This window comes from Corvus moneduloides, chromosome 3 (genome assembly GCF_009650955.1).
Source record: "Corvus moneduloides isolate bCorMon1 chromosome 3, bCorMon1.pri, whole genome shotgun sequence".
Taxonomy (NCBI): Eukaryota; Metazoa; Chordata; class Aves; order Passeriformes; family Corvidae; genus Corvus; species Corvus moneduloides.
The window spans coordinates 103,540,394-103,662,366 of record NC_045478.1 but is presented as its reverse complement, the minus strand read 5'-3'; the positions used below and the strand labels follow the sequence as shown (position 1 = coordinate 103,662,366).

At 44.3% G+C, this 121,973-nt stretch overlaps 1 protein-coding gene and 1 long non-coding RNA gene across 6 annotated transcripts; one reads left to right on the top strand and one right to left on the bottom strand.

Annotated features, from left to right (window-relative positions):
- Positions 1 to 42,668: 42,668 nt before the first annotated feature.
- Positions 42,669 to 55,825, bottom strand: LOC116441330. 3 transcript variants are annotated; one of them, XR_004239033.1, is made up of 5 exons: positions 55,027 to 55,251; positions 54,656 to 54,735; positions 45,416 to 49,665; positions 44,784 to 45,128; positions 42,669 to 43,709 (listed from the first exon to the last, which is right to left on the bottom strand). It is a non-coding gene; the product is annotated as an uncharacterized LOC116441330 (long non-coding RNA). The 3 variants fall into 3 exon arrangements; XR_004239034.1 differs by lacking the exon at positions 55,027 to 55,251 and adding an exon at positions 55,610 to 55,825 and having other exon boundaries at positions 44,784 to 49,665; XR_004239032.1 differs by having other exon boundaries at positions 44,784 to 49,665; positions 55,027 to 55,252.
- SYNDIG1 (synapse differentiation inducing 1) lies at positions 55,260 to 104,347 on the top strand. 3 transcript variants are annotated; one of them, XM_032103087.1, is made up of 4 exons: positions 55,260 to 55,386; positions 64,819 to 65,384; positions 73,090 to 73,227; positions 102,572 to 104,347. In XM_032103087.1, the coding sequence occupies exons 2-4, from the start codon at positions 64,905 to 64,907 to the stop codon at positions 102,728 to 102,730; spliced, it is 777 nt and encodes a 258-aa protein (XP_031958978.1). In that variant the 5' UTR covers positions 55,260 to 55,386; positions 64,819 to 64,904; the 3' UTR covers positions 102,731 to 104,347. The 3 variants fall into 3 exon arrangements, with proteins under 3 accessions (XP_031958978.1, XP_031958979.1, XP_031958980.1); XM_032103088.1 differs by lacking the exon at positions 55,260 to 55,386 and adding an exon at positions 55,978 to 56,062; XM_032103089.1 differs by lacking the exon at positions 55,260 to 55,386 and adding an exon at positions 61,417 to 61,513.
- Positions 104,348 to 121,973: the final 17,626 nt, after the last annotated feature.

The window sequence follows — 121,973 nt, the reverse complement described above, 5'->3', positions numbered from 1 at the left end:
CCCCAACACAAACAGACCTTTTATATCAACTGATATGAGACAAAGGAAGGGATGGTGCCTGGAGCTCCTCACCTCTCCCTCAGGGAGGAGGCTGAGGTGTGTTATATTTGCTACTGCACAACCAGCCCAGCCATGCCCCTCCACTGGACAGAGGAGACATGACTGTGGGAAAACAACCTATGTAGATAAAGGGAAATAATGGATAGCATTATGATAAGGAGACAAAATAATTGGGTAATACATGAAAGGCAAACAAAGTTCTTGTGATCTGAAAGTCAGGAAAGGAGTAGTTTCAACACCAATAAAGTTGTCATCATAAAAACATTTTATAGGAAGGGCAAAGAAGGGCTGGGATACAAAGGTATTTATGGAATTGGGTGCAGCATGTTCTGCATCCATCCATTAAATTCAGATGGATTTGTCACAGTTTTTGTGCTTTAAATCTTTGTGGTAAGTAATTTAGGCACTGTTTCATATTGTCTGCTTGATAGAGTATGTTTCAAATTGGAGCCCAGTACCAAGTTGTTTAATAGAAATTTTTGAGATGAGAAATTCTTCTGATCCTGACAACATCCTTTACACGAGAAATAAAGAAGGCATTTATGAGAAGCTGCTTTGTGGTTTTGATAATAAAGGTGACTATTATCTTGCAGCCTTTCCCCACCCTCACATTGCTACATGTTAACTAATTAACTAATTAATTAATCAATCCCTTTTCCTTCTGAGAAGAGAGGCTCTGCATGCCTAGCTGAAGGAACCATGGCACTGCAGTGGGGTTGAGCATGTTCTTATTCTCATGGACCACTCAGCATCAACATAGAGTTTCCTCTCCTCTCATATATTATTTTAAGGTAGCTGTTTGATTCTTTGTGACGTTTTTGTTCTATTTGCTTTATTTTGCAGGCTAAACATGAAAGCTGGGAGTACTGGAGAAGCCAGGCTTAAAAGTGGCATTCCTGGTTCAGAGTTACTGGCCACCCAAACCATATCACCATCTCCTCTCAGTTCTGATGAAATGGTTCTTAGAGAAGACAGGAATTTTCTTGGATACATCTCCACAAGCAGGGTGGAGACAGATTCAAATGCTGCATCAGGACACCATGTTGTGTGTCTAGACCTGACATCTTTGTCTGCATGAAGCCCAGCCCACAGAGATATTCTAGAACTAAAAATTTGTTCTTCTCACTATCTCCATGCAAAGGCAGGATAAATATTCCCTAGGGGATTTTTTGTGACAAAAGAGATCAAACAAATCCAGCATTTTATAAGGTACGTACATTTAGAAGCTGGATAACTCCACACATGTGGGAATTACTGGCTATTTGCTCATAGGCCTTTAAAATCTGCAGAACAGGACCTGAGTATGTTTCTCTGTAGAATCCAGATCTTGACTCCTTTTTTACAATCACACAGGCCTCACTTGAATGCTGGGATAACTTTTTTTGCTGATTGGAAAAATATTCTTGTGTTCACATTGGAGACAAGGCAACTTAATGCCTTTTTTTGTGCTTTGGGGTTGACTGGGCTTTCCTGGAAATGCTGAGGTTTTATCACCCTGTTCACGTTTGAACTGCTTTCTATGCTTTCACACAAAATAACTGGATATCCATAATTCCAGTGCTCTGCACCCCCTCTCCCAAGGGTTTGGGATACACACAGATACCCTATCACAGCAGAGCACTGCTCTTTGATCTGCCAAAGATCTGAGTCTGCAACAGCAGAGAATTACACTCAGCTCTCTCAAGTCCCAGCACTTCACCTATTATTTTAAGAAAGTTGTCCCTGGAGGTATTAAATAACCACAAAGTGCTGCTGCAGCAGAGCTAAATATTTACTAATAACGTTAAACTAACACACTGGGGTTTTTTTCCAAGGAGACTTTGGCACACAGCTCTGCTGTGAGCCACAAGTACATCTCAAGATCTGATAAAAGTAAAGCTGGAGAATTTCTGGTGCCAGACCCGGCATCAGCTGCTGTGAATGGCCAGAGCCTGTTGATGCCAATGGGGACATAATGCTTAACAGACTGAGAATTTGCCTCCTCTTCCCTGGTGTTGCTAAAAACCTTTTTGGAGCTTCCCCAGATGCGTCAGCTGAATCTCTCAGGTTGAGGAGGAAAAAGGTTTTTTAGTAGCTCCTGAAGGTAGATCCAATTTGTAGGAAACATCAAACTGGAAATTCATGTGTGTGGTGCAATTGATGTTGGCACCTGGACGGGTACAAATCGGTGAGGATTTTCCCTGCTGACCATCCAGCTGCTCTCCCTAGGAAACATCTGCATTTCTGGCAAGAGGATAGAATTTTTCACCTGTGATTTGTGAAGGAAGGCAACATTTTTTTTGTCTTTTTCACAGCTTCCTTTACAAGTGGGCAGTTTTGCATCCACCCTGCTCCAGGCAGCATTGCCAGTGATTCAAGAGGAATAATTCAGTGGCTGAAGGGTTGTTGGATCTCCAGTTGAGAGGGACCAGCACTTGCTGATAAAAGCCAAAGGGGGAACACACATTTTGTTTGCTGCAAAGGCCGCAAGGTGGGAAGAAATCTCTCCTTTCTTGCAGAAAAGGAGAGGGCTGTTTATGAACCTCTCCTGAGTCTTTCCTGCTGCTGTCTGGTCTTGCTGAGACTTACCATCTGGAGGAATCCCAGGATGGAAAAACAGGAAATGAGCTTCACTCATCCCAGAGTACCCAGAACAATTCCCAGTGATGGTGATCCAGGTAATACTGAACCCCCCAGCACAAAGCAATGCAGAAGAAAGGGAATACAGCATTGAGGGAAAAAATAATGAGAGGATGCAAATAGGATTTAATGACAGCCACTATGGTTTTATGGAAAATAGGTCTTGTCATAGAAATGCTGGTTTTTTCCCTCATATGGGCTTCTGAGTAAAGCAGAACAAAGGAACCACGTGAACAAAAAAGTACACTCTAAGCTGAATTGGAACATCTTAGAAGAATGTGGTGTTGGATGTCATAAAGCAGGACCTTAGAGGTCCAGTCTGATGCTCAAAACACTTTTATATTCTCACTAAAGCTTTTAAAGTAAATATGAAATCATGGCTAATAATGTTTGCCATGTTGTTGTTGTATTTGCTCCTCTCTATCCATCTGCCTATATTCATGGTGTTCGACAGAAATCAGCATTTTTGTATCTTTCATATCAAACCAGTTCGGGACACAACACAGGAAAAATGTTAAAGGAGGAAAAATGGCACGAAAGTGGCTGCTGACAGGCACAAAAGTGTTTCCTTGGGAAAACTGGGCAAAAGTCTGCCCTTATGTGTTACCTTATGTTCTTGATATACACAGTAAAATACAGGGAGCTTTTTGGTCTGATTGGTTTTTTAGCCACATTAATGACATCCTGCCAGTTGTTAGTAAAGCAATTAAAGCTAATGATAAACAGTGTGATTAACACTGACATGGTTGCAGTAGTAGCTTTTAAAGGTTTTTCTGTTTATATTCGGATTTTAAAGTGGAGCCAAGTTGCAGACAGGAAGGCAAGGAGGGACCATTATCAACATAACTTGGCGGGGATTAGGAGGGAGGTGGTTGTGGATACAGATTTCCCAATAAGATGACAGGCCTGTGGAGCATTTCAGGGGGTGCTCCAAGGCCACCTTCTCTTCTTGAGCAGCTACTATCTACTTCTGCTGCCTCAGGTATGTGCTCCAGGTGCTGCCAAAGCCCTTCCAGCCCTTCCCAGCCACACGTCCTGTTGCAGTCTGTCTGGGAGCAAGGCGTCTGTGCCTGTCAGGAGCTGTGTGTCAGAGCTCCTTGGAAAGAGATGCCTTTGCACACCCATCTTTCTCAATACAGCTGCCAGCTGATTAAATGAAAATTGCAAAGGCATTCTGATGCTGACTGCTGCAGCCAAGTGTTTCACGGCTTTACTTAGAGCTTCCAGTAAGTTACTGCCTGCAACATTGCCAGGGAGGCAGAGAGGCAATGGTAAAAAAAAAAATTCAGTTTTCATCCAAGAGCATTTTTCTTTGTGCCTACAGTTGTCCATACACTTTCCAAAGGCAGGGGCACACTGTGGTTGCAGGTGTTCCTTTGAGAACTGTTGGAAGTTTCCACACAGTTCACTTCCTCCAAAGAATGTTTTGACCTAGTCTTGGACATGGTTTTTCTATCTTTTTTTTTGTTTTTTAAAGGATGTTTTTCAACGAGGCTGTAGTAGACCTTGCAGATTCTACCCTGAATGACACTCACTGTGAAGGGTGGGACTGTGAGAGGGAGAGTCACCTCATAGGAGATGGGCATAACTTATATTAAACAGGTGTGCCCTATGCAAGACAGGATGGACGGCCTGGGAAGGGGGTTGGAGAATTTCTGCAGTGGACCCTTCTTTACTGCCCAAGTTGTAGATCACATCTGTTTCTCCACCTCCTCTTCAAGGAGAGAAAGCAAAATCTCTCCAGCTGCTCTTCCTCTGAGTGTGGAGGCTGAGCCTATTTTTGCAGCAGCTGTTCCAGATGTTTGCACCTACTCCAGTAGATGTGCCAGTCCTGGAGCAGAGAGGGACCCTAAAAGAGAGAATATAGGCACCTGACTCCTATGGGATGCCTGGCCCACGAGTCAGTGTGCTGGGGATCAAGGAGGAAAGGCATTAACTTCTTGTTCAAGTGCACGTGAGGGTGGACACGCCAGTGGCAACCTGGGATCGCTGCCCCAAGGTGCTTGGTGGTGTAAAGGTAGAATGAAACCTCAGAAAAAGGCAGAGGAGTAGAGTCTGAGTAAAGGAGATAAAAGCTACAAGCCCCCAACTAAGCCATCTTTGTGCAAAATTTGTTTCAGCAGCTGTTTCCAGCAGTGGTTTGGCTGTGAAGGGCATTGTGTCAGCTGTCACCACTGCTTCACTGTTCTCTTTGCCTAAAGTGAGAGCTGAAAATGGCAGGCAGCTCAGGAAGGAAAGAAGAGCCTGGTTTATTTATTCCACACTTGCCAGCCCCATGGCTGAAGCCCTCCCTGAGTAACAAGATGAGCAGTTTCAGGTCACTGCCACTATCACAAGCATCTGCTCTGACTAATGGCATAATGGTGTGGCCCTTTTGGCTCCGGGTTTGCTGGAGGCTGCAACGCTTTTTGTGTTCAATCTGTCACCAGTCCTATCATTTGCAGCATCTCTCCGAAGAAATGATGCTGAGACATTCCCCTTCCCAGCCTGTGGGGGGGAGCAGGCTCAGCCTGCAGAGCCCATAGCCCTTAGGCATCCCTGGGGACCCTTGTGGACTCAGGACTGGACTGGCAAGTACAGCAGGGACACAAGGAGAACTTTGAGTCTTGCTGCTGACCCATGACTGCCCTGCTCCCTCTCTCTCACTGTGCTTTGCTTGCAGCTCAGCCCTGCAGATTCCCACATGCTGGACTGGCATTTCACACTCAGATTCCTTCAGCAGCAGAGGTGCACCAGCAGTGTGCTCTGGATAGAGAGTTGGGTGTCTCTCCAGTCCTGCTATCCCATTCCACACCATTTCCTGTGGCAGTATCAGGAGCAGGCCAGGCATGGCACAGAGTTTGTGTCCTGCATGGCGCCCTGATGAGTGTACAAGCCAAAACCCAGTGTTGATTCAGCTCCTTTTAAATGCCTTTTATCTGAGGCACAATCTCCATTCAGTGTGGAGGATTGGTTGCTGAGAAACCTTTCTGAAATCTTGCTGGGAAGCTGGATTCCTCAGCTGGACCACTTGGCAAAAACCAGATTGGTCTTTCCCCATCTCCCCAAGAGGCAAGAAAAAATAGAAATGTGGGGCATTCACGTCTCTGTCTCCCTTCTGTGCCTCTTAAAAGGACTTAAGAAACACAGCTGCCTGTCTGAAAACACTGCCAAAGCCACAGAAGGAACTTGCCATAAGATAAGCCACCACAGAGGGAACTTGAGCTAAGTGCAGAAGGCAGAAATTTACAGCAGGAAGGCACTGATTGCAGGCCTAGCAGAGCTGAGGTCTGCTGAGCACATCCTGGGTAATGCATCCAGACAAAAATTACCACTGTGTCAAACTGTGGGAAAGGAAGCAACTGCTTATGCACACGCCACCTCAAGTTATTGGGAACATTGGTGACCACCTCGTGGATAGCCCAAAGTAGGGCTGTATAAAGGTGGCACTTCCAGAAAGACTCCAGGATCCCCATTGCCCAGAAGCCCAGGGTGAAAAAGGACCCATGGGATGCCACTGGGGTAGTGACTATCTTCTCATTGATCTTTCTTTCTCTTTCTCCCTCTCCCTCTCCCTCTCCCTCTCCTCTTTTCTATCTCTCTAACTCACATTTAGTGCTAAATAAAATCCATGTAATTGACTTTGGCCTATGGTCTGATTTACACCTGAATTTGGGCAGGGGCATCTCCCATGGATCATAACAGCCTCACACCTGAGGTGCTCTGCCCCTGGACACTGTTGTTCACCCAGTGCAGCATTACTTTGGAAGAAGGGGCCTCTTTCTCAAGTTATTTTTACAGATTAATCTTGCAGTAGCAAACACCAGGCCAAGCCAAGCTCATTTCCCCCTAGATTTGCATCTCAAATCAAATTTGTGTACTAGAAGACAAGAACTTAACGTGTTTTTTTGCTGTAGCTGCACTATGAAGTGTCTCTCCCACTTGCCTTTTTTCCCAAATGAATTTTTAAAAATTTACTTAGGATTTCAGTACTTGTGCAGCCATCCCAGGCACTTTGCTCTGCGTGGTTTCCTATCTGCATGAAGCACAGGAGGAGCATAATGACCTCAGAGACATCTGCTACTGTGTTGCTTGGGCTGCAAGGTGGTAGGGAGTAGAGACTCAGTTAAATAGTGGCAAAGCAATAAAATATTCTTATTTTATCAGAAAAGCAAGTTGAAAGGAGGTGTTACAAATTGCCAAATCTTTTAGACACCCAGCTGAGATACCCTGAGGAAACCTGATTTATAAGAAAAGCTGAAAATTCGATGCCTGAAAATCAGAACCTTTAAAGCACATCAAAGTTCAAACCCCAAGGCTGTTATCTGGATCATAAAACGTTCTGGAAAGCCTCAACTGAGGACCTTCTTCATAGGACCTCCTGCAGGGGCTAGGGCAGCCCTTGGCACTGCAAAAGGCTGAGAAGCAAAGGATAATTTCAAGCACAAGAACCTGATGGATTTCTCTACTGGCAGCAGTGAGAAATACTTGTTAAACTAATAGTCCAAGTAGTTTCCTGTCATGTAAGTTCAGTCGAACTTACTAATTACGGTTTCATTCGTTTGCTGCATGACTCTCGCTGGTCACTAGATGTCACTAATAATGAATAAGAAAGAGGAATCTCGGGGGAACTTCTTGGGGAGGCAAAATTTTATGGACAAAAAGCACACGGGAGTGCCTCAGCCCAAACCCCTGTTAGCAAAAGAGTGGCACTCAAGCACCAGCATGGTTTGAGCAATTGCCATTGTAGGATTTGCAAAGTGTCACCATTACCCATTTTTTCCAGTGCATGGAAACCTTCCTGCCCTATTTCCCACCACTGGAAGGAAAAGAGTGGACTTGAGCAGGCCAGTGTAAAATGCTGCCACACCAACGGTCCTATGCTTTATGGGGTCTCCTAAGGAGCAAGGAGCCATCACATCTGAGACTTTGGCATGCATTTATTCAGGCATGGCCAGCATTAGTAAGATTTTGTTCTGGCTTCTTTATGGTATATTAAAAAGCCTTTATTACACTCTGTGGTGCATCTTCTGACACAGTGTCCCTTGCTTTTGGAGGAGCAACCAGCACACATCACACACTTCAGGGACTTTGAGGAGCTTGCTGCTTGTTAGCATAAGCCCATGGCTCAGGGATGATTTAATCCAATAAGCACAACTACCATCACACCATTAGTTTGATGAATAGATACAGCCAGAGCCGTAGACGTGTTTAGCTCAGGAGTGAATCCATCAGGGAGTGAAGGTCATCCAGCTCCCCTCATCCACATGTTAATTGCATCCAGCTCTCCTCTTTAAGGCACTTTTAAAGCTATGCTTCTTCTGGGTGGTGTCTTCAGCATAAGTGAGCTGTGCCAGGAAGACAGACAACACAGGAATCACCTTTCTCTGGGAGGTAACTTGTCAAGTGTAGCCTTAGGTCAGACAGCCTTGGGGTAGATATTTACAGGACTCCATGAAGCACCTCAGGCCTGCTCAGTTCCAGTCTGATGTCTTAGTCCTACATGCCCAGTGAATCTGGCTGCTTATGGGGACACAAGGATGTCCTTGGGGACAAGCCTGTCCTTCACCTCGACCTGCTCAGCAGTGCGCAAAATGTTGGAGAGCCTTAAATCAAACAGGAAGGAGAGGACATTCTCTCAGTCTCCCTCTCTTGGGGCAGCAGCAAGAACTCAAGCAATGCCACTTGCAGAGGGAGGGGCAAAAAAATGGCAATAAGAGGTTGAGAGATGAAGCTGAGACATTTAATTTGTAGAGCTGAGTACACTTATTTTCTGACTTCCTACAGCAGCTCTGCTTCATCTATTGACATGCAAGGAAACATCTTAGCTCCAGACAGGACCATCAGCAACCACTTTTTCCTTGCTCTTTTTCATTGTGTGCCTAATTTTATCAGCTTCTTTGTTTCTTGGCAGAAATACCTGCCAGGTACCAGCATTTTTAGCCAGTGATAAAATCCCAACATTTCAGAAGTCATTTTTGTTTTAAATCAAATTTCAACATAAAATTCTCTTCCTTTTCCCTCCTCCAGCAATGTGTAATGAGAATAATCAAATTGGATGGTCTTGACAACATCAAGTAATTTTGTTTCAACAACCCCTAAATGCTCCACTTCCATAAGGTACACACACTGTTATTCTATAATAACAAAGCATTATACCAGCAAATATTAGTAACACAACTGAAGTTGGATAGTAAAATTAATGTTTGATATTATCCTAAAAGTTCAAGTGAAATTAATGGAAATGAGTGAGTTGAAATAGGAATTTATTTACTTCAGCAGGATGAGACCATTTGGTATTAAAACAAACTTACTAAGAGTTTTTTCCAGGGCTTTCCTTGTTCCATAACCTCCATTCAGGAGAATAATATTGAATTACAGTAATTATGAAGTTATTTAAGAAAAAAACCCCATGACTCCAAAACATACAGAGACGCTCACTAGGCTTCTCAATAATCTCAATGTGGGCCAGTGAGGGGCTGACAAGCAATGCATCACTCTTCCTACCCGCAATGAATCGATTCTGTCACCAGCAAACTAAATGCAATCAAGCTCTTGACTTGAATCATAAATCCTGTGTAAGTCACAGTTAGCAGTAAAGTGAACTGAAGCAGATAAAGGAGTCTGACAACAGGCTGGTCCAGCAAAGTGTCTCGAATAAGGAAGGGGAATGTAAATATTTTATTTCGATGTCTGAAATACTTTCTAGTTTTCAGAACTCCGTGTAGTAGGAACGTAGAGAGTTGTAGCATGTCAGTGTGACAAATCCTGTCCCTGGGCTTTTCCCATAGAACTGGAGTGCCTGACCAAGTGATTACCCGAGTGTTTAGGTTCTGGGGGCCTGTTAGGCTGAATCTGCTGAGAAATTGTATTGGGCTTTTTTTTAGTAGACCAATCTGCTGGGTAGACAGACAGACACTGAGACAAAGGAAGCCAGTGGATGTCATCTTTTTGGATTTCAGCAACACTTTCCATACTGTCTGTCACAGGATCCTTCTGGACAAAATGTCTGTTCCCCAGATGGATAAGTACATCCTGTGATAGGTGTCAGGAGAGGTTTAGGTTGGATATCAGGAAAAGATTCTTCACCCAGAGGATGGCTGGGCACTGGGACAGGCTCCCCAGGGCAGTGGTCACAGCACCAAGCCTGACAGAGTCTGAGAAGTATTTGGACAATGCTCTGAGGCACATGATGTGACTGCTGGGGATGGTGCTGTGCAGGGCCAAGAGTTGGGGTCAATGTTCCTTGGGAGTCCCTTCTGTGACTGTGAAAAGTCCTTGCAAAAATCCCTCCACACGGGGAAATTCTACAGAGCGAGGCACCTTCTGTACAGCAAGCAGTTCACACAACTTCATGCAGCAGCTCACCTAACACAGGTCTAATTGTCTCTTCTCCTGAAAACTGTGTCTGAGGAGACATGACCAGGGACCTTGTTCTAGAAAGCTGTGCAGAGGAGCTTCACTGTGGTAAAGGATCCCTGCCACACTGGCAGCAGCCAGACAGCAATGCCATCCTCCAGCTGGAAGCTCTGTGTCTCTGTGAAATGGCATTGATGGTGTTTGCAATGGGTCAAAAGGATGGAAACCCTGGGTGACAGGACAAGGAGTTGGGAGAGAGAAACAGACACACTCACATGCATTGAAAAGCTTTGTCAAGGCTTCCTCCGCTGGGAAGTCAGGCAGAAGAGTGGACTTTCCCCACCTTTGCTAAGTATGGATGTGTGCACTGACACTGAGTCTGCTCTTTATGGCTTGGCAGAGGCAGCCCCAGTGCTTTGGTGGTGTCAAAACTGACAGGGTAAGAAAAAATTGTTGTACTAAAAATGGACACAGCCCTGGTGTGTGGGCAAGCAAACACTTTCCTGAAGATCTGATTGATCACCCAGAGATCACCAGCACAAGAGTTGAGATGGCAAACACCATCCAGATGTGTTGATTAACACAACCTGAGCACTGACCACTTAACAAGAACTTTTTACATTTAACATCTTAGGCCCAGCCTTGGAAGGAGATGGCACAGCTGAGGCTTTCTGTGCTGATCACGTATTCAGATTTTATCACCAAGTACTGAAACGCTCTTGATTCACTTGATTTGAGACAAGTTCAAACATTTTCTAGTCTAACTGCTCTCTGCAAAGACAATGATGAAATCACCCTTGCATTTAGTGCTACCCAAGATCAGTTAAGGTTCCTGTGCTTAGTATTTTAAGATCTATTGAGACAAAACTCCTTCACAGGCAGAAAACAGAACTTTATCAACAAACCAGACAGCATGATTACAGGAAATACAAGCAATCTTCTTCACCTCAGCTTTACCAAACAAAACAAAATGAAAAATAATGCATTATTCCTCAAATGAGTTAGGGAGAGAGCTGATTAAAAAGTGTGTGACAGAACATACTTCTCCTTGAAGATGGTATTTCATCAAAATAGGCTAATTCTGAATGCAATAATATAAAAGAAAATTTGTTTCTGAAATGAGGCTGGAAGTAAAAAGTTTAAATGTTCCCTTCTAAACTTGTTATTGCTGAGATCTCCTGGGGCACGGCTGCAAGCCCACAGCACTGGAGATGGTGCTTTTTTTTTAAAAGGAAGGACATAGACATTCATAAACTCATCAGTCTGATTGTGATGCCCAGAATGACACTGACATCCACTCATTTCTTTTGCAAGTCCTTAACAAAGATTAATTGGAGGGTTAAAAGCAGTCAGCTCACATTTATCAAGTCATGCCAGAACAATGGCAGTGCCAGTGATGGCATTTGCTTTCTTGGGTGACCTGCCTGAAGGGGAAGAGGAAAGTGGTGGATATCAGTGGTATCAGCTAACATGAGTGAGGTCTTCTGATGCCGCCTCCAGCAAAGCAAGTTAACACACAGTGTGGGTGAAACTACCAGGAGGTGCAAACAATGCCTGATATCAATCAATAGATTTATTAAATACAGAAATGTTTAACTGACATGTCCCAGACAAAGTTTGAGAGATTTAGGGTGATTCTGAGGGATAGGATTTGGTCAGTTTTTGCCTGGGTGAAGTAGGAAAATGGTCTGCAGCCTCTCAGGTGGCATTGGCTAAAGACACACTTGGTGTGACACACAGAGCAGGAGCATTCAGCAGTCTGAGATGAGGGCATGGATTATGACACTGAGAAGAGGGGAGATGTTGGGGATGCAAAGGACAGACACTGCTGGGGATGCAGGATGCCCTAGCAAAAAGGCAGAGCTGATTTGAACAGTGAAAATGGGAGTGGAGCTTGGAAGACAGTGCTTTGCCCTGCTCACCTCAGGGATGGCAGGGTCTTGCATCAAGATGGTGAAGCTGTGATCCAAGAAGGATGCAGGGACACTGCCAAAATGCCAGGGCAGAGAAAGGAGTGACAGCAAGACAGAGGGGCCATCTGTAACACACAGTATGAGAGGAAAGAACTGGTTATCCCAGAAAGACCAGCCTGAGCAGAGACTTCCAATTATTTTTTAGTAGGTAAAAAGTGGTAGTAAAGAGGTAAGAGGCTAATCACTCTCTTTGCTAGGCCTTGGAAAAGTAAAGTGGAAAAATCAGCAGAAACTTCTAATTTTCACAAGAACTTCTTGCACTTTCTCTCATCCTAACGAGCTGACCTCAAAGAGGGGTGTTGATCCCACCAGAGCGGGTTGCCTTTATTAATCAGCGACAATGCAGTTCAGTTCCCATTCCTGCTGGGATGGTGTTGGAGCTCAGTGTGTTTCAGAGTGCCAGATGACCTGCAGGTGACAAGCTTGGCCTGCTCTGCCAGGAGTCTCTGCAAAGATGTGCATCAGCCCTGTCCTGAGGCAGGGAGGTGCTGCAATGTGTGATGGTGGCGAGGACGCCTCCGAGGTCCCAGTCTTTGTGGAACTCTGTGTTTGCTACTGCAAGAAGTGGTAGAACACCCTTGAAGAGAAGCTGCCTACACAGCTCCCAGAGTGGGCATTCTTTTCTCAATGCCAGGTGGAAATACATCTCACTGTGTGACCCTGTTGGGAACCTGAATTTGTCCTTGGTTCTTGAGAAAGGGAACGATCTGAACCGGCACCGTCTTGTTTGGCGTTTCTTGGTATAACACCAATTAGTTTTCAATTAGAAGGTTTATCCCAAATTTCACAGCATGCTTTGGTGAGAACAGGGCTTTGATTGTAATTTCCTAATGCACCCATGCTAAGTCATCTGTGTGAAGCTCAGATCCACCATGATTCAGACAAGCTGACAATTCCCCACAGTCAAAGGCAAATTTTCCAAAATAACTGTGAAAGGTATTTTTAACACGGAACATTGCATCAATCCCAGGTATTCAGAAGCATATCAGATACTCTTGTCTGGCACACTTCCCTTTGAGATGAGCATCTAATGAATTGTCCAGAGCTTCAGTCTTCCCTCAAATTACCTGCTCTTTTGGAGAGGCATAATGAATACAAATTGCATTACAGCTCTGACACCTCTAACCAGTCACTTAACACACGGTGGCAGTCCAGGTAGAGCCTGCCAGTCCTTCTCCTGCAAGAGGAAATAAAGAAATGAGAAAGTGAGGAAAGAAGAAAAATCAGAAGTGGGAAGAAGAGGATAATTCACAAGTGTTGGAAGCCTACTTTGAGTGGCAGCAGTACCACTGGTGCACCAGGAGAGCAGAAGAAAAGCGAATTTCTGGCTTTTAGTAGGAGTTCAATGCCTGAAAGGCTTTTCGACTTCAAAAGATGCTCTTTGGATGGGGAGACAAAAAAGAAAGGGACACCAAGAAACCCTGCTTCTGCTGCCTTCTCACAGAGCACCTGGCTGCACTGTGGAGCTCTGTGCCACTGGCAATTGTGGCTACTGAAAACATCAGAGCATTACAGAGAGCACGTTGACAATTAGAGCATTTACCTTAAGATTCTAAACCATATTGCTGGAGAAAGGCTGGTGTGCTCACGTTAGACACTGTTTCATTCCAGCTTGAATTAATATTTCCCTCCAAGTTAAAACACTTTTTTTTCTGCCAGACATAATGTGTGATGTACAGCCCTGTGAATTAATAAAGAACTGCCTCCCTCCAGCTTAGCTTTTCCTGCTGAGTCTGATAATGAAATTTAGTCTTCTTTTATATATTCAATTAAAGTAAGTTAAGAACTGAGAGTGTGACTTCATTTATTCTTTGGACAGCATGTATTTTCTTTGTGCTACATCAGTGGTGAAGTGCATAACCCTGTTTCACTCTGATCTTTTGAACCTGTCTTATTTGCTGGGAATAGAGAAGAGAAATGAATTGGCATGAGCCAAAGCTTGCTGGAAACAGCAAGGACCTCCCCATGGGAGTCAACATGCTTTCATTCCACTCTTTTCATAGCAGATTTTCTGGAAGACCAGAGTTTCCCTGCAGGGGCCAGACTTACAAAAGAGCTGAGCAGGTGGGACATCACCTGGGAGAATCTGCTGGTAAACGTGGAGCAGAGGCAGCAGGAAGTGGAGGTCTCTGGAGGGGCTGAGAGGAGATTTTTCTGAGATCCTCTTTCAGAGATCATTTCCCACCTGTTTTCCTGCTGCCAAGGTGCAATGGCCCCTGAGAGATGCTCTCCAGACTTGTTTTGGAGAAGGAGTCCAGCACAGATTTGTTTACCCTCAGCTCTGCTGAAAGAGTGCAGCTGCAGCCTCACTTTATTAATTATCTCATCTCTAAACCACACAAGGTCTGGATTTACCTTCTGGCTTTACCTACTGCTCATGCCTAGTCCAAAGTTCAGGGCAAAAGTCCAAAAGTGTTGGACTCTGAGGGTGACTGACACAAAACTGCTTTCCTGTTCTTCACCACTGCAATGATGATGTGGTCCTGACCTTCTCCAGGGTGATTTGTCAACAGCTCCAAGCAGGTGCAAGGCTCTGAGACACAGGAGTTGTGGTGCACCTTCCTCCAGAAGAGGCTCAGTTCATCACCTGCACATTACAACACCCAATTACAACACCCTGGTTCACTCCTCACCACGGCTGCACTGAGCAAGGCTGAAAGACTCATCAGCCTGAAGATTTGTTGCTAATTGCCTGCTTGGAGGATATGTATTTCATCATTTGTCCAGGCTCACCTCCAGGTTTTTTTTTCTCTGCCCTTCTTTGGATCCTTTACTCCTGTTCATTCCCACACCTCTCCCTGCTGCCTGGTTGCCCTTTTGTTCCCCTTTGCCAGCCACCTCTGAGCACAATGATGTGGTTGTACCTGCCATCATAGCCTGTAGCTTAGGATGTGACCTGTCTCACACAGGTCACTGCTGAGCACTGCTCTCCCAGGAGATGGAAAAGCACATTTAGACACCAGGCTTGAACCCACCTGTCCCTGCTCTGGGTGCAGCAGCTCTCGTGACTAATTTGTGCAGAATCACACATGGAAGGGGCTGCTTTCCCTGACTTGTGGCTACAGGGCAGCTAACCACCTGTCCCTGTGGGAGTCCAGCCCAACCTTGTAATCATCAAAGTTATTAATAATTAGAGAATATCCCAGAGGATGCAAAACTGCACAACCTGTTGCCAGAAAATTTACCTTCTGTGGAAAAAGCTGGAATGTTTTGAGGAAGGAGCCACTTATCTGTCTTTAATCATGGATTTCTTTGTCTGCAGCGGCATCTTGGATCTCTCCTGCCCTGTGAAAACTCCCAAACCAGAAAATTTAAGGAAAAAAAAACAAACCCCAAGCTGAAAACCAACAAGGCTCATAATTGAATGGAAAGAATTAGCAATAAGACCACTGTTGCTGCCAGTGGCAGCAGAGTAGGGAAGGTTCAGCAGCTCAGGGCTTGCTCTAGTGCCCTTCCCTGGTATTTCCTGCTGGCTCATTAGGTAGAACTCTCACAAAACAGCCAAAAACGGTTTTCCCTTAGAAAATCCGGTCAGCAAAATTATCCATCCACGAATAAATGTCAAGACAAATCTTTTCACCTTGCCCAGGTCATTCTGATAATGTCAAGCCAGTGCATTTCAGTCTTCCTGATGATTTGTTCCACTGACAAAATATCCTGCTTCACAGCTTTCTCTGTTAAATTCCATTTTGGCTTTACACAAACATATTAACATTCATTTTCATTTAAATGGACCTTGCAATTTGCAGCATTAGTGCTTTGGCTTCAACATTTTTAAAGCCAAATGTGTGCTGCCTACTTTGCTGTGGGTTGCTTTGGCATTACTGGATGCAAACAACTATCAGTATTATCAACAAGTTTATGAAACGTGTTTGTCCAGCACTGGGCTATACTGGGAGTTTTTAAAAGAGGGATTTTGCAATAAAATCTCAACCTTCTTTACTGTTTGTTCCATTTACAAATTAAAGAGAGCTTGGAAACAACAGAACCTGCTGTGTGATGGAAGATCCTTCTTCATGTCCCTTCAGTTGCAAATACAGACACATGGTCTGGCATTCAAAAGCCTTCAATCAATTAGGATATTGGTGCTAATTTAGCAAAGATTTTTGGCATGTCCCGGTTCTGCTGTCCAAGCCTTCCTTTGCCTCCCTCAGCCTGATCCCCTCCTGAGCTCACTGCTAAGGTGAGTACTGCTCCCAGAGCCACCTTACATCCCTCAGCTCCTTCAGTCTGGTGGGGTCACCTCCCTTCTTCCCAGCTCCCCAGATCCTGCCTTTCTCTGTATCTGTCTGCTGCCCAGCTGGAAAGTGGCACGTGGGAGATACATGGCTCATCTTGCTCCATGTCCTGGGTGGCAGGCAGTATCAGGGAATCCAGCTCACTGAGTCATTGAGGGGAGAGCATTTTCCCTTTCTTCTTTTTCTTCCCTTTCCCAAGCCCTGCACTGAGTCACCAGCTTGACATTGTAAGAAAAGACCCTCACAACCAAAGCATCAGAAGAGCTTTGCAGCTCTTCTGAAACAGCAGCTAAGGAGGTGTCACACAGCAGGTACAGAAGGAAATTTGCAATCCCACCCTTGGCCTTTTTCAGTCTCTGCACTACAAAGCATCTCATGTCCTTGTGGATGAGAGAATTTCATCCCATGTAGGCATTCCAATGTCTTGGAAAAAGACCTCCATCTTCTCTTTCCTGCACTCTCATGAAATCTCCACTCTCAGATGGGGAGGGGGCACAAGTCTGAATGCCTACAAATAACACCAGTGGAGGGGTATTCCTCCAAAAAGGAGGTCTACAGAGGCACAGCCCTCCACACGAATGAAGGGCCCTTTCCTCAAAACCAATGCTCTGGGGAAGCAGAGGAAGTTAATGCCTGTGCTTCAGACAGGCTGCAACATTCATTTCTGTAAGTACATGTGGGAAATATTAGATATCCATGCAAATTCTTTCTAGCAAGCAGCAATGTGGTCTTAATTAGCAAGATTTAACTCTGTAAAAATGAAGAAATTTATCTTCCCTGCTCATTACTTACTGCACAGCTGGCTGTGATAAGTTGCCTGCATTTTAAGACCAGCAAATTAACTTCTTTATGCAAGCCCCTCTTGTAAAGCACCTGGGCTGATGGCAGTGAGACCCTTATTTCTCATGAAAGCACCTGCTCCACTCCTTCTAAGGGATGGGTGTAGAGTTCCAAACAATTAAGTTATTTTTGCACTTTTCTGTGCACAAAAAAAAGTGTATCTCTGAACTTGAAGAGGTTCTCAGAAGGCAAAACTGTCTTTTGCCAACCCAAAACCCAGAGGCACGAGCTGGAAATGCAACCTTGAACTGCCTGTACTCTTGGTCAGCCCATCGGACTGGATTTGCCTCTTTCTGGCCAGAGGGGGACCATTTCTTTTGCTTCTTGGCCGGCTGGGACAGCAATAGATAGAGTTGGAAATCCTATGGCAGTCACCCAGGTGCAAGGTGTGGCGTGAGGAGGGGAGCCATGTGAATCACATCCTTCCAGGAGTTGCAGATTTCCCCTTAAAAAGCGAGGGAAAGTAGGGATTTAGTTTATATCAAGACTTATCTCTGAGACTTGCAGCTTCGTGGGGACAGCCTTGGAGGTGAGTCAATCCCTGATTTGCTCCAGGCTATGATGAAAATTGCTATGCAAGCTCCAGGGCTTCCAGCTATTGCATGTTCCTCCCTGGAGAGCGCTGCCGGGTTTCTCGCTGGAACACGTCAGGGTTTGTCTTACACAAACCTTTCCTGCAGAGCTTAATGCAGAGTGGGGCTGGCTTGGTAATGCTGCTTCTGCTTTGGTAAGGCTTTCCTGAAGGTAAAAGGTTAGGTTAGTGAATATTTGAATATGTAAATGGTGAGATCTTAATTGAAAAACAATTTTCTCCTGCATTCACATAAATAAATATGTTTTCCTACATGGGTTCCTAATCATGTAGCAATACATTTCCCCCTGGAAAAAGTCAGTGCTGTCTTTATGAGACGTCCTTTTGTTAAGGACAAGCTTATTTTCCTCAATATTTGACTTGGTGGGCCTTTTAATGCAGATGCCCACTTAGAGTTTTCAGCCTTCTCTGTATGTTTGTTTTAAGAAATCTCAAATGAACAAATTTGTTGTGACATTCCCTATGCTCACAACAAACAGCACACCCACTGAAGTAGAACTAAGTGAGCTGGCAGAGGAGCTTTTGTTTTGTTCTCAACAAAACCCAAAAGTTTGAACAAAAAAATGGAGCTTTGAGGGGAGAAAAAAATCTATTTATGAATTTACTTCAGCAGAAAATGTGGGAAAATATTTTAAGTCACAAAAACATTTTCATTTCACAGTATCATTTCAGCTGCATCAAATGCTGATCATTTCTGAATTGCATTTGTAGTTTAGAATTGTCTTTGAGGGAGAAAGAAAAAAGAAGAGAGAAGAAATGAGCTAGGCTGAAAAGCTGTTAAGTAAGCCCTCCCATCTGAGATCAAGCAAAATAAATTCAAGATAAGCTTAATTATTTCGTGCATCTTTTGTTTCAGACACTAAGCTGAATGTCTCTTATTCAGACAGGACAGCTTCTTTCCTCAATTAATCACAAGAAATAGGTCTGTACACAAGGTAGGGAATTTTTCCTTGCCTTTCATCTGATGTTCCCTGCAGGTGTATGTTGGAGTTAGACAGCAGGAGTGAGACACAGAGGTACAGCAGTCCTAAAAATCAGCTCTGGACAGGGGGACAAGTGTCTCCTGTCATCCTCAGGCAGGATGAGCTCTGCCTTACGTCCAGCTGAGTGCACAGGGGCTTCAGGCCATCTGCTGATGCTGCCCTGCTCTAGCTCTGCAGGGCTGGTGGAACTGCATGTGGAAGCACTCAGCCTCACATCCCAAAGCCTCCCCAAACATATCTACATGTGCCATCCCACGTGAGGCCAGCAATGCCAGAAGGGGGAGGGCTGTAATGCAAGGATGTGTTGGATGCACATTTAGTGATGCGACATGAAGGTCCCTGGCTCCGTCGTGCCATCTCTGGAGCCATATCCCAGAAATGCCTGAGAGACTCGGGCAGGGGGAAAAAGCAGCAGGAAGAGGCTGTACAATGTGCCAAGACTGCCCTGTGGAACATGATTCTGGGTGCTTCTGCTGCTCCAGCTGTGGTAGCTCTCGGTGAACTCAATGACAATGGGAAGACTGGTGAGGGCAGATCCAAGGGATGCAGCATGGCACCCCTCAGAAGGTTCTGGGAACGCAGGAAGAGCTTAGTGCTGGACCCAGGAGGTGAAGAAAGGGCTGCCAGCTCTTATTGCATGGGCATGGAGGTGAGGGAAGATTCACACTGAAAGTTATCCAGAGGGATGCAAGGTACAGAGCTCTGTCAAGAGCTGTCCACCTCCTTGTCTCCACATTCACACCTTCCAGAAGAAAGCTTTTCCTGATGGACACAACCACATTTGGGAATAAACCCCTGGGTCTTCCAGTAAAGTTTCCCCAAGAGAGGCCCCCATCTGGGCAGGGATTTCCCTGTGCAGGAGTATCCCTCAGATACAACGCCTTTGATCCCACACCTTCTGGGCTCTGCTTTGTCTCTCTCTGATTCTTGCTTCCCTCGTGTACATATTCCATGTAAGAACATGAGGGACAATGGCAGCAGGATATGCAGGGATTTGAAGAATCCATTAACACTGATAACATTAATTACACTGCAAAACAAAGCATCCATGAAAACATATCCCACGGGATCTAAAGCAAAGATTCATTAGTTCAAGCCAAATAACTCTTCTACAATCTGCCTGCCAGAGAGAGCACTCTGTGAATTGCAGCTGAAGAAAAATGAATTTATCCTGGCCATGAGGAGCCACGGCTCCTCTCAGAGTTTGTCACCAAAGAGGGGCAGAGAGATTGGAACTGCTCAAGTCATTAGCACTGCTGAAAGCATTAGGAAAGGTCCTGGAAATAGAAATTATCTTTGGTTTTGTATGAGGTACCTGTTTGATCAAATAGGGGCTTTAGCATAATGCCAGGTGATTAAGCAGCACGAGTCCCCAGGACATAGGTGATTGCAGCTGGAAATCAGTGCAGAGCATGAAACACTAATGAAAGCAGAATTGCTGGACAGGATTGAATAACTGCTCATAACTGCTTTCCTACTGGGAAGGCATAAACCCCCCCTAGGAAACAGCAATCTGTCCAAAACAAAATTATTTCCTGACTTTCACCGGCTAGTAGATGCTGTGAGGCTGGGAGATGTGGATTCCTAATCTTTCCAAAGAGTTGTTATCTAAATTTTCTTTGCTGCAAATCAGCACTTTCTCCTTAGCCATAAAAGCAGCTAATGTGGGCTTGTCTCCTATTACATTTTTGGCATTAATAGTATCTCCTAATGGCCAGTTTCAAAGGCTTCTTTGATGGGGGAGGGAGAGGGAAAAGGATGAAATTTCCAGTTTTTGTAAAACTGGGGCTGTTCTTTGTCTCGGACTGTCCAGTGACCAAAAAGATGAAAGTCTGGGTTGAACTTCTATCAAAAGGTCTCCTAGAGCTCCGGAAAAGAACCTGCTCTGAACTCTTATGGCATTGAGGAGGTGTCTGCAGAAATCAGTCCCACAGGCAGGAGAAGCATCTCTGGGCCATACACCAGGAACACCTGGGTCAGGATGCAGCAGTGGGGAGAGTATACAGGGAAGAAGAAATCCAGGCTGCAGGTGTTTTCTCTGAGAGAAAAGCAAAAATCTCTGTCACAAAGTCCAAAGACAGGGCTCAGCCTGGGGCTCAAGTGAACCATTCTGGACTCAGGACTAGGTAGTTGGTTGGAGAAGTTAGTTCTTTCCATGGCTCTGTGGGCAACACAAGAAATGCAGGAACTTTATTTTTCCAAAGAAAGGAAGAACTTTCTTCTTCCAAAAGAAGCTTGGCATTAGATAATGCAGGATTTCTTTGGCCCAGGCAGAGAAGGCAGGAAAGCTGAAGGTGAAAAATGAACTAAAGCATGGAGTGGGCAGGAAGAGCTCTTCCATAGCTATTTTTACCCTTTTGGCACCCACCTTTTCTTGCTGTGAGTGTGGTTCTCTGTTCATCTTCCCTAGAGAAGGAAGCAGCACGAGGATCCTGGATGTTCACAAAAGGCTTGGAACAGCACCTCATGCCAAAAATACCCAAGAAGGGCCAGCTGAACAGCAGCCAGAGATACAAATTCCTTGGAAAGGGAGGCAATGGGGAGGAAAATGCTTGGTAATGTAATTTCTTTTTAAATAATTCAGTCTATTTTCCAGTCACCTGCTGGGATGGCTGTGGCTGAAGATCTTTAGATACGTGACAAACACATTATAACACAAACAGCTCAACAGCATAAGAGGATAAGTGAGGAGATGGATGAATAGGTGGATGGCAAAGACCGCTAATCTCAAATTAGTGCCGGTGTTTTATCCACTGAAACTTGTCCTCAGAGTGCCCCAAAAGCACTGGTTGGGAGTGTTAATGCGAAGTGCATAACTAGATATGAACCACAGAACAGGGCATGGACAGATTGAAGACATTTATTCATCACAGCTGAGTGGGTTTAGTGGCCAAGAAGTGACTTTAATCCACAACCCTGAACAGCAGCAAACCCACGGTGTGCTGCACCTCTGGCTGGGCAAAGCAGGAGGTCAGAATTTCCCTGTAGCAGGGAGGGGGCTGCCAGGCAGAGGATGCAGAGCATTGGTCTGTCAGCCCCTGGGTTTCATCTTGCCATTGAAATGGACGGCAGCTGGTCATCTTCCATCTTCCATCTTCCATCTTCCATCTTCCATCTGGATATCAGTCCAATTCCTTGCTCTGCCACTTGTGCAAAGCATGCTGCGAGGTCACCTGGCAGCCTGGACACAAAGGGTATAAACCCTGCGGTTGAGATGGGCCCCAATTCAGGACTGAAGAGACCACAAAACCTAAAATCCAAGCAAGCCCTTGTGCTTCTTATTACCTCGTGGTGTCCTGGAAACAGCCAGGAGGAAACAAAATGCCTGTCACACCAATGGAAATTGATGGCCTGAGTCTGGGCCATCCATAAGTCAAGGTTGTTTATGCTACTCCTTGAAAGAATTTCTGAAAGGAGATTTGTAGGAAGTTGGGAGCTTCTCTGGCACTTGGGGAAGATGTATAAATGCATGAGATTGCCAAAAATAGCCCAGAGTCTTTCCAAAACAAGCAGACGTCACTCAAGTGCACCGTGTCACCAGGAAAGCGGAATGGATTTTTCTGCAGATGGGTGTGCAGTTTATGAACTCGTTGGAAAGACAATGACTGCTGGCCTGTCCATCCAGGTCAGAGCCCCTCAATACAGCTGAGTGCACACTTAAACTGCCTTATTTCCAGGGGCATACACAGGGAAAAGAGGGCCTGCCTTCTCTCAGCTAAGAGTCAATTGCCTTGCAGTTTGGGTCTTAAGGCTTGGGGAAATTTGCCATGACACTGGGAATGATCCTGTAGGATAAGTGCTGATGGGATCCTTAGATGGTCTGGGGAAATTCTCAGCAAATTGAGCCTCAGTTTCCCTACTGTGAAGAGTTTCAAGCCTTGCTGGAGGCACTGTGGGAAGCAAAGTTGCATCTGTCCTTTGTGTCAGCAATTTACCGTGTCTGAATAAAGGTGCAGAGAAACCTGTTTGTCCAGCAAGCCTGAGCTGCTGTGGCAACAACTTACACAAATCAAGTTCTCTGACACAATTCTGAACAAGCACTTGGGATAGATTATTCCTGCTTCCCTTACTCTGCAACAATGACTAATGCAAGGTTTAGGTGATCTTTAAAACAAGGCTTTCATACTGCTGTCCATGGCACTGAAACCACGGAGATTGATTGCAGATGCAGCAAGCAGCTTTGACAAATGAATGTTCCAAGTATAAACATTTGGAAAGTCAACAAAGGTAATAAATCTGTGCAGCGTATGGGAAAAAAATAGCTGAATAAAGGTTTTTGGGGATGTTTGGTCTGGACACTGCAGAGCTCTGACAGTTCTGGAAAAAGCTATCATTATTACACATTGCTTTTGATTGCTTTATTTCATCACACAGACCCACAGGCAAAGCACGATGTGCTGCAGTGTGCATTTAACTGGGAGGTGGAAAAAAGTGTGCGGGGTTTTTTCCTCTTCTCCTGCTTGGTTTATCTAGGAGAGCCTGTAAGATTTTTGAAATGGGATATTAGATGACCAAATTCAATTTTTGAACTGATCTATGAACAAAGCTGAAAAGGTTTTGTAAATGTCTAAAGGTGCAGGTAGATCTGCATCCTTAGGCTTTTGGGTTGCCCAAAAGGATCAGAGGTACCAACTGGTATCTAATCTATGGGTGCCTTTTGGATATCTCAAAAGCTTTCCTGCATCTTACAGCATTCTTAATGATCCGAACTCCAGCTGACCAGAGCCGTAGCTAATTCCTGAAATACACGTTTGTCCATCTTCAGACCTGAAGATAAAGCTGCTCTGCAAACCAGGATTTCTGTGCAAGATGCAGAGGTTCAAAAATGCATATTTACAGTTCCAGATCCTTGCATAATTTCTCAGAAGTGCTCAGTTACACAGATCTCCCCAGCAGAGCCAAGGAAAAGTGAAGTTGCACTTGGTAGCAGACTCCATCCCAGAAATTTAATAACATTTATTCTTATGGGCATGTCAGAAATTATAGGCTCCAATCTGGTGCTCCTGAAGTCACTGGAGGGAGGACAATTAGCACTAAGCTGTCTCTGTAAGTCCAGTATTGCATTATTAAAGCCTTCTTTGCCTCTGGATTTAGGGACACTGCCTTGCAGTCATCTCAGTGATACAAAAATCTTCAATGACAAATGTCAACAAACGGCACAGAATTAGAGTACTTTGTTAGGGACTTGTTCCAGTTTTTATTTTGCTTCTCCTTGTTCCTCCCTTGTCATCCCCCAGCCCCAACCCCCTGCATGAGTTTCCATAGAAACAGGATGAACAGGTTCCTCTGCATCCTCCAGTGGGATTCAGGCAGCAGCAGAGATTCTCTGCGTGTTTGTTGTAAACAAAAAAAACACCTTTGTCAAAATCAGTGTGTTTCACCTGAGAAAAACACCAGCAAGCTGCCACCCTGTTCATGAAAGAGTTTGTGTTTTCTTCCCCAGCTCAAGAGGCGCTTTGTCCTGTGAAAACAGGGAATGTGGGTGCACAGAGTTACCTACCCACACCCACCTGTCCGTGTGTGCCAGGATGCACAGACCGGTGTGAAACAGCTGTGGCCTGGCACAGAGCACAGACATTCCCTGCAGGAGCCAGGAGCCAGCTCAGACAAGACAAACACTGGCAGGGTTCTACTGTAGAAACTCACCAGAGCTGCAGATGAAACAGTCCCGTTTCCCTACAAATCCACGCAGGCACACAACTGGTGTTGCAGTGCCTTCAAGATTTCACCTCCCATCTCTTCATACAGCTCTTCACTGGCACATTTCTGGGTACTTTGAGAAAAAGCACCAACTTTTATTTTTATTTAAATTATGATAATTTCATTTGAGCTGGCATCTTAACCGAGGAACACCTGTATTGTTTTAAGTTTTTGTGGAGCACTTTAAAAAATAACTTAATAATAAGATTGTTCTTATTCTCTTGTCAAGAAACAAGCTTTATGTTTAATATCCACATGGCCAAAGATTTGAGGTCAGTAGGTACTCTCACAAATTCTTTGCTGCCACTTTTCAAAGCCAATGGGGCCTATACAGTGATTTTTAAAAGGAGTCTTGATCAAGTTCAATTAATTCTGCTGCTTTCTGATAGCTATTCTAAGTAACTCACACTTCCACTTCTTCCACTCCTTCCACCCCCATTTTCCTTAAACAGAAATTTCTTTCTTTTAAGAACACCAGTTAATTGCAGTGCACTACCACATCAACCTCTGCAGACTTGAAGGCACCAGTTCACACACCGCAATACCTGCAAAGCACAAAGGATTCCACTAAACAAAATTAATCATGACATCCTGCCAATTATAGTCCCTTCAAAGCTGAAAACTCCAGTTTTCTGGGCAATGCCAGGAATACTTACAGGGATTGGACTCCTCACGACTTATCAGATACTACAATTTTCCTATTTTTCACTTGGTGCTGAAATAAGCCTTGTGTCTTAACTGAAGATTTACATACATGATAAATGGAAAGGGAAGGAGGAAATGAATTAATTCTGATTTGTGACTCTACCTGGAGGTCATGAGCTTGCCAAAGCCATCTAACAGCATCACATAAAAAAATATAAACAACTCTTAAAATGCACTCTGCCCAGAGTCCTGACCCCACCTTTTGATTTTATTTTCTGAAATCCAATATATCCATTTGCTATTGACAGTCATTCTCTCAGAGAATGACCCTGTTATTTCAGGGAAGCCCTGGACATAAGAAATTCCAGGAGACAGAGCCAGGTTACCCACTAGAGCTCTATGGTTTCTTTGCAGAAGGATGAATAGTTCTCTCACAGAGCCACATTTCCCACTCTCTCTCTCTGCCGCTATGTCCAGCTGCCTCCAGCTACCTCCAGGTTTCTCCACAGCACCCTCCCAGGCCTGATAAAGTAATCCAGCTGTAAAAATCTCATGACTCACTGATGGAGTGCTGCAACTGCCTTCAGCCATGGCTCCATGATGGGAGCTGCTCCCTCTCCTCTAAGGGTAGAAACCCAAATGCTCTGGATTGCTCAGAATCCAGGCAAGGCTGCTGCTCAGAATTTTTTTTTCCATTTTCCCCCAGTGCTGTGTCTGGATGTAGACTGCTGCTCCTTCCCTAGACAATCTGCTATGTGGAGATCTCAATTTTGTAAACTATTTGTGCTGTGTTTGTAAAGTGCAGGTAATTTCTGTTACTCTCTCCATGAAGGTTTTAATATTAAGATGCCAACATTTCAGTCTGGATTGACTGCTAAAAACCATTTTGATCTGTTTTGCTGAAAAACCATCTGCAGATGAGAGATCTGTTCTGCATTTCCATCTTCTGTGTGCCTGCCTGGTGACCTCCTTTGTATGACAAATGGTTCATTGCAGCTCCAAGATGTGCATAACATCCCTTTTGCTCACAGATCCCATTCTGCCTGTGACCCTTCAGCCATTGTGCCTTGCTTTCCACAATTCTTTCACTTGTTAAGGTTTTATCTCTTGATTATCCAGTCTAATTTCAAATTTAATCTGCTGCAAATTTTCCAGGACAGCTCATCCCCTTATAACATAATGATCTGGTAAAGCTGTGACAGGCATATTTATCCAGAAGAAGCATCTGATTCCCAGGAAAGTTAATGAGCACTTCCACTTTTGCCACAGCAGCATAATGAAAAGCACACATCCCACTGTTAAATGAGCTGAAATATCGCCATCCTGGTAAGAGAACATTACATTGGTGTTCAGTTTTCCTCAGTAAAATCATAGCTAATGATCCAGTTCTTTATATGGCTGCATTGATATGGGAGCATCCAAGACATCACCATTTTTATTTACTGGAAACTGGACTCTCCTCCATCCTTTGCCAGGGGATTTGCATTTCAGTGACAGCTCTGAGATCAAGCACATCCTTTATTCCAACTGCTGCTGTTGGCTGTTGAATATCATGATTAAAGACCAGGAATACCTTGTTACAGTGCTTTGTGGATGGAAAGCCATAAGCTTTTATGTTACTGAGAAAACAGAATGCCAAACTTCCCAACTAAGTTACCTACTCTCATTTCCTGTTCAAATGACAGAAACCAGCTCAGCATTTGCAGAGCTCTCAGCTTTGCCTCTGTCTTCTCCATGCTGAAGGGACTGCTGTGGTCTTCCCTGCTCATATCCCAGGCCATAATCCCAAATGCCACCATCACCAGACCTCATGCACATGTCATACTCTGTTCTCCGGGGTTGCCCCATTCCAGGTGCCTCACATCATTATCACTGCCTCGGATACCTGTGTGGTCTTAGCACGCTTTTGACGTGCCAAGTCATGATTTTGCACCCCCAACTGCACCACAGTTGGATTGTCTTTTGTTCCCATGCCATCTCTTTCACTGGATTTCCTTTAAGGATGACTGCTCTGCTTTGCAAGGAAGTTCAGCAGCATCATCCATCCAGCATTTCCTCCCCACGACGAGATTGTTCCTCTCTCTCATCAATAATAGATAAAAATTTCTTTCTTTCTTTCTTTCTTTTTTTGGAAAAATCTGTTTATATTGTGGACAGATTCAGCTTTTTTTTTTTTTTTTTCTGAAGTCAGTACTACTTTCTGGCCCAAATCGAGAACTTCGGGCAGGAAGCTGGTGCTTGCACTTTCTGGAGAACAGACACCAGCATTTGGCTGTGTGTCTAATGAAACAAAGACCTCAAGATGCATCTTGGCATCAACAAGTCCATGTCAGTTTTCCCTCTTTAAGTAATGCCCAAGCTTCAGTCTAAGATATACTGCTGGGTTACATCTTGCAGAAAGCCTGCCTTTGGTTTGAACCAACCTGTCACACTCATCACTTTTAAAACACTCTCAAAACTATTCTGCTTCCCAGGCTAGCACAACAGCTTGTTCACAGCACCTTGGGGTTTAGTTTCAACCAGGATTCCTTAAAATTAATTCAAGCAAATTTCATTATTCATGTTCCTCTTTGGATTGTCACTACTGATAGTTTATACTCTGTTCATGAGCAATAAAAGATAGCTTTCTAGCTCCAGCAGTTTAGGCAGTCCCCACTCCTATCTATTTACTCTCTACCATGATTACCATTTCTTGTAACTTCATTAAAGCACAGGAGGTTTGTGGGGGTGCTTTATTTTCTGCTATGATGGTGTTAAAATCTCTTCCAGAAACATTGTGTCAGAAAAGTGGGGTTTTTTTCTGGTGATGTAGTTGATGGATTTTTTTGCTTGCTTGCTTGCTTGCTTTTTTTTTACCCCTTTATCTTTAATCTGCTATAGAAGTTCTCCCAGCTCCAGGTGAAATTTCTTAACTCTCTCCCAGCAGTGCTGCTGGCACACAATTAAATCTTCCTTAGCCAATGTACTCCAGGGCTTCTAGAGGTCAAATATAAAAAAAGATGTTCTGTCATTCTCTTCTAAACTGATTGCATTTCCTCTCTCAGATAACAGAGAACCTTTTTTTTTTTTTAAATAGTCCCTATTTGCTTTCACTGCTTGCTGACAGCTTTCCTGGAACTGTAGTGTCTATGCTAAGTTAATTTCTTGGATAGCTCAAATCACAGCAGTTCACTCCTCTCCCCTGCTACCCTATTACATCGTTCAATTTTTGCTATGGTCTAACAGCCCCAAAAGGCTTGTCTGGAGCCATTGCTGGAATATCTTCCAGGAACCACCCATTTTCTTGCACACTTTTTCCCTCTCCTGGGAGGTGAGCCCTATTCCAGCAGACAACACCCAACGATGTCATTATATTCCAAACTGCTGTAGTTTTACTGAGGCTTTATCTCAGGCCCCCTTGAGCCTGGCTCCTGGCCCACAAATGGTTTCTGCATATTTACTCACCCTGAAAGGATTTCTCTTTCATTCACTTCCTATTTCCCTTGAAACCAGGCAAGCATGTGGCTTTCACAACATCCTGCAGCTTGAGCTTCACCAACCCAGAACATGTTGGATGGGGTTTATGTCCTGATAGTTTTTGCATCTACCTTCTTTTGGCTTCATGTGTTGCTTCTTTTGAAATTTGAAAATTAAGGGAAATTCAGGCAATCCCTACCCTCATTTCCATGACCTGCCAGTCATCTTTCCCTCTCTCTTCCCTCTTCCCCAGCCACCAAATCTCACACTCTGCTCCAAAACCTCCAGAGCCTGTAGTCTTACTGCTATTTCAGGAGAAAAAGCAGAGGAGCAAGCCCCTGATGTACAGGTGAACACCCCTTCAAAGGATGAGCCAGTGGAAAATCATGTGTGTGTGTCCTGTTTAATACAGATGGGAGGTGCCAAGTGCTGTGGACAGTCCAAAGAGTGAGGACAGTTGTGAATCACAGTGGGTATGCCCAGTTATGCCCATTTATATGGAGAAAGTTATGCCTAGGGGTCAGGGAGAAGGATGAGGGAACACTGAGGAGCAGAAAAAGGTCTGTGAAGTGTGGGACAGGGAAAGAGAAGGAACATCAGACAAAACAGCAAATGTAATGGAAACCTAGAAAACTGGAGGAAATTCCTGGTGCCAGCACCACCTTCTCTGTTACAAAAGGACCTGAACAAAAGGGAAAAGAACTTTTACCTTGGACTGACTTGCAGAATTTGTGGTACTTCATGGACTGCAGAGGGACTTAATTGTACCAAATACCTTGAAGTCACGGACTGCCAATTCTCAAAGCTATCAAGCCATCCCCTTTAGGATGAATCTAAGAACAGAGATTTCCACTCCTCTGGGAAAAAGCTATTAGATACTCTTTATTGAGGAGAATTTGACAGCTGGAGTAAAACAATTTCAGTGATGACCTTTCCCACCCGACTCCTCCTGGGATTTTCTTTTGGAACTCTCCACCCCCCTGCCCCCTCACATCAGTAATACACCAGTCCCACACTGCCAGGCAGGGTGTCATCCTGCTAAACTTGCCAGAATCCTCAGCCAAGGACACAGCAGCTTTTTGACTTTCCATTCATGGTCCCTCCTGCAGGTTTTCTCAGGACACAAATATAACCTCTCCATCAAAGCCATGCAAACCCAACAGCACTCTGCCAGGGAAGGTGTGTTTGTGGAGCATCCTCCCATCTTGTCTGCAGCATCACAGAACCCAGGGGTGTGCAAGGAAGGACAGTGTGACTTGGAAACATCATCAGATTGCATTTATCTGCTGACAGGGAACCAGAGTGGTGGCATCATTCACATTTATGCCATGTCTATTTCTCATTCTGGGAAGCAGAGCAAACAAATTAATTGAATTTCACTGCATCACCAGTATGTAATAAACTCATCTGATAGTCTCTCTCACAAAGACCCAGTCCCTACAGTCAAGATATGACAGAGCTAAGCCTTGGGAATCAGGCACGAAAAGGAGGTTTCTTGGATGCCACAAATCCAGAAGACACAGAAGAGACCTCACCTTTTCTAGGTATTTCTTTTTCAATCCAAATCTGGTTAAATTAACCTCTTGAATCAAGACCTTTGGAGTCAGGATCTCAGGAAATATCCCAGAAAGTACTGTGTACTACAACTCTGTCTTGCTCATTATTCTCTCTCCCAAAAGAGAGACTGATAAATGTATGCAGGGAATCCCTCACAGACAAAAAAAGGAATGAGCGTGAGGTCAAATTGCAGCATGCACTGGTCACCACAGATCCCGCAGTCCTAGGCCAAAATAATCTGGATTTTTTTTCACTTAGTGAAATGTTTTTCATTAGCTTTTTAAAAAAAGAACAGATATTCTTTAAGAAAACATAAAAGAAAAAAGAATGGGGCAGTAGGAGCAGATCACACCTTTTGGGAGGCTGTTGGGGCTCCCCAGTCATAAACTGTGCTGAGCCAAGCTCTGAAGGACAAGGAGGTAGATTCAGATCAGCCAGGGTTGTAAAGATGGGCTGGGGCTGGGGCAAGAGTCAGGGATTTCCTCCACAGCACCAAAGGGAAGAGGGTAGTAAAAAAACCCAGAAAAAAACCCCAAAATAGCAAACTGAATCTGATGTCTCATATTAATAGCATCACTATATTTGGGTGTTAAATAGAAGGGGAAATTCCTGCAAGTACACCATTTTATTGTTTCAAAGAGTTCTTAAACGAGAGCCAGAAGTAATGGAGGAGATGTTGTTCCATTTTCAACCAGACTTTTCTAAAAATTAGCAGTTCTTAAAATAAAGGCAGTAATTCTCAGCATGGCTGATTTACATTAGTACAAGATGGGACAAAGTTTGGCTTTTTTAATCAAACTTGCTAGCTAAAGCTGCAACCCCACTTCAGCAAAGGGAGGGGGGTGAAGAGCAGGATCTGCTCACATCCAAAAGCTACATTTGAAAGGACGTGAGAGTTCACAGCAGGACCTGAATTGTCCGTGTGTTTGCTTATCCACTGGCCTGCTAGAGGGACTGGGCCAGAAAGTGAATCTATCTGTTTACTCAGGGGTATCAGCAGAGAAACTGGAATTATTTATCTAGCAAGCTGGCTTATGGAGGTCTGCAGAGATCAGTACTGAACCTGAAATTGCCTGTCAGCCCATCTGTGCATCACCAGCACAAAGACCCAGAGGGATCAGTACCAAATTCAGAATTATTTGTCTATTCACTCTTCAGCCTGTTTACTTTCCCAGCTCTGAGGCAGGAAGCAGACCAGCAGAAACACAAAGCACATCTCAGGTCGGGTCAGCCTGCTCCTGAGTGGTGTAAAAATTGTCATAGTTGTAGTTGTCGGAGCCTTCAAAATTTACAGTGGAATTGCCAAAATACACTGGTTTAATGATGTGCAGGACCACAGTGCCTTAAAAGAAGGTACCACATGGGCCCATTTCCTCAACTATTTAAAGTACTTGTCCATTTATACCCAGCCAGTCACTCTGTCTGATCCCATCACCATTTTGTCGTGTGCCTCCCTGCGCTGAGGGAGTGGTGAGGAAAGGGCGTGGGGTCTAGTGGTGAGTTTTTTACTGTGAATAAGAGATCCTCTTTCCCTATGGGATATTAGTGGCCTGTTTCTTGGGCTTCTCAAATAAAACCACATCACCTCCCTTGTTTGTTTTTTTGGAAAGGAAGACAGGAGCGTGAGGCCACATCCCTGCAAGGGATGCAACGAACCGCTGTCAGTCTGTGGTTTTCTTGTCACCTCCTTTGTGTGAGGGGCACTTATGGGTGCTCAGTGTCACAAAATGTCACATTTGCCTGGTGCCTGACGATTGCAATTTGTCTGGCAGGTGAGGAGGATGGATCAGGAGGATTTGTGAGCTGCTCACACAGGACGTCCACCTCTGTCTCTCATTTTGTTGCCTTGGTTTCACTGCATGTCTGACGTGGAGGGACATCTCTCTTTGAGGAGAACTGAGGCTTATTGTAGTCACCCTCTATCAATCACATCCAGAAAATACAGTGGCATTTTTCTTGCCAAGTACTTATCAATGCCTACTTTCAACAATCTCAAGGAAAATGATGGTATTCCTGCTCCTGTAAGTGTTAAAGCAGCAGAACTGCTTGGCAGTAAGCAGGGAATTTGCTCTCCTGACAAGGCTCCACAGGCACTGAGGTGTGTAAGCAGCTCTTTCATGCCACCCAAAAAAGTTTTGGCTAGTCAATGTTGAAAACAAAAGCCATAATAATGTGGTTTCTTTCCTGACAACTCTCTGCTCTCTCTTGGATCTCTGTGACAACATCCTGCTCCTCTGGATCCAGCCACTAAAAATGTGGAATTATGCACATGCAGGAATATCACTGAGATTGGAGCCAGAAAGGAGTGCAGGGCTTTGAGACACTTTTCTGTGTGGAAAAAACTCTAATTCTGAGAAATGGTCAAGCATCGAGCAGCTGCTTCAGGGGAAATTCAAATGCAATTTAAGGAGAATAGAAATGACTTCAGAACGGTTCCGCTTTTGTAAGAGTCCCAGTGAATCACATCTTCGACAGCAGACAGATGAAACATCTATTGATCAATGTTTTGAGCAAAAAAAAATGGAAAGCCATACCTGTATCGATTGACCATTTGTCATTTGAAATGTGTTTTAAAGACAGTGGAGGAGGCAAGCAGAGCCTTTGCATTCCTGCATGAGAGACGGACTCTTGTTTCCCTGATGAACCCCAGTGCCTGCAGGCAGAACGATGGGCGAGCACAGCCAGCTGTGCCAACAGCTGGGCAGAGCTCTTCATCTACATCTTTTGAATTTAACATTTTGATTCCTCCTGCCACCCCCAAAAAGCTTCCAAAAACTTCCCTGACCCAGGCATCCCCCTGCTCCCTTCTCCCCATCCCATGTGTGCTTCACATCTCTGAGAGATTCCCTCCTGCCCCTTCTGCAGAGGGGACAAGAGGGTGCAGCAGGGGACCTTCGGCCACGGCAGGAAAGAGAAGCATAGGGCACGTTTCCAAGTAGAATCACTTTTGTTACTAACCAAAACATTGCAATTTTCAGCTGAACTGTTATCAGTATTCAAATCTGCACCCTTTATTTCCCTCCTTCTTGCTCCAGACTCCCATGCAGGACAACACCAATGAAACATTTAGAAATGAGAGCAAGAGGTGTGGAAAACAACAGGGTGAGTGTGGAAAAGCAATGCTATTATTTTTGTTTAATATTAATATACCACTGAAACCTGGGACAGACAAAATGTAAATGACTTTTATGTCACGAAGCAGCTCCCAGCAGCATGCAGAAGCCTTACCCTAGTGGAAGGGAATACATGCATATTCAAAGCCTTTTACCAAAGTGGTGAAGAAAAGAGAAGCAATACTTTCCTTTGACTTAGAATTCCCACTTCTGTTCAGCTGGGAATAGAATAATTAATCAAAGTACTTATTTAAGTTTCTTTCTGCCTTAATCAGAGCTGTGCAAATAAATCACTTTTCCAGTTCAGTAGCTAAACCAAAATAATAATTGTAGAAATATTTTTAAGATTTCTGAAATGAAACGTCGGGCTCCTTCAAGTACTTTCAGTGAGCAGAGATATTTGATTTAACTGAAATGAGGTGTTGACTCCTCACTTTAAGTGCTCTTCATTTATTTTAAACACACAGAGATATATTTGTCCCTAAAAGTTTGTTTTGAAAGGAAAAAAATCAAAACAAATCTCTTGAAGGAAGTATTCAAATCAACAGCTCTGGCCTAATGAAGAGAAACAGATCCTTCCAGACAGGCTGGCTTAAACCTGAGCCTCCTTCTGCCATTGATCTGTGGGAAGAGCCAAGGGATGCTCTGCACTTCATTCACCTGTGCCCAGTGGCTAAACCCCTGAAGTGACAGTGGGATGGATCCAGCGGTGGGTATTAAAATCTGTGGTTCAAAAGGACCACGTTTGGAAATGAGACCCTCTGCACATGCTGTTGGCAGTGCAGGGCTAACCCGCAGCCCCCCAGGGGCTACTCACCCTCACCAAAACCTCAAACCCAAAAATCACAGAGCAGCTCTGTGCGCCAGGAAAAGTTCCCGGTATGGCTGCCAATTCTCTATCACCATGGGAATTCTGCCTGCTTTATTTGGGTGGCACAAAGTCAATTTAAGCATAGTACATTTTATTAAAGCAGTGTGAAACAAGCTGATTTTCAGGCACACACACCTCTATCTTTGGGTCTAGGTTATACATGCAAGCTGCAGCCCTAAATACAAACTGAGAATCACTGCTCAATTTAATTTTAGGCTTTAATTTGATTCATTAACTTGGCGACACCTTGGGTGAGGAAAAGCATTTGGTACCAGTAAGTGGAGGAGGAACATTTTTAGCATGAGGAGAAGTAAAAAAGTCATTCAGTCCTCTGGGAAAGACAGGGAGAGAGAAAATGAGAGCGGCAGGTAATTTATTGCTGGTTTAACAAGAAGCTGTAAGCTGAGAGGAGGGGATAAGAATTATAAAGTGCTGTAAAAACAATATCTCTATCGAGGCCCTGATGTTCAGTGTCCAGAGTTTTAAATTTCCGTTCCCTGGCTTGTTTCTTGCTGCTCCTATTTCACACATGAAGAAGGACCTGGGAGCTCTAAAACCCTTGTCCCTTTTATTCACCTCTGTGAATTGCTCCCATAAAAAAAAAAAATTACCTTTCCTGACAAGTCTTGCCTCCAGAATGTTCTCAGAGCCTGGCTACTCCCAGCACAGCAGAGCAGATCTCAGGGCTTGGTTCTGCAGTCACTGCAGCCTGCCACAGGTGGGATCAGGGAGGTGGTGGCCTGTGGGCTTTGCACACACATTTAGAAAGGATCTGGCAAATCACATGGAGATGTTGCTCTACATTTCAAAAAAATTCATTTTTTCCCAGAAGCTGCAACTTCCCACGGACCTTGTGTTAAGGATCCACTAAAGACTGTTGGGCATGGGGCAGGGATCCTGGAGAAAAGTCACTGCCTCCTATTCCCTGAAAGAGCTTTAGGACTCCAGACATCTTGACTGATCTTCCCAGTCACTGATTTGGAGTTGAAATGTTTTGGGGCTCTTCTGCCCAGCCTCAGATTTGACAATACCCCCACGCATCCTTAAGAAAATGAAGATGTTAGGGAATTAAATTCTTAGCTCTCACAAGTGTCCTCTGACACCTCTGGGGACACAATGGGTCTGATTCTCATTCACATGAGGGGCTTTTTATGCTGCTGCACTAAAAAAAATTGCTATCTAGGCTTTGCTGTAAATCCAAATTAGGCCCCTAATGCTGCTGCTGGGGAGAGGATTAAATTTATCACAAGCAGTTGGTATGTAATATTTTGTATTCCTCAAGCAAATCCTTCCAGAGCACAATGAAAGACCATACATTGTGTATGTAATCCAAATGGAAGGACTTTTTTTCTTCAGGTTAGACAAACTACAAAAAACCCAAAACCTGACTCCTTTACAATTTTCCTGTATTGACAGATGTTTTATAATTTATTTTCCTGCTGAAAAGATGCCAAAAGAAAACAAACAAAAACTAGTAAAAATAATTCCCAAGGCTTCCCATGGATCCAGAGCCTGATTTATTCATTACAGTGACAAATGACCCTGAGATTGGCTCAGTTGGTCAGAGCAGGGTACTAATAATGCCAAGGTCATGGCTTCAGTCCCATATGGGCCATTCACTTAAGAGGTGGGCTTGAAGATCCTTCTCTGTCCCTTCCAAGGTGCTCTTCACCGAGCCCTCAGCCCCTCTGTACCCGTGCAGAGCTCACAGCCCAGCCTGGCTCCCTCCCTCCCTCCCTCCTCTTGCATGTAAGCAAGTAAAAATAACTTGTCAGCAGTCCAATTGCTTTCCGCTGCTTAATATTTATTCATGCTGATTTGTGAACCAGACACAATAAATACGCCCACCTTCAGCTCTGAATGCCCCCTCCTAGGATGTAGAGCACACTGTAATCAGTAAATATGCAGAACCTGCTGCTTCCCCTGGCAGAGGCTTGGAAAATCCACATTCAGTTCCTCCAATTCCTACTTCAGTCCTACTTTGGTTCATTTCTTTTTTAAAACAGCCAGGCTATTTGGAGGGAGGTATGCTCGAAGGCACTACTACCCAAAAGATAGTCTCAACCTTCTCCATCTTGCTTCTGGGTTTGATCCTGAACATACTGAAGTCACAGCAAAAACACTGCCAGAGGTGAAGAGCAGCTCTGAGGGTCAAGGGTGAAAACCACACTCCAGAACCTAGTCCATGCTCCAGTTTTGGGAAGCCATATTGAGGGCAGTAGTCCAAAGAGTTCTTAGCTATCTTAATAGAAAAAAAATCAGAAAGCAAAGCAAAACCCAAACAAATAGCAAACAAAACACACAAGCAGAAAAGGGAAAGCCCACCAGAAGAGTTTCTTCTTTTCAAAAACTGACACTGCAATTGCAGAGTTGTTCCCAACCACGTTGCTGGATTTATGCTCTGGAAATACTGAGCAGTTTAGCTGGTTTCACCCCCAAGCTGAGGAAAAACCAGACTCAGGCCTAGGACTAGGAGTTACACAGCTAAAGGCACTGAGAGAAGCACTGTTCCTTGCCTCTGCAGAGTCCGGAGCTGAGAAATTCTCCATCTGTTTCAGGCAGACTGCACTCAGCTTCTGTTGGCTATCAGAGCCCCGTGGGTGCTAGAAATTAATTTATATCATCACTGTAAGAGGCACCAGTGCTTGGACAAACACTTCCTCTTCCATTCTTGCAGAAGCCGATTCTGGGATAAGGCAAAAGCATTTATACGTAGTCCAAGGGGCTTCTAGGTTTAAAGCTCTGGTCACTGGAGAGATCTAAAGATCTGCAGGGTTTCATTCATTTGTAGCATAGTTGTGGTTGCCTCTAAAAGCCAAGGATCAGAACGAGCTCTGGGTGTGGGAGCTTTCAGAAATGTCAAAGGAGGTTTCATCGTCAGAAAGAATTATCTTTACAAACGTCTAGCAGAGAACAAAGCGAGCAAAATGAGAACCCTGCCTCAAACATGTGAATCACAGATTCCTTGATCATTTCTATCTGCCCATTCATCCATTCCCTCCCCAGGGAGCTTTGTACTGCAATATGAGCCCTCAGATGTGCCAGGAATACCAGGTGACAGCTTTAATATGCTCCCTTATCACCAAACCAATTGCAGGAGCTTGGAGGGAGCAAAGTTTTCAGCCTTTCTGTGTGCAGAACAATGCTCAGCCACACTTATTCACACCATGAGTAATTCACATGCAGACAATACTGCTTCGCACAGCTTCTTCAGCACAGAGCATTCCAGGCTGGAAACTTCCATCTGCCTGCACATAATTGTTAATGGTATTCTTAAAACTCCATGGTGTTGTTTGTCAGATGAAGACAGGTCATTCATCCCACTGCTGACAGCTTCCAGTGCCAACACTGTCCCGGGGCAACACTGAGAAGAAAATGAAGGGAAGGCGTATCATACCCCCAAAACCTCCTTTAGCTCAGCTCTTTCCCAAAGCTGTTGGGGACTTCCAAGTCAAGAGGTGCCCACTGCAATGAACTTGGGAGAGATTGTCTCAAATGCTGAAACAAAGGCTGTCTTCTGAGTCTCACAGTCTTCGTGCTCCTGGCAGCCCCTAGCAGGGGCCATGTCCAAAAGGTAAATGACAGTGCCCTGATCACACTAAATTCTCTTTTCATCCCTCATGCTGCTGCTTGGAAATATGAGCCATGGTAGGGGGAAGTGTTAATGCTGATAAGCAGTGTACAGAGCTTGAGCCTTCCTCGCAGCCTTACTTATTTACATTTAACACGTAACTCCACCCATCAGGCTGGACTTCCCTTCCCAGCCAGAGCAGAGGAGCCAAGCTGCACGTTCAGTCTCCTAAATTCAAGCCTGTTACTTTACTTTTGAATCTGCTATTGATAAAAACAGTGTTAGCAAGGTACCAGGTGTACCCCACACCTACAGCCTATCTGGTGAGAAGGAACATGGAAAACAGGCTGGCAGGAGGATAGGGTAGCCCTTCTGCTCTTCCTGCTTCTGCTTTGGTTCCTCCTCTTCCTCCTGTTCATTATTTTGGTGTTTCCTCCTCCAGCCCTGTTCCCCAAATACCTCCTCTGCCACTGCAACCTTCACAGACCTTCAGAAATGTTTTCTGTAAAATTCATATAACATTATAAAAATATGATAAAATTTATTTATACAAATGTGATATAAAGTACATAAAATTATTCAGATATAGTTTTATATTAAATTAATATACTTTAAAAAAAAAGTGGGAGGCAGGATGGAGAGCTTGATGTTTTCTGTTTACCCTCTACCGTTGGTCATTGTCGTGCCCCGTGGAGGAGCACCCGGAGGTTGAATTTCCTCAGTCAGCTTCTTCCCTGCTTCCGTACAGCCTCTCTGCTAGGCACACTAATATGGGAACCTATAGAAATGGGCATCCAGCAGCTTGGGGGCACAGATGTAAGGACACTTCTTCTACCCCAGGATTGCTTCAATAGAAAAACAAAGCAGTTTAAGAGCTTTGGTCCAAATTGATAGCGTTAAAAAGCAGGGAAAGCTACCTCAGAAAACCTTTGCCTTTCTTTATGGTTGGGATCCTAGAGCTCTGCCTTGTAGTGAAAAGTTTTCTAATTCCCTGCCTCCATCCAGAGCAGGGTCTGTTCCATCCATACCTGCAGTGCTCCTTGCTCCAAGAAGCCTTCATCTCATGTGGGGACTGAACAATTAGTGGCTGCCTACAGAGCACCAAAACCTGGCCCCGGTAATGAAATGAAAGTGAAAATGGTAATTAAGCTTTCCTAACGAGAAAAAAGACAGACTCAAAGGAACTGAACATAAAAAGAAAATAACAAAGGTGTTATCAAAATGTACTACGCTATTTTTAGCATGTCTTTATTTTCTGGGGACAATAACTTTGCATTAACGTAGTGTCTTCCATATATTGATCAATTAAGGGTTCCACTACCAGCCAGGAATATTATCATCATCCTAAAGATGTGAAGAGTGCTGTCTTGGCCAGAGAATACCTCCTGAACTAGGGACAGAGCCCAGTTTTTGAAAATTCCACATCCTTAAATTCCCTCACCATGGTGTCCCTCCCTTTCTTCCATCCCTATTCAAAGAAATATTATAATGCATGACAATAAACTCAAGCAGCTTTAATGCAATAACCTCCCAGAACTATTACCAGGGCAAAGGAGAGACTGGGGACCTTCCTGAATGTCCATTATCAGAGAATCACAGACTCACAGAATTGTTTAGGGTGGAAAAGAGTCTTAAGACTTCCTTGGCCCGCTCATAGGTGGGTGATATGTTGCAGAAGGAGGATGAAGCTGGGATGTGAGGAGGCATGGAGGGACCAAATTCCTGCTATCCAGGACCAGGAGATCCTGCTCTGGTGAGCACATCTCTGAGAACCATGGAGCTCTCACCTGCACTTCTGTCCTCCAGCTCCCACACTGAGAAATCACAGAATCATGGTATAAAATGGTCTGGGCTGGAAGCGACTTTAAGGAGCATCTGGTTCCACCCCCCTGCTATGCTCCCTCCTATTTCACGATTTATTACTGGTCCTGTAGGTCTGCCCTGGGTGCCAGCCCAATGTTACACTACCATCCAAAGCTCCAAACCTTGCTCCTCTATGCCACAGTGGCCAACCCAAACTTCTATGAAATGGCTCAGTATAGAGCCAATCCCCTACATGAATAAAGGAAACAATGCAAGGGAAGTGTCATGGGGATTCACCTGCTGTGGCTCCAACGCCATTACTAAAAGTAGCTGGAAAGTGAGGTGTTGAGGAAGAAATAATGCACAATAGTCAGCTCTGTGGGCTGGTTTAAAATCCAGCTGAGAAATTAGACCCACTCAAGCTGCTCCCCTTTCCCCCCTGCTTCTTCCCATAATAGAGGAACACTGCGAGAAATTATAGGTTGGAACCCAAATTCACTGAAAAACCGCAATAACCACAACATTATTAATAAAAGAGTGTGCAAAAGAGAGAGTTTTACCCGCAAAAGGTGGGTATTCACCACCAAACAAATAAAAATGCTTCTGAAGAGAGTGCATGGTATAGAATAGACAGGGCTAAAAGCTCTACCCCCTTGCCTCTATACCCAGGACACTCTGTCAAAAAAATAGAGGGAAAACACATTGCATTTAATAGTAGCTTTCCAATGGCTAAAAATGAATATTTTAAAGGAAGAGCAGGGATACTCACAGGAGTGATTTCATTATTATTTTGAACAACACTAGAGCTTTCTCTTTTTGTCAGGGATTGTCTGTTATTTGTACAGTGCCTAAAGCTGCTTCTCTCCTCTGGCCTGAGCCATTATGGTAATAATGAGAGGAACAACAGCAGCAGCCGTGCTCTGTATGTTAATGGCTGTGTGCTGAGGTGAGAGTGGGTTACAGAGAGCTGGGAAAGATGAAACAAAAAACCAACAAGGTTAAGATATGACAGGAACATTTAATGATAACTGTATAAACAGTGGGGAACAGACAAGACAAAACTTTGGCGAAGAAGCATCATCCTGCTGCAGGGATACATTAGAAAGACAACAAATGCAGCACACAGTGATGGAACTGTTGGAAAAGGAGAATGCCATAAGGAGAATTTGTAGGTTTTCTCCCTTTCTTTTTTCTTTAGTTCTTAAGAAGAAGGTGGAAAACAAAGCATCCTTTCTCAAAGAAAGGATGAAGAGGGTTTTCTATCGGTACCGCAAGAAACAGGCTGTGATCATGAAATTCTTTAGGACAAAGGTGATGAGCAGACTGTGAGATTATGTGAGCAGGCCATACTAATAAAACTGATGTATTCAGAACACACTGCACTGGAAATAAAAGAGAAGCTGTAGGACCACGTGTAAATTAAATGAAAATGAAAGGCAACCTGTAAGATGGGATGTTTAATTCCACACTGTTCAGGAGGTGTATACAAGAATCCCACATAAAAGAAAGGTTTTGATAAAAGGCAGGATGCTGCTTACCCCTGGTCTTTTCTTTGCCTTTTGAATAACCTATTCAATGGGGACACAGGATTGTAAGAAAAAATGGCCAAATCTTAAAAATTTTAGCAGATGCAAAGATGTTCAGACAGGCAAGAGGACAGTGTCAGGAATTTTGTGCTAGGGAGTCAGAACACATGCAGATTGGAATTTGGCTTTATTGTAAGACCACAGGTGTTTCAAAATACAAGACTGACTGGCAGGGAGGATGCCTGATGTTGAGGAAGGTGGTAGCACTGTCAGTGCTGCTCTCCAGACTAACTCTAAATCTGCATTGTGAGTGTTAACAGTAATGCACAATTTGTGTATTGTAAGGTTTATTTTCCATGATACAGTTTCTTTCCATTTGGCACGGGATTTCCTTTGCCACTTTGCAGACAACTTACTCTGGAAACCTTTTTCCCCAATCTTCACTGAATCCCCATCACCATCCTAGGTAATTCTGTATCATCTGCAGTCTTGGCAATTCCACTGCTCAAGTTTTTCCTCATGTCCACGTGAATATGATGGGTAGCACAGGTCAATGAGAAGGGAAGGCATCTTCAATGATCTTGCTCTTTGAAAACAGACCCTTACTCCCCACTGATTGTGAATATGTGAAGTGCTTGACCCAGTTTAGCCTTGATGGATATTATGAGGGATCTTTGTAGAGGGACTTTGTTTACTACATTTCCAAAAAAATATAGATCGAGTAAAGCTGCCAATTACCCAGAGGCCTCCCAAGAACATTAATTTATGATGTTTTGTTGATTTTTCTCTGACATATCCCACTTGCCCTTGTGTTTACTACTTCTGCTCCACAATACAGTAAACCTCTTTTGCCCCTTCCATTCCTCTGGGATGAGTCTGGTTCATGCAATCAGGCTACTTTTCCTGGCATATCTATTGCCTAAAATATGAAAAAAAAAATTAAAAAGTAAATTGCCCCTTCATGCCCAATGGAAATAGCTCCCATCAGCCTCACCCAGCAGCTCTGCAGTCACAGCACCCTCTCGAGCTCTTCTGGCCGCTCCTGTCAGTCAGAAGCTCTTGCTCCAGGCATCTACCTGGGGCAGATGCTGCTGGAGGCAATGCCAGCCAGGTCCTGCAGCTAAGTACAAATCCTGCTGTCTTAGTGGGAAGCATGCAAAAGGCATTCTTTGGAGATGTTTTTATTCCAGATGCTTGCTTTCGTGTGAATAGCTTTTCAAACCCCCTCAACACAAAAATCCAATGGTGTATGTCTAAAAACAATGAATGTGAAGGGAACAGTTATTATGAAGCTAATAGCTTGTCCTCATTTCTCCTCTAAGTCACTCCAGGGGGTAGGAGGACCAGGAGCTGGAGAAGAGCTGGTACTGAGGGACCCCAGCCACACCCACCTTGGTGCACCTGGAAGATAATCCACAGCAGGTTTTGGGCTGTGCAGCGGTTGCTATCCCCATGCCTGCAGGGCCTGAAAAGATATCCTGGTTCCTGTTCAGTGGACTACCACACAGAGATGGACATAGCCAGAGCTCTAACGTGGTCCCTGGAGAGCAGAAGGCATCACCTCATCCAGTCAGTACAACTCAGATGTTTTAAGTATTAATTCTTTTTACGCTGGGGTCCCTGTTGCTTTTAAGCAATGCTTTTTTTGCATGGGATTAACCACCTTCCAGAGAAGTGCTGAAGACTCTGCTATCCCTTGACCCTCATCCACGAGCTGGGGATCAAGAGAGCTGAAAGAATGAGCCCCCCCGAGAGCAAATGTTAGAAAGAACTAATTTGGAAATAAATTGACTGAAAATCTTTATTGCCCAATACAGCATATGAAGTAAAAATAAAAGAGTAACACAAATGGGGTGGGAAAATTTTCATCTTGTCAAAAAATGACTTTTCTGCCTACTAAAATGTTTCAACAGATACATTTAGCCTCATACTGAGACAACTCAGAAAATACTTCCTGACATGGATAAGACTCCCCCCAATGCTCCTTATTTAGTTTCTTCTTTATAACCAGATTTATAACACCAGTCCCATGAAGATAGCCCTTAACATGATGATTAGGGCAGATTTATTATTCCAGCCTAGCCCATCTTCTCCCCTTTTTCCAGAGATTGGGTGGCATACAGAGCTGAGATTGATGGTCTGCTTAAGCATGCAGCTAGCACCAGTCTCAATTACTGAAATGAGCTACTGAGAAAAGTTTAAGAAGCCTCCCCATCCTTCTCATCATCTCCTAAACAGTCAAAACTCTCACACCAAGAGGCAGAGTTGGCCCTTCCTCGTCTCCCTGATGGTAGTGCCATCAGATTGCAGCTGCCCAGTCAGGTTCCCCTTAGAGATAACAGCCAATTAGAAATTTAAAGTGTGCCAGGGAGCTTCAAACTCCAGCACAGCACACATTAATGGAATCTCACACCACCAGCTGTAAACAGTTGTTCTTTGAAGTTTTTCTTCCCAGGGTACAAACAGACCAGTAATGACAAAAGGTGGATGGGCGGGTCAAGAGCAAAACTTCCACTGCCCGCAGCAGCTCCAGGTTTCTCCATAGCTCTGATGGGATCTGTGACTAGAAACCTAAAAGAAATGCACAGAGGGTGATGTAGGCTGCTGCAGGGGCTGGGAAAGCTCTGTTGTTTCCTCCTTGCAGCTGTGCAAAGGGCTGAGGGCTGCCAAAGTCTCTGTCTGGCCAGGGCACTTCTGGCAGTGTGCTGGGAAGAGCAAGCACCTGTACCCCAAGGGCTGACTGACAGACTCTGTCATCCATTGCAGCTGAGATGCTGGCCCATGCTGCTGGCTGTAATGGCTGGTCCTTCACCTTTTGGTTGGACTGTGAAAAAGTGCAATAAAAAGTACATTATTTTACGGAAAAAATAAGCTTTTCCCATCTCACACATCAAAGCTGCTGTTTTGCAACTCAGCCATGTTTACTATTGACATCCTTTCTCCTCTCTGAGACTCCTCAGAAGCTCTTTCTGAAAATCTGGCAAGACGACAGCTGATCTCACCAGGGTTGCATAGTTTTGTCTCTCTCCTTCCCTGTTATTGTAGATAATTAGGCAAATCTTAAACCAACAAAGCTCTGTGGTATTGACAAGGGATCTTTGGAGGTTTTCTCTCCACCTGGCCTTTTTTTCCCTACTGAACATCATTTTGAGTACACACAGGCTTGAAACACTCTTCATCACATGTGAAGGTGATTTTAGTGACTCCTGCAGCAGCAGGTCTCTGCAGTCCCGAGTCCTGCACTGCTTTTTCTCACCCAGTCCTAGTGCAGTGGAGTACCTGCCACTTGAAAAGCAAACGAGCAGCAGCTCCCTGAAGTGGGGAAACACCCAAGAAGATATTAAGAGGTCACAAACACAAGTATGGACACACAGATGTCCCTTGTTCGAGCCGGCCTTGCAGGGGAAGGACGGCAGCTGAGCAGCTGAGGCTTGGCCACTGTGCACCTCACTGCTGGGGACAGTGGCACTGCCATGCCACAGTGGGGGTGGAGGGCAGAGGTGGCAGTGTGAGCCAAGCAGTGCTGCAGCTCCAGTTTTAAATGCAGGCTCTTCAGCTGTTGCCAGCACACGAGGGGTTTACAGGCCCCAGCATCAGGAACAAACACGTCCAATCTTACATAACCCGTCCTGAGGGGCGTTGCCAAGTAAGCACAGTTTAAAATCAATTAGGCAACAGCATAAAATATTTAGCACTTGGCTGAGTGTTTCCACTTGCCCCTGCTCAGCATCCATCCTGGGACAGACACAGGACCTGTGGGAAGGGCGAGGAAGAGAAAGCAGCTGCCTTGGCACAGCCTCCCATTCTTGGCCAGGGCAGTCCCAACTCCAGGGAACAACTGGAGCCTCAACGTCAGCTTTCAGCTTAACTTCACCCAGCAGTGAGAACAAGTCCATACCTCTGACAAAATGCTGTGACTGTGGTTACAGTGCTGTAGCTGCTGCTTCTCTGAGGCCCTGCATTTCTTGCTGGGCCCAGATATAGGGTCAGCTGGGAGCTACAGCTCTCGGTGTCCCAGTGGAAACCATCTCCCAGCCTGGAGAGGGCTGGTGCCAGCATCCTACAGTCTGCTCAGGGGCCAGATTAATTCCTGGAGCAATGCCTTTAGATCTGATGTCCACCAGCAGCATCTCAGCTGGCCTGGAGGCTCCTCCAAAGCCTCTCCAGACACATCAAGCCTGTGCTTTCACTGAAGTGATTTTTGCTCTTCCTCAGGAACTATAAAGCTCTGAAGAAATCTGCCCTAAAAGAAGAGAGATTCTGATTAGGTATAACAAAGAAATTTTTTATGGTGCAGGTGTTGAACCACTGGAACAGGTTGCTCAGAGAAAACTTTTGAGGTCAGGCTGGATGGGGCTCTGAGCAACCTGGTCCAGTGGAAGATGTCTCTGCTTATTGCAGGGGGTTGGACTAGATGGCCTTTAAAGGTCCCTTCGGAGACCAACTATTGTGTGATTCTATGATTCTCTGAAATTCTGACTTCAGCCAAGGCCTGGAAATACTGAAACATACAGCTGAAAATTAACTTACCTCCCTTGGTGAAGTTTGCTTTAACACTGAAATGCCAGAGGACCAACTGGATAAGGCTGGAGATGAACACAATAGTCTTCCCCAATGAGTACATTTGGAGCAAAACTATGCTCAAGGGTCATTGGAGCAAACTGCAGACCCTCAAGTCCAAGGGAATTAGAGAAACTCATGATCCTTCAATGGGAGAAGTACTGTGTCCTACCCAGGCAGGAGTGTTAGGGAGTGACTTTAGGAGAATACTCCAGCTGATACTTCAGACACTTGGAAAATCTGTGTTTGAAGAAGCCAAGGCATAACACTCTCCAGCAGCAAAGCAGTGGTGGGAGGAGAAAGGCCAAGGCACACACACCATCAAAGTGCCTCAGCATTCTTTAAATTTGCCTTTGCAGTGAACATTTTCCTTGGAGGTTCAGATTTCAGGGATGGAAGACAACAATTTCCTCAGGATCTTTCCAAGATGCTTGAATACTTTCTCATCCCACCTGTTTAACTGGCCCTAAAAATGAGACCTTTGGATTTCAGTGCATCCCAGACAATTATTCTACTGAAATTCCTTAGCTTCCTCCACAAAAATATGAAGCAATGATAATGATGAGAGAAAATATGTTCAGACAGAGAAGAAAGATGGACCAAGCTTAAACCATTACTAAAGTACCTGAAATCAGTCTCTGCAGTCTGCATCCAAGTCTTTTGGCATATGAAAAAATGAGAATATGGGCACACTTCTGTTTTCATTAAGTGTAACAGTAGGCTTACTGTTCATATGTTTTAAACTTTTCAAAAAGTAAAGTTAGGATAGGATCATGGGTCATAGGATCCTTAGGGTTTCTTTCTGATGAAGAGCAGTCTAACCACATCAGCCATGCCAATTCACCCCAGCTGAAGCTGTTTTACATAAAATGCGAATGTCTTCTTCCTTGCCTTCTCTGTAGGTGTGTTGTAGTTGGAAATTCCAATAGTTTGAGGTGATAGGAGTATCACACAAAGCTTTGACTGACCACCTCTGAGGTTAGAATGTGCTGGACATAACAATTTGGATCCAGTAGCTTTGCCTTGTCAACTGTCTTAAGCAGCCTGGACTCATTTCTGCATTTTATATGCTGAGCATAATTTGCTCTAAGTTTTCCTCTTGGTGATCAGGAGAAAATTTCCCTGTGGGACCCTGTGCTGCATTTCCCTGGAGGAAAGGAGATTTTTGGACTGAAAAAAGAGGGAAAAGCCACCTTTTCAGTATCATTATCATTCATTAATTATGAAGCAGTGACTGCTGTAAATCCCAAAGCTTAGATTCTCTCTGCCTCCCCTGTAAGCATTACACAGAAATGTAAGAAAGAGGAGGGTTTCTGTCCCAGTGATTCCAGTAATTTATAGAATAGGTAGATTACAAGAGGTGGATAAAGCTGGCAGACTAATTGCTTGCAGGTAAGAGGCATTTAAAATGGAGACAAGGTATTGTGAAAGAGAGAATCTGTACTAACCAAGCAAAGAAAAATTTCCAAGACACCAATAAAAACTGGTGTAACATAGTGTCATTTTGTCAGTAGGAGAAGAAAGAAGAAGATTGGCAATGATCTAGTACCAAAAATACAGATATTTGGACTTCAAAAGTATTGGGTTATTCATCCGAAGTATCTTTAACTGGATAGCTCCATGTGGAATGTGGAAAGAGCTGTGAAATATGGAGGGTTCTTAATCAGAAGTTGTGATATTTCTTCCAAAAATATGCCCCAAAACAATATATGCCCTTACACACTGCAGTTTTCCATAAATGAAAAAGTGAGGAGTTGCAACACCTAAACATTGAGGAGAAAGGTCAAATTTTCATTTTGGAAGCCAAAGTTCTCAATGAGAACAAACACCTGCTGAAAACAAAGAGAGAACAAAACCACAAACCCCCCAAAACCTCAAAGAATTTCTGCTGAAAAGCAATTTTAATGGAAAAATTTGCCATTTTTAATTCAGGGCCAGATGGTGCCTGCAAAACTCAGCCTTGACTAAAGAAGGGTATAAAACTCTACCTAAGAAATGAAAAAAAAAAAAAAAAAAAAAAAAAAAGGAAAAAAAAGTTCATCTGGAAGAGATGGCTGTAGAACATGCACACATTTTTTGCAACCACACAGTAAGATGATGTATGTCTAGTACCTCTGGCAGTTTGGGATGCCACAGAAGCTTAAGAACTTGGGTCAGACTGAAGGAATGTATCCAAACGTGGCCAGGAAGGCAAAAAGCTGGAGGGCTTGAAAGGGGAGGACAGGGTGATGAACTCTAAATCAGCTCTTTTCCTACCCAATTAATTTCTGTCAAAACAGATCTGTGAGTATTTCTGGTAGGTTTGGGTATAAAAGGAATAGCATACAGGGTGTATCCATTTGGAAGAAATCACTAGCATGTTACTAAATATTTAACCTTCCAAATTTAATCTGTTAAATCTGCTGGGAGCAGATTGTTTGCAGTGTGCTCTGGGAGCGGTTCCAGGTGAGCAGTGACTTTAGCCCTGCTTGCTTACCCTCACTCTGGGGGAGAAGGGACAACATGAAGTGATGAAGGGTTCGAGTTCTTTTTCAGCTCTCCCTTTTTAGAATGAATGGCTCTGTTTCCCAACTGGTTGTAAAACCAAGTCACTGCAGTGTAGCTGTTCTGATTTACACCAGCTGAAGGCCTGGCCTCCAGTTCGGAGGAAATGGGCTGCCAGTTTAATTACTTCATCCCTGGTATGGTATTAATAACCTGGGAATAAATTTAATGCTGCTAAGTAACAGCAACGCTGAAGATTTTGTCACATGCATGACAATTAATGTATGGTGCATGGTATTTCTGCTCCTCCTGAGTTCCTTTTTAAATGATGCTCCCTGTGATTTGAATTTCAAAGAGTACTTCTCCTAGTATTTCTCGTTATTGATGGTGACTGCTCGAAGGAGCAGCTCAGTGCTGCTTTGTTGGCTCATCAGTTTTGATTCCATGCCCAGATGCTAAGGACAGAAGCATGCAATTAATTTGGAAGCACAACTCTTCGCTGATTTCAGCTGGGAGACTTTTCTTGAACACCAGAGCCCCGACATGTCCCTGTCTACCTTTAACATTGTCTTTACATGGAAAATATCTTCCTTTTCCACTATAGATCTCCTTTCTGAGAAGGGATCTCAAAATTCTGCTATATATACACAAATATATATTGTAATATGCAAAGAGACCAGCAGAGAACAAGCTGTAGGTGATCCCCTCATTGTTGTAAGGAAAAAGAGGTCTGGTTTTTTGGGACACTGATGAGTAAGGTGAAAAGGAAAAGGAGTTTGGCATCCAGACCTCTTCCCATGAACAGGAAGGCAAGAGACAAGAATCTGCTTTTTTTACCAAGATCATGCCTTTTTTTCCCCCTGGAATCATAGGGGTCTTTGAGGCTTCTGAGGAACTTTCCTGTACAGATCCCGGTGCTCTGAGCCTGGAAGTTCTGGCTAAGTTATGACAAGTGGAGCATGTCTGCCTCAAAACATCTCCACAGTCAGAGCAGGATGCCATCTTGGGAGCTAAGGCACTAGGAACACAAGCTCCTAGGCTTTCTGCATCACACAGGACATGCAGAGAATCTCCAGAGTACCTCTAGGGTTATTTGTTAGGACATCTGCTTTGGGTAAAACCTGTCCTCTCTCTTTAACAGGTACTCCATGTGAAAAGAACCCTCACTCATCATATATAAAAGACAGGTAAGCAAAGGGAAATTAATAAGAAAGATAAATTTATGTTCCCCTCTGCAATTCAATCAGTTAATTCAATGAGAATTCCTGGCAGCTAGGTATTTTTCAGCCAGATGGATTAATTCTTTTAGTGGATCTAGTGCAATGTTGTGCAGTATTCGAGCCATTTCTCCTCAGCTACACTGCTTACAAACCACCATGTCCTATCCTTCTCACCTGTCTCCTCACCTTTGCCCTTCCACAAGCTTTCATATCAGTAGCTTTCTCCTCCCCACCAGGGAAATCTGATTGTTCCTCATGGAGCTATCTCCAATTTTCACCAGCTTCTCATTCTTGCTCTCTCTCATGTTCAGGACCTTCTCCTGTCGTGTCCAGCCATTTTCCATGGTCTGTCTGGGTAGACAACACTGAGGGCAGGTCCTGTCAGTGCCTCCATGCCTTAACAGGTCTGCAGGCTCTTGTCAGGCATCCTGAGGAACAGTAGGTTTGTGTCCTTAGCATGGGAGGTGCAGCAGGAGACTGGAACTGGAAATCTGAACTCCTCTTTATTTTCACAGCCTGTTAGTGCAGAAAGAAAAAGGCATTTTCTTTTGGTTTTGCCAATACCAAAGCATTTTTCTAATGTTACAGGACAGGCACTGGCTCGTTTAAATCTGAAGGATGATGGAGAATTTGGAACCCATCATGTCCTTTGTGCACAGCTGCTGTTGAGGCTTCTAAGCTATGGGGCTTCACCCACACTGTGTAGGCTGCAGGCAGCAAGAAAAGAGCCTGGCATTCTCCTTAAATCATAATTGCCAAGGTGGGAATCAGACACAGAAGGCTCAGCTCAGCATCCTCCTGCTTCCAGACACTGCTCCCAAGAGTTGTACCTCCCCCAGATGACTTGTGTTGAGTCCTTTGACACTGCCTGGATGATCCAGAGCTTCTTCACGTGCCCAAAAATCTTTAAGGGAGTGAACCAGCTCAATGGGACAATCTGCAATCAATTTAATTTAACTTTATCTATCAGCAATTAATTTAATCCATTAGCATGCCCAGATATAAATCCAGGTCTGAGATCCCCTACAGGACTAGGTGCCTCCAACCCCGCTTTTACTGTCCTGGCTACCTGAAGTACCAGATTTTTGGAGAAAGGACCATGCTTATATACAGGTCCCTACATCCTGGGTGCCTGAGCAATCCACAATGGGTCGAATTTCATGGCACTCAGCTCCAGAGAAGTGTCTGATTTCAACAAAGCAGTTTCACAATGGATGAAAAGGCACTTAAGGTGAGGTGCTAGATAACTCAGGAGATCCTTAATCACATCCAAGAGGAACCTTTATCATCTCAGATATTTGTCGGACTCCATTCAAGGTCTGTAGCACCTAAATACTTCACCAGTGGTTGGTTCTGTCCTGTATAAAAAAGTCACAAGGTGGCCTTGGCATGTTTTCTGTCTGACAGATGGCCACATCTCAATTAGCACTAACCTGTGCCTTTCCTTCTACCTCCAAAGGCCAGTGCAAGGCAGCACAAAAATGACACAGTTCCCTCTCCCTTGGAGGTGCCCATAGTGGTCAAGAAGCCACCTTTTGGACAGGAAAGCACTGGTGCCAGAACTTGCTGTAAGGCTTCCTGGAAGAATCCCCAAAAGTTCAAACACAAGAGCTGTATGCAGTGAGGCAAGGCACAGATGGCAAAATAAAAGCAGTGCAGGTTTTTTCTGAGCCTCTGAGTCTCTCAGCTCCTGGACATATGAGAAACGGGGCCACTTTGGCTGAATTCAAGCAACTTGTCTAAGGCAAAGGAGATACAGACAACCCCTTCTGGAGACTGGAATCTATAAAATGTTAGTCCTGTCCCACTTTTCCTAACAGGTCCCTCCAAATTAATTTAGCACCAGATGCAAAGACCTCTTTCATCCTCCTGGCAGATAATATCTAGCAGCCACTCCTGGTTTAATTAGGCAGTGATTGTGCTTAGATTTTCCCTCTGTTGCAAGTAAGTATGCATATCCAGTTTATAAAGAAGAGTTCAGAGCAATGAAACATTTGATCTTGAGCTAAGCTACATCATTCACTCAGCCAAAAAATTGTATCTTTTGCTTGTCGATTTGCTGTGAATACAGAATGAGAAAAAAACGTGCTCAGCTTGGCTTAATCCAAACTCTCATTTTTATTCTGGTTTCAGAACCACCAGCAAACAAATCAACACAAACTTCAGCACCCACACAGCTCAGCCACTCCAGTTAACCAATTTTTCTTTCTCGGAAAGTTAAAAGCACTCCTGGCTATGCCTTTGGGGTTGGATCCAATTACATGGAAAGATTCATTTTGCCTTTGGCAAGAAGAAATTACAGATTTTGGGCTATTTCCTGATTGCTCTGTTCCATCACTCTGAATTATAATCAAGCTACATATGGTTCATACCATACCAATAATTCTGGTGCCAGGATTTTTGACTGACAGAACCCACAAGACAAAAGCCCTGCACAACGTGGAGCACAGGGTCCTTGGGCCTAGTTGTGCCCTCTGAGTGATGAACAATTCTTTGGGTATTGTAGACCTGAAGGTTATTATTTTTATTCTGGTTCATTATCACTGTAAATACCAGCTCTCAGCCCTTCTCCTCCAAAACCTTCACCTTTCCATCCCTCCCACCTCCTTCTGCTGGCTTTGCACCACAGGAAGGTTTAGCAGAAGGAATGCAGTGAAAGATTTAAACTGGGTGGGTTCTTCTGCTAGAAAAAGGAGGTTTCTCTGTGGTGATCTAGAAAATCTGGGTTCCAGTCTTGTACCGAGAACAGGCAGGAGGAGTAGCACTTTGTCTATCCTCTCTCTTTCCCTCTGCGGTGATAGGTGGTGCTGCTGCTCTTCCTACAGACCAGGAATGCACTTGCAAGGCACTGTATTTCCATTTGCTTACTCGTGGTGTCCTGAGCATGCATCATATCCTAGATTCTGACTTTGGACAGCTGAGGACCGCAGCGTAACGTGACACTCTCACAAGCATTTCAGCACATTAGCAGATGTACCAGCTAAAGATTCTCCTGAAATCCTCCTGGCTACCACAAAGGTCTGTTCTTGCAGCATTGGATGTGTGGCTTCCAGACCAGGACTCTCCTGCTCTCACATTGCAATGGTTCCCACATGGTTTGGCCCTGAGGCTTTCACAGCAGTTCTGTCTCCAAGGACTCTCCCAGACAGACTGCTGAGGTGGTGCAGAGCACCCAGGGGAGCAAAGATCAGGACTGTGTGACTCCCCATCCAGGTGCTTTTCCTCAGGGTGCTTCCACTGAAGGCAGTGGCCAATTGCTGGGTCAGCATCAGTCCTGTGACAGCCCTGGTCAGAGTGATTCGTGGTGAAGTGATTTCCCTGAAGCTATAGTGACATGTGCCTGCAAAGTCTCATCCCTTCCTTGACTCCTGCAAACCTCCATTTTGTAAGAAGAGCTGTTTGTACATCTCTGGTCATTTCTGCTGCCAGGCAGCATTTCCTTTTTACATCCTGCCTTGGTGGCTCCCAAATCCCTAACTCCTCACAGACAGAAACTGAAGGACCTTGGAGGCTCCCAAGCCATCATGGGCTGCCCTGCTCCAACAGCCATCAGACCCAAGGGAGGGGGACTTTTCTTCCTCCCCAGCTTTGCCCCTTTCAAATATCATTTCGTGCTGCTCCCTGTCAGTGCCGCGCTTTGTGCTTCCGTTTGCACAGAAGCTTTCCTGCTGAGGTGCATCTCCATCAGCTGTGGAGGAAAGCACCTTTAGAAACAAAAAGAAAGGGTTAGTTACCACTGCTAGACACATAGCATGAACCCCCCAATTTCTTCCCACAAGACACTGTGAAATGTGCTGGCCCCATGCATCAAGGATGCATTGCACAACCTGGTATTGAAGACTGACAGTGATGCTGCTGCACCTGAAGAGAAACCACCAAATCACAAAGGAGCCTGCTGCAGTTCACCTGCCTCACCACAAGCCCCTTTCTATTGCTATTTGAAGAACTTTCTCCAAAAATCAGCAGGGTACCAGTGAGCCGCAAATATCAAAATCAAATCAGGCACAGTCATCGGCTTCCCAGCAAAAGCAACAGGACAATTTATGGCAAATGTAGTGCAATAGGGAAGTGGCATAATTAACACTAGTTAATTATGAGTTAATTAGAGCATTGGTAGATTCTTTGGTGGTTTTGGGCAAGAGAAGAGGCTGATTACAAAAACCAGCAAAATATGCCCTGGTCTGTAGCAATGGTTACAACCCCTGTCATTGTTGGTTTGTGATTGCTCCTCTACTTAGATTTTCTTGGTTCTGCTGCAAAATTCAAGTAAACCAAATGGCTCCTGATTTCCTCATGGGCACAGGGTCCCGTGGTCTTCCCAGACTGAAGGAAGGATGTGCTTAGTTTGGTGTGGGGAGAATTGTAAAGGTGGAGTGTTAGAGAAAATTCTTACTTCCCTGGTGTCACTGAACCTCACTTTGATAGCATCATGGAAAAAAGCACATTTTGGAAGTGTTAGAAGGAAACAAAACTGCCTGGAAGCAAGAAAATTTGACTTGATGATTCAGAAATCCCTTCCCCAGTCCATTCTGTATAAATGAATTTTTTTTCTTTAAAAAAAATATCCTAACAAATCTTTTTGGTTTCCCCCTATTTCACAAATACATTTGGTCACTAAAAACCTGTATTTCAGCCAGAATTCACCATCCATCCAAACTAGCTGGTATCTCCAATCGGTAGCAGTGATGATTGATGAATTTGCACTGTAGGAGCTGAAACAGCTTTTGTTGCAAGCCAACCCCCCTAAAGTTAAGTCCCTGCACAAGCAGGATGGAACGACCTAGAAAGTGTTACTTGGTAAAGGTATAATGAATATGAGTTAGAGACTGCTGTTCTCAAGAAAGTATAGGTGAAAAACACTCTGGAGAATCAGGGTGATCATAATTTGGGGTTATTTCTTTCTGCTAATTATGTATGAATTGTCTCCCAGTGCCTGTTACATTAAGGAAGAAACTCTTTTCTCTAAGATATAAAGCCTCCCTGCAGTCCAGATCAACTCAGGAATTAACGATGGACCAGATATTTAGAAGGAGACAAAAATGTTCTGTGAATACCACTAGGATATACTAAAACAAAGTGAGTTTGGAAGGCCAATAAAATGTTGTGGAAGAGCAGAAAACAGGGCTGGAGAAAAACCCTAATATGGGCTCAAGTTAGTTAATGTGTGTTTTAAATCTTGAAGGTTCTCCTTAAGCAAAGATTTTGGCACGGCTTATTTTGGGAGTATGAATAACAAATGATAAGCAAGCAGCAAGAGGAAAAAAAGCCTTAACCCAGAGAGGTGGAGGCAACAAAAATGCACCAGGGCTTTATGTCCTCGTGTCTCTCTCCCTGTAAAGGCAAAGGAAAGCGGTGATCTAAACGGGACATGTGATTTCCCAACAGCATTTTGAGCCGTGGATGCTGAAGCATCTAGAAAGAAGTGGTGACAGAGACGCTTTTAGGCAAATGACTTGGCTAGCAGGCCTGTTGGGAATGGAAAGAGGAGTGAATGAACACTGCTTACCCCTATTACGCAGGATTATTAGGAAAGCAGGGAACACCCCTCAATGCCGTGGGATGCAGCCCAGTGTGCTCGTCATTACGCTGAAAAATAAACCACACGAACAATTAAAGTTCTGCAGACCTGCCGGAGCTTCCCCATCGCCTTGGGGAGCTGTGCCCGGCTCCGTGCTGGCAGTCCCTTGTGGCCGGGGGAGCAGTCCCGGGGGAGGGCAGGGTGTGGGGCAGCCGGGCTGGGGCGAGAGAAGCGGTGCCCGCGGAGGTTCGCTGAGCTCCGGTGTGCGGGGGGAACAGAGGAGACTTGGCTGGGAGGAAGGCCTAGAGAGGAGGAGGAGGAGAGGGGGGTCAGAGAGGGGAGGGTTTTGCCATACTCACCCGGGGCGGGGGTTACACACCGAGGGACGGGAGGCTGTTCCTGCTGCGCCGCAGAAGGAAAGTTGGCCGCGCTGCCGCGCAGGGCTCGTTCTCCTGCCTCTCTCCCTCCGCCTGCCTCTCTCTCTCTCTCTCTCTCCCCCTCCCTCCCTCATCTTCTTCCTCCTCCTCCTCCCGAGCCCACAGTGCCGCCGAGGCGGTGCAGGAGCGCAGCCCCGTCGCCGCCCGCGCTGTGCAGCCCCGGGCCCGGTCCCCGCCGCCGCCCCCGCCGCGGGGATGCTGCCGGGCGGAGCGCCCGGGCGCTGAGCCGCCCCTCCGGCCGCGCCAGCGGGAGCACCGCGCCGCGGGTCACCTTGCAGGGAGGTGAGTGACCCCCCAGCCCACCCTGTCCCATCCCCTCCGGGCAGCCATGCACCAAATACCCGCTCCGCCGCATCCTCCGGAGCACGGAGCGGAGGCGGGGGCACCGCGGCTCCCGCAGCCGCCGCGGCGGAGGGACTCCGGGGGGAGCGCAGGGAAGCGCGGGGGCTGAGCGGGGCCGCCCGCAGAGGCGCTTCCCCGATGCCCTGCGGAGAGCCCAAATTACCGTGCCCGGTCTTGCCCTGCGGGGTCTGGGGGGAGAAGAGGCTTTTCCAGTGCCGTGGCGAGATTGGGAGCATCGGAAGGGAAAGTGCGCGCGGGGTTCTGTTTTTCCCTTCCCTCCTCTTCCCCATGAGGAATCCCATTTAGCGCACTGTGGCAGAGCAGCTTTCCTCCCAGCTCCCGTCCGCCCTGCCAGCCCAGGGAAGGGGAAGAGGGGTTGTGCAGGGGTATGTGGGGGCAGAGCCCGAGCCGGGGGCAGGCGGAGGAGATGCTGAGCTCCTGGCAGCCGCAGATACCCGTTCCCCTCTCTGTCCTGCTCCGGAGAGGCGCCGGACTGAATTTCTTTTCCTTCCTATCCTGTAGTGTGAGAGCAGTGAGAGCTAAGTTGGACAAAGGGATGGTTGAGGCAAGGAGACAGCAGTGGTCCCTGCTGTCAGTGGCAGAGGGGTGACATTGGGTAAGTCCCCATACCTGCCACGTCCTTCTGGGTGGGGTATCCGGGTGTCACTAAAGCATCCCGCAAGGGGTCAGTTCTTCAGTAGGAAGAGGCTGGCAATGCACTGAGACCCTTCTGGAATTGTCACTCCAGGAGTACAAGCCTTCCTGGAATAGGATCGGTAGCACTCCCTGGTCAGGAGTGTGCTGTAGGGGGAGAGGTGCAAGGGTCTGTGTGGGAGTGGCGGTGGTGGTGGGGTTTAAACCCCCTCGGATAGAGCATGGAGCAGGGGTGGCAGGAGTTGCTCCAGAGAGCAATCTGTTGAACTGTGCCTTCAAAATCACTGGAGGGAGGCTGTAGCCTCCATGTGTAATGAAAGAGAAAGAAGCAAAAAAAAAAATCTAAACTTTCCGATAGATTAAATATTCAAATTGAAATTAATTAGACATTAATGGGGTGTAAACAGAGCATAGCAACAATTAAAAGATGCTTTGATAGTGTTAAACTCAAGATGATGCATTAATTGGCACATAGAGGGGGATTTTTGTGTATTCTAAAAGGCAGTCAGAACAGAGAATACACTTTTCTACATTCATGTATTTAAATTAGTCTTAATTATGGTTAATTAACTGTCATCTTTAAAGTAGTTGCATGTAGATGGTCTGTATTAATTTCAAATTACCTCGCTCCTAAGACAAAGACTGATTTTACTGGACAAGGTGACATTTTATTGGCAGTTCTGGTAACTACAGGTCATGCCAGGATGTGTGTAGGATAAATTCATTTGCGGGAATTAAATGAAGTCTCCTCTCATTAAGCGGGCAGGCAGATGTCTCACAGCACTGGTGCCACACACTCTGGAATAAATCTCACACACAGAGGAGGGCTCTTCCTTATACAAATGCAGATGTAATGCAGTACTGGGGTACACAGGCACCACCACAACCCATTTAACTTGAGGAAGGATGCTCTCAGGATTTAAAATGCTTTTGCTTCTGAGGAGAGTATTAGAGAAAATGAGCAACATGGTTGGATAAGGTTTTTTTGTCTTTCTTTCTACTGCAAATTCATATCTGCAGACAGCTGTAAATGCTTCCAGGAGAGTTTTTTAATACTGCCTGTGTGGTTATTAAGATTGCAGATTACATGTGTGGTTTTTAAGAGTCCAAATTTTGTCATCTTCACTTTGAAGACTCAAATTTTTACAGGTTATTGTTTGTATGGTGCAATTGGGGGGAAAAAGAAAATAACTGCAGAGGTGCGCACAGGAGAAAAATACTCTGTGTGTTCATAGGCTTTGCTTTGACAAGCATGAATAGTGGCTGTGTGTAAGTGTCTGAATACACATCCTCCAGCTATCATGTCAATTGTTTCTGAGTACCCTTTCTGGGGCAAAAGCTGGAAACTACTTTGAGTCATGGGATCACAGCAAAATGCTTCTCTACAGATGTAGATGCCTGTGACCCTGAGGATTCACATGGAGCTGGTCTAACCTGTAGCACCTAAGAATCAAAAGATTCTGTGGTTTAAATTTGGTGCTACAACATCAGAAGAGTGACAAACTGGTTGTTTTCACTGCACAAGCAAAGACTGCATTTTGAAGCGGTGGTGCAGTGCATGAGTGGTGTGAGTCCATGCATGCCTTTAGCAGTGCCAGTTTTACACCTGGCATCCCTAGGGATGTGCATTTGTATGTGTGTCTCTATAAAACCTGAATGTGCACAGTTCCCTCATTTACCAAATCCGTGCTGTATTTCTGTCCTTACGCTTCGAGGCTTCACTGAGGCACGAGAAGAATGAACTGATGCTTCACACCAAGTTGGCATAATTCTACCAGAGGTTTGATGGGGTTTGTGTGCTTTGGTTGAGTGCTCAGACACCTCAAAAATCCCCAGGGAGAACAAAGAACTCTGAAATGGTGTTTGCAAAACAACAGAATCATAGAATGGTTTGGGCTTGAAGGGACATTAAGATCAGGTAGTTCCAAACCCGCTGCCATGGACAGGGATGCATTCCACTAGCTCGGGTTGCTCAGAGCCCATCCAACCTGAAAACTTCCAGGAATGGGGCATAATCAAATAGTTCAGCTTCTTGAAAAGGGACCCAGGAAAAGCATCCAGCCTGGTGTCAGGTCCTGCAGGACAGCTGTGCTCAGTGTGCTGCTTCGGGGCATCTCCCACCTGCAGTGACTCTCCCAGCGGGTGGTGTCCCCATGTCACCCACCCAGCTTACAGCTCCTATCCTTGTGCTCTTTGCAACAGAACAATCTCCCTTCTTCCAGCTGCATGTGGCTCACAAGATCATGGAGACAAGGTTGTGTTGTGGATGTGCTGCCAGCCCAAAGCCTGTGCAGCCTCTCCCACATAGAAATCCCTGAGGTCCTATATTCCTTCTCCTCCCAGAGGAAAGAGGGGATAGGATTTTTCTTCATGTTCAGACAATGCCCTGAGTCTAATGGGCATTAGCACTATTCTTTTCCATTCTTGTTCCTGCAGGGAGGGGTGAGTGAAGGGTTAAGAAAGGTCTGTAGAGGTCAAGCTATGCCCCACTGATGCTACTGCTTCATTTTTCCCTGCCTGCTGTGTCTGCCTCCAGCTACCACTCTCGCCATGGCTAAACCACTTACTCTGTAAAGCTTTTGTCCCACAGTGTATTCCTGGCTCTGCAATTTTTCTAGAGTCTTATGGAGCACAGATGATTTTATGGCCCCAGAAGCGGCTGTTTGTTCTAATCATCCTTGCCCAGATGAACTGACTCTGGTAATTTTACAGTGTTCTTCTGGCAAAGTGACTTACAGCCCTGGGGTGCTTCGCTTGGGGCAGGAGGTACAGAAACTTCAGTTTTGCACCAAGTTTGCACCACCAGGCTGTCTTCCTGTTCTGGCATCTCTTTGTTTTCCATTTGTGCTTCAGGAATACCTCAGGTCCAGCCTGGAGCACAGCACTGGGGGTTTACATGCAGAGCAAGTGTGAGGCTTTGCTTCCTGCATGCAGTGTGGGAAAGCAAGCAGAGCCAGATGAGGAGGCTGTGTGTGAGAACTGGGCTCTCTGGGGGCTTGGCTGCCCATCAGGAATGAGACTGGAGTTAATAGGGCCACTCCTGGATCCGCATTTGGGTGTTCCTGTCTGTGGGCCAGCCTGGTCACAAACATAGTTAAACAGGGATTTTAGGTCCAAGGGGAGGCACAGGATTCAGCCAGCAGGCAGACCAAGAGGGCTTGATGATGTTGCTGTTCCTGGGGGAGACTCTCAGGGTTCTTTTGGAAGCTCTTAAAGTAAGAATCGCTCCTCAATGCCTCAACCTCCCCAGTTTGAAATGGATGTGGGGAGCTCACAGGTGATGCTGGATACATTTGGGGTTCTATGATGGTCCTGGTCTGCTGTACTGGGGAGCCTCTGGAAAACACAGCAGAAAAAACAGGGTCAGACTTCCTGACTGCTTTCACTCTGCAGAGTAATTGCCAGAAGTGGTACAGGTGTCAAGGTGCTTTTACACTGGTGCCTTCCACAACAGCCAGGTTTATTTACACCACAGCAAGATGCTGTATGTCAGGCCAGTTATTTATTATCTGAAAAGTGCAGTGAATGAAAAAAGTTGTGAGTTCAGACTGAACCCCACTAAGAATTAAGGGTGAAAAATTTAAGTCGTGAAGGAGGATTGCTACAAAAGTCTGAATGTGTCTTTTTTTTTCTTGGAGGCAACTTGAGGCAGAGTGAATTAAAGCCAGCTTGTTCAATTAAAAATAAATAAATGAAACATAACATTTCATTTTAGCTCAGGCAAAGTGCTTCCATCTGCTCAAAAGGAAATACTTTGTTGCAGGAATAACATTATTATGTTTTAGGTCAACGCAAGGTAATTCCTCCTTTCTTCCCCACTCTGTTCTTTGGTTCAGATACTGAATTAAGCAATCACTTATTCAGGCAGATATGCAGATGGTAATTGTTTTAACATATATCTCTGCACAGGCAATCAGGAGACCTGGATTTTATTTCCAGCTTTGTCTTGACATGACCTTGGGCACTTCAGCATACTCCAAGTTCCCTGTTTTTAGGAGGACAGATCACATCTCACAGTGGATTTGCTGCATATTGGCAATACTAAAATAGCATGGAGGTCTTTTTAATTCCACTGTTAGCAATGAAACATTTAGCTATCACTAATGCATGCATTCCTAATTTTCCCAGTGCGAGTTAGTTGCACTGCCTTATGAAACTCCCTGTAGTCTACTTAATAGGGCAAAAGGAATTTCAGCTGCTGAAATACAGCATTCCCTTAAAACAAAACCTACTTTAATAAGCCCAGCTAAATCAAAGAAGAAAAACACAAGTGGGAAAGGGTTTTTTTCCTTCATTTTGCTGAATGTTTCACTTTGTAATCAGCATTCCAGATTCATACATTGCCTGTGATTTCTCTCATGCAAAAGGTCCGTATTACGTGTTGCAGTTTCTAAATGTCTGGGGTACCTCAAACCGTGCTGAAGCCTATTGCATTGTCCTTTAGAAACTCCCTCTTACCTGAAAGCTCATGCCAGGAAATCTGCAACTTCCTTTCTTGATGGAGGGCTTGACTGCTCTTCAAGAGATCTTTCTCCCCTCTGCTTTCTCAGTGCTGGCAGAGGGGAAACCAGCGTCAAACCCAGGGCCAGTCTGATAATCCTGAGGTTGAATCAGTGTGCTGGTGGCACAAAGGGTCACTATTGTCCCTTCTTGCCATTCTGGTGATTCAGAATGACTGAGTGGTTGGCTGAGGGATTTCGGAGCAGTACATGTCTTTTGGGGAGCATGGGAGACAGGTGGGAATCTGTAAGGATCAGAGGATTAGAATCATAGGATAATCAAGATGAAGGAATCTTAGGAGGTCTCCAGTTCTATTTCATACTCCAAGAAAGGTCAACTGTGGGATCACACCACGTTCCTCAGAACTTCATTGAGTTGAGTCTTCAAAACCTGCAAGGATGGAGACTGCAAAACCTCCCTGGGCAGCTTTTTCCTCTGCTTGACTGTATTAATGGGGAAGAGATTTCTGCTGGTATCTAGTACCCCCATGCAGAAGTACACGAGTTTTTGAGCCATTTTTCCTGGCTGATGACCTGCCAGATCTGCAAAGCCTTAGGCTTTGACAGCAGATGGGGACTCTGCCTTCAGCCTCACTTGCCTTCGTCTCCAAGTGTTCTTGCCAATAAACCAGTCTGCTGGGCTGGTGATGCTTTGTCTGTGTGGATGAGTGTCCTTCTGCTCTGCTGTGAGGACACGGTCGGGGCTTTTCAGCCATAGCCCAATGTTTCAACTGTATGGTTTGTTCAGAATTCAGGGGTTTTGAATTCAGAGTTTCCCAACTGCTCATTCACACAGGACTTTGGGTGCCTGGCAAGGGTCTCAGAAGGCTGAAGAACCCTTAAGCTGTGTAAAGTCCCATGGAGAGAGGAGGAAGACAGCATCCTGCCAGGATGAGCGAAGGAGTTTTGGGACGGTGAGCAGTAACAGAGCTGGCTTCTGCTCCTTGTCTGCTGGAGGCTGGTGCACAGCATTTAGCTGTTCTCTCCTTGCCCTCCCTACAGCTGGCATTTCTCTGTCTCACACCCTCTGCTTAATTAGTTTGTCAGGCACTGGCATCGTTGCAGGAGGCTGCAGAACACCCAGCAGAGCGTAGCTCTCATTGCAGCTCCTCATTGTAGCTGGGCTCTGCTGTAACACGAGTGATAGCTTAATAAACCACAGCATTGCAGACTAAAGATCTTGGCACTGCTTGCAGCTTCTTATTAAAATAAGAAAGGGGGAGGGGGGAATGCAAGAAATTGGAAAGAGTGAAGGTTAAAATAATTAATTGACTCACTTTTTATAGTAGACTGGGGTAAAAATGTCTAACCCCAAGGTAAACATTAGATTGAAGGTTGATATATTGATTAGATATATCTATCTGTTAATAACTTGAACTTGGCTTTTCCTTGTGGTTCCAGTCTCAAGTGTGAAAATGCAGAATTATTTCTGGTTGGCCTCAGTACCAGTCAGTGATTTGTGGGACAATTAAAACCGTGCAAAGACAGAAGAAACCTGAATCCAACCAATTAAAATTAACTCTGCATCTTGAAGCAGACTGAAAAGCTTTCTTATTTCAAGAGCTCTGATGGATTTCATTTTCCTGTCAACATCATTCTGAAACCTCACTGTGGTCATAGGCAATAAGAGCTTTTTTCTGCTTTGAATGTTGGCTCTCTGCAGAGAAGGCACCCTCCAGTTTCCTCAGGTGGTCTGTCAGAGGTTACCTGCCCTGCCACTGCCATCCGGGGATTCTGGGTTGCAGGGAACCTGGAAACTGGAGCACTCTTAATTTTAGGACTGTCTGTGAGTCACAGACATGTGAGCCTGGCCCAGGCCATGTCCATGAAAGCCCCTAGTGAAAGTGGAGTGACTGGATCCATGTCCAAGGGGTACCTGCAGGCAGGACACAGGCTCTGAGCCCCTGCAGAAGCACAGCTGCCTTTTGCCCCCAAGCATCACTTGTGACCAGGTGCCACTCTCTGTCACACCTCCATCTCAGCCTGGGGGATTCCATTCCAGGGAGTAATACTAATGCAATTATTTCTTTCTCCCCTTTTTTCCTGTTAATATATCATACCGGAAAGGCCTGAATCTCATCAGCCTCTTCCCATTGAGCAATACTCTTGCAGGGCCAAGAACATTGGGTCAGGCTCTGGTAAGGCAGGCAGCCAGCTACAGATTAAAATGCACCTAGGGTTAAACCATTTTCCTTGATTGCATGCTGCCATCCACATCTCCCTGCTGACCTTCCCTGAGGCATGCTGGCTGCACTGCTGTGTGGGACTCCAGGGAGGATGTCCTGAGCAATGGATTATCCCTATTATCAGAGGAGCTCTGTGAGAGAAGGATGCTCCCTGTCTTGTCCTTGCCTCATTTTGGATGTTTTCTTCCACTTTTTGCCCGTTACCAAGGGAAAAGTGTCACTCAGAATCTGCAATATTGGTTTACCAGACTGGTTTAAATGCACAGAAGGTAAGCACCTGCCATATAGATGTTTAGATCCATGGTAGGACTGAGCAACAATGCAGCTCTAAGGCATGCAATAAAACTGCCCTAAAATGGCATTTCCCTGAGCGCTACTTAAGCCAGACTTTGTTGGAAGGATGTGACCACAGGGAGCTGCAAGGCCTGACCCAAGTTTTCCAGCCATTGATGCAGTGACAAATTGTTGACCTCTTCATGTATTTCTCTGGGAGGGCACTTGTTTGATTGGTGAATCTTCCTCCAATTTCTGCTACACATCTGTGGCATATTCCTCCTGACCACTTCAGTTTGCTTGACAGGTGGCAGGGATAAGAGTGTTTGCAAGAGGGTTTGTGGTTTTTGGGAGAAGTCTCTCTGGCTTCAGCAGGGTTGATGGCTGATGTCACACATCGGAGGAGTTCTGCATTTTCCAAGCCAGCTCAGGAAAAACTGAGCAAAGCCTGAGAAATTACTCTTTAGTTGATGAGTGTTTCTCATCTTCTGCCTGTGGGGATTCATTTACTTTCTTTGGGGGAGGTGGGAGGTTGTTGGGAGCAGGAGGTAGAAGTGGAAGGTTTGTGGTCAAGCAGCTGGAGGCCCAGCAGAATGCTTCTGCTATCTGGATTGCACGTGTAACTTCCATGGGATCTCACTGTAGTGGGTTTTCTCTTCTGTAGCTTTCCTGCTGGTTCACTTTAGAGAAGCACTGAACTACTTGACAACGCGATAAAATGGGGCTTTTGCATGTTAAACCAAGAGCTGTGAATGTAAACACATCAGCACACTGGGTCCGGCTCTCTTGGATGTGAAACAAGTTTCTTGCTTAATTGGGGTGCTCTCAGCAGTGGTTTCAATACCTCCTGCATCCAAAAGAGAGACTGACGGTATTTGAAGTCTGGAGTTAAGAGGAAATAACATTGGGCTTTTGCTGGACATTGCTCTGTTAGAGGTTGTCTGACATAAAAGAGAACTAGAGAGAAAGCACTGAGTAAAATAATTACATATATTTATGTGTTTGTGTATGTCATTCTTGGTTTCCAGACAACACAATGGGGACAGGTAATCCTACATTAATAATTTGGCCTTAGAGGATCTGGTATGAAGAACTTTGAAGCTAGTAGCATGTCTGTAATTTCTATGCTCTTGCCCAGAAACAAACCCCTGAATTTAGTGTTGCTATAGCCAATGCATCAGTATTTCAAAAGGCGTTTTCCTTTGGCTACACCTGAGAAAAATGAGCAGCCTGATGAGGAAGTGGTTGGGCTGGAAAAAATGGGTTTTCAAGGGGTAGTAAAGCACTTGCCAAGGGCAAAGGGTGCAGACACCAACAGGTGAACACAGCGCCTGCCCATTTTTTGCAATTGCAGATTTCTGAGAGCTGAAAATGGTTCTTTTAGGATCTTTTGTTGTTGTTGTTTTTGTCTTTTTTGGTTTTTTCCCCATCTCTTATCAAAGTGTTTGGAGGAAAGGGACGTTGTCCCCAGGATGACAGTTGTGTACCCGTAGGAGGCTGGGAGCAGGCAGCAAAGCCATTCTCTGGTGGGGTCCATCACTATCAAGACATTTCACCTCATCTGCTTCTCTACACCCCGTGGATGTGGGGCAGGCTTTTTTTGCCTCTCTGGGTGGGGATATATTTGGAGAACTAAGTGAGAGTGTGCACATATGTGGGGCTCTGTTTCCTATTGAGATGATACGGAAAACAAACTAACTGGAGTCCCTCAATTAATTGCCTTTTTCTTCACCTTCATTTCTGTTTCCTTTCTTCATCAGGAAAATGGGAGCCACTCACCCAGCGTGAACTCTAAGGCACAGCAAAGTAACGGCCACTGGTCCCACTGCCTCGGACACCTCCCAGTATGGATGGGTTGGTTGAGCAGAACACCGTGCTGATGCACAGTAAGATCAGTGAGGCTGGGAAAAGGAATGGTTTAATTAACACAAGGAACTTAGTGGCAGAGAGCCGCGATGGTCTGGTCTCTGTGTACCCCACCCCTCAGTACCAGAGCCACAGAGCAGGCAGCCTGTCCTCTCCGAGACGCCCAGAGAACGGCAGGAGTGACCCCGTGCAGCAGCTCCTGGACCCCAACATGCTGCAGCAGACAGTGGAGTCTCACTACAGGCCCAACATCATCCTCTACTCCGAGAACGTGCTGCGCTCGTGGGGCGAGAGCCTGGGCTCGGAGTGCTGTGAGACGACCTTCATCGAGGAGCGCTCGCCCACCAAAGACAGCCTGGAGTACCCTGACAGCAAATTCATCGACCTCTCTGCAGACGACATCAAGATCCACACCCTCTCCTATGAGGTGGAGGAAGAGGAGGATTTCCAGGAACTAGAGGTCAGATGTCACTTGGGATATGTGGGGAAGGCTGGGAGGAGGAGGGCAGGTTTGAAATTAAGGGTACAATCTCCTAGAGCTTAATGGCAGGGGGTCAGCTGCTTTTCATATCAGCTGTATCACTTTCTCCTCCAAGTAGGACAATGAATGATCACCCATCTTTATTTGTTGGGTAAAGTCCCAGATCTGTGGATATCAGTGGCAATATTCCCACTGGCCCTAATGGAGATCAGCATTTCCCTTCTGCCTCTGAAGGGGCTGGTCAGAAACAGATGAAGAACCACGTGCTTAAATGCTGTGTAAGGCTGGGACTGGGAGCATCTGCCTACCCACATGGAGCCTGTCTTACTCAGCAGGCCAACATCATTTCTTGCCTTCACCTTACTTGAGCAGAATGTTTTAAATTACTGGCTCAGACACAAAACATTTCTGTCTCTGAGTGAACGCAGAAACAGAAGTCTTTCAGTTTCAAGCTGCAGTGAATCCATGCCTCTGAAATAAATGACATTTTTCTGATGGAGCGAAACACTTCTTTAGACCCAAATACAATATTTTCTTCTGGAGTCCCGTGCTTCATTGATTGCTCACTGTAAAGTAACAGGGAAGACTATGGAAATCAACTTCATTCATTCTAAAATGATGCATTTTTTTATTTTAACCAGAGGCCCAAGTGTGGCAGGGATTTATGTTTGCCAGTGTTTGTGGGAATGGAGGGTGAACATAATGCTGCTGATCTGGAAAGTTTCTCCAACATTGGTCAGAGACTCCTAACCTAGCAAAGACCCTCTGGCTGTCTAGAGCAAAGCCATACCTTCAAACATGAATGTCCCAGCTGAGATAGGGACACTGCTCATGCTTCTCTGTTGCTGTGATTTTTTCGGTTAGGACCAAGACCTAACAAGCTCTAAAATGTCTATTTTCACCTCCTGTAATACCAGTGTCTCACCCTGTGATCAGCACACGGGAAATCCAGCAAGAGCCTGATTTCCCTTTTATTCTCTTTTCTCTCTGTATTGATAAGGTGGGAAGAGGGAAGTGTTTTTCCCAGTGCGCGCCACTAATGCAGTATTCAGTGCCTCCACAGGGAGACAGAAAGCTTCTCTCTGAAGCATGTGAGAGTATTAGCTCAAATCACACCCTTCCACAGAATTTCCAAATTGACCGTGGGAAGTATAATTTCCTTAATCAAAACAAAATTCCTGGTTGCTGTCTTTTTGCCCCGGTTTCTCTTGTGCTGTAGTGACACAAGTGACTGCAGCACGCATGGTGTTGTTGACACATCTGGCCTGACATTCAGGCAGCAAATAAAAAGTGTCCCTCTTGGCAATTCAAGTCAAGAAGACATTCTTAAGCCAACTTTTGGAGAACGAGATAAAAAAAGGCTGGGAAAATGAGCAGCATAAGGAAAAAAACCTCTTCAAAATTGTACTGGAGGAACTTGATCAGCTTTTCACAGAGAACATTTCTGTCTTAAAAACCAGCTGTAGAACTTCATCCTTCCCTGATTTTAAGGGGAGAAATGAGACAGTAAATGTTGGTAACATGCTCTGGCAGTGTGTGCATCCTTTTCCCTGGCTTCTTCTTCTTTCTGACCTGTTTCTCAGGACTGTAGCCTCCTGAGGTCAAATGTGGCAGTTCTTAAATGGGTATAGTGCATCTGGAATCACAGATTCCCAGTCTCAATTGACCCTTTGGAGTGATGCTGTGCTAACAAACACAGAGGTGCATGGACAACCACCTTGAGCTATGTGTACAAAGTACTCAGAATAAGAAGACATTCACAAAGTACACACCACCCATGGATTGTCCTCTCCATCAAAATGTCTCCTCCACTAGGAGAGTGGAGCAGGGGAGGAGAAAACAAGGCAAGGTTTGGATAAGGACCTGGTTAGCTGGAAACGCTTTCCTGGAAGCCTCTGCTTTGAGCCCAGGATCTGTCTCCATTGCTGTGCCTCCTGACCAACCCTGTGCAGCACTGTGATTTTCACACTTTTCCATGAACTTTTCCATGATCCCAAACGATCAACCTGCTAAGCAGCTGTTTTCAGCAGGAGGTAGCTCAGCATGGCAAAAAACTTCCTTTCTAGGAAGGTCTAAATTCTGCAGATGCAGCTGGTCATGAAGAAGGATGGGTAGGAGAGGAGAGATTAATTTGACAGCACCAGACCAGAAAAAAATGTGGCTGCTGTGTTGTGCTCTTTAGGGTTCCCATGTGGACAGAGGCTGTGTCTGTGTGGCCAGATGCCTGAGGGCCTCCTGGGCTTGGCTAGAACACAACTTCATTAGAGACCTAACTTCATGTGCAGAGACTCTGGAAATGGAAGAAAACGATTGAAGGACAAGCAGTCACTGAGTAGGTGAATGAACCATGCCAGATTGTTAGCTACACAAAAACAGCACCTGAATCACACAACACAAGTGTGTCCCACTAGAAGGAGTTTTTTCCCTGCCAGTTACTGACAAGAAGCAGATGCTTTTTTCAGGTTACTAATAGGTGGGATGGAAAGAGTGAGTACCAGGACTGGGAGCAGAAGCTGGAAGGAGAACAGTGGAAGAGGGTGACACAACAGAGGTGCAAATTTTGCTTCCCCGCTGTGAGAGGCCTAAAGGGTTTGAGTCTGCCACTGAGGGTGGCACAGGACATTGCTGTGTATCTTGTCACCTTGACTATCGAGCCATGGCTTGTCAAGGCATGGAAGCTGTAGAGTGTCAGAGCAGATCAGGGCTCAGTTCTTGTTTATTATTGTAACATGTCTGCTTTGGCACTTCTTTCTGGGAGAAAACTCTAAAAAATTAGCCCCTTTTTGGAAACATTGGCGAAGAGGGGAGCTTTGTGCAGAAGAGCTCTTTTCTGTTGAAAACTGAGGGTTTCCTCCTGTTCTCCACGTGTCAGTGCAAGGCAAGTGGAGTCCCAGCTTGAGCATCTCTGTAAAATGCCTTCTGGAAGACACATCAGCCATGTCAGTCATTGCTCTTCCCCCATGTCTCCCTGGCACTGCCTGCCTTGTACCAGAATGGCTGCCTAGGGTTTTTCAGGATGGGTACTTAATTTCCTAGAAATGCCAAAAAATCGATCTCATCCCTTTGCAGTGCGTCCCCCCCCATGTCAATGCAATACTTTCAGCAGGGACACATGCAGAAGATGGTTTTATTGCAGGTCAGACTGTTTCTGACATGATTTTCATTTTGAAAAGGGTTGGGCTCTTGATAGCCAGAAAGGTTGCTGTTCTCTGGCAGAAAACTTTGCAGTAGAGAAAGGTTCTGACAAAACACTGCTATTTTGATTGATTTGGTTTTGATTTTGAAGAATTGACCAAGCCAAGCTGCAGGGTTTGCTTCTCTGTTCGCTGTCATCCTCCTCAGGATGGGTCTATCCAGCTCTAGGACAAGTTGCTGGGAAGGAGACACCTTCTTACCTTCCCAAGCCTGGGGACTCTGAGGAACATGGGAGATGCAGCAGAGGAGCAGGAGACATCCTAATCATGGGTCGTACCCTGCAGCAATGTTTAACCAACTTACTTGTTGGGATTTTTTACTGGCAGTGCTTCTCAGGTCCTGGTGGAGGGTTGTTCAGTGTGCCTAAGAAAATCATAATTGTCTGGAGGGAGAAACATCTCAGAAACAGCTCTCATTAGCATATAGAGCCCTGCTTTTCTCCAGCAATTACCAGGCATGAAAACAGAAGGCTGCACATTCTGCCAGGGCTTTAAACTTCTCTCTTCCATGCCCATCCCTGAAATCAAATGATTCCCTATTTAGGTATCTCTGGAAAATTTATAAATATCTTATGAGTTCTTTACGCCACAACTAATAGACAGACAACTTGTCAAATGTGGCGGCAGTGAAATATGAAATGAGTTACAAGATGAAATACTCTCCTGTTAGAGTTCATGTGCCATCTTTTATCCAAAAATAGCATTTGTCATATTATACTCCTGCTCGTTTCCCTCCTAGCCACTAGGTAGATTGCTTATTTAGAGAAACCCAAGCTATTCATGGCAGCGAATTAAATTATTCATATACGTCGCATAAAAGAATACCTTGGAGCTCTCTCTTAAAATCCTCTTACTTTTTCTCAGCATCCAGCAATGTCTGAAACAATCTCTAAATGCAAAATAAATATGTTCTGGGAGAGAAAGAAGAAAAGAAATGTAGTGCTTTCAAGGTATACATTTCTTCTTTTTTTCCCCCTAGAAATTGCTGGATGCTGTTGTGAAAACTCATCCTTTTGGACCTGAGCATGAAATTGTAGAGATAAAACTTGGATCCCGTTCCACCCAATCACTCTTCTCAACATTCCCAAGCGCCTCCTGGCACATTTTTTCTGCAACATGAAGAGAAGGCCCTGAGGAGATTTATGTCCATCAAGCCCCATGACACCACTCATGCTTTCTGTCAATACTTCCAGCCTGTGGTCCTGCACTGGGCTGTGTCCTCAGCCTTCCCTGGGAGTAGGTATCCAGAAAGCAGATTTGAACACCCCTTGGGGAGCTGAATATGGCAGAGTTCCCTCTTCAGAGAGCTATGCAACGTGGGCAAAGACTTTTGCAGCCTGGTTTTACTCACGAATTCACTGGCCATCACAGCTCTCCTCTGCAGTGGGTGTACAGTATATTTTCTGTTCTGCACCTGGGCAATGGAAGAAAACAGCACTATAAATACCTTGCCCAAGCTCATCTAGGGCTGTGTTGAGAATTTGGGAATGTAATTTTTGGTGGTTTTGTCCTGTGGCCTATGCTCCGAAGAGCACAGAGTGTGCTGTCAGAGGTGTGGTGCCCAGGTATGAGCTCCTAAGAGGTGTGGCACTCAGGTATGCAGTCATGGCACTGAGTCATCTCACCCATAGGACACACTTTATATCTCTGAGGTCCTTCAAAGGCACATTATTAAAAGATTACGAGAGTGATTACACTTTGCATTTGATTTCTTTTTCTCCTTTGAAGGAGAAGCCACTCAAGTCTGGAGATACTGAGCGCTGCCAAGGGATATTAACCTCTATTAGCCAGCTCCAGATGAAGGGAACATGGCTGGGAAGTCACCTTCAGCAGTGTCCAAGTGCCCTCCTATGAATCTTGTTAATAGTAGCCAGGGCCTGTGACAATTGCCTTTCTCATCATCACTCCCCTGGGTTCTCCGGCTGCAGCTCTGCAGTGATGTCTCTGGGGTCCAGCTTGTGAGTGGCAGGAGCTCTGGATGAGCTGCATGCTCTCATTTGTAGAGGGTGGATATTTGGCACACTTCTTTGAGGACTGCTGTGTCAGCTCAGAAGCAGAAAGGGGACAATCATGAAGGGTCACACCACTTGCCCCAGCTTGTTTTAGTGTGATCCATTCATTGCTGTCTGCAGTGATCCCATTCCAGTGGCAATGTGCTGGATGCAAGTTCCTGAGGAGCTACTGGCAGGCTGGCTGTGGGTGTCTAGAAAACCTCACAAGGGAGATGATCAAAATCCAGGGCTCAAGAAGGAATAGGCTTGGACAAATACACCCAGGGGTTTTTTTCCCCTGTTGTGTTTTGGTGATGCAAAGTTACATGTGAAAAGTTTTCCAAGCAAGGAGAGACCTCTGTGAGCCCATTCTGCAAGGCTGTCTGCCTGACTGACAGGGCAATTTTTAGATTGGGAGTTGGGGAAACAAGAGGAGCTGCAGCAGGTCAGTGTTAGGGGATTATGGATCTTTTAAATGCCTTTAAAACTGAAGAGAATCAACTGCAAAACTCAAAGTTGTAAAAAGAAATAAATAGACAGGCAAAATTAAATAAATAACAGGCTTTAGAGATACCATCTCTTAAAAATCATACCGAGATGCTGCTCAGGGATGAGTAAGTGTGTGGAGGCAGAGCAGTGATAAACTACAGCCTTTGGTGGGAGAGTCCCCATCCAGCTGCTGCCTTCAGCGTCTGCTGCATGGAGGTGAACTCAAAACACTTGCAGAAGAGCAGAAGGATGCAGAGTGCTGGTCAGAACAGGTCATCATGTTTAACTACATTACTGGAACAGGCATTGTGTGGAGGGAAACAGAGCACATATTAACTTAGAGCAGCATTGTGTTGGTCTTTGTCAAAACCAGACCACTGGACCATCTGGATTTGAGGGCAGATCCCACAGGGCCATGTGAGGAATTAGTTTTGTATGCAGTGTGTGCGTGTTACTGAATTGGTTGCTTTGAAGGAAAAAAGCAAAAGGGCTGTTTCCTGAATATCTATCAGAGGTTGCTGGCAGCTGTAGTTCAGAGCAGACCCTGTTGTCTGACATCTCCAGTGTGCTTGGCAGGCTGTCTGCAGAGCAATTGTAATGTCTCGGTTGAGGTAAAGCACATAGCTTTTAGGGGTAGCCAGCCTTGATTTAAGAAAAGGCTTTTTTTAATAGAAAATCCATTACAACTGCAGGAAAGTGTTCATCACCATCTCTGTTAAAAATCTGCACCTTGTGTCTGCTCTTCATCTATTCTTCTTTCACTCACTTCAGCTTTTCTACCAAATGAAAGAGCTGCCTCTGATCAGAAATTATGTACTCAGGCAATTACAGTCTGTGATGAAACTGCATCTTAAATGCATCTTACAAGTGGAGTTGGCTTCTCTTCTTTCTTCCTGTGTAGATGTTTTTCTGTGGCATTCTGCCTTCCAATGCGTGATTTCTCCAACAAACTTGAGAAACAGTGCCCAAGAACTGACGAAGGGAAGGGAAGGGAAGGGAAGGGAAGGGAAGGGAAGGGAAGGGAAGGGAAGGGAACTCTTAACTGATGAATGTAATTCTGACTTCTCAACAACAGTAAATGCCCAGCCTCTTCAGTGTCAGGGTGCAACTCTTGCAGATCCAGGAATAAATGAAGACAGAGAGCTAGGTAGCCAAATTATCAATTATTCCAGTGTCAGGGGGGGTTCTGAATAGACAAGATTTCTTGGTAAGCGCAGGATCAGGTATCCTGTTGTAAGAGAGAATCTTAGGAAGGAAGGTTTGCTGGGAGACAGGAGTGTTTCCCTGGAAGAGTTAAGAGGTACCATTTGCTGTTGGATTTCTTTCTGTGGTTTTTGACTTTTTTTCACCCTTCTGGTTCATAGTTGGTCTGCATGGTCAGGACTTCATGATTAGAATTATTCTCTCACTCTGGTAACTCATGGGCAGGTCAACCTGGCCTTTGGGAGGCAGCATAACTGATAATTTTCTGGTTCAGCATGTGGCCAAAGTTACCTGAGGAATCTTTTCCCCATTTCATCTTTATGTGAAAGAAAAGGCAATTTGAAATATCAGAGGGGTGGTCTCCACAGATCCTATGCCAGTACACAACTCAGCCAAAATCCTGAAAACCAAAAGCGTTTTTTGATTTTGTATCTCACCTGTTCCAGTGAGTACACAATTTCAAGGGATGGTTTCAGCAATACTGTGGTTTTTCTCCCTCTCCTTCTCCTCCTTTATTTTTGAAAGGAAATATTGACCCTGGTTCACCTGACTAGAGAGCTCCTTCCTTTCATGGGCCCTTTTCAGCTGCCCGCAGTGATATCCTACACTTGTCTTTTCTTGCTTTCAAGCTCATGCAACAGTGATGGAGTCTGTGACACAGTGGGTGAGGAGGAGGAAGAGACCTGCTGGCCACTGCTGGGGTGGAGTAGAGAAATGGGCAAATGATCAGGGAACTGGCTCATGGCAGAGGAAAAGCAATCGTGTCATTAACCAGCACATCTACGTTTCTCTCTTTTGCTGTTCCAGAGCGATTACTCAAGTGACACTGAGAGTGAAGACAACTTCCTGATGATGCCACCAAGGGATCATCTTGGCCTCACTGTGTTCTCCATGCTCTGCTGCTTCTGGCCACTGGGAATTGCTGCCTTCTACCTGTCCCATGAGGTAATGTTAGAACATCTGCCAGACATTCTGGAGGATGGTGGAAGGTAGTTCAAGGGGAAGGTGTCTTCCCCTCCTGGATATGTCTCTGTGGTAGTGGGGGTTGCCCTTTGAGATACTTTGCTGAGGGAGGTGTCTGCAAAATATTTTAGCTTTTAGTTGGCAATGGTCACGTTCCGTGTCAGGTTATGTGTCCAGCTAAGAATCCTCAGTGGGCGTGGCTTTTGAGTAGGAAACACCCTTGATAGCTCAAATGCTTGGTTTTCCCATTGGGAAAACAGATCTACTTGTCCCAAGATGAAAAGTTCGAATATCCTTCCAGGAGTATAATTTCCGTTCTGCCGATGGGAATTTGCTTTCCAGAAACCATTTCCTTTCCCACGGAAAAATCGCTCAGTCAGTTCTTCTTCTCAAATTTTAATATGCAAATATCTTTTTACCAAAGAAGTGACTGTGTTTTGGTTTGTTTCCTTCACGAGACAGTCTTAACATTGCTTAACTTGCAATCAACTCGTGCCCATCATTTGTTTCGACAAGTATGTCCTCATAAGTGTCTGCAGTGTAATTACTGAGTCTCCCAGCATGGCAGATAATGTGAGGTGACAGAGAAGGAGTCACACTGGCAGCCTCATCAGAGACTGCAAGGAAACATTTGATTATATTTCTCTCTAGTGCCTATTGTAAACTACAGTCTCTGCTCCACAGCACCCTTCACATTCACCCTCTCAGCTGTCTTCCTAATCTGCCTGCACTAAATATCTACCAGCCCTGCTGATTTGTCAAACCAGAGCAGGCTCTTCAGATCTGAAGAATCCTACACTTCAAGATCAAAAAAAAAAAAAAAAAAAAAAAAAAAAAGACAGAGAACTACTATTTTTTACTTCATGAACAATCTGTCTTTGCACTGGGAAGCCTCTGAGACAATTAGTGTTTGTCTAGTGGAAAATAACAAGTTCTGGTTGTTTGAGTTTTGACTGTTTGTGAGCTAGTTTCATCTGAGCGAAGAAAGCACAGCACAGTCCAATAAATACAAAAAACCCCAATGTAATTAATACTGACAAGCAATATGGCTGAGAAGCTAAATGTGTGGAGAACCAGTGTACAAAGGCCAAGGCATACAGCTGTGAACTGCTCCCAAGGGCCAGCATGAATCTCTAGGAACCTCTGACTTCCATGGGAGAATACAGAAGGTGGAAAAGGCATGAATACAGGGAAAAATTATGGTACTATGCTGAAGGACTTGGGCATTTGAAAATGAAAACTTGGGTGTTTTCGTTTAGCGTAATGATGGAGAATAGCTGAATGTGGCTGCCTAAACCTAGAAGCTGTCAGCAGGAAAGTCAGGCAGGTGCTCTACTTTTAGTGAGTTCAGGGGCTGTAAATGAGCCTTTGTTAGCTGATCCAATGGATGCATCCAGGCAAGTTGTGGCTAAATCCATCCAGGGAGAAGTACTGTGTTTCTGAGGAATTTCAACTCCTGCACTGGAGATAGAAATATTGTCATCTCTCCCTACGAAAAAAAAATCATAGTACTTCCAACCTCTGTATGCTTCTCTCCTCGAGTCTTGATTCTCTGACCACAACTACTGAATAACCTGAGAACTGAATTTTCAAATCTCTTGTAGAAAGATGGTCCAGGATGTTCCAGGCCAGCAGAGACATATCTCTCTGTCCCCTCCCTGAGTTCGCAGGGAGCTCCTTTCTCTCCCTACCTTCCCATTCAGCAGGTCCATCACAGCCCTGAGAAAACACGTGGTAAAAGCAGTTCTTTTGCAAAACCCCACATCCAACAAACTGGCGTTTTCCAGGAGAAAAATGAAACCAACATTAAGGCCCAAACCTCCTGTGACTGAGAACTTGCTGAGGTAGCTGGTACAATCCATCAAAACCCTGCACCTTGCTAAGCTAATATTGACCGTGCTATCAACTCATACTCCGACACACAAACCATATATGTGATTTCTATTTGTACAGGTCGTTCAACCTAAACTCCTGGATAACATCTGAGATCACTTGTTAATTCAAAAGGGTAGTCTAACATTCCCTCTTCTTTACCAAAAGTCAGAAGTATAGCTAAAGATCAACTCTTGCTACTCATGTTCAAACCTTTTTTTTTGCAGTTGCTTGAGCTCTTGAAAATCTTGTGTTTTCTAAAGTCTCCTGAGCAGTTCTACCAAAAAGGCCGTCTGGGAATAAACTGTAGCACATAGGAAATGCAGAGATGGGGGATGGATTCTTTGATGCAGTATGCAGCGCTGGCAATGAATTTTTTTTTTTTAAATCTGGTCTGCTCTAGGTGTGGGACGCATTTGAAGATGAAGTCTTTGTTTGCAGAAGATGTATCTGCAGTACAGCTCATTCCAAAGGCATAGGTGCTCTGTTTATTCCTGCATCACCTGCCAGCACATTTATGATGCATTTGCCTGTGTCACGCTGCAAAACAGTTACGCAAGGTTGGATGCTGTAAGACAGCAGAGGTGCTCTTTACCAGCATAATGATTGAATTTTGAGGGGTTTGGGCTCCATGAAAGCAAAGTTTCTCCTGCAGATGATGATTCTGCTCTGTGTGGGACTTACTGTCTCCACCAAGGCTCTTGCCAAGGTGCTGCTGACTTGGGGCTTCTTGAAGAGCCTCTGTATTGAGGGTGCAGCTGTGCAGGGTCTGCCTCTGTGGTGGAAATGAAGATGTGCATCCACATGCTGGTGAGCCAGCAGGGAGGAGTAGTGGATTCAGAAATGCACTTTATGAAAGCCCAAAACGTTTTTTTTCCCGTTGGGATATCCAGTTTTCCAAGAAGGATGTCACCTGGTGATCTTATCCCAAGCAATGCTGAGACTTGTTGCTTTTCATTTTCCCTCAGAAAAACAGAGGGCCTTGAGGCCATCACTGTGCTGTCTACTTATTCACTTACTTCCTTCTGGTTTTGTTTGTGTTTTCCTTCCCACAAGAGACTTGTCCCCACTTCCTGTAGCTTCCCAGTCCTGTGCTCCTCTCAGCTCCACTCTCAGGGTGGGGCCCTGTGTCCCACCTTCTATCACACTTGCTTCTTCAGAATGAGGCATGTGAGTTTTTAGGCTTGCCATTTTTTGGATTGTCTCATTACCCAACAGCTGAATTGCTCAATCAAAGGAGTTTTTGTGCATTTTGCAAGGAAACCTTTGGAAAGAGAGAAGTAAATTACGCCTTTCACCAAAATCTCTCCTCCACAAACAATGTATGATCAAAAAAAAACCCCTCATTATGTTTATTTTTTCATAAATCTCCACCCTCTGGAGTCTTGCGGGTTCCTCAGTTTTTATTTCCAAAGATATTTTTAGCATTGTAGATTGTAGGCAAGTGCGAAGCCTCATAAATCAAAGAAAGAACTTTAAAAATATATCTTTTTTGTCATGTCAGATTTACCACTGAACTTGTCAGATGATTTCTCAGGGGCTGTCAGGCTTTCTGGTTGGGCTGGGGGGTGGTGGTAAAAATCTTGAAAGGCCTTTTTGCATGAATCCTCTTTTTCTCCCTGCTTTTATTTTTAGGAAAGAGAGCAATACCATGTCACACATTTCCCTCCCTACTGTAAACAGAAATTCATTATGAGAGAGCTGAGCCTTTGATGGAATGAATGAGCTTCACTTTGTATCTGCTCCCTTACAGAAACAAGAGCGTGCACAACACCTCCACCCAGCTCCCATGAACCTTCCAAGGACCTGTGTCACTGACCTAGACACACACCTGAAAAACCCCTCTGCACCCTTCTCCACATGCTTGGGCTCTCACATAGCCTCCACATCCTCCCTCCTCCCCAGCAGCAGGTGAGACCTGCCAGGCAACAGAGTGCACTGCGAGCACAAGGGAGCAATCACTTCCCGTCTGCTGCACTGACTCCCTGCTGTAATTACTTCCCTCGCAGGGGGATGCAGGGATGCAAAGCTTTGTAATTATTTGCTCGCATTGTCTCACTGGGTAAAGGATTTTCTACAGTTTTCACGCAGAAACAAGGTGTATGTGACCAGGAAAAAAGAGTAGCTTGTCCTTCTTCATGGTAACTTCTGAAATATTTGGTTACTTTTCATCCAATTTTCAGAGATGGAAAGTTTGGAAAAAAATCTGTATTTTGACATATTTCAGTAGTCACTGGGGAGAAGAAGGAAATAATATCCATGTTCCCACTGGAAGGTAGCAGTCAATGTGAGTTCTAACTTTTATCAGAGTTTCAGTGCTCAGTATACATGTGTGGATTTCACTGTCTGTGCTTTTCTGGCATAATGTTTTGACACCTAGTCCCATTTAAAAGAAAAGGACAGAGAAATAGCAGCCAGATGTTATCTGCTGTTGGTTCATTAGAAAGGTGGCTCATAGTCCCCATATCAATCAGGAGCACATGAGTACAGCAGTGTGATACACCACACTTCACCAGACTGGCTGGTGATGCCATGCTCTTATCTGTCCACCCTGCTTTTTTTCCTGTCTGTCCCACTTAACTCCATCAAAAAAATGAATATGGTCTATTATAAAGAGCTTGACACACAGCCAGGAGCGTGTGTTTGTACAGGAGATGCTGCAGCCTCTTATATCAAAGATGAAAAGGCAAAAGAAAAACAAAAGTGTGGTATTTTTCTTTACTTGGCAGTGACATGCCAAGATCTATACTTGCAGGATATGCTGGTCAGCATTGCTGAAGCAATGCTGGCAAAGCAGACAGCAGGCTTTTGCATTTTTAAGAGATTTTTCAACACTGCATTATTTCTTGGTCGAAGTAATGCTTGGACAAAAGAACTGTCTAAAGATGATGAGCTTTAATGGAAATAAAAGGCCTTTGTTTTGCTGTCTTGGACCAGATACCAAGTCACACAGTTCTTTTGCTTAAGCAGGGTGCTTTGAGTCACACAGACTGGGTATAGGGCACTGGTGTATTCTGGGGCCCAGTCTCTGCTGATTGTCACACAAAGGTTTGAGCTCTCTGTGCTGGTGACTCAGAAAGCAAATCCCTGAGTTCTTTATCCAGCTCTGTGCATGTGAGTACAGGCACATCCAGGTGCCCTTCTACCCTTCTGAAGTGCTGTAGTTTTTCTGCTGCAAAAGGTGATGTGTAGAACAATTGAACCCGTTTGTGCTAGGAATGAGTGAAAATAGGTTAAAATGAGTACCTCCTCACAAGGAGCTGTAAAGGTCTTTTGAGGCAGAAGTTGTCCTAGAAGAACTCTGTGCCATTGTCTTGCTGAGATGGCACAGGGCTGATGGTGTGTCCTGAAAGGAGAGTACTAGTCCTGGGAGGTCACCAGGCCGTGGACTTCTTGCAGAAGGTCACTGCTGGCTGCCAGCCCACACTGCTCCCCTTACTCCCATCAGGCAGGTGACAGATTTGCCAGGCAGAGGAGAATGAACTAGCAAGGCTTCTGTTCCCAGCCATGACACAGAGAGAAGCTGCCTGCTGAAGTAGCCAGCTGCACGTCACTGTGTGAGAGTGCTGGCTTTCCTGTGCTTGGAAAAGAAGCTCAGAAATAGATGACCCTGGCCCCCGATTAGGGGCATTTGGATGGCAGCCTTTGCCTCTGCAAAAAGCTTATGGCGCGGTTTAAAACATTCAAGAAGTTTGCAACTTCTGCTCCTTTGAGAGAAGAGAGGAAAGCTTCGTCCTGGATTGGGTAAAAGAGGATCTCATGGCCCTCTTCCCCCAGGCAATTCCACAGACATAGATAGCTGCTCTGAAGTGGGGCTGATGAATTACCAGCATCTCCAGTTCTCATCTTTCCAAGCGGGAGCTGGCTGCCAGCCAGTGCTTTGCGTGTGCATAGACGTAGCTCCTGCCAACTTCTCCCTTTGGGTAGTTGTCTCTGGAGAAATGTTTGTCTGCACAAGAAAATGGCCATTTAGAGTGTGTTGTGTACCAGCAGAGACTCTGAATCCTCGCTGAGGTCATGGGCCAGGGAACTTTATAAGTGTCTTGTATAATTTCCTCTTCATTCCTCTTTGTCCTTTTGATCTTGTAGTTTTATTTCCAAGTCACGAAGTACAGCTACAAAAAGGAATTAAATTAATGAATGACCTGATTGCTTTAGCCCTTAAGCTAATTTTAAATAATTGAAAAAGTAGCTGGCAAATAACATTCCCTGGAGAGTTTAATTCATTATGCAGGTGTTTAATTACAAGGAAGTTTTGAGACAGAAGAGAGACCAACTTGAAGTGTTAGAGAAGATGAGGTACCTTTTTTTATTTTCAAGCGCATCCTGCACAACAGCAAGTATTGTACATGAATTTTTCTTTGCCAGTTATTTATGCCTCACACATTTTGCTGAGCCAGACACAGCCCCAGAGACATGTCAATATAGTCATACTGCAAGGGTATAAAATATCCTGATGCCAGAAGGGCACCTCTTCATACTGCAGTTACTTTTTGTTACTTTGCTATTGACTTGTTGTGTCATAGTTTTATGAGAATGTGAGGGTTGTTTCAGCCCACAGCTGCCACTAAACTGGAAGTGTCTATAGTGTTCACAAATTCACTCAGAGGCCTGTCTGGTGGAGACATCTGAAGAGTAGGGCAATAAATCTTCCACAGAGTTGGTCGGGGTTCAGTCTCCCTGACATTTAGGCAATTCTGACTAAGTTTAGAGAACTTTTTAGCTCTTTAAACAGTGGGTTTTTAGTGTTTTGCTTTTTTTAAATTTTAGAGAGCAGGGATGCTGTTAGTAGGATTATGGAAATAGACTTGTTGGCAGGAATATGGAGGGGCTCTTGTTAGTAATCATCACTCGTCTCAGCTAAATACTTCAACTTTTGCATCTGCAAAGGTAGATTTTCCAGGAAGAATGATATTTCAGGAGAGGAAACGGAAGGAGCATGTTCACAGTCTGAGGGCAGAAACAGGGCACATTATTTTGCACCTCCTGAAAGAGGTTTTGCCCTGCTGAAAGAAGCATGAGAAAAAGAGAAGAGACCTCTTTGCATGTCTGGGAATGGAAGATGGTCCCTTCCTTCTGGCCATCCCAATGTCTGCTTCCATTGTCAGAAAGACCAGAAGGTTTTGGATGCTCTGTGATATGCTGAAGGTTTTCACATGCAAGGTGGTGAATGATCTCCTTCGAAGTCTGCTGTGGCAAGGAGAACGGTGTTCATCCAGAGTAGTTCATTGGGTGCTGTTTATAGAATAGACCTTTCTTTCATGTCACGCTGTGGCAGCACCCTTTAAAAAACAAGATTAGTGAAAGGAGGCCCTCTCACTTGAAGTTCGAAGTATGCAGCAGTAAAGGATGAGAATGTTTCTGAGGCTTAAGGTTAACGTTTTATCAGTGTGCAACATACTCAGAGTTTTTATATTCTTATCAAAGATTAACATCATGTACCAGAGACTCAGGGCTGTATTCTAATCTTGAATATACAGCTTGCTATCTCTTAGCATCTCTTTTGGTGAGGGCTTCTGAATTACTACTTTGTTTAAATGCAAGCAAAGGAAATTGATCACTTCTGATTTCAATCTACACATCTCTTTCAAACAAGCTGCAGAGTAACACTCTGAAGATTTGAATCTAGTGAGCTAGGCACCCAAAGATGCCTCCCAGACAATGGTAATTCTTTATTGAATTGACTGACTTCCCAGCAGTAGGAAAGAGATCAAGTTTTTATATATTTATTTTGGCACAAAGCACAAGAACCAGCTAAAAGGAAATGGGCTAGGATCTACCTTCATCTGTGCAGTTTGCATCTAACACATTCAAATATACCTATCAAGACATTTTCATCGTGGTGGTAAGAAAAGTGTTACTCTTGGTAATAAAACCAGTCTACAATTTTATCTTGGGGTGAAAAAACCATCCATTTTTTCAAGTGAAAATCTTCCCGCCATGCCAGTTTGGTATTAAATACACTCATTATGGGTTGTGATGAGCAAGGAGTTACCAATGAAATTTCCAAATGTTGCATTATAACCATTTCTTGCATTATTTCTAAGTAGTGTGGAAGAGTCAGGGTTGCTCCTGTGAATGCCTGTCCAGACATCTGCAGGAGGACTCAGCTTCCTCCAAGACGATGGGCAGGACCAGAGGCAGAAGAAGAGGTCTTACAGCATCCTCTGGGAAAGGTGGGCTTGACAAATCCCTGCTTGACTCCTTTCCTTATCCTGCCATCATCATGAAATCCAGGAGAAAGGATGCAATTCAAGCCAGCTGTTACTCAGAATTTCCATTCCCAGTGGTGGCCAGTGGATGTTTCTGTCTGTCCCAGCATTATGAGGTGTATCACCATGAAGGATCTTTATGTACAGCTACTGTCTCTAGCAAGAGGCATAGAAATGTGGTGGTGGGAGCAAGAAAGGCAATTTTTCTTCCCAGTTCTGTTCGGAGAGCCTTGTCTGGCTTGGATTTTGGACTTTCTGTGGCTCATTCATCTGATGGGGAATCTGTGGAAGGAATTGTGGAGAATTCATTCTCCACAGATCTGAACCAGACAGCTTCTCCCTGCACTCTCTCATCCTTTGCTCTGACAAGGATGTGCTGCAAAAGCTGGTGGTGGTCCTTGGGCTGATAATGGCAGAGAGCACACTCCAAATCCTCGCAGGTGTGATAACCCAGGAAATGGGCTTTGGTCCAGAGTCACACGGGATTTTGTACTAATTTAAACAGTAACTGTCCCAGCCTGAGATTTCTGAATTTAATTCAAGACACCACACTCAGTCATTGTTCCAAAAGTGTCCTCATTCCTTGACCTTGTTGCACAGATGGCATTGTTCTGAGCAGGTTTCTACAGGCTGTAATTAATTAAGCAATTAATTAGGAGCCCTGGTTTACACAGAAGCTATTGTAAAGCAAGAACTTGTGTGACCTCATGGGACCTTGTCACAGTGTTGGTCCCAAGACTGTCCAAGTAATCTGTGCTGGGGATTCAGCATGTTCACCCAGTCTCAGTTTGACTGACCTGAGCGTCACCTGGGCCTGTCCTGATGTGTCTTCAGGATGTCACACATATTTGCAAGGTTCACTTTGTTAAATGTGGTGCAGACCACGCTGTCCTGTGACATTCAGTGGCTCGCTCTATATCGTTGAGATTTCTTGTTTCCCAGCACATTCAGTATCCCCCACAGTCAAAATCCATATTTAAATCCCAAAGTCATTGGCTCTTATTCTTACCATATCTGACTTTGTTCTGTCAAAACTTGAGCAATTTTTCCTCAATCAACCTTGTTTCAAAGCTTCAGATATTGTGATTCTAATTGTGTCAAGTAAGATTGTTCCTCCTAGCAATTTGCAACCAGAGGATCAATGGCAAAATATAGAAATACCACCATTTGTAAACTCTGGCAATGTGACTTTCTATTTATTCTTTTCACCACATGCACAGCAGAATCGTGGAGTCTGTTTTAGGAGAGAAGAGGGGAGAAAAATCAGAAGTGGAAAAAGGAGAGACCTGCTGGGAGGCAGCTTGAACCTTGTCTGTGTAACCCTCCCAAATCATAGGAAGTCCTTTAATCAGCTCAAGGCGCCTTTGGTGTCTCCTGTAAAACTGTGTCACTGTGAGTTACGACGTGTCAAGGAAAATCCTGACTTCTTGCCTTAAAAAGAAACAAGCCAGAGACAGCAGTGCTCTGAAAGGCATAGACAGCTATGCCAAGGGAATCTCAACAGGGCATTTCAGCCAGCCCAGACAGAAGGGATGCTCAGTTAAGCAGCCAGAACAAGAACTGCTGCTAAAGATGGCAGTTAAGTATTTTAGTTGGTGTTTGGATGTAGCTGTGGTGGAGACATTGCTGATTTGGTTTTGATGGTGAAAGTTCTCTAAGTTGCTGAAAGACCACATTGTTCTGCTTTGCATATGCAGGAGAAAGCCTCTCACTTTTCTCTAGTGAGTTGATTTAAGAGAGAGGGGACACGTATTTTGTAGAAAGCAAATTAAAGGGGTTTTTGTTAATGATAAATGGCTGAGCTTAATTTAATTTACTACTGATTCCAAGGAAAGGAAAGAGAACCATGATGTCATGTCTTTTTAGCTCCATTCAAATGTTTCATCACCTCTTTTTCGGACTGAAATGACTCATGAAATCATAGACACTACACATGGCAAAGACTTTTAAGTTCATCTTGTCCATCTGTCTGTCACCACCATGTTCTTATTCAGAATGGTAAACAAGAAAACTACTTTAGAGACAGACACTCTTAAAGAGTGGGGCATACTAAAAAATTCTTTACTCATTTTTGTACATCACCCTGGGTCTGAAAGCAGAGCCCATGAAGTCAATGTGATTGAATTCAATGCCACATAGCACCGACTAAGGCTTACATCACTTCTTACAACTGCTCTGTCATGTGTTGTTTGCTGATTTCCTTTTACATTTAGTGGGTTACTTTTCAGAGCTAATGGCTTTCATGACTCACTGTGAACAATAAAGCCCTAGAGAATCCCTAATGGGTGACATCTCTGGCTGGGCACATCAGGTTGAAGGGTAAAAAATACAGCTGCTGGAAAGAAAGATCTGCTGGAAATCCAGAGCATGAAAGGCAGGCTGTAGAACAAAAGCTGGTGGAAGAGAAAGGGTCTGTTATCACACCCTTTTACAGAATCTGGCATACTCCAACCGTGATACCGCTAAGGAAAGGCTGAGGGACACACATCAGTGACTTCTCAGGAGCTGCAGTCACATACAAGCCAGCCATCCTCTCTGCCTCTCCTTGCACATTCATTACTGCTGTTGTGACGTCTCTGCTGTCACTGCTGACTGAAAACCCTGCGTGCTCTGGCTGTCCTGAGAGCACTTCTGTCAGAGCTGGTAGTGTGGCTTTGCATGAGCAAACACCAGCACCTACGCTGCTGGACAGCTACTTTTTCAACTTGTTTTATGGCACACGTGTTCTCTAGCATCGTGAGAACTCACTGGAAATCGTTATCCACAGGGCAACACGTGAAAACCCAATCCATCTCCGGTGCCACGTGCCTGCTCAGCTCCCAGGAGCACTTTCACTGTGGCCTCAGCAGCTCGTGGGCATGGGCTAAATCCTCCCCGCTGGAGTAGAAGGGACTGGGACAGCTGCTTCCCCTCCACATGGATTCCCTGACTTCCCTGATTAGCTGTCTGTGACAGGGATCTCTGGGAGAGCTCGCTGCCTCTGAGCCCCTGCAAGGAAGGATCATTAGCATGCAGCCTGTCTACCTGTGCAAAATGATATCTCTATACCTGCCAGCAATGGATAACCATATCAACACCCAGTTGGACTCCATTTATATGGCTCTCAGGAGGCAAATCTCTCTTGAGATGAAATTATGTGCCACTGATCATTTCAGCTGCCAGGGCTGCTCATTAGTTCACAAAATAGTTTTTTTTCCCTAGTGAAACATCTTCAAACAGCATCTTTCACAGCCATTGAATCTGCTTCCTTGAGTGTCAGGATATATGTGGAAGGGGCATTTTTGTACAGTTAGGAGCAGGGATCTCATTTCTGGTGCAAAATCCCAGCTAGGAATAAAGGTCTTGAGGTATTAAACCCATTTTGTCATGGCCTCATTCTCACCCTTATCCTGACACTTCCTTTGGTCAACTAAAATTTCTTGAGTAAGTCTCCTTATATTTGGGATATATTGGTCTTGTATTGGGAATGCCCAGTACCCTTGGTCCCTTCCATTTGCTGTGCCCCCTCTTCATTCTTCTCTTATCTCTGCAAACAGAGACATGCCACCAAAAGCAATTATGGCCCCCCCCGGCTTTGACAGGGCTGATGGTGCTGGATCCCATGAGGGAGTATTACGTGGCTTTATGTTTGTGATTTATACAGACTGCACTGTATGGGTTTGCAGCCTCATCTGTGCACTTGCTGCTCTGCTGGGAGCTGTAAAGAAGAAAATCATGTAATAAAAAGCCTTCTGGTCCTGACGTAAAATTCAGCACAATACATCTCTGCCTGTGCCAAGTCTTCCTTCTTTCTCTTGCCTACACTTCTATTGTGTGGCACAGTTACCAGGCTCATTAAATTCAATGTCTGAAGGGCAGCTAAGGCTCCTCAATGCTGCAGAGCAGAGCTGGGAAAAAGGATGGAGAAGAGCTGAACAGGGGGAAATTCAGGAATGCTCTCCAAGCATGGGAAAGGCAGGGAGTATTTATATTCTTCTCCACACACACTTCAGGATGACTAAAACACCCTCAGTCCAGCGAGATGGGTTTGATTTCAGAAAAAGCTTTTGAGAAGTACAGAGGGTGAAATGCAATATCATTTTTCCTGGGCAGGGATGGACAAAAGGCTTCAATGAACAGCCAGGAATGGCTTTGCAGCTTTATAGACACAGATGAAGATCTCTACAAGCTTTTAATTACTTTTCCTTATGCCTGTTTGCTATGCACCAGAACTGATTTATTAACATGCCTCTTCTCTGTGACTAATTTCAGTGGGAAAAAAAAGCATAGTAATTTTTAATTTCGCACAGCAGCAATCAATCTCCTTCTTAAATTAGTTTACTGGCTACTTTGATATCTGGTGCATTTGCAGTCTTTTCCCAATGATCTTATTTACAGATCTTTGGGTTGGTAAGTACTGTCCTGTCCATGTCTCCTAGCCAGTTTTATTAGAAAACATAATGCCAGCGTTCTTCCAAGTCACAGAGGTAGGCAAATAGGCCTGAAAAGGAGCTCATTTCTTCAAAGACCAGAGAAGTGTTGGCAGCAAATACCTGGTGCCTCTTTTCTCCCACCATTAATTTCTCCTCCGGAGAAAAACAACAACAACTCATTTTTCAATCTAAGAAGTCTTTCCAAACTTCAGAAAGTTTCCTTAGGACCAAATTCCAGTTCTGACATTTCAGTGCTTTTCATGAAGAAATGGGAAAGAAGTGGGACTGATGATTAGAAATCACTTTGCAGCTCTGGAAACCCTGCATTATGAGATAAGAGGTCTCCATTTCCCATAAATGGGTGCATTTAAGGCTCTAGGATTTAATTTTCTACTTAAGGTCTATACTTTGTTTCTGAGTAATGGGACAGATCAAGACTCCAGGCTGGTTCCTTCTGAATTATTCTTGATATGCATGAAACATTGTATGCTTTCTTTGCTTTCAGGTATAATGTTCATTTTGCATGGTTTCTCACTTCTTCATGCAACCTTTGTGTCCTTCAACTGGTGAAGTGACATGAGATCTCTGTCACATTTGTATTGTGTTTGTGTTCACTTGGTCTGATGTCATGTTTCTCATATAATATTTTGGTGAATGTCCTAGATGGTGACCCTACTGCTTTTTTAGGATTGCAGAGATAAAGACTATTTTTAGAATGATATTTACTTATTTTGTGCTTTATTTATCCTATAATCTGAAAATAATAAGTAGTCTCCTCCCTCAGGAAGAAGACTTCCAAGGGTTTCTTAATACTCAGTAAACCTGAAATGAATATCTAAGAATAGTTACAAATCCATACTGAGAGGCTGTGCTGATACATTTCCAGCCATCAAAAAGGGTTTGACAGCTGGGCCAAAAGCAGAATGTTTCCTTTTTTTCCCCCCGCCTTGCAAGAAGAGAACTTAAACCCAGCAAACAACACCTTAATGAGAACACACAAGTCAGAGCAAAACAAAAGGAAACCCAAGTTTGCAGCTAAAGGACTCCATGTCTCCATACAGAATTGCTACCCTGGTTTTTATTTGTGTTCTTTAGTGGTGGTAGGAGTCTCTGCAGGAGCATCCTGGAGCTTCCTGGCCGTGGAGCATCCTGGTGGAGCTGCCTTTGAGCCACACTACAACAGAGAACTGGAACCAAAATATTTCCCTTTCCTCAGAACAGTTTTACACATCCTCAAGAAAATTTTTACAGGGAGCTGTCCTGTTCTGTCAAATGTCATAATACAGGCAAACAAACATAAAACACATGGAGAACGAATTCCCAGCCAGGCCCTGCCAGTTGTTTCTGTAAATCTCAGGTTCTGCCTTGCAGGTTTACTGGTGAAGAAAGGGCTGTGAAAAATTCCCCCTGGGTTCTGTATTCCTGGGATGCTGGGGCTCTGTGTCTGTCAGCTGACAGCTATTTCCTTCATTGAAACTTACCCACTTAGAGCAGGAGCACTTTTAGTCCATGCTCTGCCAGCAGTCACAGCTATTTTAATCACCCTCTTTTGCCAATTCTGGATCCTGCACATCATTTTGACATCCTCTTCAACCAGATCATGCAAGCAAACAGCTGCTTTCGGAGCACCCTGATCTGGAAGGTTGCTCCAAATTACAGAAGGCAGATCTGTATATTAATATTTAAGATCTGTCACTGACTGTGTCAGCCAGCCTGATGGTTCTGCTGAGATCTTCACTGCACAAAGGAATGAACAAAGTAACAAAACAAACAAAAGGGAACTGAGATCTCTAAATCGTTCTTTTTCCATGGCAACCTTCCTTGAAGACTAGAAGTCTGTTTAGGGGAAATAGCTTCGTGTACTTTCCCAGCCTTTTTACACTTCCCAGGGTATGTTTCCCACTGATGAAGACTTCAAGTGTCCATTCTTTGATGTTATGCTAGCTCATTTTTCCAGCCTCAGACCTGCTGAGGAACAGCAGCACTGCCGGCAGTGATCTCCAGCTTTTTTGGATCCCAAAGAGTGGTCTCTCCTCCAAGCCTGGCAGCATTAGAGATGAGATTTCCAAGGATTCATAGCAAGATATATGTAGTGAGAATACTGTAGTCAATGCCTACTTTGGTACCAACAAAGCAGTGTGAACACTGGATTTTGTTTCATAAAATGGAGCCACAGAAACAAACATGTCTGGAGGTATTCTGTCCTTGGACCACCTCAGGTCTGTCCCACCGAGGTCTGTAACATCAGCTACAAATGCGAAGTCTGTCTTCCTGTCCTCTTCCTCAAACTTCTTGCTATTTTTTTGTTATCCCTCAAGGATATCCTACTTTTGCAGTCCCTCAGAAGGGACCACAATGGCGAATTCTAGGATTTTTTTTGAGCCATACTTTTCCAGACCTCTTAAAAGAGTTGGTGCACATTGGTCCTGCCTCTCCCTTTATGTGCTGTGGGAGGATGTCCTCATGTCTGTGTTCATGCGAGGAACTTGGGAAACTGTGTATGCCACTGCACACTAAGGGCATGGACAAACTCCAGTGCAGGTTAGGCTGGTGCTTTACCACATCTGTATCCTCTCCCAGCTGTAGTTATGCTTCATCCCCAAGTGTCCTTGCTCTGAAGAGCTTCATTTGCGCTCATTCCTGGTGAAATCCCAACCACAGGAAGAGCAGGTCACCCAGGATCAAGGCTGGGTCTGGGGGGACCCAAAGCTGTCCTTGGCCCTGCTGTGTCACCTGAGATCTTGCTTTGCCCCTGAGCTTGCACTCTCCTATGATGGATGCAAAGGGCTGATCACATTCTTTGAAGCAAGACCCCTGACAAGGTGTGAAAGTGTTCTTGCAGTTGCTGAGTGGCAGGTGGGGAGGAGAGCTGGTGCAGGCACTGCGAGGTGCCTCGGATCTGGCTGCTGCTGCTACCTGTGTGTCTTTCTAGCAGAACAGCGTTGCTAAGTTCCCCATGCAGCCCTGGGAGCGTGTCATTCTCTGTGTGAGTGGGTGTAAAAAAGCTGTTGCAGAAAGTTTCAGAAGAAGCTTAGCAGTGAGAAGAGCTGCAGCTCAGGCCCGTTTGCAAAACACGAGAGCCACCTCCGCTCCGCACGGGGATCAGCTGACACTGGCAGGAACAGTGCCACTTCTTCAAGTACTCTTGCAATTTTTTCAGTTCTTCACAAAAATTATTTGGCTCAAAACACAGGTCAATTAATCAGGATCAAGGCAAGGGCAGGATAGTACACCTGCCAGTGGCCCCTGGTGCTGCTGAGAAAGGCTCCGTGCTGGAATTCTCATGGGTTTGGGAAGGCTGCTGTAGAGCAGGGTGGAAGTCCAAGCTGACCAAGTTCTCAATGCTTTTCTGAATCAAAGCCCCCTTGCCAGCCCACTCTGTGTTATGAAGACCTTCCCATTCTGATGGATTTCCCAAGAGATTTTTGAGTAAAACATACAAATGACAATAAATTTCAAATTCCGGAGAAGTTAAAGGCTGCTAAAGATTGCTGTTTGAGTTCTCCAACTATTTATTCTTGACTCTTCATTGCAGCAGAGCCTCTTATCTTTCTCCTTATCATCCGTTTTCCTGTTCCCAGTGCTCTTTGGCATGTTGCCTAGTACTGAGCTGGAGAAGGAAGTTTCAATCTGCAGTCCTGGAGAGACAGCACAGAGAAGAGAGGAAGCACCACAGCCAGCCCGCTCTGGAGCCCCACACAGAACTTTGGTGCACACTGCTGGCAATCTGTCCTGCTGCCCAGGGCTGCCAAAGTCACCAACAGTTGTGGCTGTTCCACACCACCTCCCAGAGATGTCAGGAGGCCTTCTGGCTTCAAAACCTCCTGTTTCCTGGAACTCCACTCCTTCCTCATCATCCAAATGTCTCTGGACATTTGAAGGCCCTCTTTCTGGCTAGTGCTTGCCTGTGGGACATATTTGCTGACACTCCCTGAAACGGCGTCATCAAGTAGATACTTTTCTTCAGCCCCCAGCATGCAGATACCACAGAGCACGTCTTAAATCTGTCTCAGCAGCAGGTTTTAAATGTCACAGAGACATTTGCTGAAGGAGTCAGGCACAGAGCCCTGCAGTACCACTGCCATCAGAAGTGGTGGAGCTGTGCCCTGGGAGAGTGATCTCCTATCTCTGCACATTTTACTTATGATGTTGCTGATGGCACGAGGAACCACGAGGTTACTCTGAATGAGCAGGAATAACTCTACTTATACAACAAGGAAATACCTCCTCCAGCAGCAGACAGCTTTTCTGTAGAGGGAGATAGAAATATAAGTACAAGTGTAGTATAGCTTGACCTTAGAGTGTTTTTGGGGTTGGCATCCTTGCCACTCAGAGAACCTCCTCTCTGAACTGAAAGGCAACAGAGGGCCTCAGAGCACACTGTAATAACATTTTCATCCTGTCCCAAAAAGTATTGGGGCCTTCTGCTGTTTTCCAGTGGAAAAGAGAACTGTGGACAGCTAACTTTGTGTCACTAGGATGCTCTTGATAATGTCTGTATCTCTTTTACTGCCACCAGTAGTCTTTTACTTTACTATCTCTTTTACTTGTCCAGGAAAAGGGTCCCTATTTTCCTAGGAGCTCTACGAATCAAAGACCTTGGAAATACTAAGAAAAATGCTTGAGCCCCTCCCTGAGTATAAGTGAGACACAGAGAGGGAGAAGAAGGCGACAATGGGAAAGTGCTGGTCACCAAGGCAGACAGTTGTTTTAGGCCTCTGGCAGAGTAGCTGCCATGAAGTCATTAAGCACTGAGCAAATAATTAAAACTGTTGTTCATGAATATTTCAGTGGAATATTTTTGGAGAGGATGTATTTCAGTCATGAAACATGTATTAGCCCAGTGAGGCGGAGACATGACAGGGAAAGAGAAAAGGTGAAGGAGAAGTGAACAAGCAAACTCTGAAACAATTAATTATCAAATCCTTTTCTACTTGCATGACTTCCTGCTGAAATCTCCTGATGGAGAAATGCAACAGTTACATCAGATCAAGACAGGTTTTGGACCTCACTGAGTAACTCTCCTTTTGTAGCTCCATTGTGGAATATACTTAAGCATCCACACTGTTTATATCTTCGCATCCAGACTCTCACCTTGCTTGACTTGCTACCACCTGTGGATGGAGCCCACCATATTCTGTAGCCTTTTGTGTAAAACTGCAACTGAGTGAATCAGATGGGTGAGGTTAGAATGGCTCTGAACAACTTCTGAGAAATTGGTCCACAGAGGCAGACCAGATTTTCCTTCACTACTCGGCTCTTACTTAGGAACCCACACAGGAGGCAGATTTTAAAACCAGCTTGGCATTGACTGCCCCTTCCATCTGTTCCCAGCTAGCTGAGGTCTTGGGAAAACCCTGGCACAAGCAAATCCAAATATGTATCCTGTGAGCTGTCAGATGCCAAGGCACAGTGGTGCCTAACCTTCCCCAGGCTGAGGTGAAGCCCATGAGTTGTATACTTTCAGCATCTCAGCTGATAGACAGAATTTTGCTGTGGTGGTGTGGCATGTGATTCCTGTCAGGAAAAGTGACATCCTGTATTTAATAGGGAACAAGAGTCTTCATCTGGGTTTCTCAGGGAAAGCAAAAGCAAACTTGCAGCACTCCTCTTCCTGCCTGTATGTGGTGGAGTGGTCTTGGACATGAGACAGTCCAAATAAAGGGACTTACATGTGGCAGGAGATTTCCTTCCCAGATGCTGCCATAGTGCCAGATGCCCAGGGTAGTACACCCTGCTCCCCATACCTTAAAAGAGAGGGACTGGATAGCAAGAAGCAAAGTCCTTTCAGTATGAGGAGGGGGGCCTGCCCTGATTCCTGAGGTTTGCATTTGACAGGCTGAGTCCTCTGTTCAACCAGGCCATCCTGCTGATGCTTGTATCCCTCTTCACACAGCGCACCATATGGATCGGCTGCTCCCGCAGGGAATGTGTTTGTGCAGACAGGGACACAGACAAACAGCCTTTCACACAGGGAGCTGCAGCAGCTGCTGCTCAGGCTTGACCCACCTGCTGCTAGACAAGCCAATGGGCTGGAGAGCAGAGCTTTTGATTCCTGTGATTCACTTCTTTTGGCATAAATAGCCAGGCCAGTTAAACCACAGATGAGGAGACACTTCCTCTATGTACACAAAAGAAAGAGAGGGAAAGAGAAAAGAAACAGACTTCATGTTTTTGTTTGTATACACTGGAAACATTTTATATTAAAAAACTTGAGCAGGTTGTTGATGACTACTGAGAGGCATGAAGAAACATCCTTGTTAGCAATCTCTGCTCTCCCTGTTGGGCAATGAGGACTTATGTTTGTGTGCTAATGGGTTTCCACCGAGGAAAAACCCTGCTTCTGTGGAGCATTTTGTTAAACGGAGAAGAGGCCCCTGGGATGGCCTCTTTCTTCCACCAGCTATTATCAAAGCAGCAAATATTCTGACTTGGGGCCCTGGGGAGCAAAAATGAAGTGGTCCCAGAATGCCAACATAGGAAGTGCTGCAGCACTACTTCATCCTACTCCTTTCTCTTAGTGCAGCAATAGGAGATTCAGGGAGCAAGGCTGCCTCGTGAAAACAGTATCATGAGGTGGTTATTGCTGAGATGCTGGACAAAAAAAGCACCAGTTAGAGAATCCTTGGAGATCCATGCCTCAAGGCAGTTTACTTTTTTCCTGAGGTCAAGAATAGAAGCTGACTCAGTCATGATGGAGGCACATTAACAGGATGTTCTTGAAATCATGGAACTTAAACAGGCAGCTGAGTGCTACAAGACCTGCAGGGCTCCCTCATTTACTCTTTTTCTTGTTGCCCTGCAGTTGTGGGGTCTTGCTGGTCTCCCTGTGGTACAGGCAGACAGACTGTTGGGAGAAAGCTGTTCTTTGTACTTGGGCAGGTGACTTCACTGTTCAGCAGCATCGTTTCTGGAGAACTGCCCTGATTTATCACCAGCTTTCTGCCCTGCTCACTGTGCAGTGGAAGGATGGGCAAAGCCTTTCTGGCTGCCTCTTGGTGCTGCTGGGCTCCTTGCAGCTGCACCCCTGACTGTCTTCTGCACACCTACAACTCAGCTCTTCCACGGGGGAAGAGATAAATCTCCTTGAATGACACCCACACATGTGCAAACCCTGCCCGCTGAAACCCAGCAGCGCTTGGCTCTAAGGGCTGCAGTTGCAGGAGGGAGGGCTTTTGTTTACAAGAGATTAGGGGCTGGTATCTGCTGACTGCACTGGGATGTGTTTCTGCTGGAGAACATGGAGTTCTTGTCTTGCAGTTGCTGAGTCATAGAAAAGGCAGAGCAGTAATTTCAGGGTGCTAACAGCTTAACACAAGGTTAGACCTTCCATTTCCATGCCAACGGGGTGGTGACGCATAGCAATTAATTGCTCCAGGTCAGCTGGTGAACTTTTCCCATTGTGAAAAATGGGATCTTGTTGAGTCTTCCTATACCAAGCACAGAGTTGAATCCAGAGATTCCAGAACATGTGCTCCAGTTTCTTCAGCCGGTGCTACTGGCACTGGTAGATGCTACTGGGTGTCTGGGTAAGATGCATGTCTTACAGAGCATTTTTTTCTCCCAATTCTTTCTTTGCTCATCCAGTGATGGTTTTGGAGACCAGGCAGGAAGGATGCCAGATATTTTCTTTGTACTGCAGTGATCACACTAAGTAATGCAATTATGAGGTCTGCCCCACAGAATGAGCATCCTGGCCAGGAATAATTTCCTTAGTGTCTCCCTTCTCAGCTCTGTGTTTTCCAAAGTACATCCTCAAGTCTGGAGTCAGCAGCAGAGACAAAATACCCCCTAGGCTCAGAACATCTCTTCCCAGGAGTTTATTCACATAAACCTCCCAGCCTCAACAAGAGGAGTTGATTCCTCAGTAGGATCACATTTATGCGGAAGAAACATGGGTTGACTACTGAAAAGCAATTAAAAATTGAATGCTTAATGACCCAAATAGGAACTTATGCACCAAACTTTTGTTGATTTTTTAAGATTTTGTGTGCATATATATACATATATAATTTCAGAAAAGAGTTTATTTGAGAAATTTATTGTATCAGAAGGTGTTCAAAAGTGTTTTGGAAATATTTTGTCATCCCGTATCAATACATTTTCAAGCAGAACAAAACAAATGCCTTTTTTCAACTGGAAAGAAGCTTTCCGCCTGCAAGGTTTAGTTAATGTATATATATACATAAAAACACTCAGAAAAGCTCAAAAGCAGCAAGAAATAGTTCAAAATTATGTGTTAAAACTGCTAAAATAATTTCCATAATTAAAAAATAATTCTGATGGCATACATTTGTGTTCAACGTATTTTTTACAGTGTTTTCTGCTCTTGGTCAGAAAGAAGGGAAAATTTTCATCTCAGTCCTTTGCCTTTATCTCTGATTAATCTTCAATAGAGTTAGATTTAAAAAAAAATATTAAAAGATCTTCCCCTTCTTCTTTTCTTCTCCTCTGGAACTTTTAAAACTTTCCTTCTGTGTTTTTACCTTCTGGAATGTCACAGTTGTATTTTTAATGCAATTAAATTAATTGGCAAAATCCAGACATTTTGTTTTATTTGGGAAGGAGGTGTTAATCATTTTAATCAGGAGAGAAAGGGAACACATTAAATTTTTTAAATAAAAAAAAGCAAACACCGAAGTGCCTGCAAGAAAGAGCTGATTTTGTCCAAGGTTGTTTTCTGTCACTGCTCAGAGGGAATCCCAGAGCTTTGAGACACCTGAAACACAGATTTCCTGACACTCAGCTGGGTTTGCTGCTGTTGTCTGGCTGGGAGCCAAAGTCAGGAGGCAGGAAAATGCTGACTCTGAGAGCAGGCAGATGCTGCTCCTGTCGTGGAATGGCTGTGGATATGGAGAGAAGGAACTGAAGCTCCTGGAGTTCTGCTTATTTTTGTGGACTGGGCTTTGTGGTGCCAAGCTTGGCCCTTCCTACTTGCCCTGGGGACTTCAGACCACCAGGAGTTTTCTGGAGTTGAGTTTAGGGCTTCCTGCTATTTATCTGTCTCCTCTCTACCATCATCTATCTTCAGTGTTTCCTACTGTGTCAAATGTATCCTTCTAACACCAGATCCAGATTAACTGAGTCACTTTCTTCTTGACACACATCAGCAAACCTCCTTGCGCCTTTTCAAAACCAAAGTCTTTCCTTGCAGGGAAGAAGAGCCTTGTTCATACCCTGCAAGGTGATGTATTGCAGAGCTGACTTATTTGAAAAGCTCAGTGCAAACTGATTTGCATCTTGAAGTGATGCAATTAAACTGGTAAATATTCTGTATAGACACTTTCTGTATCCTAGTGACCCTGTGATCTAGTTAGATTTCCTTCTGATTGATGTTAAAATAAAAGTTTAGTGGAATCCAAATACCTTGCAGAAGCCTGAGTTTGCTGAAGCCTCTGCCTTTCCCTGCAGGATTTTTCGGGTGAGAAGTGTGTAAAAGACACAGATCTCTCTCTAGAGGATCTTGCAGGCTCAGAAACAATGATTTTGAGCCCCATTCTGTAGCCACTTTGAAAAAATCATGAATTCTTCCATTGTATTCAAAGGAGATTTTGGTCTCAGACCTTTGGAGAAAGTTTCCAGCTTTTCCTGGTGGTGTGATCCAGTGGGTGAGAGATGCCCCTGCTCGAGTTAATGTGCAAATAAGACCATATGCCAAAGTCAATAATACAGATTTTAATTAATAGTAAATGTGAGGTAGAGAGATAGAAAGAAATAGATAGATAGATAGATAGATAGATAGATAGATAGATAGATAGAAAGAAAGAAATGATGAGGGGGTGAGAGAGATCAAGCAGAAGATAATCACCACCTGTCAATCCAGAAGCATCCCGTTGATCCTTCTTCACCCTTCTTGGTGGTGGGGGGGCCCCAGAGAGTTGTTTTTCTGGGGGTTCCACCTTTATACAGTTCAAGTTCTGTGTATCTATGGAGCACAGATGCCATTCCCAGAATTTCAGGTGATAAGTGTATCAGCAGTTGCTTCTTTTCCAACATCATGCCACAGTGGGAACTTCTGTCTTAATCAGATACGTCCTCAGGCCTGGAATTAGCACCTTTCTGTGACAAATTTCTGTGCTTATTTCAAGTTGCCACTGTGGTGACTTACCTTATGGCAAGTTCTTTCTGTGGCCTTGACAGCGTTTGGAGACAGGGAACTGTATTATGTCCTTACACCTGGCCGCAGGGAAATCGAAGGCAGCCTGCTAATGTTAATTCAGACAGGACTCTAAGTGGGATATATCCCTGCTGAAGTTGTTTGCCTGGCAAGAGTGCTGCAGGATCATCAGGCTCGTAATTATCCGGTGTTCTGTCCAGTTATAAAGCAAATTGACTGAACATTCTGGCCTAGTGAAGAGATGGTTAAAACACTCACAGCCTGTGGCCCTCCTTGCCCGTAGCATTTTTTTCTGATGGATTAAATGTGCTGGGAGCCCAGGAACAACTTTTTCTCAGTCTTTGTTTGTCAGGCATTTTTCTCATATCCCACTCAACACAATCCATGGAGTATGACTATTGTTCCCTGTTAATCCCCCCTCTGGTCTTGAAGCTCCTTGTGCCTGCCTGGTAAAGCCAGTTGAATCACTTATGCTCTGTCTCCAGGAGAGAGGGAGAAGAAAGGATTAAGTTTTAAAGAAAACAAAAATGTAATGCAAGGAAAAAATAAAGATTTGGGGGGGTTTTTTCCCCATTGTTGGGGTTTTTTTGTGGGCTTTGAGAAAGTAGAGGGATGGAAAAGGGAAAAAGGCTTTCCTATGAAGGAGATAATCTTCATCATTCGATCTTTGGTGACTCTTTTGAAAAGCTGAGTTCATTCAAGGTAAACAGAAAGGGAGGTGATTAAGTTACCTCACATTCACTGTCAGGCGCTGCAGAGTCCACAGTGCCTGGTAACTTCTTACCCTGTTAGTTAACACACCAAATTACAAAATGTTTCTCAGGAAATAGCTCAGGCCGTGTCTCCTTCCTAGAAAAATGAAACCACATCGGTGGGGACCAGAGGAATTGCAGACTTTGCAGGCTGGTCTGGCCAATGGTACTCCCAGGAACAACCCTCCAGGGACAGTTCCATATAAGTGGCGTGGTACTCACCACTTATGTTGGGAAGAAAACAAACTCTCCTAAGGAAACCAGGTTCTGCCAATAACAGGTCAGAAAGTACTGTTCTGAAAGTTCTCAACACATGAAATTGGGAGTAAATAAGCAGTGTGACACAGATTACACTTTGGGAAATCATGGGTGGTTGCAACACCAAAAAAAGTAGCTGGAAAAGCTATTGTGATCAACAAATGAGTGAATCTTACTTCGAGTTCTTAGTCTTGTCTCCAAAGTCATTAATATAGTAGGGGACTCTATAATTCCCAGAGTTCTAGTTTCAGCTCAGGAGGGACCCCTGTGGTTGAGAAAATTGATGAACTAATTCTCTGATCAAATCTCTTCCTGTCAGGAGGAGAAACCACAGATGCTTTTAAAACTGCGCCTGTTGTCTTTACCTTGTTCTTCCCCAAAATGTGGCTCAGAAGGGAGAAACCCCCATCATTCTTGTCTGTTCCAAGGGTGGGAGGTGAGGATTGAGGACTGAAATCTTCTCTGGCAGCACTGAGCAGCATCCTCCACCCTTTCCCTGTGCTGTGTGACTCATGCTGGAGGGAAGAGACATTGTTATGAATGTAAAGTACACACTGACATGGTCTTCCTCTCATCACAAATGAGGAAGAGGACCAGACACAGATAGAAGGAACCACAGAAAAAAAAAAAAAAGACAGGGCTGGTTCCCTCTCATTTGGTACTGTGGACAGTGTGCAGAGAGGAGCAGTAGGTTTGGATTTGGACAAAGAATCTGCTCTCTACGCCAACCTTATACAGCAAGTTAGAGGTAGAAAGAGATGAATGCAGCTTTTCCCAGAGCCTCCCTCTGGCAGTGCCTTCAACAGAGCCCTAACAAAGTCATTGCAGGATACTAAAAGCCCTGCTTTTCCTTGTGAAACGGAGAGGAGAATTTCTCCAGGCATATTTGTGTATAAGCAGATTGTGAATAACACCTTGCACAACTTCATACAACAGTAAGGACTTGTAAGTCTCTGAATCTGTATGTGTAAACCAGGCTTCCCCACCTGTCATCTTTCCCAAATTTTCTTCTCTTTCATCACAAAACATCTGCTTGAGGTCTAGAAGCAAAGTGGAAGGGCAAAATCATCTTCTTTACCATAAACATCCAAATTCCTGTATATGCCAGGAAAAGAGAAATGCCTTTGTATCTCAGGCTGAGGTCTCATTCTCTCCAGTGCAATCAAATGAACAGCTGTTGCTGTGGAGCTTGTCTAAAAACAACTCTCTGCATTCTGCTCATTCAGGTCTTTTATGCCTGCTGTTCCCAGTATTGTGCTCTTTTTCCAAGTGTTGAATTTTCACTCGGACATTTATAGTTTTATCTCTACTCAAAGACACAATCAAAGGCCACAGGCAACGCCAGCCAGGGGCTGAATCATGTCTTTGCCTATGCCATATTTTCAAATTCCAGCAGAATACTTTGATACCAAAATGATCCAATGGCTGAAACCCTGGTTTTACGAAAGTTGAACGTGCAAAAGAGAGAGACTCCTGCTGGTCTTCATTTACACCCTCATCTTCCCATTCACACTCTCTTCTCTTGAACCTTTCATGGATTTCCAGGGGTAAATATCATTCCCGGTATATCTCCTTCTACCAACACAGCATCATTTAATTTGGTGGCAGTAGAAGTACCATTTCTCAGGCCACTGCTTTTCACCTGCTGCATCACTGTTCAGGAGCTTGGCAGGAAATTGTAAAGGCTGGAAGTTAACATGATATTGCAGGGGAAAGAAGGGGATGCTCACAATGCAGGAAATGCCACTTGAAAGGCTGGATGAAGAAAGGTCAGATTAAACTACAGAGGGACTTAAACTGTTTGGACCTGTTTGGAAGTACCTGCATTTCAGGTGACACCTGCTCCCCATTGTTTCCTCGGTAACTTCCAGACAGAGAATGTCTGTTTGAGACTCATGTCCATTCCCTGGGCCATCCTTCCAGCAGAAATTACAGAAACATCTGGAAGAGCTCTTTACCACCACATTATGGCCACTTTCTATTGTACCGTGGGCATGATGGAATTTTCAAATGCCTGTCAGAGCAAAGAACATTTTGCCCTTTATTTAGTTCATCATTTTTGCCTGTGGAGCTGTTTGGTCAGACTGCATAGTCCCTTTGATGTTCTTTTCATGACTGAAAACTATTCTGCCATGTCCCAATGCCTGTGCTGGGTGTCTGTCAGCCCTATGCTTTCTCCAGCTGACTGGCAGCTCCCTGCTGTCATTGTCAAGGTCCAGAGCCAGATCCTGACTTCACCCTTTACCCATCCATGTCTTTAGCAAAGACACTGGAGTCTTTCCTCATCATCAGTGGAAATAAGTGGTGTAAGCCTGAAGATAGAATTATTGCCCAAAAACTGGAGATCAGCAGACGTACAAGTTAGGCAAGCTCAAAAGAGGAGACAGATTTTGACTAGAGGAAAGATAGAAGATACGGGAGCAGAAGCATTGTCTTTATGAGTTACTCCTCATTCTGTGGCCTTTTTTTTTTGCATGTCACTCGAAGAACCAAAACTCAGGATCTGGCCAGTGGCTGCAAGGAACCTGTGCATCCTGGAGTTTCTGGCTGTTCTCACAAAGTGAAAAGAAATCCTTTCATCACTTGACCAAAGGGGTCAGGATAATCTCTTCTCCTCCTGCATGGAGCCAATCCTGCTCTCCAGCCTTGGGGAGATGAGGCAGGATTAATAATTGTGATCAATGTGTTTCTTGTTTCCAGATACTGTGTACCAGAAGGTATTTTGAGAGTATGATATATGAGTCACTGTGGGATGCAGCAGAACATTTTAGCCTTGCAGCTTGGACGTACATTATTCATCTTCTCTCGGCCTATGAAACATGCAGCCCAGAGACACCCTGAACATGGTCTGCAGAAGCTCAACTTGAACCTCCAGGGAAGTTCTTTGAAAGTGTTCCTAGAAAAGATATTCATTTTTTTTAGATAAACAAAAGGAGATAATCCTTCCAGATCTCCTTACCCTTTCTTCCCCTACCCTTCCTCAATTTTCTGGCTTACTTCCAAAGCCTCTAAGGAGAAGATTGATTAGCGGCTGGTATTTGCTAAAATCCCTGTTTTCAGCCTCGTAGCACCCAGCCTTCATCACAGCCTGTGCCCCCTGCTCCATCCAAAGGCTGCATTAAATTGTTGTATCCATCATCTGGCTGCCAGCCACAGCCTTGCCAGGGAAGGGAAGAAGTGAGTGGACAGACGTATTATAAAACTCCACAGATAACACAATTCTGGTCAGGAAGAACACTAACTTTTGCAGCAACTTTCAGGCACATTAGAAAAGATTGAGATACTTGTTCTTGAGACAAGTAGCTTGAAGAGGCTGTAGTACCTTAAGCTCTTGTTAGTATGGCATTTGGATCTTCATTCTTGCACCAGTCCTGGCTGCCCTATCCTCTGAAACAGATGTTGCTGAAAAATCTATGGAAAAGCTGGTGTATCAGGGTGTGATTTGGCTCTCTGATCTACACAAGACATTTCTTGGCCTCATGGATTTTGCCAGAGCACAGACATCTCTCATGGAAAACTCAGCAGGATGTCATTTCTTCATGTCAGGTATGAAATGGACTGGGTCGAGTAGTTGGATTGGTCCCAAAACCAAGGGACTTTATCAAGGTGATCAAAACTACCAAAGAGCCTGGTCCTTGTTAAAAACAAGAAAATCAAGAAAAACCGTTTATTATTTGTTAGATGCTAAACTATTACATTTGGCCTCAATTGCATTTTGTTTGGTAAGTATTTTCAGATCCTTTTAGCTTAAACCTGCAGAAATGCTGTAATTTTCATATGATGTTGAGTAATAATGTGAGGGTTTTGCTAATTAGGAAATAGCATCAAAGAATTTTCCTATTACTAAGCAAATTCTTTCAGACTACTCTTTCAGGGATGAAAGCTGGTTTCAGTGTGGATGTTCCTCCATCTCAGTGGAAATCTTTCTGACTGGAGTAAAGGAGAACTGTAAGATTGTCTTTTGCATGTGCCTGTTCCAATGCAGTCTACAGTTAAAATTCCATATTGGAGAGATTTAATTTTCCTAAATCACAAAATATGCCTTAAGTTAAGAAGAGAAAATGCACTCAGATTAGGTAACTTGTTGGAAACTAGAATTTCTGTGAAGGCATGGGTGTGTTCCCCAAGCAAAATCACTCTATATTGTAATGTCTGGAGCTGCATAATTCAAAAACTTCATGGCAGCACATGACTAACACAAGATGTCTGGTTTTGTCTGGGTGAACATTTTAACAGCTGGATTTTCACCATAGGTCCAATCCTTTCACAAAGGTCAGGGCTGTCCTCAAAGAGTTCATCAAGGAAAAAAAGCCTGTTCTTTTTGAGCAGGTTTGTTGCTGCACTGAAGATCCTATCAGGAAAAAGGCTACTTGTATTTGAAAAATCAGCCTTCTGAATCCTTTTGTGTCTTTCATCTCATTATTTTTGGTAAATCCAACCTCTTCTATTGAAGCAATCAAGATATACTGTCAAGTTTTCAGATTATTTGACATTTTGACTAATGGTTTCTTTTCCCTCTGACTTCCCATCTATTTTTAGGTGAAGAAATGCTGGTTTAAAACTCTACAAAGTTTCACTTAAAAGAGGTCAACCCAAATGTTGCAGATTTTTCCATTGCATAAAGTGACGTTTGAGAAATGCCGGTTTGAAAATGTTCTATAATTTTTAAACTTTCACTCTGTTTTGGCAGGTTGAACCTGTCTGCCTCAGTTTATCCAAAAGCTCTGTTATCTTCATTGCTGTTCACTTACCTCAGTCCAATTTCAGTAAAAAGGAGCCTTCCAGATCAAGACTGTTTCTGTGCTGGGCAGCAGGTGCACGAGGAAAGTCTCTGAGGGGAGCTGAAGGACCAGCTCTTTCTAAAGCTTTCTCTGCTTTCCTTGCCAACACTTTTTAAGAGGCCCTAACATGATCCCCAAAGGCCCTGGCATTTTTTTGAAAAGGGATCTTCTTTTGAGTCTTTGGAGGCTCCAGACAAGAAGATCATGAGATCTTTGGTTACCCTGCTGAGAGGCTTTGCAAAGTGAGTAGGATGGCTTGCTCACCTAACCCAAAGGACATGACAGCAGGTGTGTAAACCTGTGTTGTTTCTATCTTGCTGTTTTGAAACAGTTCCCTCCAGCCTGCAGCCTTTCCTGTATTGTTTGGTATTGCTTCTGCCTGAAATATTCATAAAGCATTATGCTTAAAAAATTAGGTTGATGAATAAGAAGGGACAGTTCTCCTAATAAAGTCATTGACAGAAAGGCCAAAGCTTTTTTTTTTTTTTTTAATCTGTGTGGAAGCTTGTCATTTGGCTGCTACAAATTTGTCTGAGTAGGGGAAAAAAAAAGAAGAAGAAAAAAAAAAAGAGTAGTAGATGGCACTGAAGAAGAAAGTGTCCCAGCAAATCGATCATTTGTGCAGACATACAATTAAAGCATTGAGGATTCCTCACTCGTTGTAGTGACGGAACAAAGACTGTCTCAGAACTTAGGGAGCTCATTTCCTTGTACAAGACTTGTCCTGTAGGTGACAGATCTCTGACTGCCTGCGGAGTGTCCCTGCTTCACCTCATTTGACAGAAAAAGTGTCTGATTGCCAACCAGTTTAACCTGTCATGTCGCAGGACCCTGTTGCAGCCAAGAAATTAGCATCACATCTTTATTTCCAGGTGAAACAAATAAATATATGGCATTGTTGTTGTTGTTGTATCTCTTGCAGACAAACAAAGCAGTAGCCAAGGGGGATTTCCACCACGCAAGCTCCAGCTCCCGGCGAGCTCTCTTCCTGGCCGTCCTGTCCATCACAATTGGAACTGGCATCTACGTCGGGGTAGCCGTGGCTCTTATTGCCTACCTGTCAAAAAACAACCATCTATGAGCCTCAGGAAAGGGGGAAGAACCAGCCAACCCGGCTCCTGCACTGCAGAAGTCCCCAGCACATCAGACTGCGTGGTTTTCCAAAAAGAGACAAACACTTTCTGGGGGCAGGTACAGGATGAGATGGGCTTGTGCATTGTTGTAGGGTGGGAAGTTGGCAGGGCTGGGGGAAGTTCCACCATTTGTGATGCACAAGTCTTGCTTATCTTCATCAACCCCTGTACAAAAAAGGGAAAGAAAGAGCAAAAGAGAGACAAAGAATGAAAAAAAGAAAAAAATACAAGGAAGGAAGATGGGGGATGTGTGGAGAAGGGTGTTTTGCCTTTGCCTTCTTTTCAATATGGTGTTTACAAGCATCTGGCAAACTGAGCTGTTCTCTTAATACCTTCTTGGTCACCTGAACTTTGCAGCCAGCATGAGTTTGTGCTTAATTTGCTTGTTAAGCACGGCACTGAGATCTGGGGAAGCATGAACAGTGACTGGTTCTCTGAAAGAGCAATATAAAAACAAGAGGAAGAACATGGCTTTTTTTGTCTTTGAAACGCAGGACTCATTTGCCTGAGAGTGAATCAGACACCTCAGCATAGAGTGGTAATGCCTACTCTTCCTGTTGGGGGTAGGTTTCCATGGAAGGAGAAAAGGAAATTAAAAACATTTTTCCTTCTTTTCCTTGTTTTTGCATTAAGGTGTGCCCCACAGGCCCACTCAGTGAAGAACAGCTGAGGTTACAACTGCATGACTCGGCTCCGCAGACAGAGTGCAATTTCGAAGTAACATGAGACCCGTTGTAAAATTAAATCCTCCATCCAGTCACATTGTGATAACAGCACTTTACTGTGGCATTATTGCTCATCTGGGCTGCTCCACCTTGCCGTGGAGACCTGCACAGCAGTCAGTGCAAGAAACCTGGGGAAAAATGCAAACTGAAATACTAATAAGTTTTTAATTAAAAAATCACGGTAAAGCATGGGAATTAACCAGAGAAAGGAATGCTTCATACATTTCTGGGGTCCTGCTCATACACAGACCAGTGAAGACCACTCAGATCAGAAGCTCACAGCTCAGCTGTGCATCAGGGACACAGCATAGCCAATGGAGAGACAAGGCTGTTCCCCAATAAGCAGAGCAGTGGTAAATTGTAGGGGAATTGAGCCTTGTCCTTACTTCACTGACTGAAATGATACATTTATTTTCTCCTTTACTTGCTCCCCACACTAAACTCTTTTTTTGTCTATCAGATTTCCCTGCACTCAACTATTTTTTTGTCTTACCATTTTGTCCCGTCCCAGGGTGTATCAGCATAGACATATATATGTAGCTACATATATATATATACACACAGAGGAGAAAACCAGTCAAATCAATGACCACTTTATTATTCAACTGCCTCATGTTTTACAAACGTGGTTTCTTTGAACAAGGATGTCATCAAAGACCTTTATTCCCAACTCTGTATTGTGTGTCATCTGTGCTCTGGGACAGTTTTTTCTCTTGTTTTGGGTTTCCATTACTTTGGTTTGAATTTGAATTCATTTGTTTTTGGGGGGGGAGAACAAACACATGCAATCCTATTTTTTTGGTAGCCATATCGTTTATTAAAACACATGGTATACAGCTACTGGTGCTTTGTGTGACGCTTTTTTTGGGGGTGGATGTGAAGCATTAGACTGAGTGAAACTTGCCTCAGTACACCCAGTCCAGCTACCTCGAGAGGTGCTTGTATGGACTATCTCATGCTGTCCCTGGACCCAAAAGCCCGTTGCATTCACTGACGGGTTTTTTGGCATTGAATTCATAGAACCAGAGAATTATTTCAGTGGGAAGGGAGCTTAAAAATCATTTAGATTTAACTCACCTGCCACAGACATGGATTCTATCCACATTGGCAAATTGTTGGGCTTCGAGCTAAGCCTGAAGACTGGCAGTGTACTCCTAGTCCCTTCTGCGTATTTATTATGCATTATTTGTGGGATATAGTCTTTCTCATAAAGCCTGAGCTGTGGAGTACATGATATTGAATAAAAAACCTCTAAATATTAATTTAAAGGGAAAGAAACTAGTATTTCCTAGCCTTAATTTGAAGTTAACCTGGAGTTCAAATAAATTGGAAAGCAAATACAGATATTGTAAGGTCATTAAGCAAGCCTAACAACAATGATAGTAATGTAATTTTAAAACCAGTCTTATGCTTGAGGACTCTGCCTTATGAACTTTGGTGATTGTGCTGGCTGAATATTGACCTGAGAGTCAAAAGCCAGCTCTGGAGCTAGAAGAAACTTTCCCACAAGGGCTGCCTTAAAAATACCATAGAGGCCCTTGCACCCAGCTTTAAAAGTAGCATCCCAAGCCTGAGGAGGTCAGCTTTCCATGTCCCCAGGAGTCCTCAGTGAACAGCAAACAGGAGCAGCAGCACTGTGTGAAAGACCTGCATAGCAAGAGCACTCCTGGAAGCATCACCTGGCTGGAAGTTGATGCTCTTGTGCTTCACTCCTGAAGCAACCCACAGCATGACATGGAGCTGGCACGTGGAACGGCAGTCCAGGGTGAAGAGCAAGGAGGCTAAAGGGGGCTTGCATGCTGGGGGGGTGGACCTGGGCCTCACTGCAGATGAGAGTGGGGATAAAGCTCCCAGGGATTGTTTTTGTGCCTTAGTAGGGGTCCAGTTTGCTGATTGTCTGAGCTGTAGGTCACTGAGGAGCTGAACAGGGAGCTGTGTCTTCCTAAGAAAAGTGATGTTGTCATGGCCTGCTGCAACATCTCTGGTTGGCAGAGCAGACACAATCGGCTAAACATCTAAAATCCTCTAACTTTGTGGCATGAAGACTAGAAACTGCCACTACCACCTGCTGTCCTTGAGACAGCACCAGTTTATCCCACATGGTCCTTCTCTCCTCGTCCTTGGGGAGGAGCAAGAAGGTCCATACGCAGTGAGCTCATGTGTTTGGATACAGGGACATCTTCTTTAGCTTACAATAGATCTCTGCCATCCCAGAGAGAGAGGAGAGAAGCCTTTCTGAGGTGAGACCTTTTTGCCATATTGGCTCAGTGAGGAGGTGTTGAAGAAATGGCACTGGTATCTTTAACCAGATGACAAGCTGCTGTGATACCTAAAATCCCAAACTGTAAAGTCCAGGGTCAGAAAGCTCCAACTTAATTGTGTAATGTAGGATGTCATTGTGGATTAACCTCAAAAGATACATGGGGAGTGCTGGAGACTCACTGAGAGGGAAGAAAAAACCCTTCTGTGAAATTCTCACAGTTCAAGGGAACAGAGACACTCAGCAAATAATGTGCTGGGTCAGAGACTAATACTGCATCTGTCATCTGACAGGATTTCATAACTCCCTGGTACCTCCATTGATTTTTTTGTGCCTTCATTTGGGAATCTCCCAGCCTTAAGCATTTTTGTAGCTCAGTTTGAAATTAATTTCTCCCGACATCCTGGCAATTCCCACCATACAGCCAGCTTGCAAGAGCTCCCTGCTGAGGAAACATGAGGGCATAGCTTGGGAGCATCACTGTACACCAAGGCTGGAACAGCAGTGGTGGTGACAACCACCTTCTCTGGGCTGGCTGCCACACATCTTTCACATTTTGGGAAATGCCACCTGCTGACTTGCAGAGGAAATTCAAAGGCAGCCAAAAATGCGATGCAGTTTATGTGATGCCTATGAACTTATCTGTAAGGAAGATATGAGAAAGGGCACAAAGAGAGATTGCCCTGTGTTTTAGATGTCAAAGAACACACACTCAAGCTGCTGAAAGCCCCAGCCAGTGGTGGAACCTCAGTCAGAGGGCACAATAAGCCACGACTGTGGAGAAACAGGCTTCATTAATCTCAGAGGTCATTACACTTGTCTGAGCAAGGCAAGACCACAGGATGAGAATCTGCAGGAGGGCTGCACCTGAGAGATTTCTTCAGGTCAAGATGCAATCCAAATCTCTATCCTTGACTTAGACAGCTTCAAATCCAAGATAGGGGGCAGAGGTGGAGATGGGCAACAAGAGCAGTGTCAGTTTTCTCGATTAAACCAACACAACCCTCTTCAGCACCCTGCACAAATATCTCTCAGTATCAGCCAGCACAAAGGATGCTTTTTGCTGGCTGCATGGCTTTGCTCACAGATGCTGCTGCAGTAACACACTCAGCAAAGTATGGGCAGGCAATTGGGACAGCAGAGCACATGGTCCTGCTTCCCTTGTGCACAAAAAACTAACATTGGGGTTTGCTCCAGACTTTGTGGCATGACTCAGTGCTGCAGACATCAGGATCAAAGCAGTGCCAAAGGAATGAGAGCAGAAGCTGCCAACACTTACAAGCTTAAGGTTGTGTGGTGAGCACAACATATGTCTGCTGTTTACTAATCATGAGGCAGCTCTGGAGAACCTGTTCCAAGCAATTGTCAGAAGGTGGGTGGTGCTCCTTCGTGCCATCGCATTTCCCTCTTTGGACGTGTCCAAGTGTACTTACAACCAGGGGATGTACATTTCAGGGTCTGCAGGAGGAAGAAGAGGGGAGGAAAAGGCTCTGTGAGAGAGATGTTGTGAGGTGGGAGGTAGGAGAGAATCTGTAATTTGGTACATCCAATCTATGACTGCACACAGCCAGAGTGCCATGTGGCTGGGAGGAAAGCCACCTTCTCTTGGCTGATAACTCAGTGTTGCTTTGGTCAAAACCCTCCCTCTGAAGAATTTCCTTGCAAGTAACAGACTGAGCTTGAGCAGAGGAAAAGTGATGCACCAGATGGGTTACAGTAGCCCTCCCTTCCCAAAACAAGGTCAGGTGTTTGCATACAAATCCAATTTGTCCTTCCAGAACACTCAGTGGTGTTTCAGACTCTTCCTTCAGACTCCTGCTTTCTTAGTGCTCTATAGGTACAGATAGATATTCATACATTTATATACATATATACAGGTACCTGTACACATATATATCCATACTCACATACAGCCATATCTGAAATGCTGAAAGAGAAAGGGAAATCAATTTTGTTCTCAATCAAGGAGAAGGCTGCGATTTTGGCAATAAAAATAACAACAATGCTGCTCAATAATCGCCTGCAGAGGGGACAGCAGGCTGTGAGAGCTGCACTTTGCTGCTTCCCTGCTGTATTTTTGAGTCAGCTGCTTGCTGCTTCTTTTCTCCCTTCTACCTTTCCCCAGTGCATCTTTTGCTGGCACCGAGTGGGGCCAAACTGGTGGCTGTGCATGGAGGTGGTAGTGGCACATCCTCAGCAGCATCTCCTCATTGTTTTACAACAGAAAGGACACAACCCTAGGAAGGCAGGCCTTGATCCATCATGGCCATGGATTTAATCTCTGTCTTTTCATAGGCCTTCAGAGCTCGTCTAAATTGTCTACCACCTCTCTGCAGTCATCCTGCCATCTGGAATCTCCGGGATTAAAGATGGTGTTCCATGTATAGGACCTTAGAGTATCTGGGGCTACATTTCTTTGTTCTGTCCTAGAACTGGTTTATCCACCATGTTTTTAGAAGACCTGCCATTGTCCTGGTGTATTCATTATTTTCCACTCATTTGAGACATATTCAAGAGGCAAGACTGATCACAACAAATAAACAAATGCTCAAACGAGCCAGTATAGGCTAAGTAGTATAGATTTTCTTTCAAAAACAGCTGAATGAAGCAACAGCTTGTATTATTACTAAATTGTTGGCAAATTGTTCACAAAACTGAATCATGAGTAAGTAACCCAAAACATCTAATTGAAGGCTGAACATGCTTACATACAAGAGGAAGACTTTTAAGATAATGCCTAGCAGTGGCACTTCTGAAAACAGTCTGAAATGTGAGCTCTCATCAGTAACTTTCAAGTAGCCAGTGGCTTGTTAAAGCATCAAATAAAAAAAAAAAAAGCCCAAGCAACCACTTGTTGAGTCAAGCACACAGAAACTTGGGATAAAATAAACCTTCTCGGTGGCACTCAGAGCTCTGAGGGGCTGGCTGCAGCTGGACCTTATTTCCATTCATTACCAATTCAGCAAGAGTTTGGTCATGTTCAACAAGAACTTTCATGATGACAGATTCATGAACAATGTGTTTACTGATGCCATAGGTCTGGCTGAATTCAGTAAGAACATCCAGAATCCAGATTCACAAATAGTGTGGTTTATTGAAGCAAAGGGAAAGCAGTCCAAGGTTGTTGGTGATAAATACACTAACTACAGAGTGTGTCTGGACAGAAGGTATAGTAACAGAGATTTATTAGCTATATACATTAAAATATTTCTGGGTCTGTTCCAATGCAGTTGGAGGAAAATACGTCACTTATAAGTATCCCTTTGTAAGAGGAAGAGAGAAAAAGTCCATCGACAGAGCCTGAGCTAGCAGAGGTGTTTTTCTCCTGTTTTATTCTTCCTTTCTTTCTCTTCTCTTTGTCTTTGCTGTGATACCCCCTCTTTTTTATACAATAATTTTTAGTCCTTCCCAAAGAGAACAACAATTGTATGTCATAGGCTGGGTGTTGGTGACTGAGATCATGCATGTAAGGCATATCCTCTTTTCTCTTCATTTGCATTCTAAGGGCTGTGAGAGTTAATATGCAAATAACACTTAATGAGGGTATTGGTTACTCTTGATCAGCATTTATGGTTGATACAAAAAGTAAAATGATCACTTTGGTTCACCCCAAACATCATTCTGTCGTTAGCCTTTGCTCAAGACAGGAGCAGGATCAGCAGGAAGCCTTGTTTAGGTTTTTCTTGATTCATCACTAACTTCAACCAACTCTGTAGCAAGTGTGACCATTTACCACACCTCTCTTTTCCTGCTGCCCTCGAAGAAAGGAATCTGTTGGCATTGACTTGGCACAGAGCAGCAATTGTTTTATATTTACTAAGAACATTTTTCATCACAAAATAACATTTAAACACAGAGAAGTTTGGCTGCAGGAAAATGTTTGTTTCAAGGATATTTTATAATTGAGAAAATAAAAAGTGAAACCCTTTCACAATCACAGAATATTTCACACTGACCTTTTTGAGATGCAACGCTGGGTACTTTCTTTTAAAATTATTTGTCTCTGAAATATTTGATACTGATCCAAGTGCAGTTTGGCTGGCAAGAGCACATGTTGAATTTTCTAACTGACTTTGTTTGACAGATCCAAATTGAAATCGTTAAAAACATTTTGTTTATTTTTTGAGAGAACAGGCAAAGCACAATAATTTACTGGTTTGAGCCAGGAAGAACTGTTCAGATTGCAGAATTAACCTCTCAGATAGGAAGTCCCATTAACAGATTTTTATATTTCATTCTACTGTAGATTAATCCTCCATGGCCCTCTGTTAGTTGTCCTAAGCCGCCTTTCAGTTGCCTGGAAATTAGTGGGAGCAACTCACTAGGAACCCATTCCTAAATTCCCAGGCCAAGGCACCACTGGCATTTTGAGGAAGACACTGACATGCCATCATCACTTGTCATCTCCAAGAAATTTTCAGCTGGGAGGCAGCTGAGGAATGTTCTGTTGGCTGAAGGTGCCATTTGTCTGCTTCTGGACTGGCCCTTCTTTTAGTCTACCACCAAAACATCGTAAGGGGCATTTGGGAGGGACTCAGGGCAAGGTGTGGGAGGTCAGAGTGGAATGTTTTCTAACAGCTGAGCTGCAGGCTTAAGGCCACGGCCCAGAGCATCTTCTAAGGTTGCATTCTTGTTTTCTTTGGCAGGGGATTTATCTTGAAAATGGATTTCCCATTATTTTCACTTCCTCCCTTATCTATAAACACAAATTCTGTTTTCTTCCTTCTTTCTTGGCTTACCTCACCACAGACACTGTTGGTCACCTTATTCATCTGGAATCTGGCATTTGCTAACTGATCTGATTAGAGTTAATTACTAATTATTTGTATTACAACAACCCTGATGTTATACGCACCATGGGAGTATAATTTAATTATGGAATAATATCAATCAGATGCATAAATTAAAATGTTCTTATATTAATATGAACCAATCTTCTACTTTCAGCTGTATGATCTGCTAGTCTTGGAGGAGAAAAAAAGCTCTTTCTCCAGCTTTTGGAGAATGTGGAATTCTCCAAAATCAGGTGGAGGGGCTCACAGATGAATGAATGCGACTCACGGTTCCCTGGTGTGTAAGAAGAATTCTTTCTGGAAGGATTTTTAACAAGAAAAGCTGTGACTGAACACCATTTTAAGCTCTACAGCTCTCTCCACGAGGATAATTCTGGGCAGGACTAGGTGCAGGATTTACTTCCACTTCCCAGCCTTGCACAAGGCTGCCTGTCCCCTCAGTGATTTTTGGGGCTGATGTGGGCTCGGGTGCTAGGTCAGGGGTGAGATGAATGTAAGGAGATGTTCCTCCTGGCAAAGCATCCTGCAGAAACTCAGAGCAGGTGCTCCCCGGCTCTGTTGGCTTACATGTTACTCCTGCTGCTCTTGACTTGGGAAAAGCCAAATGTGCATCCAACAGCTTGTTTGCCTCACCCCTATCACCAGTCCACCAGAAGTTACCTTACATGATCTTCTGCCATGCAGTCAAAGTGGAGCTGTGGCCACACATCACCCTTGGAACACCTGAAAACAGCCACCCCACAAATCATGCACACACCTTCCAACCAGAAGTGGCCAGGGGCAGAAGTCTTCTCCCACAGTTCCTCACATGTGGTTCACAAGCTCACTGCTTTGGTGCTGCTACAGAAGATGTTGTTTTGCAAAAGTTTTCGATTATCAAACTCAAGGCAGTTCTTTATAAGCTCCAAATGTCCTCTGGCAATCCTTTTTCTCTGAGGTCCTAGACTAAATTCTCCCAAGGTTTAGGTGTTCTTTCCCATCGTAAAGCAGCTGTGGGGGAAGCTGGCCCAGCAGCCATCACCCACAGGTGAATGGGACAGTTCAGTGCTTCCCTTTCTAACCATAGTGTTTTGGACAAAGCAACAACTAAAGCCTATTTCCAGCTTCTCCTGGGAGTGGAACAGCCTTTGCCACACTCTGGCCCCATCTGCATCCAGTCAGCTGAGAAATGGTGAAACTCACCGTTTCCAAAGGACTTCTAGCAAATGCTGAGGCACTTATCAACTCTGTATAACCCTATGGATGCCAATTTACTGTTATTGTACACTGTCTATTGATGAAAGCAGCTGTGGAACAACACCAGGTAATGAATACATTGGAGGGAGCAGAAGATACATCTTGAATGTGTAACTAGATCCTGCTTTGACTTCAATTTTTCTGCTCACTCGTGGGTGTGCTGTATGCATTCACCACATACAATAGAACTAAACCCAAGAACTGTCTGTTTGCAACACTTTCTACCTCTGGAGAATTCAAAAATTGAGTGAAAGGAAATGTACTTCTGTTTGTAGAATGTCAGCTGAGTGCTTATGAATTTCAAACACTTAGCTAAAGGCAGGAACCGAAATACCAGCATCTCCTGCCTCTTTCTATACCTTACTCCTTTCTTCACAATTCATTTTTTTCCTTCTCCCTTTGTTCCTTTGATTTTCTCCACTGTTGCTGATGTGGCTTGCATCAACAAAAAAGCTTTGAATGCCACCAGCATAAGAAAGCTTTGAATATGCCAATGTGGAGCTTGGATAGCCAAACCAGGATACAAGTGCCTGATGAGAACAAGTTTTAACCATGATACCTTTTGTCCTTTGGTTTTCTCTTTTGGGGTTTGTTTGGCTTTTGGGGTTTTTAAAATAAGGCTTTAGTCCTTTGGAAAAAAATTGGTCCCTCTGTTACGATAACAGAATAGTCCATGAGCAGTTGTCACTTAGCTGGAAAGGCATTTACCACTGAGCAGTGTCTGTCCTGCTCATCCAGAGAGCTCGTGGCTTAGATTTCTTCTGCTGTCCCTGGATTCCATGAGCCACTCAACCACAGCAGAACAGAAAAGGATCCATTGCCACCAGCTCTCATTGACCCCTGGGTGGAGGATAAGCAGGGTCTGTTTGCTGAGCCTTCCCTCCTCTGAGAAAGAGGTGGGGAGAAGCTGATTTGTGTGAGCAACACGTGCCAATATGACAGAAACAAGAAACATCAATTTGCCTGTGGGCTTGGATCTTTTCAGCCATCAGGTCTCTGTGGAAAACTGCAGGGAGCTTCTGAGCATCCTTTCATGCTGCAAATTCCAAAATTAAAACATCTCACACTTGCAGACAACTTTGAGATATTTATTTCCATTCACTTGTGTTAACTGTTTTAAGACAGTGGCTACTCATCCCAACATTATTTTGTGAAAATCCATTCACAGGAGTCAATCTTCTTATCTCCTAGAATGCATAAGTTGTATTGGAATATAAGGCTACAGAGAAATTAACTTATTTTCTTGAAATGGTCACACTTCCTGTGTATCTATAGACAGATACATGTATGTATTTTTAGCAAATGAAACAATAACTATAATTTAAAACTGCAGCTAACAGAATTAAATGGTTTTACAGAGAAACAGAGTTTTACAGCTCCTGCTAATTAGTATACGACTCTGATGGAGCAGCTGAAAAGCTAGCCCAAAAAAGTTGCTTTAAATTTTCTTACAATTTCAAACTACGAATTGGACTTCTTTTGTTAGTTTTTAATTTTATGTTTCATTGCTAAAGGAATATTAAGGACTCACATTTTCCAAAATTTGTGGCTGCAAAACTTACCAAGACAAGGAGGTTTGGTTTCATCTTGATTGTGTCATGCTTCTCTTCTTAAAGGTAAGAAAAAGAAAAAGAAAAAAAAAGACACAGGGAAATGAAGTTATTGAGGATAAAGCTTGAAGTGAAGATGAATGGACAGTAGACACCAAATGAAATAAGCAGAGAATGTCAAAGGAATGGTCAAGTTACCTTCTACAGAGGGTTTAATTTTTTTTAAAAAAAGAAGTTTTTTCATTCTTATCTATTTCTTCTCACACCACACACAATTACACCTCTGTCACAATTCCTGTGATGAAGAACAACAAGCTCTGATTGCTGTGGGGATTTACTGTTGCAGTTCCCTTCTGAGTGGTTTTTTTTTAGCACTGAGGGTCGTAAGAAGTCCTTCAAGAACCTATCTGGAATAGGTGCTTTGCTGGGCTGCAATCATTGCAGACACTTCCAGAAGTTTGTAATGACCCTGTTTGACACTTAGACACGCTGAGGTTCCACTCTTCAGTCTCAGAAACCTGGAAAGTGGAGACTCCAGAGCCGCTCAGTCTGTGCTGTGAAACCTCTCATCGTTTTCCTCCTCTGCTTTACTGCTCCTATGCAACACGTAAGCAAATGTGTCATGAAAATTTCCTGTCAAACCCATTCCGCTGTAAAAACCCCCACAATACATTCAACTGTTAATGCCTTCATGTTCTCCAACCTTCCTTTGACTTTGAGGCCACCTGTAGGAGGCCAAGCCTCTCCTTCTTGTGTGTTCCCACCTCTGTAACTTGGCTGGACCTCAGCACTCAGGTCTGACGCAGCCCACCCGATCCAGCCACACGTGAACAGCAAAAGCATTTGAGCCCAGCATGAGCAGCAGCCCCAGCCTCCAGCACAGCACTGCTGCAAGATGTTGCCCTCCAGTGTCCCCTCTGCTCCAAGCCTTTCTCCCTCCCTAGGCTGTGTACGTGGAAATTCTGGTAGCCCAACAGCAATGAGAAAGACCATTCCGTTAATTAAGCTGGGTAAAAACTGACTTTCTTTTGGAAAAAAAGACAAACTGTCTTTTTGAAGTGACACAGAGTATGAAGTCATATTTAAAGCCTTGGTTCCCATCAAAGTGAGCATCTTCCTCTGGATTTTTCCAGTTCACCCAGTCCAGGAGACTAAGGAAAGCTATAAACTGTCCCTCTTTGAGGGATGAAGAGAACAAGTATTTCCTGATCTGCTTCCTGATTCCTAGTGGCTTGGTTGGAGGTGTCCTGTGGATTATCAGCATCAGGATGGCTCATTCTTGCAGCTGGGGGATGCTGTCCTTCAAGACCTGTCACCTTTACCTAAGCCACTTTGCCCTTCAAACTGCTTCCCATGTGATCCCTTGCTCCCCTGCTCTGAGGCACAGCTGGGTCTGTGGTTTCTGAGAAATTCCTGCTTTTGTCTTCCCAGAGCAGCAGAGCCCAGCACAGCATAGTACAGTACAGGCTAGTAACAATTTGACAAAACTGTAAAACCACAAGCAGAGTGAAAGGGATAAATAACATCAATCCAGGACAACGCTGTAGAAGTCTCCATACAGGATCTATTCTCTGAGGAATTAAAGGGAATACAAAGCAAATCAATCGGTTTTCATGGAAAATAGGCCTTGTCAAACAAACCTGATTTCACTCTGTGATGAGATTACAAATTTTGTTGATAAAGGGAACTGTCCAGATGTAATAGGCTTAGATCATCAGAGCGCTTTTGACTTAGTATGAAATGATATTTGGGTTTAAAATGTTGTACTATGTAGCATCAATAAAGCATGAAATAAACAGGTTAAGAACTGCCTACCTGACAAATATCAAGAAAAAGCCAGTCAAGGGAAACCAGCACAGCCCTGGTGAGGGGGCATGAGGAGCAGGACTATGCCCAGAACTCTTTGCTGCTTTCAGCCATGCTCAGGGACTTGATGCAGATAAAATTGGTAAATGAAGCAAATACCAGCAGCTCAGCAGAGACTGGTAAAATGAGGCTGTGATACCAAGATATCTGGGTCACTGAGGGTGGGGGGGTCAGAACTGGCTTGAATATACACAGTTATGTGTCTAGAAAGGAAAAAGTCCTAGAACAGGGACTGCAACCCAAAGTGGGAGTTGCAACAGCCATAGGGCTGAATGTGGCCTCACAGAACGAGGACTGGCAGAGAGACAAAAATCCATGTCTACCAATCGACTGCACGTGGCTGACTTTTCATGCTGTGATGAGGACACGAGTCCTCGGATAAAATGCACTCTTCTGGCATCTGGAGGTCAAGAAAGCATGGAATTGTCAAAGACAGAGAGGAAAAATGCTACATCAACTATCCAGACCACACCCAGCCTCTCACACACAGCTCCTTGCTGCAGGTGGGGGAGATTGGAAAGGATATTCAAGCCTTAGCAGTGCACTCTGACACACAAATAGGCCTGGGAATAATGGGCTGTGCTACTTCTAATTTACAGCTTCCTAGACACTGTAATTTGCAATTTTTCCCAAATGAGACATTTGCATGTCAATTGTCTGCTACCAATTGCAAGGTGGGCAGTACATGTCCTGAAAAATAGCATCGGCCCCTTTTGGGAGCATTAAAAGACAGCGTTGCAATCTCACCTGGGCATTTTAGGGTTTAACCAACCAAAAATGGCAGTTTTGTTGGTTTTTTTAAGAAAAGCATCAAGAAGCTGCCAAGTGTGTCTTTTAACCATGTGGAGCTTGCCAAGGTGAGTTCAGCAGTGCTGTCTTGAGACAGCTGGACAGCATTATTTTGAAAATTTTGTTGTTTCTTTGCTTTTGTGGGTTTTTTTTTAAGGAAAAGGGGGGGGGGGGGAATGGAGAAAAGAAGAAATACAGGAAGGAAAGAGAAGGAAAATTGCAACCTAAAGTCCTTCACTAAGAGACCTGCATCTCCATGATAAAAAATGTAGGCAGGAGCTTTCTGGAGGATACAAGACAGCTCATCTCATACAAGTCCTAGAACATATGTCATTCCTCCAGGCCAGCTGGTCCCCCAAGGACCTGCAGGCCACCATGGCAATAACACTGCAGTTCTTCTTTCAGCAACAAATGCAACACAGGTGCAGCAAACAGAGCTGAATGAGCTCTCCAGCGCACTAGCAACTACTGCTGCCAACTGCCCCCAGCTCCCAAAATGGCTTGGAGCAGCCCAAAGGAGGCTGGAATAAAACCAGTGCACATGAAAGGAAAAAGAGGCACCATATAGGCAAGCAGCTTCTTCAAATATTTGAGAATTAACCTTCTTGTCCTAGAGCTGGACAAGAGAAGTGGTGAAAGAGCAGAAGGAGTTTAGTACTGAGAAGACCATGCCCAGTTTATGTCAGCTCTTTTAACGTCACAACCAGGGCCAAGGGAGATTTCTTGTTTGGGCTTTTCTCATCAGCTTGGCATCAAGCTGTCTCCCATCCATACCTTTGTCTCATTTCCCTCTCCAGCACCCACACTGCAGTCAACATGTCTTTATGCAGGCCGTGTTTTCCAGCAGACACTGACAAGAGTTTCCATCTCAGGGACGGCTAAATTGCAGTGGGATGTGCACAAACAATGTTTCCTGCCCCCACAGTCAGTATCAGGCATCACCTCTTCATTACAGTCATTTCTGGTTAATAACAGCAGCTCACCACACTGGGGGCATGTGTAGGAATTCTCTCTTGGTTACGTGGGAGATGAAGTAAGAGGTTTTATTAAAAAGTGTTAGAAAGGGCCCTAAAGGTCTTATACCAGTCCACATGTCTCCCAGACTGGCATGCAACTGGGTCATCTTTTACCTGCCCAAGGACAGCAAAACCTGTCCTAGTACCTAAGTTATGGAAGATTCAGGAAAGAATTTCATCAGGACTGGGAAGGTAACAGGGCTGTTCACCAGGGACATGCCAGAAAATGAAACCTAAATCACATGGTGGGGAAAAGTTGTCCAGGATGTTTTTCCTGGGGCTAGCAGGGTTGACATGGCAGCTGAATAGTGGGATTTCAAAAGCTAAACCTGCATGCTTTTAACCTGAAGCATCCCTGGATTGAAAGCTTATTTTTCTTTTCCCACACTTGCCATGAGAACAAACAGCTGCCCTACAGCCAACCCCTTGCAGTTCTAAAACACATGGCACAGATCATCCCTCAGAAACCTGAAATGTACTGCTCACAACACTAAAGCTAGATGTTGTCCTCTGCTTTCAAAATGCTGATTAAAAATTCATCACAATGTTTACAGTAGAAATTTTGTACATAATTATCACTGTAACCCAGGTCTCTTCTTATTTTAATAATTTCTTGCTCAGTTTAAATACCTAAAAGGTTTGCTGTACTTAAAAGGGAGCAACAGTAGACTCTCATACAGGCTGGAATCATTTTTTCAGGTTTCAAAAAAGAAAAAACAAACCTGAAAACATGATAAATACCTCCGAATTCAAACAGCTTTTTAATGTACACTTCTCTTGCAAGCAATTGCATCCATGAAACATGAAAAAATGCACACATCAAAAAAATGCACACTTCAGTTATAGAGACTGAGCTTGAAGACTTGTGAAAAGACCCCTCAAATCTTCCCTGGATGTTTGTCAGTCTGCTGGCCTGTGAGTCAGCCCAAAGTTTCAGCATGAAATTGGTTTATAGGATTCTCATAGAAACTAAAGAAAGTAGAGTGCTAATTAAGTGTTTTTATCCCTCTGAATATCAGGTACAACTCAAAGCAGCTGCACTGCAGAGTTTTCCCTGCAATGGCCCAATTACACATCCTGAAGGCTCCAGATTGATCCAGGCTGGAAAATATACTTCTGCCTTTTGTGTTCTTAGCTGGCTGAGGTGGCAGGGGCTGTGCAGAACTGTGGAGTGCATAAAACTGACTGATGCTCACCTGCAAACACAAAGAGCTGCAATTGCTCCTAAGCCACCACAGACAGATTTCCTCTGCCAGAAAAAAGCAGGATCCCCATAGGTCAGAACTGTTATTAATAATGTGGAGAAGTCTCATTGCACACTGTAAGTGCTCATTTGACCATGATAAAGACAGTGATGAGAGGAAGCACAGAGACTTCTCAGCTCAGTGTGAGTGCTGCACCTTAAATCACAGAACAAATTAAATTCTGAGAGAAAAATGCTATAAGGCACATGGCCAGGGTGCCCGAGCTGGAGAGTTATTTACAGTTTCTGTCTTTCAACAGCAAGTTTTCTGAGTGAAGCTAAAGCAAATATTCATTGGGGAATCTAATTTATAATAGACATTGAATGCTAAAAAAAATGGAAGGCAGAGGAGAGGAGATCAGACATGCTAGAAGGAGATAGCTTCATCCACATTTAAATTATTGACCCACAGACTTCTAAATAAGTTCTCAATAAAAATGTATAACTGTTCAAAGTAAGAAATTTGGACATGCAGGATGCATTCCCCCTTGTAATATTCTATCCCCAGCCAACACACTGCATTAGTGGAACTGAAGATTAATTCCGTCAAAACTGTTCTCTCCCTGTTAAAACTTAGGATAAGTCCAGATGAATTTGAATTTTACCATCAAAGCAAAATTGAGTCGAAATGCCATTTAAAAATGGCATAAATTACTCTCCACAAACAGGACTGCCATCTCATGACCAAATCTGTATTTCTCAGGCTTTTCTTTTTTGAGGTTTTTTTCAAAGTCCACTAACTCCAAGATAACAATTTTCTGTTCTAGGTAAGCACCTAACTTCCATTTGGAATATGAAATATGAAAAGTTTGACCTGGAGGACTAAAAAAAAAAGGAAGAAATATTAGAAATGCAAACTTTTATGGATGGAAACTGTTTAAGCTGAGGGGAAATGTGGGCCTGCTGCTGAATGGGGTGGGTAGCCTGGCAATACAGGGCATGCAAAAAAGTGAGGTATTGAATGAATGCCTTCTTAACTTCAGTCTTTATTAGTAAGATCAGTTTCAAATATGCCAGACCCTGGAGACCAACAGAAAAGTCTGGAGCAAGGTGGAAGAGGATCAGGTAAGAAAATGCTTAAAAAACTGGACACACATAAAACCATGCGCCCTGGTGGGGTGCACTCATTAGTGCAAAGAGAGCTGGCTGATATATGCCAATCTACATCCTGAAGGTTCCCTCTGTTCCACTGTTTGAGACAGCTTTGGTTCAGGGCACAGAGCATTATGCATCTTAGTAGTTTTATCAGCTGGCAGCAAGGCCCCACTACGTATTTTACCTGTTTTTTTGTTAAATTGATCTTCATTGGTTTGCTTTGGAACTTGGACAAAAAGAAGTTTAAACTTAAAAATGTTGAGCCAATTGCTTGAGTGAATCCAGCAAACACGAGAGCCAGTCTCAGAATGAAAACATACAAGCATGTTAAAATAGCAGCAGGGCCTCGGATGACTCATATTCATTGAATTTTAGAACAATTTACATTGGAGTGGACCTCCAGAGGTCAGTTAGCCCATTCATCTGCTCAAAACATGTCTAATCAGATCAAGGGATGCTTGTCAACTCCTCGAGCATTACAGTCTACATTTTCTAAAGCCTCTTCCAACCCTCTCAGTACATTACCAAGGAGAAGACAGATACTACTCCTATTATCTACAAGAGGGAATTGGAAGAGTTTGTCTGATCAGAGCTGTAAATGAAACGTGAACTCTCCCCATGAGTTTTTGAGTCATTTTAATATCAGGCTGTTCTGCATCAGCCTTCCAGCGTGAGCACAAGATGGAGCTCAGTATGGAGCAGATACAGTGGCACTGGAGATGCTCTCCAGCCCTACATCCACTTGCTCACCATCAGGCCACAACACGGCCCCCAGCACAAGGCCAAACACTCCTGATGACCAGGGAAGACAATCTCTGAATGGAAATCCAGACATAAGACCTTTATCTGATCAGAACATCTCTCTTAGGTGCTGTTCTCCACTAAGTGGGATTCCAGGGCATAAAGGAATGAAGAACAACTATCACTGTGATCACACATAGCAATTCAATCTCCATCTACTCCAGAAGAACCCAGGGCCATTATCCTGTGTTGTCAAAGCTGTTAATGAGATATTTGGCTTCATTGGTAACATGCCAGTCCACCTCAAAGACAGATAGCAAAATGAATGGATCAGGACAGGGAAAACAATGACCCAGATATGTCTTGCAAACCGTGACAAAAAGAAGATAGAGAAGAGCAAAGAGCTCATAAAGAATATTTCTGATTCACAGAACTCAGCAAAAAATTTGGCCACCCTCAGTTGAATTTTTGACTACAGAAGAGAATAAATAAATTCAAATTTAAAAAATAAATAACGAAAAAAAGTCTTGTACTAGTCCTGGCATAAGGAACATCAGAAAGGAACAAAGCAGTGGTTTTAGACTGCACCTATGTTTCAAGAGGTTAGAGAAGGTTCTGGAAAGACCAAAAAAGCCCTTCAGAGTTCTGGAACAGGTGTCTTATAGAGAAAAACATAGTCCAAATCTCTTACCTGTATTAAATTATATTAATGTTGGTTATAAAAGTTACTGAGAAGTGTGAATTCTTCCATCTCAAAAAAACCCCAAACCAAACCAAACCAAATCAAAATACAGTTCAACACTGAAAGCTGAACATATCTAAAAGGGATACAAATCAATCACTCAGGAACCTCCCTCCATACACGGCAGAATCACTGTCACTGTAAGTCTACAGGCAGCTGGGTAAAGGATCCATCCTAACTAAATCAGGAGCTGGGTGCCAGAGAGAGAAATCCCTGGGTAAAGTTTCAAGGCTTGAATTTATTATACAAGGGGATGATAGAGAGCCATAATGAGCTGATCCAGCTTTAAGATCTACGAATGATGGAGTCCTGCTTTTGTTTTGGCAGCAGACAACCTCAGATGCAAGTCCTCAGAACTCCACTGCACACACTATGTCTGAGCTAAGTAAGTGGGAATACCAGCTGAGGGTACAGCTTATGGGATGGAAATTTACAGAAATGAAACTAATTAGCAGCTTCCCAAGCTCAGCAGTATTCCTCTGACTCTGCTGCACTGAGTGTGCTGAGAACACTCTGGCTGTAATTATGCAGCCCTGTTCATTGCTCCACTGCCCAGACCAAGGTTTATAGAGAGACAGGACATTTTGGTTGTTAACCCTGGCTGTTAGTTACTGCTTTTACTTCATCTTACCCCAGTCACAACTGATATTTATGTTTCCTACATGCTTTATGAGGGTTTCCATCTGGCAGCATTGCAAGAGAGCCATTGTCCTTCTTGCTTGGTAGGAGTCTTCTTCTCAAAGACAGATTCAGAACTGCAGGTTGGGGAGGTCAGCTCAGATTCCCCATTCCTCACACCAGCCTTGCTGGGCAAGCCAAGGCAGTTCAGTTTCTTTCACATATTCCAGTGTAAATGACATTTCCTTTGGATCCAACACAGGTACCTTTTCCTTTCACCCAGCAGTTTTACAAGGTGATCTTCTAGGCATTCAGAGCTGCTTCATCACTGCTTTGTAAAAGGACACTTATCTTTTATTATCATGTGCTGATTGTATTGCAAACAGGCATTACCCTCACATTATCAGCTGCCTCTGATTTATCACCAGATTTATTATAGGTCCATAATGGGGTCAGATTTATGGTTTCATCTACTTTTATGTCTTAAAGAGACCAGCACAGGTTACATTTATCATCT

Bases quoted from the DNA above. Each gene is read 5' to 3' on its own strand.
- SYNDIG1 (XM_032103087.1), top strand. From the start codon at position 64,905: ATGGATGGGTTGGTTGAGCAGAACACCGTGCTGATGCACAGTAAGATC. The intron at 65,385-73,089 runs GTCAGATGTCAC...TTGCTGTTCCAG, and splicing joins AGGATTTCCAGGAACTAGAG to AGCGATTACTCAAGTGACAC. The intron at 73,228-102,571 runs GTAATGTTAGAA...TATCTCTTGCAG, and splicing joins CCTTCTACCTGTCCCATGAG to ACAAACAAAGCAGTAGCCAA.